This window comes from Alligator mississippiensis, chromosome 8, assembly GCF_030867095.1.
Source record: "Alligator mississippiensis isolate rAllMis1 chromosome 8, rAllMis1, whole genome shotgun sequence".
Lineage (NCBI taxonomy): Eukaryota > Metazoa > Chordata > Crocodylia > Alligatoridae > Alligator > Alligator mississippiensis.
The window spans coordinates 13959261-14070556 of NC_081831.1; the positions used below are offsets into that span (position 1 = coordinate 13959261).

The window sequence follows — 111296 nt, forward strand, 5'->3', positions numbered from 1 at the left end:
ACCTTTCTCATCCTCAGCCCTGCTCTGAAGATGGTCTCAGAGACCCATAGACTGTACGTGAGCCCCAAGGAGTAGGAGAAGCAGAGGTATCTAGAGCTTGGACACCAGACCAGCTGCAAAACAAAGAACACCACCCGGTCTCACTCCTGAGGCAGTGCCTAATCTGCCAGGCCCATGTGTCCTAAGGGGAGCATTTCCACTGGCTGCAAAGAAGACCAAAGATACAAATAATTTCAAGCCACTCCATGGCCTAGGCCCAGAGCACCTAATATAGTGCCTCAAACTCCAGGATGAAGATGATGGTTGACAATGTCCCTCTTGGAATTTGGGTAAAACTCATGTTTACAAGAGACAGAATTTTCTTAGGGGCTGATCCTAGTGTGTTGAATGAAATCCCGTGGAAAAGGCCACAAACATTACTACCTGCTCCTCACTATGTTGCAGATCAAAGCCCATTACTTGACCTCTTCCATTTGAGTGAATGGTTGTTAGTCCCAAGGTTTCTCCCAAAGGAAAAGAAATCCAGCAATGCAATCAAGTACCAGCAAAAATACTCCCTCGTATTTCCAGGTCCCCTTGACTCTGGGGGACAAGATCCACCCATAGTCCAAAGAGTGGCTGTGTGTTTCCCAACTTTATGCCAACAAGTTGTGTTGACAGAATGCAACTGTGCATGTAAGTGTGTTTTAAAGGATTCATGTTGTACTCCAAGTCAGACTAGGGTAAATATGGAGTGACGTGATTGACTTCCCCAGCAATCTTCCAGAGTTACAACCACGTGCAGTGTCAGATCAGTGAAAAGGATATAGCAAGCCAAGGTATTACATTTCTGTTCTCAGCTGCCAGAATGGGCTGTTGGGAATCTCTAGGTAGAAGCTAGATCAATTCTTGGACTGTTCTAGCATATGCGTGGTGATAAAATGATCCCCCGTTGTCTCAAAATTAGGAAACTGCAAAGGTGATACAAAGCCATCGTTTCTTCCTCCTTTTTAGGTTTGGCAAAGCTAGAACCAAATATTAGGAGCCTAATCTCTAAGTATAAGGGAAAGGATATAGCTTTATAACACTGTTATTTTGCCTCTAAGAGCATCTCTCAACATTAATCATGGCTTCTTTTGTGATTTCACACCTGGAAACAGAGCAGTGGGTGGAAGGATTCATTGTCTTTTGGGGTAGAAAAGGATAGCATCAATCAAGAAAGAAATGTTAAGTCTCTTATATATGTCAGGTTGAGATAAAACATTCATGAATAGGGGTGAGGAGTGCTTTTAATACTATGAAGCCATTATCTGCATACCATAGAGGCCAGCGATGTGTAACAGCCACTAATTAGTTGCTCACAAGGGGAGAGGAACAGTGGGCATAAACTCAGTGATAAAACACGCTCTAGCCCGACTTGAAGTTGATGGTGCTTCATGTGCGATACTCCACTGTGATGGTGCTAGGGAAGGGGCTGAAGTGGAGGGGATTACTAATTTGTCTGCATGTCCTGGTCACCTTCTCAGCATAGCCACTTCACCTTCAAGGCAATGGCAAGGTGGTTGGCCATTGATACTGTGTCCTTTGAAACCAGGCTGATGTCACTGGAAACAGAAGCGAGTCTTTAGGGATTAAAGGATCTTTAGGATTCCGCTGGACTGGGTAATTTGGACTAGAACAAGTGGTTACGTTCTTTCCATCGTTGACAGAAAAGGATTTTATGTGGCAGCATTCTGGCAGTCCCCAGGCTTTTTCCATCTTCTCTCTGCAGCTTGTACCAACACTGCTTTTAAAAATAATTTATTCCTGGGCATAAATCATGAGTTTATTTGGAACTACCTGGTATTCAGAGTAATTCCCCTCTGTAGAACACCGTTTGGACTTCAGGTTGTACATAGCCGTATGATGCAAATGGGGAGATGAAACTGTTCACCAGAAATGCAACACAGGCGTTTTAATGGAACCCAATCAGGAGTATTTGTTTGTCAGGAACAGAGCAGGTGAGAGCTATTTTCTTCCCTATACTCCTAACTGTGGCTCTGAGGTACTCTCATATGGAAGCACACTTCACTTGTTGGTAAAGAGATCACCTTTGGTTTTAGACTCAGTAGCACAGCATCTGAGCTGCTTCTCCAGACTGACATACTGCTGCTGGCTTTCTGTCCCATGGAAGGACACAGGATAGGAGGAAGGAACAGCTTCTATTAGGTTGACCATGGTAGTAAGACTTAGGAATTTGGGGTTCAGTTCTCAAATCTACCCATGACTTGCCAAGTGAACTCAGGTGAAAAAAGAAATAGCGGCTGATTTTAATTGTGTCACATTCTAGATGCCCAAATTGTGCCAAAAATTCAGACTATCTGTGAAGCCCTGGATCTCCCAGTTTCCTCAGCTACAGTAGTGAATACTCAGCAGTTCTGAAAAGTGAAGCATGTAAAACTGTGCACCCAAAATAGACACACCTTTAAATCAGCGGTTATTTTTGGAAACACTGGCCTTCATCTCTTGGTGGATCAACAGCCCGTCCCTAGTAAAACACATCCCTGATACAAAGCAGTGGTTGCAAGACTTGATTTACTAATGTGTGTCCTCCTGGTCTATGGATAGGTGTTGTCCCTGACCCCAGTGCAGGGATGATATGTGAACTCAAGAACAGCTTTGTCTTTCTGGTGCTCAGATACCGCGGTGGTAGTTGGAGTAGAAATGCAGATAGCTACAACTGTGCACAGATTCCTTACAAGGAGGAAAACGGGTTCAATTCTCTACAGGTATAAGCTGGCCCAGCTTCAATTTGCTTTAGCAGAACACTGAACACATAGTTTATGCATTGCTACATTGTACATTGGCTACCTAGATCTAATTAATGTCTACATATAAAGCCCAGAACTCCCTTAGTAAGACAGTTCATGACAACCAATTGTGTTACTGCCAGGCATGTATTTCACAGAGGAAAGTAACAACCAGGTCTGATGTAACTGGGACCCCTGGGATCAGTAGGTGTCCTCCTCACCCAAAGCATTATAAGAGGCAGTGAAAAGCCAATTTTATGCTTGCAGTAATTTTGTGGCCTGCAGCTTTTCTTGCTTGTCCAAATCACTTTTATCAAGTCCCCTTTCCATCAGAAGTACTCTGGTGCCATCTTGTGATTCTTTCTTATATGTACAAGGATAACCGAAAGCAGTGGTTCTCAACTGGGGCAGTACCCAGTTGGGGTATAGTGGTGCAGTCACACCACCCTTTGATTCCTGCTCTACCCAACATTTTAAAACAAGCACCTTGCAGTTGAAGCAGCCTTTCTATTCAGGCAGCAGTGAGGGAGTGACTTGGCTTCATGGCTGGTTGTAACCTACTTGATTCCTTCTAAACTCCTTATCCCACAGGTGTTAATGTCCCTCTGTCTTTTGTGAATGGTTTTGATGTTCCACTAATCGAGCAAGTCTTTCTTCTGCAATTAGCTGCTCCGCTTAATGTAACTCCTATTTCACAGCCCCGCAGGGTATTTTTAATTCTAGCTAAAAACATCAATTCAGGTGTGGAAACATTAACTCAGATGAATATCAGTTCAGGTGTGGGAGTAACTTTCAGTGAAGCACTGGATGCGTGGTCAAGATACTTAAGAAGGCTTGATTTTGTTTAATGAATCTGAAAGAGATGTGCATTTAATTCTAATGACAACAAAAAGACTAAAGAAAAAGCATCTTTTGATTATTTTTACCTAGTTTGTTGTGTTTTTTCATACATAATATAGGCTGTAGCAAATTAATGCACAGTTCAATAAAGTTATATTTGTTTTTGCTTTGATCTTAAACTGAATAATACAGCCCTTGGCCCATAACATATTAATAAAGTTTCTAGTTTATTTTTACCCACAGAAAAATGTGTTGTGTTATGATGCACTTGCACTCCCTCTTCAAAATCCTAGATCTGCATGTTCTCACCCTTTTCAGATGCAAGGACCCCCAAGTCAGATGCAAGGGCCCCCCTCAGAAAATGTCAGCTCTTAGCTTTAACTAATTTTTTGAATATGGAAAAATAATCAAGCTATTCTTCTGTTGCAAAGACCTCAAAAAGACAACAACAGGTCAGGATGTTGTTGATACTATGGATTCCTGCTTGAAATCTGTGGGTTTATCTTTTGACTCGTGTCGGCATTTACATACCTAAGTACCTAACTTTAAGGTACAGAGAAAGCCAACTAAAATAATCAGGGGCTTGGAGCAGTTATACCAAGAAAGACTTAAAAGTCTAGGACTGTTCAGTTTGGAAAGAGAAGGCTGAGGGTGGGATATGACAGAGATCCATAAAGTCATGAAGGGTATTGACCAAATGAACATGGAACTGTTGTTCATCAAGCCCCAGAATACTAAAACTAGGGGGCACCCGCTGAAATTACTAGGTGACAAGTTTAAAGCTAACTTTAAACCTGTCAAAGGTAAGAAAAAGTACTTTTTTTAGACAACATGCAGTTAGCTCATGGAATTCATTGCCGCAGGAGGTGGAAGAAGCAGATTGCATAGCCAAGTTCAAAAAGCACTGGATACATTCATGGATGATAGATCTGTTAATGGCTATTGGACAGAATGGTTGGAGATGTTTACTTTGGCATTTCTAACCCAATAAATGGTGGATGCCAGTGAACAGGGGATAGATCACTTTAGAGATAACTGCCTGGTTTAATACACCCCCTGTATAGCATCCATCTCTGTCAGAATCAGGATACTGGGTTAGATGGACCATTGGTCTGACCTAGTATGGCATTAAGTTGCATCCCAGCTGGTCATGGAGAGGAGCTGTTTGTTCTTTCTGACATCCACTAAAGGTGGACTCTTTCAGAATTTTTCCTTAAAAATACACAGCTGTGGTCTTAGTCCAAATCCCACCTTATTGAGTAAGGAAAATTTTTCCCTGATCAGCTCATTAGCTACTGTAAGCTCCTTTTGCTGGCACAGATGTTTCTATACCATATGTATTTTTGCTGCCCATTGATATTCAGTGGGTCTTGAGTGCCAGGACAACCCTTCTCACCCACGCCCAACACCCTCAATGTGGGTTAGTTAATGTGGGTCAATTATGGGTTTAGTTTAGGGCCTGATTTTGCTACTATGCAAGCCATAAGCCCAACTTGCCTTGATTTCTTTGGAGCAGGAATGAGCTCATGAATGCTAAGATCTTTGAAGCAAGGATGCTTTTGCACTTAATGCTGTAAAGCAGCTCCATGGACATGGAGCATTTCTCAGTGTTCAGCCTGAGTAGAGGGCAGGTCACAGAGATCTTTCAGGGCAGAGAGGAAAAGACCCTTTCAATGCAAACCATAGAGTGAGAGCTGAACTTCATTCTAATGGCTAGAGGAATCTTCATAGCCCTTGCACTCTACCTTCTAGGGTAGGGGAAGAACTAAATGGTCTATAGACAGACAGGCCCATGGCATCCCATCCTCAAGGGTCACTGAACTGCTACTCTACACCCCATAGAACTGTGTTCTGCACCGACATTGCTCTACTTTCTGGGATCTTCTACTCAGCAGAGGATAGAAAGCTGAGCTGGAAAGCTTGGGAGCTCACCATATTGGTGGAAGAGTAGGAAGCACTCAGACTCGACTATACAACAGATAAATATCTCCAGTGCTCCATCAGTAGCAGCAGGCTTACAGTCATCATCACTAGCTCACATGCACTAACTGAACAAGAGCTAGAAATTCCTGTTCAGATCAGTAGCTGAGTAGTATCAAATAAACAGAACTACAATGTATGCATGAAAACCTTTAGAGCAGCAGCAGTCTTGACACCCTCAGGAGCCACAAGCAATCAAAGCTAATTAGAGTCCAAACAATGTCTGTACTACTGAGTGATGTGCAGAACGCATTCCAGGTTAATAGGGGGAAAAAACCCCTACAGATGGTTAATTAACATTGCTAGAGAGAGGTGGCACTTACCTTGCATCATTTGTGATTGCAGGAGAGACATGCCTGATGTGTGCAGAAAAACACAATTGAGTAACACTTTTTTTTGTGCAAAAGTGATAAGTGGAAGAGCTACTTTTGGTTGAAGAGCTGCGGTTTAAATGTAAGTGCAATAGCAACATGACAACAGGCTCAGTGTGCTCCACAGCTGAACGGACAATGGAGATGACCTCCTTTCCTATGGGTAGAGGTGATCCTGGCAGGACACTGCTGAAGCACTGAATCGAGCTTGGGTGGGACAGTCCCAGGCCTTTCTTTCACTGCTCTGGGACAGACTGGCACGGGCAGTCCTCATCCTGAGACCTCTGCCCAGCCTCATTTGCTGACTACATTCATCTTCAGAGCCCTTTCTCCCCTTCTGCAAGTTAATTCATACACAGCAAAGGACAGATACAAATATGAGCACAGCCCTATTTGATTTTCTCTTCATGAAGAGTTTATTAACCCCTGGAAATAGGGTTCTTAGAGATATTATAGATATTGCTTGAAGAAGGGTGTTTGTGCCTGAAAGCTTGCAAGGAACAATTTTTCCAATTATTTAGTTGGTCTAATAAAAGACATCACATCTACCCAAAGAACCTTGTCTGCCTATATCCTTAGACCAACACGGCTACAACCAACAACTCTATGGATATTCATTCATTCACTGATTGTCATCCTGCCACTGAATTCAGCTCCCTGTAGATGGCACTCCTTACCAACCCATCAGTCCCCTCACAGAGGCCTAATGAATCATTCATCACCCAAAATGCAGAGTGCATGGACACTGATCTCCACCACTATTTGCAGGCAACTCCCTCCCGTTACATATGGTGAGAGATGATCCAATAATAACTGGAGACAAGTCTGGATCCCTAAGTCCAAACCTGGAGCTGAACGGTTCTGAAGTTTTGGGTCCTTGGATTCAGGGTCTTGATTCAGCGGCCAGCTCTGCTGTAAACCCTTCTCTTCCCTCTTTCTCCAAGGGATCCTCTCTAGCCTGGGGTGAACCCCACCCTCTGTGATTAGTGGGAGAGATGCTTGGTGAACTGTGGTCTAAATAATGGGCTGGGAGAAGGAAATAAGTTAAGCTACTCACTTAGTGTCTGAGCTCTGGGGAGAGGATGATGGAGATGCTGCCTCTGGGTCAGTGGGTCCCTGGGGAAAGTTCTGCTTGAGACAGTGGTTTGTATGGAGACTGAGTCTTTCTTGGTCAAACATAAATGAATGAAGCTCTCCTTCTGTCTCTGATTTTGACTCCATTCCTCTTGAATTATGACCACTGTTGTGCCACTCAGCAGGAACAGGATGTACAGGATCTCTACTGCCACAGTTTGACTGGCCATTGATGAGGATATGGCTCTGTTTCTGTTCCCCCATGAAGCAGGAGACAATCCTGCAGACCCAGAGGTCTCCAGCGCAGTGCAGCAAAGCCTGTGAGTACAAGACAAATGCCCAGAGGAGACTGAAGTGCAAGAGGGGATGCAGCTGATACTCTGAAAAAGGGGGAAATGGAGGGGAGGGATTCCCATGCTAGAAAAAAATTAGGAAGAACATGGTTTTCAGAGTCCCCAGTCCATGGCCAGAGACATGAGATGAGAAATGGGGATCACAGCCCTATCTGAACTCCTCTCCTGGCTAATCCTTCAGCCACGGCCTTTCCCATTAGTTATGGGGTGAATATACCACCCTTTTTTCTCTGCAAGGAGGACTAATCCCTCTAGAATTAGCCAATGAAATCTGACTTTGCACACCCAATATATACTTTTTCCCCTCAGTGCTCCAACTTGTGCTGGGGGGAAGCAGTGAAGTGGAGGGGCAGCATCTTCAATTGCTAAGCAGCAATCCTAGGGAAACTGAAATGCATCGAATCAGCTCCAAGAAAGAGGTAGTGCTGTGAAACAACTGCAATAAGGAGCACTCCAGCATCCCCCTGCTGCTTTCCGGAGCACTGATTATTAAAAATGTGGAGGAGAGTGAGGAAAAATAATCATCAAGGCAAATTATCCACAGGCATCAAGCAGCGGAGCATCATTGACAGCGATGCTGCTCTGCCAGTTTACACCAGGGGGAAATTTGGCCCAGTGAGCTTGATTAGGTGCTAAATTCAAATTACAGGAGCTGGAAGGTGGGTTGTTCTGGCTCATTCCAAGCATACAAAAAAGTAGGCTGCGAAGACACACTGGCCAATGAAATGTGAGGCAGAAGCATGACATCATCCAAATCTGCCTCCCACGGGGACCCTGCCCTGGGAGGGCGAGATGCTGTTACACTGCAAAATGCTAAAAGCTGCTTAATTCCCCCTGGGAGTCATCGTTTTCATGCACTGCAGTAGGGAAAGGCAGAAAGCAGCACAGGGCCTAACTGCAGAATGGGCCTCCCTCTGCATCTGGGGGCTGAGTGCGGGTGGCAGTTAATTCCAAAGTAATTGCAATGAAAAAGCAATGTCATTCCCTCCTCCTCCCCTGCTGCCGCCAATTCGAAACAAACAGCATTGGCTCAGAAGTTATGGGCATTAAGGGCTAGTTTCAGAGAGACGGAGAAATGACAGCTCTGGGTTCTTTGAAGATGTCTCTGGAGTTGCTAAATATGTAAAACACAGTATATTAGTAATGCTCACATTTTAATGGAGTCGATGACCCCTCAAGACAGCTAGACAGTCACAGGGGTGGGGAGGGAAGGATTGTTTTCTTACACACCCTTGTCTCATACAAAACCACCTCTATGCTGGGCAAAGCAGCAAAGATATAAGTGCAGGGCAAGGGGTGCCTTGTTCTGATTTGTGTTCACCTGGGCAGGTTTGTGCTTTGCAGTGTCTTTTCTACTGATCAGCTGTTGATTGGGGGATATTTCAGTTTGGATTCCATGGAAAATACTTAAAAAGAAGAAGGGGAAAAAGCTTTTGATCTTGGAGGTTGTTTTGATGGAGGCTTGGAAGATGGAAGCCCATGTTTCGTCACTGATTTTGGAACAGCATCAGCCCACGATTCTGTGCTGACTCCTTTGTCAAACCCTTCCCTTATGCTCTCTTGCATCTGAAACAGTATACTCTGAAAGGGCCTACTCCTGCTGCCTTGACCCGTGCAGCAAAGTCAATCTAGACCAGTGGTCTCCAACCTTTTTAAGTAGGAGATCACCATGAGCATTTAAAAGCAACCCAAGATCGACCATGGACCTAATTGGCACCGAATGAAAAGGGAAATCATGAATAAAACAGATACAGAAAGCAAGCAGGGCTGGATGGGCATGCGTGTGCCTGTGCCCTCTTCCCCTGCATCCTGCTAGCTGTACTGAGAACGTGTACCCGTTGTGCCCTTACCCTCACGTGCTGGTTCAGCTCCATGCACTGCTGGGATGTCCCTGATCATGCTTCATCCAGCCTCATCTGACTTCCTGGTGCTTCTGCTGATGCCCAACCTAATAGCAGCAGAAGAGGGCTCCAGGACCTTCTTCCCTGTCTGATCTTCTCCCACCCATAGCCCCACGTGCACAGCCCGTGTCCCCATCTGCTCTGCCAGCCCAGACCCTTTGCCAGCTGGCGTCTGATGCCTCAGGTGCACATTGCCCTGGAGACTGGTCTGCTGCACTAGGACCCCCCTATTCCAGCTCACTGTAAGCTTGTGATCCTACTGCTCTAGGGTCTGCATGGCTGACTCCAGGAGTCCAGGGGGAGGTTAAGGCATTGGTTTTAACCTTTAAAGCCCTACATGGCTAGGGAGTCTGGATCTGCCTGCTAAATGGTCTATGGCTGTCCACAATTCCAGATGCACTCGAGCTGAATCCTCCTTGATATAATAGAGGGAGCGCTCAGCAGCCTGATGTCTGTAAGCTGAGAAATTTACTGTGCACCTTAGTACAAAGAGACCTAAGTCCTTTGGTATTTAAAAGCAATGCAAGATGTACTATGCGCCACCACCCAGCAGGTAAGCTTGTGGGGAGTGAAAGCGGGAGGGGGGCAGATTGAGGCAGAGGAAGACAAAATTATTTGGGCGTGCGCCTCCCCAGCAGGTAAGTCCCACCCAGCCAGGGCCCCACTCAACTTATCCCTGCTCCTGCCTCTGTGGCACTTCCTCACTGTGGGGACCTCTATCTAGCCCCCACCCCTTCCCACCCCACGGACTGACCTGGGCTGGGGCTCGCGCATGCATGCACACGAGCATTCAGCCCCCACCCCAGCTTCGGATCGACTCCAGGAGGCTCCAAGATCTACGGATGGATTGAGATCCACTGGTTGGTGACCACTGAGCTAGACTATTCAGGAAAGAGACAGGCAGGGGTTGCCATTTAATCTGCAAGCTCCTCCAAAGGGCAGAAAATCAAGTCTGCCTGTGATTTCACAAGTTGTACTTCTGTGTAACTGATTGACCTCACTGGAGTACATCCTTATTAGCATCAGTGTCAGTCATGTCCACATTTGGATGCCGCTGAGATTTAAAACACCTTGGGAACAATTGTTGCTGCTCTGCACACAATAACTTTCTAGCACCTAACCCCCTACACCTACCTGCATGCATTTACCAGATATTTCTCTCTACCATCAAGCCAGGAGCGTGTTCACAGGTCTGTGTCTTCCTACTGTACCCAGTTCTGTTGTGCTGGTGACTGTACCCCAGTACAGCTGGACTGGCTGCAAGAGTATTATCTTCTCATCTACACGAAAATAGAAGCAGGCTTTCTCTCTCGGTTTAGGCAGTGGCATTAGGGGGCTATGAAGTATTAGATAAGCTATTCCATAATGTGCTCACTGGGATACAGAGCAGCTGACTGGGGTGAAAGGCTCTGGAGAACACTTTTATCAACCATGTGGGGTCAATGCAGCTTCAGTTTATAATGCAAGGCATTGAAGGCAAGTGGAATTGAATCCCCCGTTCTTTCACAGCCAGATGCAGCTCAGTCAGGGCTTCCTGCAAAGCACATGGACGTCAATGGGAAGCCTCCCTTGGATTTCAAATGGGCCCGCAGTGTCTCATATACTGATCTTTCATCTGCTTCCTAGATGTGCACATTGTTATCTGTTCCATCTACCTGTTTGCTGGGAGCCTGCATCAAGCACAAGCATGTAGCAATTAGCTAAAATGCTTTATCCCTCTGAAGACAATTGATGCCAGGAAAGACAAGCCTGTTCTCAGCTCCTTTTGCTGGCCTATCACCTTAAAGACTCTCTCTCTCTCTCTCTCTCTTGCTGCCTCATCAGGGTTTATAAACTTCTTAGAACTTCATCACATGCTCCATAAACAACGAATATATAAGGAGGGCTTCTTACCCTGCAGCTCAACAAAAGCAGGAGGCAGATCAAAATTCACTATTGTCTGTTTTCTCCTCCCTTCTGCAGCAGGGAGATCCAATCTCATCAACCAGAGGAGCAAACTTTCAGGGGCCATAAGGGAAATCCTATTTCACGTGCACGCTCACGTAAGTGCCGGTTTCTCTCCTATATCTGCTCCAGTGCTGATTTTCTAGGGAAGAGAGCAGAGGTTACTGAGACCATCGTTGTAACTCTCCACACAGTGTGCAATTGGACATGGTGCATTGTCTCATGGAAGGAACTCTGTAAAAGTAGAATTGGCCTGTATTGCGATTGACCCCAATACAGATGATGACGATGTGGATACTCCCCCATCTTTTATCCCAAGCTTGTTAAATCTGTGTGCAACAAATCTTTGAAAACCCCAGAGCTTTACTGCAGAGGATTTTCAGGTGTAATTTTATAGTTTATGATGCAAACAAACCCTCAAGAGTCCTAACAGTCCTGAATATTTAAACCCTAATCTAACAGACATTCAGAGTAGAACAAAGACATCACGAGTTCATGTCGCCTTATGTATTATGGGACTGTGCATCAATATTCACTATCTGAATCTTTAGATCATTATTAGTATTGAATATAATGTTTCCTATGAGTTTGTGTATGGTTTTATTTGAACAGCAGCTTTGTCTAAAACAGACAACATAGGATTCTCTGCCTAGCTGTGACAGTGAATCACTTTGTAAGCTAAGACAAATGTTTTTGCTTCTATATGCCTCAGTTTCCCCATGTGTGAAATGAGCTAATGATACTTATTTACCTCTATAAAACAATACATCATCCTTGGGTGATGGATTTTAGTGGTGTGCCAGTTCTCTAGTAGTTAAGGTTGATACTATACCAGTGCAGTCTGGTCTATTTTTATTATGTGTGTCATCCCATCTGCTGGCAATTTTTTTTATAAACAGGGGAGCTGCAAAAGGAATCAGGAAGAAAATGATTATTTCCATAAAAATGATGCATTTGAGTTGTGAAAATGGTGACACACGGTCAGGATATACCTACTGAATGCAGACTGGAAAAGGAAGACAAACAACTGGGCAGCCTGTTCTTGGTATTACTGATTTCTACCCAAGTCTGTTGCAGACTGAAGTTTTGGGTGAGATTTCCAAAGCTGCCTCAGGGATTGGCATACCAGACTCCCATTCATTACTAACAGGAACTGAGTGCCTAAATTCCTTAGGCAGTTTTGAAAAAATCCTACCCTATGTAGATAAGTGTCTTCATCTCATATAGGGCAGCATCATTACTTCTGTATTGGTCTCTAAATAGCGCTGTGTACAGACTGGCTTTTAAGAGTTATATGATAAAGAAAGAGACTGACCAAAGAATGGCAAACCAATTCATCACAATGCAAATCATTTCTCTATGAATGAATGCATGTCCCCTGTGGCTGGCCCATTACAACATGAATGAATAACTGGGGTGTATTCTGATCCCCTTACTTCTCTTGTTGCCCCTTGTTATACAAATAATTAGGGATGCTGTGGCAGTGGCTGAGTGGTTAAGGACTCAGAGATGTGAGCTTGAGCCTCATTTTGGACTCATGCCAGAAAGCCATGTGTAGTCTAGCTATAAATGGGCACCTGGCCATTTGTGTTGGGGACTCAAAGGTGGCTGGCTACAGTGCTGGCCACCTCACTGCCTGGTATACCATCAGCTCCAGAAAGTGGACTGCCTTAGTTGCACTAGCTCAGACAATGGGGTAGAGGAGCACTAGGCTCAGACAGGTCTTTGACCTTCCTTACAAAAACGCACTGCAGAGTAGGAGTTTTGAAGGGATGGGAGCCCAAGAAGGGTGGCTGTGCCTTAAGGAAACGATCCTTCGGGCACAAAGCAAGACGATCCCCGAGCAAGGCAAAAAAGGGAAAGGGGCCAGGAGGCTTCCATGGCTGACCAGAGAAATCCAGGGCAGCCTAAGGGCCAAAAGGGGAGCACATAAAAAGTGGAAACAGGGTGAGATCACCAAAGAGGAGTATACCTCCTCTGCTCGTGCTTGTAGGGAGGCAGTTAGGCGGGCCAAAGCTACCATGGAGCTGAGGATGGCAACCCAAGTAAAAGACAACAAGAAATTGTTTTTTAGATATATTGGGAGTAAAAGGAAGGCCCAGGGAGGAATAGGACCCCTGCTAAATGGGCAGAAACAATTGGTGACGGACAGGGGGGACAAGGCTGAACTCCTCAACGAGTTCTTTGCCTCAGTGCTCCTAAGCGAGGGGCACGACAAGTCTCTCACTGGGGTTGTAGAGAGGCAGCAGCAAGGCGCCAGACTTCCATACGTAGATCCTGAGATGGTGCAGAGTCACTTGGAAGAACTGGATGCCTTTAAATCGGCAGGCCCGGATCAGCTCCATCCGAGGGTGCTGAAGGCACTGGCCGACATCATTGCAGAGCTACTGGCGGGAATATTCGAACGCTTGTGGCGCACGGGCCAAGTCCCGGAGGACTGGAAAAGGGCTAACGTGGTCCCCATTTTCAAAAAGGGGAGGAAGGAGGACCTGGGCAACTATAGGCCAGTCAGTCTCACCTCCATCCTTGGTAAAGTCTTTGAAAAAATTATCAAGGCTCACATTTGTGAGAGCCCGGCAGGACAAATTATGCTGAGGGGAAACCAGCACGGGTTTGTGGAGGGCAGATCGTGCCTGACCAATCTAGTCTCTTTCTATGACCAGGTTACAAAACGCCTGGACACAGGAGGAGGGGTGGATGTCGTATACTTAGACTTCAGGAAGGCCTTCGATACGGTATCCCACCCCATACTGGTGAACAAGTTAAGAGGCTGTGATGTGGATGACTACACAGTCCGGTGGGTGGCGAATTGGCTGGAGGGTCGCACCTAAAGATTCATGGTGGATGGGTCAGTCTTGACCTGGAAGGGTGTGGGCAGTGGGGTCCTGCAGGGCTCGGTCCTTGGACTGATACTCTTTAATGTCTTCATCAGTGACTTGGACGAGGGAGTCAAATGTACTCTGTCCAAGTTTGCAGATGGCACAAAGCTATGGGGAGAAGTGGACACGCCGGAGGGCAGGGAACAGCTGCAGGCAGACCTGGATAGGTTGGACAAGTGGGCAGAAAACAACAGGATGCAGTTCAACAAGGAGAAATGCAAAGTGCTGCACCTAGGGAGGAAAAATGTCCAGCACACCTACAGCCTAGGGAATGACCTGCTGGGTGGCACAGAGGTGGAAAGGGATCTTGGAGTCCTAGTGGACTCCAAGATGAACATGAGCCAGCAGCGTGACAAAGCCATCAGAAAAGCCAATGGCACTTTATTGTGCATCAGCAGATGCATGACGAATAGGTCCAAGGAGGTGATACTTCCCCTCTATAGGGCGCTGGTCAGACCGCAGTTGGAGTACTGCGTGCAATTCTGGACGCCACACTTCAAGAAGGATGCGGATAACCTGGAGAGGGTCCAGAGAAGGGCAACTCGTATGGTCAAGGGCCTGCAGACCAAGCCCTGCGAGGAGAGACTAGAGAAACTGGACCTTTTCAGCCTCTGCAAGAGAAGGTTGAGAGGCGACCTTGTGGCTGCCTATAAGCTCATCACAGGGGCACAGAAGGGAATTGGTGAGTTTTTATTCACCAAGGCGCCCCCGGGGGTTACAAGAAACAATGGCCACAAGCTAGCAGAGAGCAGATTTAGATTGGACATTAGGAAGAACTCCTTCACAGTTTGAGTGGCCAAGTTCTGGAACGGGCTCCCAAGGGAGGTGGTGCTCTCCCCTACCCTGGGGGTCTTCAAGAGGAGGTTAGATGAGTATCTAGCTGGGGTCATCTAGACCCAGCACTCTTTCCTGCTTATACAGGGGGTCGGACTCGATGATCTATTGAGGTCCCTTCCGACCCTAACATCTATGAATCTAAATAATCACGGCTCACCGAATGAAGTGCTGCTCAGATGAGTAAGGATATGTGAGCCTAGCCTTCACGTATTTACTTAAATGTTTGTGTAGGGCAGGATCTGGAGGTTTGCTGAGAACCTGGTACAGGAGCTCAGCAAGCCACTGATAGATAGTTGGCTGTGTAAAGAAACTGCATTATTTGCTGGGATTTATCTGAATGGTGCAATGAGGTTGGTATCAAATGGCGCAATGGGGTTTATCCAACTGCTGCATGAGGCTAATCCAGTTAGCAGCACTTTGTTCCATTAGGCTCAATAGTAAGTGTCACAAATACTACTAGATACAGCCACACTGAACTCCCCTTGGGATTTGGCCTTTACTATATATCGTTCTCAGCCTGTGCCCAAGGGAACATGAAATAATCATCTATAGAGTGAGTTAACACATACATTTTGATTACTCCAAGTTACTTCTAGTGATGTAGAATAGAAGTGATAAATACTTCCAGCTACACACAGGAAATTACTCTTGTTGATGTAGCTGATGAGGGATATCCTAGATCAGTAATTCTCAACCAGGGTGCCTTAAGATCTTTTCAAGGGTGCCACAGGTTGTTGCGCAATGTTAGCGCTGTTAATGGGCAAATGCGACTCACAAGATAAAGCTGGAGATTTCAAATAGAAATCTGGAGTGTTAAAAACATTTGGTCTTGTTGTGGTCTGAGTTCTTTGCCAATGAACAATTACTCTGTTATTTTTCCATAGTCAAAACACAAGTGAAAACTAAAAACTAGCATTTTCTGAGGGGTGCCTTGAATCTGAAAAGGTTGAGAACCATCGTCTTAGATTAACACACAGTTCACCTATCCGACACATCCTGGAATACAATGTAATTTTTTTTAAGAATTTTAAAACAATGTGATGGCCCTAGCTCAAGTAGGCCAAGTTAAAAGAAATGTAGGTTTTTAAAGACTTCTGTGTATTCACAGCTAGGAGCAAGCACAAAATGATGGTGACCACCAGAAAAAGGGCAGATGTGCATTCAAATTTTTTGCAAATAAATATCTAAACCAGGGTTTTTCAACCTTTTTGAGTCAGTGTACCCCCTGCAGCTAGACGCAGAGCAAGGGGGGGAGGGGGATTTCTAGGGCGGGTAGACACAGGGTGGGGGTCAGCATGGGATCGTGCATGGCAGCGCTCCATCCCTGCCCACCCATGTATACCCCCTAGGGCCTTCTCAGGTACCCCTGGGGGTATGTGTACCCCCAGTTGACAACCCCTGATCTAAACTATAGGCTTGGAGGATGAAATCTTCACTCACTGACATCTACAGGGACAGGATTTCAACCCTTGTCTCAAGCTGTTATTAGTGGACTGCAGACGTCCATGCTGTAATTGTTTTTCACGCTAGAGGCCATGGGATCTAGAATAGTCGCCCTTCTAATCAGGCCTCTCCCATCTGATGTTTTCTCCTTGTTCTCTTTTTACTCTTCAAAGTCTAGTCCAAGATAACGCTCATCACGCAAATACGTGTGCAATATCACATCTCTGCTTCCAGAGCTCAGAGATTACAACATTTTGGAGAAACTGTCCTGTGCCCCTAAATTCACACACAACAAATAAAGCAATTCACTATAAGTAAAAAAAGCAGCAATACTTTGTTAACAGTGAGAGCTGGGCCCGAGATAGGTCCATTTTCTTGGACATCGTTTACTGGCACAACTGCATGAGTTTATCTCCTCACTTCAAAGGAGCATGACAAGTCAATTTAATTTTTTTTTTAAATGGATAATCCATAAAAAAAAAGAGGGGAAATAAATTAATGGAATCAATTAAAACATTTTGATTTTGACCTTTTCCTAATTGGGCTTTTCCCCCCTACTATAAATTAGGTAGATCTTGTAACCAGACTGTCATTCTAGTTGACTGTCTTGTCAAAAGTGGAAAACCTTGTTTTGAAAATGTCAAAATGTGATGTTTGAACAATCCGGTCACTCTCCCACTCAGCTCCTGCCCTCTCTCACACTTTTTTTTTTTCCAAATCAGGATCAGTGTTGAAGAAGGCCCTTTACTGAAAAACCTTTTACGCTTTGAAGAACCAGCTTTCCCCCTCACAGAAACCATTTCCAAGCACACTGTTCTCAACTCCCCATAGTCCTGTTTCTACACCACTCTCTCAGTGCCAGCAATGCGTCTGCTTTTTTCTTTTTTCTGAAAATCCTATTAACCTGTTACAGGCCTATTGTTAGAAGCTGAGACTAGCACCTGCCCATCAGTAATCTTGAGTAACCTGATATCACACTGATCATTCAGTTTGCAATGATCACTGCCTGTATTTAGCTGGCAAACAATCATATGATACACTTCTGTTCATGAGAGTCAGCTTTTAGGCACAATTGCCCATTACCTCCAGCTGTGGGAAGTGCATTTCCTGTGAATTTAATGGATAGTTGTACAAAAATATTATGCGCTTCTATCTAGTTTTAATCATTTGGTGCTCACTCTCTCTAGCGCGCACACCAGAAGTTCGGGGCAAGTTCAAGGTGTAGGGTTTAATCCATGTCTGAGGTTTTTACATCTAGAGATCTAGTTGGGCTGTGAAGAATCGATCCTGTCTTGTGAGGTCAGGTACAACAGGCTGTGACCAGCTAATATGGGAACTAAAGGCCTCCGTTCATTAGGTTCAATAAAGGATTGTGTATGCATCCACCACGATCAAGGCTTGTCTATGCTCTTAGGGGAGACACCGTAAGCCCACAAAAAGGTTAAGGGCCTGTGATAAAGTCCAGATTGGGATCTGCAGCCATTTTCCAGGTTCTTCAAAGCTTGGGGAGATTTGATTTGGGTCCTTTTCTCCGCAAGAAAGATAAACTGTCACCATGTTATATCTTCAGGCCCATTCCATACCTCTGCTGCCATTCCCAGTTAGACCAGATTACAAAGGTCCTGATCCTTGGAACACATAAGTAATAAGCCATGCACATATTTGCAAGATCACATACTTTGACTGTAAACAATTGCCCTTAGCACCTACATTGGCCATAGAAAGGCCTGATCTGAAGTCTATGTTCAATGGTTTCCAGATCAGGCCAAATGTGTGTATGTAGTTCAAGAGGATATAGGAAGAAACACCCTGCTCAGCACAGGCTTCTCTTCAGAGTAGCTGCTCCACCAAGAAACCTACATCCCACGAACCGTGGAATCACTGTGCAAGGACGCTGAAATCTGCTGTAGACTCAGCTGGGCAGAACTTTGTAGCTTGGGCCTGTTTCTATACAACCCCACGTGGCTATGTCTTTTGCCACAGTGGATGGAGGGAGTGGAGGTCTCACTGCCCAGCCTGACTGCTGCTGGAGGTGGGAGCTAAGTGTCTCATGATCTATGGAAACTAGGACCCAGGTAGATGCACCCTGTGCAATTTTTCCCGTTCTCTGTCACAAGGTGATCCACTAATTTTTCTAGCTCTTTGGGAAACCTGCTGGGAATCAGCAGCTGAGCAGAGGGGAACAGATACTAAAAGAACCTAAAAGTGGTCACTAAAAGCTGCTGCCAGTTATTGTCCTGGAAGTCTTTGATCCAGCTGGAAGCTGCTTCCAAGGCCAAAGCCTGCACTGGATGAAATACAGACATTGGCCAACAAGAGTTTAGGGCTTTATCTGAAGACCGTTAATCAAAGGTAGTTTTTCTATCATTTTGGATGGGCTTTGGATTAGACTTATAGGCAGGGTCTCCAGGACTTTCTTTTCAATCAATCATATTGTAGAAGATGGGAGGTCAGGGTTTGAAGAAAGAGCCACTCAAGAGCATGAGCCTGCGCTTTTCTTGCTCATGGTAGAGCAGCATCTCCCTGCCTGGGCAGGCCCTCTACTTGGGAAGCCAAGGCAGCATAGCTGAATCTACTCCTTAACAGTCACTTTTCCAACTTATGCTCAGATCTTGCCCTTTCAAAGCAGAGGGATGCACTGCTGTGAGGTCCTACCACCCCTTCACCATGGGACCACCGCCAAAGTCATGGTGAACTCATTCTAACTGTAAACAGCTTACCTGCTACTCTTGAAAGACCTCAGTCACTTGGATAACTTTTACTCTTTTACCAAAGCAGCCGTGCAATACCATCCTGAGAATTCATGAGGCCTGGGGCAGCCTCCACTCGCCGCTGGAATAACTTTCTGAAGCTCCCTTTCTTCCAGACCCATGAAAGGTCAATTTGACTCTCAGACTAAGAAACAGTGGCCAAGTCCAGAGAATAAGGGTTAAGTCACGTAAGGGATCCATTAGTGCATAGGAGTGTCTAAGGTTCAAAATAAAACAGCCACATCCAACTACTACAACTTGGCTTACCTACCATCTAGGATTTTATACCGCCATAGCTCCCACCCACAAGCTACATCATTATAAACCACGTGTCCTCTCATGCAGACTTGTCCTAAGTGCATAACCAAGTATAAGCTGGTGTCATCCACCTGCTGAGGGAGCCAAGCAAGTCAAAATCTGCTTATCCTCATCCCTGACTTCAGGTTAGATTGCCTCATGTGTAGATGACAAAGGACTCAGTAATCTCCCCCCCCCCCCACTCATTTATGCATGATTTCTCCCCCAGGATAAAGGACTGCTTTGTAAAGCTGAGCAAACCTTGAATGGCTCTGAGAGCATCTGGGAAATCAAAGGAGCCTCAGGCTAGAGATTTTTCTCCTCTTGCTAAGCCTCAGTGCATCTCACCGGCAGACCTGTGTATCATTCTCCCCATAGTCACAGCTGGGAAATAGCAGCTGCAAGCAAATTCCTACATCCCTCCCTTCCCCATAGTACAAGCCATGGTGGAAGCCTCCTATTAAGCAGCCCACTGCAGCAAATGGGAGCAGATGATCCAACTTGCCCCCAGTCATGGAGTCTCTTGTAGAGCCTTCTGCTACTCATACCAAACCAGGGAACCTGGTGGCAAAGGTGCTGTAAAGGCTGGAAGCTGGATGAACTGCAGAATCAGGTCTAGCTCTGGAGGATCCGGAGACAGATTATAGCCATGCAGGTGGTATGTGTCCTGGCAAAGTCCTTCCCTGTGTGTTATGGGCTCATGTCTTGTCTCCAGCCACAGCCCATTTGTATCATAGAAAACAGGCATTTCAATTGGAGCTGTCAGCAGCTCTTGGAAAAGGGAGGGCACCAGCGCCAGACAAAGGCAGATGGCAGAGCATGTGTGAGAACCAAGGTGGCCATGCTGGCCTTGCATCCCCATTGCTTGCACTCTGCTCCCAGCCCAGTTGGAAACTCCAGCTGGGCAGTTCTTCTACAGCCACCTGCCCTGCTAAATAGCTTTGCCGGTGGGTTTCCCCCTCCATACCCGATATCTCCCCCACCACAGCCTAGCACACGGCAGCTCCAAACTCAGCCGTTCTGCATACCACCTTTCTCCAACCCCTTGCCCCTGCAGTAGGACAGTCTCCCCGCCTCAAAGCAGGAAAAACCTTGGCCTCTATGTCCAGCTTGCCAATTGCTCAGTGGTAACAAGTGTCAGGAGACAACCGGGACACAGATGCTCCGGACTTGAGCCAGGAAACAACAAGCAGAACCTGAGAACAAGGAGTCAGAAGCTCGGAGCTAGACAGAGAAACAAGGGTGCTGAAAGGGCTGCTGTTTATAAGCAGGTGCTGAAAGGGCTGCTCTTTATAGGCAGGAAGCTGCAGGTAACTAGGGCCAGATGGAGGTAGTCAGGCCAGGGGCAGCCAGACCCACTCAGGTACCCAGGGCCAGCTGGGACTAGCCAGCCTGCTGGATGCCCAGACTCCTGTAAGGGTATCTCAGGAAGCAGTAGGCCATGACAGCACGGAGGGCCCAATGCTCCACGGTGCTCAGCAGCTTCTGCGGGGCTCTGAGCTGCAGCAGTCAGAGGGTGCACAGCACCTTGTGAATGCTCAGCCCCGGCCAGGATCAGGCTCTAAAAGCACTTGTGCAGCCCCCAGATCCAGCTTTCTGGTGATCGGAGAGCGATGTTCTGTCCCTCTCTCACGTCAGCGCATTAACCTTGCCCATCTCGCCGCTTAACCCCGCTGCCTCTAAAAGCCACGGTTCCTCCCTGTGCTCTGTTGTTCCCACCCGGGTCTCCAGCAGCTGGGTCACTGGCTATTGTTTCTGTGCTTCTGATGGTGGGTAGATGGGCTTTGGTTCTGCAACCCAGCCCATGCATGGGCCCCAGCGCCATGACGGGTCGAACCTCATTTACATCAGGCAGCACCAATGACTAAGAGCCCAGGAACATTTGCATGGGCTGCCCAAGCTGCTGTGTGAGCACGTTCAGGGCTTGGTATGTGTATATATAGAGCAAGGAAGGCACACTGCCTAATCCCTTGTGGCTCAGCAGGTATTTCCAGCCCCTGGCTGATCGCACCAGGGAAGATTTACTGATATAGCGACTTGCTGGTGACCAAAAGGCATTTCCAGAGGGCAGCAGCACAGGAGACGGGAGATGTCGGTGATCAGCGCCCTGCCGTTCCTGAAGCCCGTTCACCTGATGTCTCCCCGCAGCTCCCCCGGACGCCAGCGCCGACACACGCTCCCGGCCAGCGAGTTCCGGTGCCTCAGCCCCGAGGATGCCATCAGCGTCTTCGAGATCGAGAGGGAAGGTAAGGACCGTTCTTCCTTGCCAGACCCCTTCCTAGGTTTAGAGCCCTTCCCTGCCCTCTAGTAAAAATGCTAGAGTAGGCATGGAAATGTCCCTCGGGGCTGGAGACTACACAATTAAATCGCACATGAGAAATAGCTGGGAATTACCACCGCAGCTTTCACAGAAACTGAAGCCCGAAGTGCTTTATAGAGTCAAACACAGGGAAAGAATGAGCCACCAGCCAGGCTGGAAATACCAGGGGAGTCTCTAGTGTCAGCTCCATTATAACCTGCTGTTCAGCTGTTCACAGAGTTGTCTGAAAATTCACTTTGCCCTTCCAAAAACAGTCGCTGCTCCCCGTTCTTCCAGCCCCCAAGCCCAGAGAGAATCACAGAGATGGTGGCGACTTTGGGGTCACTGGGAAGGAGGCGGCTAGAGGGTGGACTCCTGTTTCAGGGCCATGTCAGGGTCTCATTTTGTGCCTCGAGGAACGATGCCAGTGAGGGAACGCCTTGGCCCATCATGAAGCTATGTTTTTGGGACACATTAACCTGCTCCCCAGACAGGCTTCGTGCAGTCAGATGCCAATGCGCACCTCGCAATGGCTTGGAGAGCACTTGTTCCTTTTCTCCTACTATACTAGCAAGGACAGAGTCACCTGGACCAGAAACAGTCACCTACCCTCCCTGCTGCGTACCTCCTGCACATTGTAGCCATCTGGACCAGACTCAGTAGCATGAAATAATCTTCTTGGCCTCCGCACCCAGCAGGGCACAGACTAAAAGCTTCTTAGATCCAGGAACATTTGTAGTGAGGCCAGTTATTTTTAGGAGGATTCTCTGAGTCTTCAAAGCCCTGAAGATGCTGAGCCATATCCAGCGTTGCTCCCAGATCTACACCCTGGCTTAGTACTGGATTTAATTTTGCCCTTTGTTCCTTCTCATGACCATTTCTAAGGTGTGCCAGGAAACCTGCACAGCCAAAGACGAGTTATTCCCAAGAGGAATTCAGCTGAGACCCAGACAAAAATGACAGGTTACCCCAGCTGTTGCTAGAAGGCAAAGGTGTTCCTGAAGGTCACACGTTTTGCGAACACAACATACTTCACCTCTGCCCAGACTACCCGTCATCAAGCTTTGGCAGCTATTGCATTTCCAAACCAGCGGGGTTTGGTTTTCCCCACATCAATTAGCAGACACTGAAATGTGAAGCTACATAAACCTTCGTGCCTGGCTTGAAACCAAGCCCTAATGCTGCAGGAACGACTGAGAAAACTGCTGGCAGAACAGGTTCAAGTAGGGACTCATGATCCCGTTGAGGACTTTTCTGGGGTCTGAGCTGTGCGGATGAGAGAGCAGGCATCAGTTCAGAGGGTGGTCCTGCAGGGAAAACGGAGGGCTTTGCTGTCCCAACGGTGAGGCATCCAGTCTCTAAAAGGCAGGTAGCTGAGGAAGTGCACATGAGAAGAGGTAGCCCAAAGCCTTCTGGCTTCTTCTACTGAAAGCAGAAAAAGGCTCAGGTTGTTTAGAGCTGGATCCAAACTTCCCAGACTTAAGAGCATAGGACTAGGAAGCCACTGATCTCAATCCCCTGCATGCACAGGCAGCCTTTTGCCTAAGGATTCACCAGGACGGCCACTTCAGACTCGTATGCAGCTAAAGAGCACAAGGCCAGAAACACCCTACACCATGCTACATCTAAAAACAGGGTCATGAGGACACTGCCATTGCAGTGACAGACCTAGCGAGTTAACTCATGCTCAGAGGAACCTGGAAGAGGACCATGCCTCGGTGCAAAGGAAGACAATATTCCTCCTCGCAGTCTGTGCCAGTCTGACCTGGGGGCAAAATTCCTTCCTGACCTGCCATTTGGCAGTCAGTTTGGTCCTGAGTGGAGTGAGGCCCTCTAGCCCAATCCCTCTGGGCCTTCAAAAGTCCCTTCAATCCCAAGCTTCTGGTTCATGCCCGTTATGTAAATTAGCTTCAATTAGCCTGATGTTCACCCAGACTCAGAGGCGCTGTGGATTAGCTCTCTTTTCATGTGGCCTTTTTGTTCTTTTCCAGCATTTATATCTGTTTCGGGCGATTGCCCCCTGCACATGGATGAGATCCGACACTTCCTGAATTTGTGCCCAGAGCTGTCACTTGGCTGGTTTGAAGAAGGCCGACTGGTTGCTTTCATTATAGGATCTCTTTGGGACCAGGACAAACTCAGCCAGGTAAGAGCAGATCCCAATAGCTCCTCTCTCTTCCATGTGCTTTTCATGCTTGGTAACAAGAGGAGGACAACGATCGATCTCTGGAGACAGGAATCCAACAAATGTAGGTGTGACTGCTCCTCAGCCAGGGGACATTTGCAGTGGAGGGATGGTCACAGTGGTGTCAGTTCATCAAGCTCTGCAGCTTTCCTTGGAAAGCCAGTCAGTGACAGATCATGGGCCTCACTTTCAAAGTTAGAGACGTGAGTGAATTATATTCACCTAAGACATCCAAGAGGACGGTGCTGTGGTTAGAACTCGACCCTGGGACTTAAGTCCCTACTGAGCCTCAGATCTCCTATGTGACCTTATCCCTCTATGCCTCCGTTTCCCCGGCTTAACACGGGGATAATAGCCTTGCCTTCCCTCACAGAGGGCTCATGAAGGTAAATGCACTGAAGATGATGAGGCACTTGGATACTCCAGCAATGGAGGCCCCTTGATTTTCTAGATAGGGGGTAGTAGGTGGGCTCATCCCCGCTGCCCCAGCGAATGCAGGGCTGCACCCCATTGCACAAGTTCTAGCAATTTGCACAACCGGACAGGGAGGCAGAATCGCAGCCCTAAAGAGCTTACACTGCAAGAGAAGCTGGCCATGGGGAAAGAGGAGTACAGCCTCTGGGCCAGGTGGTCAGAGTCATTATTGGCCATGCTATGATGGGTGTAAAAGCTTCCCCCTTGTCACTAGTAGGCAGCGCAGTAGCTTGTGGAGAGGCAGTTGCTTTGAGGACCATGTCAAGATCTATTATCACAGGAGCGGGGATGGGTGAAGCAAGCAGAGGAACTAGGCTTTGAGACGGATGTCCATTTCCCCAGAGCTCAGCCCATATTATTAGACTTTGCTGTTAAGACATCATCTTCCATTTCATGGCCTCAGTTTACCCCTCATTGCATCCTGGGATTGCCAGTTACATCCCATTCCCCTTCCCTAAATAACTCCCCTCTCCCAGTTGCTTAACATCCCCAGAACAGCTGCAGACCCATGTCTGGACGTCAGGACACCTCCAACCTTCTGACGAGAAGCAAAAATAGAAGCAGGAGCTCAGTTCCCCAGCTCAACCAACTGAAACAGGACCTCACCCAGCCTCGGGAACAATTAATTGCAGTGCAAACACAACCATTCCCTTAATGACAAACACACTTACTGCTTATAAAGCACTTTTCAACTTCAAAGCACTTTACAAACTAATCAATTTCTGGCAGCCCTGCGGAGTGGGTGTAGCAGGGGAGGAAGAGCGCGTTCTTGGAGTGCTAATCTCTGCAGGGTAACTCAATTTCTCGGAGAGTCTCCTCATCACTTATTTTTATTGCCTTTGCTATTAAAGTGTGCTAAGTAATTTCCAGAAGTGATTGTTTTAGCTTTTAAAAGCCCTATTACAATTACACATAGTTAAAAGTAATTAAAAAAAATCCATAAAGACTTCCTTGGGAAGGGAGTGTGAGCTAACCTGTTGGAGCCGGGGGACAGAGGCAGGACTCCTGGGTTCTTTGCCTAGCTGTCAAACTGTCCAGGCTTCTCCTGGCTTGATCACGAGGAACAGCTGAGCAGGCACTGCTCCCATCAAAGCCACTGGAAGACAGCAATTGAAGGCTCAGCTAGCCAGGGAATGAAGTCAGGACCCCAGCTTTCAGTGCCTCAGTTTCCCCATATGTAAAGCAGGGATAGTGGGAGGGAGGCTCTGAGCCTTTGCTTAACCTGCATCCAGCAGCACCTCTCCTCCAAGCACCTCACAGAAACCGATGCCAGCGGGTGTGAAGAGGGCTGCTCCCCTGTGAGACCGTGGCACTGCCCACTCATACCAGCTGAGTTCTTCACCCAGCTGCCAACATTCATCCTGCATGTGCTTGAGCCAAGGGGACTGCAGCAGGAACAGCCGCCCTTTAACATGCTTATCCCCATCCCCTCCCTCTCTCTCTCTCTCTCTCTCTCTCGGCAGGACGCCATGACTCTGCACAAGCCCCATGGCACCACGGTCCACATCCACGTGCTGGCAGTGCACCGCACCTTCCGCCAGCAGGGCAAGGGCTCCATCCTGATGTGGCGCTACCTGCAGTACCTGCGCTGCCTGCCCTACGTGCGGCGGGCTGTGCTCATGTGCGAGGACTTTCTGGTCCCCTTCTACCAGAAGTGTGGCTTCCGGGTGCTGGGCCCCTGCGAGGTCACCGTGGGTGCACTGGCCTTCGTCGAGATGCAGTGCGCCGTGGGGGGCCATGCCTTCATGCGCAGGAACAGCGGGTGCTGAGGCACCCACTTCCCCGCTTCCCCCTCCAAACTTGGATGCTTCTCAGGCAATATTCCAGACCTTATGCCTACCCCTTGCAACAACCAGCGGACACTTAAGACCTCCATAGCTCTGTTGTGCCTGGCACTCTGCCTGGCTGCCTTTTAACCAGCAGCTAGAGACTGGCCCAAGCTCTGTTGTATTGGACATCCTAACTGGTCCAAACCCCATAAGACGCACTGCAATTGCACAGGAGGAACCAAAATCATCAGGAATGTAGCAAATGCCACTTTTTCTTCTCCAATGCAATGCCCAACACAAGCAGGTTTGATAAGTGCTGAGTTGGTCCCCGCCAAGAGCATCCCTTAGCCCTCTCTTCTAGCTACCAGCTTTCAAGGCAACAGTGCTAGCAACAGAGCTGCAACAGCAGGTTAGCCCATTTGAGAGGGGGAAATATTACCCAAGAAGCAGCATAGCAGGGGTCAATTAATTGATTCCCTCTATTTTCCCTTTCATTATTAGTGGCCTTGGAGCCTTTGACATGAGGCAGGACCATACTCTGCTGTGGCTGATGCATCCCTCACTGCTGACAAAAACCATCCACATCTTCTCATGCTAGTTGCTCAGTCATGTTCTGCTGAGACGCACGAAGTGTGATCTGTGCATACGTGCATGTGGTGTAAATAGGTTGAGATACAGACAGCTCTGCTAGGCTATGGCAAGGCTCCCCCTCATCCTTGCCCTCCTGATGGGGCGGGTTGACAAGTGATGGAAGCCCAAGAGCTGATGTAGTAGGTGGCCAATGATGGGTGTCCCTGTTCCAACAAAACAGAGCGCCAGCTTCCAACCCAGCACAAGGGATGCTATCAAAAATGCAGCGTATAAGGCCTGGTAGAGAGCAAAATGACTTGTAACTGAATCCTCTCTGAAAAGCACAGCAAGGAGACAACTCCACTGCAGACTGAAGAGGCAATTCCCTTCAGCCACCCCTGCGTGGTTACAGGGGTAGTTATATAAATAAATCCATTAAGAAAGATACATGCATGGATCTGATCTAGCAAAAATCAAAGCTACTGCTATAATGGGTCCCAAGAATCACAGGTGGCAAATCATTCCTACCAGACCGATTCCATCATTGCACAAGATTGTTCAGAACTCAAAATGGCAGCAACACCTGGTTTTCTCCTTAAGAAAAAGAGCAAGTGCTGTATCCCTCTTCTCCACTACACAGACCAGCTCTGTAGGTAGACAAGAGCCTCTTGATCCTGCGATCCTAGTTCACTGGACCAACAGAAGTCACCTACAAACATCCAGTGTCGTGTCTGCTAGTTAGTTCTTTTGTTAATCAGCAAATAAAGAATTATTTGTTGTGTTTTCTAATTAGGCTCAGGGCCTATTTGTTTTGTTCTAGCATGCAATTCAATATCCTGTAATGGAAATCAGGTGAAAGGAGGGGATGGTGCTCAAACTGCATGCAGAGAAAGTCTTAGGAGAAAAGCACCTTCTTTCTTTTTTAGCCAATTCAAAAGTTTGCAGAAAAGTTGGGGATTGCCAGCCTGCTACACCAAGCAAAGGCCAGCACACAGGTGGGGTACATAATGTAACAAGTGCTAAACTGGGTCAAAGCAATCTCCTGCTATCTTGTCTCCAATGTTGTTAGTAGTGGATGCGTTAGCGGGACAGCATATGGCCAGGGTATATTTAGAGTGATCCACCCTGTTGTACCTTCCTTGCATCCACCATTATTGGAGATGCCGGGGGATACATCCCTGATAGTTCTGTTTAATAGCTATCCACAGGAATGCACAAAGGGCAGAGGTAAAAACACCCCATTCTGGTGGAGAAGCTGAAAGGTTTGGGAGCTTCCAGCACCAAGCAGGAGGACCGCCCCCCTCTTTCCACCCATGCTGCTGCCTTCCTCTTGTTGCCCCAACAAGCATCCGGGCTTGTTGAAAAGTAAGAAGTGTACAGCCGTTGGCATGTAAGAGTCTTATCTGCTTTTGCAAGTGGTCCATAGCAGGTCTCGCCTTCTTGTCCTCCCTTCACAAGAACTGCTGAACAAGTTTTGCCTGCTGGCACTCAGAAATATTTGTCAGGAATAAAAGCGGAGTAACAGGAGCCTTCTCCAACAAGCATCCTAGGAATGTGTAGCTATCAGGGGGCGAGAGCTGCTTTGTAGCGAGGAACATTAAGAAGGGGGCCGGTAGTGGTAGGTAGAGATCAGACAGTGCAGCAGTTATACTGCGGCAGCTCTGCCTGCAAATGCTTTCATTCCCCATGCCTGGAGGATGGCAGCTCAAGGCACATCCCGTTCTCTCTCACTTGGGTCAAGCTGGCCATCTTCATTCCCACCAATGCAATGGTTCAAGTTTAAAGCAAGGACATGACTTCCTCCTGCCCCTACTGACGCTGTTCACACCCAGCATAACACATGAGAAGTTAACCAACTTTCTCTCATGAGCCAGGGACACCACGGCCAGCCCAAACACTTAATGTCTTTGCTGGAAGCACTGGCCAGGAAGTTGCACATATTACAGTAAGCGAGAGTCCTAGCCTAAATGCAGTTATACCAGCAAAATGTGGTTTTGGTGATAGAACTTACTTGGTTTAGGAAATGGGTATAAATCGCTCTTGGGAAAAGCATTTTGATATTGGTACTTACAGCACCTACCTGAGGATGGATGGATGGAGGGCAGAGCAAGGCTGACAAATTTCCCAGCAAGGCCTTTGACCTCTCAGACAGCTCCTGCCTGTTGGAGTACCGAAGTCCTTTGTTTAAATGACAGGGCTTCTCACCTGAGGGTGGACACAGAGTCCCAGTACCTCCATGGTGAAGTCATGAAACTCAGACACCTGAAGCAGGAGATGGGTCTTGCATATGCTCTCTGCAGGAGCTGGGGTTGGAGGAAGGGAAGTGCTCATTGCAGGAGTAGGAGGCTGCCCCAGCACTGAAAGGGTAACGATCTAAGCCTGGCACAGGCAATGTGGAATCTCAAGCCTACTTGAGGTGACCATAAACCACGAGGTTATGTGACAAGGTAATAAGTAAAGTTAACCACACTCTTTCTTGCATTAGTAGGTGCAACATGAGCTGGTCTAGGGAGGCGATGCTTCCACTCTATGCGGCATTGGTCAGGCCACAGTTGGAGTACTGCATCCAGTTTTGGGCGCCGCACTTCAAGAGGGATGTGGATAACCTTGAGACGGCTCAGAGAATGGATACTTGTACGGTTGAGGGCCTGCGGGTAAGATCCTACGAAGACAGACTGAGGGACCTGAATCTCTTCAGCCTCCGCAAGAGAAGGCTGACAGGTGATCTTGTGGGTGTCTACAAACTCATGGGGGTGGGGGGGGATCAGCAGGGAATAGGGGAATACTCTGTTTATCAGGGCACACCTCGGGGTTACTAGAAATAAATGGCCACAAACTAAAGGAGAGCAGATTTAGATCGGATATCAGGAAGAAAATCTTTATGGTGAGGGTTGCCAAAACATGGAACAGACTTCCATGGGAGGTGGTGCTTTCCCTACCTTGGCAAGAAGAGATTAGATCGGCATCTGGCTGGGGTTATTTAAACCCAGCACCCTTTTCTGCCTAGAGCAGGGGGTTGGACGTGATGATCTACAAGGTCCCTTCCAACCCTAGAAATCTATGAAATAACCACCCCTCTCATCACTTGCCCATGACTCTGAGCACTAGTGAGACTCACAAGACTCATTTGTGACCACGAGTCAGACTGAGGGTTGGAGCTACAAGTTCTTCAGAACAAAATTCCAGGAACTCAGCTAATGGTTGTTCAGAGTTCACCACCCAACCTGGCACCATCCATACAAACAGCAGCAGTGGGCGTTGTGGGCTTTTCTGTAAACATGCATTAGAGGAAGAAGAAAAACAGCACTTAAAAAGCACCAGAAGTGAGCTGTCTGGCAAGTTCCACAGAAAGCAAAACCTGGTTAAATTTGTGCTAACAGATCCAGCGCAGGCACACACTGCAGAAGGAGCTAGGAGGGAGTGAGCTTACAGCACATTAGGTATTCTGTACTAAATGCCTGTGCAAATGCTTTTAATCCTTTAATGACACTGAAGAATACTACAAACTCGAACCTTAGCTTACCTTGAGATATCTTGTTTGTGCAGCCATACCCCAAGCCAATAAGGAAGAAAACCCATTTGTAGAGCACAGATTCTCCTCAAAGTGCTGCTTCATTGTGCTAAGTACTTTCACACAGGTGGGATCCAGCCCCAGTGAAACATCAACTTCAGTAGGCTTTGGCTCTGACCTAGGTAGGTACAGCATGAACCACGTACAGGGTGAACTGAGAGCCAGGCTAGCACACCGTGTGAAAAGGAAGGTTTGACAGCAAACTTGGAAGACCTAGGTTTTGAGACCCTGCTTCCCCCAAAAAGTCCTGTATGAATTTGATGGCACTACAGATATACTCAAAAGTGCAAATGCAGCCATATAGACATAGCTAGCTAGCTCAGATGCAGCTGGGAGCACAGAAGGGGCTGTGAACCTTGCTCCCAAAAGTTGGATAAATGATTCATCCACCTGTGATGAGCTCTGTCCCACTGGGACAACAGTTAGAGCACCTGAGCTATGTTAGGTCACGTACGTCTACACGGAGCTGCAGAACAGATGTGCTCAGCTTCTCTGTGCCTCAGCTCTTCCATGCTCTAGTGAAAACAGCAGCATCCCTGTGTGGAAGCATAGTGCTGTGACAGTAAGTACATTAAAGATCGTAAGGTGCTCAGATGCCACTAGTAAGGAGTCTGAAGTACCCTAGATAGGTACAACATACAGTGCTCAGTAATACATGGGAACAAAGTAGGGCAGAAGTAAATGAGACCTCTCCTCCAGCTCTTGGCTGGGCATTAGGGTGAGGGCACCTTACTGAGAAGAGAGAAAGCTGAATTTGGAAGATGCTTCAAGAGTAGTAGCTAACCTGAGATCCCCAAGAAGCCTTAATGAAGAGTGCAGCCATAGTGCAACCATGTGTGTTCCACCAAGACCAACGCATCAATTAAATAAGCATCAACCATGTTTCTGCATTCCCTCCTTGCCATAATGGTGTCCTACAGAGCTCACCACTCAATCTAGTGTCATCCATACAATGGCAACATAGGTGAAGGCTGTGGAGGGTGGGCTTTTCCTCAACTACACACACTGATTGATTAGAGGAAGAAGAACACTGTAATGTTTAAAAGCATCGGTGAAGGCAAGGAGAAGCTTCAGTTTCTGGGGAAAAAAAAAAAGAGCACCAAGAAAAGGTGTGGGACTGGAAACTGGCCAGCAATCCCATGACTGAATGCACACACTCTATGGAGACTGCAATCAGGCCATGCACGCTGGGATCACTGCAAAGCGAAGAATACGTCTTCTTTGCTAAAGAAGGGGGAGACCAGGGTCCAAATGCAAGGGCAGTGGGAGCAATGTCTATTTAGAAAGAGGTGACCACAAGCCAAAGCAGCCGGTCTTAGAGCAACATGTACTGGTTCCTTATTTGTTGAGGGCTAAGTGACACCGCAGGGCTCCATCCTTTCTTCAGAGCTGGGTGAGAACAAGCCAGGCATGTATTATTCTGACTTTAACTGGTGCCACGTGCCTACCTAGTTCTGACTGGCACTGGTGCCAGTTTCTCTGGAAAAAATTTCCAGCTGCTCCCTCTGGCTCATTCCTGGATATTATCACTTATGCATTGCTCAGGAAATATGTGAGAGCACCGTCCCCCTCCTCTGTAGCAGAAAGGCAGCATAGGCAGTGGCCACTAAGCCTTTCCCCTCGTGGCTACACCAAAATACTGGCTCTGCCACAAGATGGTAGTTTGGGCTCTTGCAATAATTCAGGCCTTCCCCTTGCTCCTGAGAAGGTCAACTGAGGGGGTGGTTTGAAGTGCAGCTACATATCTGTGGTGTATAAGACCGACCCAAAAGCTCAGGGCTCCCAGGACACAGAACAGGCCTTGCCATGACCGCAGGCTGACTCTCACCTTGAAGTGAAGCTTGTGTTCCCATAATCAACATGTTCTCCAGATCAGTTGAAAGGAGCTTCCTTCCACTGCTACTCAGAGGGAATCATTTTATTTATTGAGGATGTCTCTTAAAAAAAAAAAGCAACCAACAACTTGATTCAAATGGACTTTAAAAAGAGATAGCAAATTAGCGAAACTCTTCCAAGTAACCAAGCAGTAACTACAGTATCAACACGTTCCAAGTACTGCATGCAGCTAGCCTGCTTTGTTACTCTTCCCAAACCTCGTGGTTACCAGGAAGAGATCCAAGCCTCGTGGTTACCAGGAAATTCAGTTTTGGTTGATGCAGCTCGTTCAAATGAAATTAATTAACATATAGAACAGGCCATTAAACCATACAGGATAAGATCTGTTATGCCGTGATAACCAGAAAGTTGGGGCACTTGGGCTATAAAAGAGATGAAGAAAAATAATGAACATCTGGTGTTGATGCACTTTTCTGTCCATCGCAACCAGGATTTTTGCACAGGATAGGGATCCTGTCGTTCCCCCTTCACCCCTAACTTACCCCTTTATTTCTTTCAAGCTACGAAGGTGGGGTAAGCACTCTGAGTCCTGCCAAGCGAATGGCCTGGAGGACAATGAGGAGAAATCCAGAATTCCAGTAGTCTGGGGCAAAATGAGTTTCCAACCAGTAGTGACTAACCCTAGGCCTTCAGCCTTGGAGTGAAACAGGTGCAGAGCTGTCAGCCCTGCACTATTTCGTTAGTTCATTTTCTACAATACATCAGTGTGTGTATTTTGAGGGGGTGGGACTTAACTTTGGTACCAAGATTGTAATGGAGGTAAGTCCAGCATCCTGGCGTACCCTGCATCTCTGTTTAAAAAGAAACTCCACCATAATAAAAATAATTCTATTCACTGCATCAAACTCCAAGGAGCAAATAGTTTTAAAAGGAGAGATGCTTTAACGATTAAAGAGGAAGTTACTCATCAGCCAGTCTGATGAAGAAGATCAGGACTAAAGAAGCTAAGCTTTGCTGTGCATCGGATTCTCCTTCCCTTCCTCAAACCGCGTGGTCCCTTCACTCAATCTGATTTTGGTGGAGTTCCCTGCACAGCAAATCACTTCTCAACTTAAGGAAAGGTGGCAAATTACCCCCCAACCCAGGACATGTAATCAGAAGCACCTCTGAAAGTCAGATTCCTAATGTCACTGGAATGAGTGACCTCAAGTCTTTTTTTTTTTTTTTTTTTTTAAATTAGAGTTTCCTGCGACAGGAACAGCCATCCCACAATCTGGTTTCTAAAAGCCTATTCAAAAGGGGGAAGCAGATCTCTTCAGACTGACTCTGCGTCAGCTTGCAATGTGTCACTAAAAATGCCAACCCCTAGAATCGTGCAACAGCTTTGTTCCTTCAACGGGGCTGCTAGAACAGCGACTGCTATTCCTAAAGGCCACGTGAGAATTCCCAGTCTTGTACCCAAGACAGCAGCGAGTTCAGGCATTATGGCTGATCAGTTTTCCCCTACAGTGTTATGATGTAAGAAATATATCTGCATATAAAAAGTACCCCCTGCAAAATGGGGCAAAGAGTTCACAGTACGATTCACAGTACCTGCAAGGCACCGTGGCAGGGTATGTTGCTACAAATTCTGGAGCTCCCATCTCATGCCATGAGGCATGAGAAGAACTAAGAGGAGAGGGCTGCAGGTCAAGGAGACCAGGGCCAAACATGCAGCAGATTAAAAAAAAAAAAAAGGCAGTTTGCTGATGGCCCAGATATGGACATCTGGTCAGAAAGGTGCTTTCAAAGCCAGCCCTGAAACACCTCTGCCATGGGGATTCAGTTTCAGGAGGAAGGATCCAGCAAGTCCACGCCAGAAGGATCCATCACTGAAGCCTCCACCAAGGGTGTTGGGGGGGAAAATCAGAAGAGCTGGTTAGGGCTGTTCTACATAGTAGTCCTCAGGAGCAAATCTCCCATGGCTGAAAGCATAGTCTGGGGCACAAGGTATTTCCCCACTTGGGAACAAAAGCACCAAAATCCACCCCAGCTATTCTCAACCCTCCAGCAGACGTGCTGGGCTCCAGGCCTGGTGATTATGGCTTTTTGGTGCTGGATGTCCCACATGGTTCTGAACAAGTGCAGATCCACACCTCCCTACCTCCAGCATTTTAACCAAGAGCACAGCCCCACTTCCCTGCTTTCCCACCCCCTAGAATAACAGCACCTGCCTAGCAGTCTGTACAACTGCTAAGGGACAGGTAAAGCTCGAAGGGAGTCCTGTACCAGGAGCAAATGTCTTGCACAGTTCCATATGGCAGGCAGGAAGGCCAGGGCACTTGGAGGCACCGCTCTTTCCATCTTAGTTATGTTCTGACCTGAAGTTGCAACCCAGTCACCATTAAAACCCACTTGGTTCCAAATTTCCTGTTAAAAAAGAAATCTCTGCCCCATCCTGGGGGTCAATGCAACACCTGGTCCAGGTCATACTTCTCACAGAACTTGTTGGTGAAGGGCAGGCAGGTGAGATGCTCGATCCAGTGCCAGTTGATGGGGTACACATAGAGCCAGACAGCCAAGGAGGCAAAAAGCCCTGTGAACACCACCAGGGAGACGATGATCATGACCCGCTTGCGGTACTTGTCCATGGTGCCGAAGGTGATGTAGGGGAGGAAGGCAAAGGACAGCAAGAGGCCACTGAGGAAGCCAAATATATGTGCAATGTTGTCTATCCAGGGCAGGAGACCACAAACAAAGAGAAAGAGGACAATCCCAGAGAGGTTCAGAAAAGCTTTCCAAGGCTTCTCCAGGACCTGCCAGCTCTGGAAGAGCTCTACGAAGAGGCAAGCTAGCAAACCAAACTGGGATCCTGCTGGGCCAACCTAGTAGAGACAAAGGAAATGGAAGAGGGATTTACAGTGGGCTCTGCTCAAAAAAAAAAAAAAAAATCAATCAATCTACTTGGAGGAGTCAAAACAGTGGGAGTTTGGAGACCTGGGCTCTACTGCTTATGCTGCCACTGGCCTGCTGTGACACCTTAGCCAGGTCAGTAAGCTACTTCCCCTCCCAAACCTTCATGACCGGTACAGATGACTGGTACAGAGGCAGAGGGCTGGTCCAACAGTGAGCATTGCAAAGGCTCACTGACCTTGACTAATGCCTACACAGGTGTCACTCATTTAAATCCCAGTGAGATAGAACTAATGACTGCTCCCTGCAACAAGGCACAGCAGAGGCCACTCATCCAGCACCAAGTGAAGGCAGTATCTGGTATGACATTGCTTCAGTGGTGATCACTTTTCTTGATACAGCTATTATCCAGGGCAGTAGGTAGCTGCAGAGGACAAGCCAGATCCTACTATCTTGTCTCCTCAGACTTACTGCAGTTCCCCGGGCAGGTGGGTGAAATGTGAAGAGTGCCAGCTACATGCCCAGAGCTAGGAATGACCTAGGAAGGAGGGGATTTTTTTTTTTTTTTTTTTGATATTCAAGCACACAGAAATTGGGCTTTGCAGCAGGCGAGGGCCCTGGCTGCTCTCACAAGCCCTTTAAAGGGCTCAGCACAAGGGGACTGGCATAGAGATGCATGTTACCTCCTACTGCTTGGCCTTTGCTCTCTGAGCAGGGAGGCCAACCCCAGAACCTGGTCCAGAGCAAATGCACAGAAGCAGGACTAGCAGCCTGGTATTATTTTTCAGTTCGCTTTCTACAACAGGTGGGGAGGAAAGAAGAAATCTACTGACTTCATCAGGAGGACTGGGATGGAGGTAAAGCCAGCTGTGGCACTCCCTGCCTCTCAGCTTGAGGAGAAACACTCTGCTGCAGTGAATACAAGAGGTGAGAGGTGGAGAGTTATGAGAGGAAGAAAGAAATGGCCAGACGGTTTTACTGGACAGAAAGCTGCCATCGGGCAAGCGAGACAGAGCGGATGCAGGGGCTGCTCTGACCTGCTGAGAAACTGCTGCAAAAAAGACAACACAGGTCTCCAGAGTCTGTACTGTTGAAAACTCAGTGGCAGCTGTGTTTCACAGCAGGCCCATGCCTCCTGCCCAGCCCACGGGCTGACTCTCCACTGCTCCCACCTGACACGCCAAGGGAGGGGATTAGCTGTGTGCAAGCTGGTTTAAAGCCCAGCAAGAACTGGTGGCTGGCAGATTAGCCATCTGCTTCTCACGTAAAGCCATGCAGCATGTGCCCACTCACATGCAGAGGCTGGGGCAGAGCAGGCACATGCAAGCCCCACACGTGGAGGCAGGGGAGGCTGTGCCTCTGGCGTATTAGAGAAGACAGAGGGGATGCAACTTGGATGACAAGCTCCACTGGCATCTACTGCACCGAGCTTTGGTGTTGAGGACTCCTGGCCAGTGTGCGAGAAAAGAAACACAAGCCTGATCCCTGCTGGCCAGGAGTCTGGGGAGGGATCTGGGTTTAGGCTGACAATGGAATGGGCCAGTTTAGGTTAAATATTGTCATCCATTTACAGAGGACTCCATGTCTATGATACGCCCCGGGTGGACGCTCCGAGGCGATGTCCAGGTTCCCTACGCTCTCTGTAGATGTTCCAGGGCAGTTCAGAGCTGCGGAGGCCTCCAGCCCCTACGGCCATAGCCCATGACGAGAATAGATGAATCTAACCCTCCCTCCTTCACGTGGGGTGAAGTTGCAGTGGAGAGTCAGTGCTGAAACAAACAGCTACCTCTTCAGCAGACACTGCCCTCAGCATTTTGGGGGAAGGACTACTATGACAGCCCTGTTTGATGGCCTTCATCTCTAAAGGATACGGGCGTCTCCTCTCCCTTCTGCCCTAAAAGGGTAGGGGTAAGGCAAGGCTTGTAAAGAGATAAAACCTCAAAACCATGGATAGTCAATGAGTGCCCACAACCACCTCACCTGTGATGGGAGAATCTGCTAAGAGGCTGCCTCGAGGTGGGGCCTAGGGCTGTGCTTCAGGGAGACTCCTCCAGGTCAGGCAGTGGATGGTGGGGTTGGGGCATGCCAGGCCAGCAAGAAGCATGAGCCAAAGAAAGGCAACATCTACCTCAGACTAGGGTCACAGATCAATCCCTCCAAAACCTCCTTCCTTGCCCTGGGAGCTAGAGCTATTGATTTAAGGAGCTGAGAAGCCAGACCCCAACTCCACCTCTCCCTCTGCTCCATCCCGAGGCTAATCCCATCATCCACTGCCCTTCAAATCACAAGCCACCACGGCCATGCTCCTGAGCCAGGGGGCAAGTGGAGGTAGCTTTACTATTACAGTGAATGAGCGTCCCCAGAAGCCCCATTAGCAAGAGCAGTGCCAGGTAGAGGATACCAAGGGAAAGCAACTGTCAGTTGAATCCATGGGGGGAGAAGGGGAAGGTAGGGGGAAGACATTAGGAAGGATATCAAATGAAGTCAAGACATGAAGTTAGGAGCAGCCTTTTCTTCCCATGGAGACTCTTCTTATCACCCTCCCCCCAGAACAGGCAAATATATGGGATATCTACCCCAGTGCAGCCATTCCCAACCACTAGGCCACCAAGGTGATATGGGTGGATCAGAGGAATGGACATCTGTATGACTGATCGATTCCTCCCTGGCCCCCACCTATGTTCCCGAGGCACCTGGCAACATCCTGCTGAGATTCTGGGCTTCTATGAGAGCCCTGGGCCCTGAGTGGGGAGCAAGAGAGAGCCACGCTCAGTGTGATGGGCGGGTTCATTAATGCTGCTGAGAGGCAGAGTGAGTTCAGGGGTGTCTGCAGCCTGCCTGGCCAGAGGAACATGAGGAAAACAGGCTGTGGGACCGCAGAGGGGGGAAAGAGGAGGTTGGCTACGGGAGCAGAAACGTTGTGGACTACAGCCCTACAATCTCCCATGCTGCCAGAGAAGTTAGCCTGTATTAAACCATCACTTGCCAAAAGTCTCTCAGAGCTTCAGGCTTGGCATCTAGCTCCTGTCCCTGTCACCTCCCAGAGCTCAGAGGCAAGGCACCAGAGCCAGAGGTGAGACCTGAATAAATGGGAGCAGGAAGCTTCCTAGACTCCCACCTCAAATTCAAAGCAGAGATGGAAGGTTATCCCAACCCGATGGTTGTCTGGGGACCTGCATGAGGTGGGCTGGCATGTCTCCGAGTTACTCCAAGCCCATTCACATTCTCAAAGCCTCCAGCACAACCTTACACCTACCTGCTGCCTGAGCAGTGAGGCCAAAAGCTGAACCCGTCTTTGTGAGGGTGGCCCTATCTTTTCAGGACAGAGCTAGTCCCTAGGAAGCAGACAGTTGGAGGCTCTGTGGCAGGATGGAGTGTAGGTGCTGGGCATGGATGGAGTGGGGATGCTGGTAGGGCTGGAGCCTGTCTGTGCCCAGCACCTACTCACATCTCCAAGGATATCCAGCTGCATCTTTGTAGCTACACAAAATAACCCCTTTTGCAACCAGTCCCCTGAAATCTCTGCTTCAGTACTGCCCCAAGCCCTCATCTCTAGTATAAACACCTCCCCCTCTCTGCTGCTCTGAAGTCAGGGTAGTTGAGAGCTAGGAGGGTTAAAGCCAGAAGGGAAGACAACACTCATCCTGCTCTGACAGGGCACCCTTACCTCTGCCCGGTACGGAAGGAAGACGGCACTAGCCAGGTTGCCCGTGATACCACTGAGGATGAAAATGATGGAGATCCTGTGCCAGCCCGCCAGCTTCTCCAGGTCCCTGAGTATAGTCATCTGGAAAATCACTGACACCAGGCAGTGGACAATCCTAGGGAAAGGCACACACCATATTCAGATGATCAGCCCTGGGCTCCTGTTCTCTTTTGCCTTCTCCATCACCCAAGCCCAGCAGGGCAAGTTCTGCTCAGGCCTCATTCAATCAAAACCAGGGGTCTTTCTTACAGAGATGCCTCTGGAGAAAGAGTCAGACTCAGTCTCCACTGGCAGCAGGCAGAAACCCTGCAGGTGACCATTTGTGGCAGAGGTACAGGGACTACCTCTGAGTTGCAGGCAGGGCATTGCTACACAGTGGCAGGGGTCAGGGTGTACGGAGACAATGAATGAGTCAGTGCACCAGGTGTTGCCTGTTCTTCCATGACCTGGCTGGGCAAGGCTGCCAACTGATGCTCCTAGACAAAGAGGGTCCACCTTGCTTCCCCCACAGCCCCTCCGTCACTCAGGTCTGTGCCCCCTGCCTTACCCTGCATGCAGAAACAGGGACAGCCAGAGTCTGTAGAACTGGTCAGGGACTTCTGGGTTCAAGAAGGGCAGAAGGCCACACACCTTATCCAGACAGTGGACCTGCAATGAAAAGAATGTTACAGCATGAGACAAAACCCCTGCCTTGATCAGAGAGACCTTTGGGAGAAAAGAGGCCGGAGAGCAAAGCCCAGGCACCACCCACTGCACAGATGGAAAGGTACAACCCATGTTAATGGCAATGGATCTGCTCCAACCCAAGCAACCCAGACATACCTACAACACAGTCGTTCCAATGAGTTGCCTTCCCAAGGGGACTGGCTCAGGTCAGAGCAGACCCAAGAGATTGAGAAAGGACAGAACACAAAAGCGGCGTTGATGTCCAGCAAGGTGTTTTCATTTCCCAAACTACCAATGTCAGTACGTTCCCTTGTTAGCTGCTCTGATGCTACCGCAGGCCACTCCAAGACAGCAGGTCAACACTCCTTGGTCCCCCGAGTGCATCCTCCCATCTCTCTGCCTGGGACCAGCTAAATCAAGCCCTGTTTTTTATTCCCAACAATCCCCACAGATTTGGGGAACAACATCATCATTAAGGATGGCTGGCAGAGAGCTCCAGTGTCATTTCACAGAGGTCAGGATCTTTGCCAACAGGAAAAGCTTTAGCTTTAGGGTAACCATTTGGGTTGGAGGAGTTCTGGGAAAAGCCAAGGCCAGGGGTTGTGCTCACCTGTGAGCAAAGAGTCGCCTCTTCGTGGAAGTAGCCGTGCATGAACTCACAGTATTCCCTCGTTGTGATCTCGCAGCTGGTGGAAAGGACGACAAAGGTGTCACTCTACACAGAAACTCTGTCCCGGCACACTTATAACTTCTCACCTCACTCTCCTGTGTGCCCCTGACCAAGGTGGAGAGGGTCTGTCTGGTCACAGGCCCTCCTCTCTCCACCCTGACCTATCTACAGCTGTGCTGCATTTACCAGGCTTGGGGAAAGCTGTCAGCTCCCCGATTATGAATGCACAGGGGCACTTTCCGCCTTTCGCATGAAGGGGATGCTCTCTCCCTATCAGAACAGACTTACAGGAACCCGGAGTCTCCCAGCCCAGGAGAAGGCCTCCTTCAGGTTCTCTGGATGAGGAGCTAACAGGAGGAGGAAACTCCACCCGTGACCCAAGGCCAAAGTGGGACAACAGCCTACATAACAGGCTACCTAATGGGTACAATGGGATATGACCATGCCAGCCTCCCCAGAAGGATGCACCCAGAGCCAGATGGATCCCTGAGGAGCTGCCAGTTAGAAGCTGCCTCTTCCTTATACCACTTAGGATTGACATTACGTATTCCAATGGGCATCTGCAGAGAATGGGGTCCCACCTGGCCCGGCCCAGTGCTTCTTGGCTGCATGAGAAGAGAAGCCTAGGCACAACTTACCTGCCTTTGGTGCCAATGCAGCAAGGCCTGCCTTTGATTTCACAGTCCATGTGCAGAAAGCCAGTATAGTTGGTTTTAATCTGATAGGTACAAATCTAAAACAAAGAGCAGGGTGAGAACTGCAGCCTGGCAGCCTCCTAGTATGTGACAATGCACATATCAAGACGAACAGAGGGGGCCAGGTGAGGGAGTGAAGTGACACAGGCCCCAGTGGGGTATGCAACATCCATGGCTTTTCCTTTTGCCCCATGCTAGCTTTGGTGCAGCCAGTCTGGCAGCCACCACACAAAGTCAAAGGAGCCCCCCCGTTTGGCACAGGAAGGAAGATGCCAGGAGTCCTTGCATTATAATGCTTTAACTTTCACAGACAGGAAGCCCCTCCTCTGAATGCCACGGACACCTGACCACAAAAGGAAAAGCAATGCCCAGGAACCAGGCACACAAAGCCCGTACAACCGCTTGCCCCATCCTCTCCTAGTCACTAGTCCCAAGACTTGCCTCTTCAGGACAAGGCTGTGCACCACATACAGTGCCCAGGAAAGGTAAGAGGAAGAGAATGGACTCCCAGCAGCTGGCAGCAACCTTACCGGCCACTTGGTAATGTCGTCCGGCCAGACGTGAGGGGGGTTGGATGCTGGCTCCTCACATGTCCTGTGGGGGAAGGAGCCACCAGTGAGGATGGTTCTCACTACACCGCCTGTGTTTGGGCAGCTGGGGAGGGGAGACCCTTTAGCCAGCAGACCTTGTTGGACTGTCCTCAGGCCTAGGCAGCTCCTTTCCTACAACAGTGTGGGGTCCCCAGGGCATAGAATTCATTCTCTTTGGTCTACAGAGGTTGGTTGGGGAGAGCAAGGAATTAAGTCGATGACTGCTGTGGGCAATTTAAGGTGTAGCTGGCTATCACCTCTCTCATGCCCAGATGCCTGGCAATGGGCATGCAATACAAACATTACATAGGCAAACTCCTCCCTCCCCTTTCTCATCCCCTCTGTGAAAGCAAAATGATAGACATCCTGGATAAGGCCCAAGACAGAACCAGGACACCTGGGGCACCTATACACATGCAGTGGGGCTGCTCCAATGTGCTATAATTACAGCATACTGAAGCAGACTCAATGAATCGAGTCTGCTAGAGCATGATAACTACCGCGCTCCAGCATCAGATGTATCAGCATCCCTGTGCTGAAAAAGGGAGGTGGGGGCACTTTACCTGAAACTCGCCGAATAAGCTTCAGTTAAAAGCGCCCCCGCCGCCATTTTTTCAGTGTGAGGACACCGATACATGTGATGCTCCACGTGCTTTAATAAGAGTGGCTCTTGGAACCGCTCTAATATTAAAGGGTCCCCCGCTCCCAGAGCACATCTATATATGCTCCTGGTTTGATTTTCAGCTCTCCCACACCTCCATCTTACTGTGTGAGCTCTGGCAAGGGCATGTCTTCATTCACCCTTTTCCACCCCTCTTTATTTACCCCTAAAATGGAGCAGATGTGTTTAGATGCAGGGCACCGTGGGTATCAATATTCCCCTCAGCACCACTTTGCTGTGCTTCTTATGGAAGAGACAGAAGTCCCAAAGACAAGGCACTGATATAGACTCTTAGCAGACACCTGCCAATTCAACATCATGATGCCCAGCTCCCCTCTCCTTCCCCAGGAGAGGTGCTTGTACCTGGGGTCCTGATGGCACACAGCCCCCGATGTTCGCTTCTGGCTGGAGTTGCTGGTAATGGCTGGAGGGTTGGCATCTGGCCACTTTATGAAAGTTGCCAGTGTCTCCTGAAAGAGGAATTTGGAGAGTGGATTTTCACTGCCATGAATGGAGGGGCTTGAGGCATTCAAATAGGCACCTTCTAAAGTGGCTTTGCCCAGTTACATGCTGCCGTCACTCTTTGGGCTACTGAACATCAACCTGGCCTGGGCAGCAGGTCAAGTAAAATGCCTCATTTCCTCTGTGTGATACTCTCTTCCCCACCCCCCCTCCCCAATCTTGACACTTCCACTTTATTCACTTAGGCTCCTCTCCTTATCCTACCACCCTCTTGGTGATTCACTCATTCCCTTCCCAGAGCCCAATCAGACAGGACCAGGTGCATCCCCATTATGACAATCAAAGCCTTGCTCCCTGGTCAGTCTTGCAGCTGCACAGGGATCCCTCAGTACTCACTGAGCAATCCTTCCGCAGGGTCTGGATGCACCCCGAGTTGTCATTTTGGATGCAGCAGCCTGAGTTGCGCTCGCGGTCCCTCTCACGTTGAACAAGCTTCTCCACCTGGTGGTCCTTCCGGATGCATGGGGAGAACTTGGCTCCCAGGTGAATCAGGTCAATCTGAAAGGCAACACCAATCCAAAGACAGGGTTGGCTCCAGGTAAAAGACAATCTCTACAACAGTTCCTTCGCCTAGCTCAATTCCTCTCCCAATCAGTTGCTAGATGTACCCAAATATGCCACCACACAAAGCCAGGCCATGTCAACACTAGGAAAGGGGAGCCTGATGTCAATAGCATGCACAAGTTGCATGCATTTTATGCCTAATAAACCTCCCTTCCTTCATGATTGGAGCTGCCTCTACCAGATCAAAGGTATGGTACCATAACCAGAATATTAGGATGATTGCTGTATACATAGCTGGTGTTAGTTCAGTGGCAGGAAATGCACCGAAGGGGTTTGGGGAATGCTTCTTCACTGCCGCTCTCCCCCACACTCCCCAAAACTCTTTCAGATCTGCATCACAAAACACAAGTAGCAATGGAGATGGAGAGAAAGCAAGTCCAGAGCTGTATGTGGCACTGCAAGACATCAGGCCAGATGTGCTGGGAAAAGCTTTGCATCTGGCCAAAGTCTGCCCGACTCTTGAGTCATTCTCCCCATTTCAGTGTACTGGTGGGTTAATTCCTCTTGGCCTTCTGGGAAGCCAAGGGGTGGGAAAGGGGGGTGCGAGAAGGTGATCCCAAGCAACAGTCCTGCCCCTTACCGAGCTTGGGCCGATCCAGAAGTTCTCCTGCTGAATGTACTTCACGCTCTCATACACCCCCTTGTTTCTCAGCACCTGCCAAATGGTCAAGAAGTTCAGAGGGCAAATCACACCATGGGCTGGACAACAACAAGCAGCAGCAACGACCTAATATGATGTGAACAAAACTTTGCACACCCAAGACTCTGGCTGCAGCTCTGACTGCCAGCAGCAACCAAGATTCTTCATCCCATCTGTACTGCCTGTCATTTTTACTGGGTTGCCCAGTGTAACTTAATATAAACTTGGCTCAGGGGTCTTCTTCACTAGGGGTGAGAGAGGAGAGAAAAGCCAACTTCATTTTCTGGTCTGTTTAGGCACTTGGAGCCCTCACTGCTGTAGTATCTGAGTTAAGGGCTTTTTTATTTACATGATACCCCTGAGAGAGAAAGCTGTTATTCCCCCTTTTCAGACTGGGAATGGAGGATCAAAGATAAGTGACCTATTCAAGGTCATACTAGAAGCCGGTGGCAGGGAATGGGACCCGATCCCAAGTTTTCCCCGTTCCAGCCTGGTGCACTATCATTCTGACTATGATCCCAGGCTGTAATTCAGGAATGACAATCTGGGGAAAAACAGAGAAAACTCCCTTCCTCTCCCTGCAAGCGGAGCACATATGCTATGAAGTCACAAATGCACTAGCCATGGAGCCATGCCAGGCCCTTTATACAGGCCCACTAAGCTCAAAAATAGCACCAGAAAATGTAGTGACTTCCTCTGGGGGGAAGGGAGGGGGAAGGAAATCAGAGTAGGTGTAAAGAGATAGAAGGTTACAGAAAGAGGATGATACGCTGGCTGTCTACACAGGAAGACCCAGTTCCTGTCTCCCTCAGTGCTCGGGTGACTAGGGGAGAGAGAAGCAACAACTACTGAGAAAGTCAAGTCCAACTGGGATAGTGCAAAGGTAGAACCTCCTGACGCAGTCTTGCTTTGGTCAGCAACTGGAACACTGGTGCTGTCCAGGCAGGAAGTGACAGCCAGGTGACACCTGCCCCATGCCCTGCTTGGCAAGATTGCATTGAAACAGCCATATGGGATCAATCAGGATCTAATAAACTTACTAACTCTGTCTTCACATGCTGGGCGAAGCCAATGGGCGCAATCCCATAGGTACATATAACCAGCAGGGTGATGATGATATGCACAAAGGTGATCCAATAGGTGAAGTATGGCCTGGGAGAGGGGAACAGAGACAGGAATTACTTTTCATAGACTGCGAGTGATTTGGGCGCAGCCAATTCTCATGTTAAACCAACAGATCCCACAGCCTGAAGTGGCAGGGATATCGCAGCTCAGATGGAAGGAGCTTAGGACTCAATATGGCATTGGCAGAGTTGTGTGGGTGTAGGGGTCAGCAAAGGATTGAAGTAGAATGGGGTGCTATAGGTGGCTGTGAAAGTCCACTGGGACACCTGCAGGACAGGGATGAAGTGCCAGAACTGGCCTATCAGGGCACTTTGTGGGTCAGAACCCACTTTGTGGGTTCATTGGCAAAGAAACTGGCAGGGCAGGGTGTCAAAGCAGGCAGAGCAAGGGGCCTGCAGTGGGCATTGCGGTGCACTGCAGAATCGTGGGAGGCAGGCACCACAGCTGGAATGCCAGGGGCGCCACATGTCTGGATGGAGATGCGCTGGCAGAGCTTCCCAGGATGGCAGCTGTGGTGTCCAGCCTAAGCCCAGGCCCTTATAAAACAAGTGCTGGTCTCCCTCAGGCAACCAGAACCTAGTTCTCACCTATGACTGTCAGTGTTCTCCAGCTGAGACTGCACCATGCTGCTGAGGCTGCGGCGATACGTCCTGTTCAGCCACTTGCCGACCACCCCCAGCCCGTAGTATCGCTTCTTGCGGTCGAAGGCGAAGTGTTTCACTTTGGAAGCAATCCGTTTGCCCCTTTTGGCCTCACTAGCAGTTGGCCCCCAGACCTTCACACCTTCCTTCCTGCAGCAAGAATAGCCATTCAAAAAGAGAAGGTGATTGAATCCCAGACCTCCTTGGACCTTATCCCAGCATGAACCCATCCTCCCAGAAGCAAAAGGAGATGCCAAGATAAGAGAAATCTCTTGGCTTAATCTCTACTGGATAACACTCTCATCCAATTCTGCTCCACTCCTTACATCATCAACACCATCAGGGATGGTAGTAGCTCTGGAGATGCCTAGGACTGGGACACCAAGGGCACCATGGCACGTCCGAAGGAAAAAGCAGACAAATTTCTGGGACTGGGCCTTGACATAGCTGCAAGCCCAGATATGGCTCAATCCAGAGCCAACACTCACTGAAATGGCTGCTCCACCTCGAGGGATCGGGCTTCTTCTCCCACATGCTGCATTCGCAAGTAGTTGGCCGAGAGGGGTGGTGATTCAAAGACATCATCTGGCATGGAATACATCTCATCGTGCATCTCCATCTGTGGGCAGCACAGCAGAGACACCCGTGACGGCCTGGCTCATCCTAACAAGCCTTGGTCTTGCCACACATGAGCAAGCTGACTAGACCTCTGGGCTCAGATCGAACTGACTTACAAGGCTCCAGGGTGGCAGAGGCCAATTGATTCTATGTGAAGATCAACCCCTGGTTCAGCATCACAGGAACTGCTAGTTTCTTTACTGAGCATTGACAGCATTTTGTAAGTGGGCTGAAGACTAGGCCTGTGCAAGTGGCTAGTATTCGCTTCGGATTCAGCTGATTCGGGGGACAGCGATTCGATTTGGTGATTCAAATCACTGTCCCGATTCGCTTCTGTCCACTCAGCCAGGCCTATCCTCCCAGCTTGGCAATGGCTGCCCTGCCTGCCCCAGCTCCCAGAGAAAAAAAGCCCCACTCACCGGGTGCTGCCAGGCAGGGGGCGATCCCTGCTGCCCCCCACTGCGTGGGGGGCTCAGCATGAGCCCCCCTGACTCCCCCCCCCACTGTCCCAGCCCCCCCCTGCGGCTCTGGCCCTTTAAGAAAAACAAACAAAAACAAAAAAAAGAGAAACCCCCCAAACTCACCAAATCCCCACTGCCTCCCGCTGCCCCATGCCACGTTGGGGGCTCTGTACAAGCCCCCAGAAGCCCCGAGGCTGCTGCAGGAGCAATGAGTCCCAGGGCTTTTCTCATTTTTTTCCTTAAAAGGGCCAGAGCCACAGTGGGCAGGGCAGCCATGCCGGGGGGAGCTCATGCAGAGCCCCCCATGCAGTGTGGGGGGAAGCAGTGATTACTCCCTGCCCGGCAGCACCTGGTGAGCACTGGAGCTTTTCTTTAAAGGGCCAGGAGCTGGGGCAGGCGGGGCAGCCATGGGGGGGCTGCCCCGCCCATGGTCCCCTCATGGTCATGTCCCCCCATGGTCCCCTCCCCACTCCTGCAGATCCCCTCACCCCCTCCCCTACTTACCAGCTACGAGTCTGGCTGCAGCTCCCTGCTGCAGCCACCGGGGACTGCCCAAATCATCGAAGCTCTCCAAATCTTTTCCAAAGCCTCAGAGAGCTTCGAATCAATTTGGACCTTTAAATTGGTCCCCTGATTCGATTCAAATTTGGAGATTCTGCCAACGAAGCAGGCCGAAACTCCTCCGAATTGAATCACTGCCCAAAGCTTCACAGAGCCCTACTGAAGACCAGGTCTTTCCATGCCCCATAACACAGCTGGAATATGCAGTACTAAGGACCATCTGTTAGCAGCCATGTTTGTTACAGTGGCTGAGAACCAAATAAGTTGGAGACCCTCTGCCCCAAAACACTGCAGGCTCAAGTCCCTGGGACCCTACAATCCAAACAGACCACCCTACAGCAGTAGCTTCTAGGTCCTATGGGCAAAGGGAAGCTGGTGGCCACATGAAAAGGTGCTTTCCCTGCCTACATATGAACAAACATAGTAGCTGCCAGGCCCCTTAAAACTGATCCCACACCCAGGCAACAAGCAAGGAAATGACAAAGAAAGAAAAGCACCCTGCCAGCATTGTAGCAGATTGGGAGTGCAGCATTCTCTGCTGGGTGAATCGATGCCTGTGCTGCTGCAAAAGCTCTCTGGGGGAGGGAACTTGTCACATCACAGGTGACTATACCAATCTCAGAGCTAAAATCAAAGGGCATCAGCAAGAGTGAGCCCACAAGGAGGCAAGGGACAGTGGAGATATGGACTGGACTTAACCAATCTTCCAGCCATTGCAGCTAGAAAACCAAATCTGTGAGTTTGTAAGAGAGCCCCAGGCTCTCTGTTACTTTAAGATAAAGGCAGTCCAGCCAGGGAGCATTACAGGGCAGGCAGGGGGCAACAGGGCCAATGAGGCAATTAGCAGCCAGCCCAGGCAGTCACCTGACCAGAAGTAGGCAGAGCCCTGGGAGTACATAAGCCTGGGGTTTGGGCTGGCAAGCCAGTCTGGCCCTGCTCACTACAAGGTTAGGAGCTCCTGCCCAGGAGAGGCTCCCAGGGATGCTGGTCTGATTGCTGCCTGTGGGAACATGGAGGCTCAGGGAGCTACAAGGAGTCAGATTAGGAGGTATGCAGCACAAGGGTAAAGAAAGCTTGCCCTCTTAAAAAGGTACAGAGGGATGCTTTCTCTGTTGTTGTTGTTATGTTATAGCCTGGGAACTTGTTTACTTTATCATTTGTACCAGCAGTTTTGGGTTGGGACTATAGGGGTGGCAGGAGGTCCCATTAGTGCCCAAGGGGCAGGCTCAAGGCTCTAGCACTTATTTAGCCCGTAGCGGATGGAGAGTGCAAGGTGCAGCCAGCCAGGGGCCAGGGGACTGGTGATGGAAGGGACAAGCAGAGCTAGAACCTCAAAGCCAAGTCCAATTCAGTGGGTCCAGGCTAGAAAGCCTAGCAAGATTAAAGGGGCAGACACTAAGGAGGCCAAAGCCCCAAGCCCCACACAGGGAACACCACTGCAGTAACACCTGCAAGGCATGGGGCATGGTAAAGGGAAGAATTTGGAGCCATGCAATTAGCCCTTAAAGCTTGAGGTACCCTTTGGTGACACAGTTACAGTGAGGCCCAGCAAGGGGCCTGAGGGCCAGTGAAGCCCAATGAGGGGCCTGGGTGCAGACAGAGACCAGCAGGGTCCAGTTGGACTAAGGCCACGCAAAGGCCTGTAGGCAGCCTCCCTATTCATTTATTTACATTAAGGCATGGCAGGCGAGACAGGAAGGTGCCCTAGGGGCAGAGTACGGCATGATCCCAGAGCCACAAGGGGGTGTCATGGCTACCCCTGGGACCCCAACATGTTACAGAGTTAAAAAACCCCACAAAAAACCCAACCAAAGGCTACAGACAGAAGTCAGGACAGAGCCAGCCTTCGATCTCTGAGGACTCCCAGATGCCTCCTGACTCATAGGGCTGGATATGTGGACCGTGAGGCAGGCAGGACTTGGCTCAGAGGGGTCAAGCTGGGCTGTCATGGAAACTTGCTTGCCTTACTGAAGAAGGAGGAGTCCAGTGTGTCTGCTGCATCCACTACATCCTCATCCAGGAAGCTGGGATACATGAAGCTCCGTTTGGTAGTTCTTTGTTTCGGTGCCAAGGGCTCCAATGCAGAACGCCCCTTTCAAGGGAGAACAAAGCAAAGCAACGGTCAATGAAGGAAAAGACGACTCCAGTATTTGCATAGAGGTCAGCCCTGGGGCTGCAACTTATGTACATAGGTTCCCCCAGAGAAGAAAGACATCAATGCTTTAACCTTCGATTAAGGTATTTTGGAGCGTTTCACCTACTTCCTGCAGCTCCACCAGCATTAACTGATAGTTATTCCATAACATGCATCTTTACCCCAGTGACACCAGCCCCACGAGCACCTTTATTTCCAAATGGTTAAGCTTACACTGTGATGACTGAAGGTGAGCCCAGCCATTTGTCAACACAATACACTTCTGCCTTCTGACTGTGCTAGAACTAGCAATCGTACTAATCAAGACATGTCAAGACACCTCTCAAAGAATGTCAGCCACATAATCCAACCACACTGCAAACCAGTTTTCTATAGCTGGTGGGAGCAGGCTTTCTCCAAGATGAAGATGGCCTGCTGCAGGACCCTACAGAACCCTCCCAAAAAAGGATCATAGTGTTCAAGGTTGGAAGATCAGCATCAGATGGCATTTTCACTCAGCCACCCAACTTCTCTCATTGAAATTCTGCTCTGAAAAAGGGAATTGAGGATGCGCTGAAATCTGAACATCAAGATCCCAAACTAACATTTTCCTATTATCATGAGGAAAAGTGAATTTGGAGGTCTGTAAGTAAGTCCTCAAGCAAGACATGGGAAATCAAGCATTGTAGGGAAAAAACCCCAAACAAACCACACTCACTGCATTTGAGACCCCTGGGGCAACCCTAGGTGACACCAAGCCCAAGTGGAGATCTTGGTCTTTGTAACACAGACATGCAAGTCCAACACTCTGAGGGAATTTGAGTAGATGGTACCATATTACCAAGCAGAACTCACTTTGATTAGAGCTGCAGCTGCCCTGAAGCTCATGCGAGCGACAGATTGCCTCTTCCTTCGGGGCAAACGCGCATAGCCCGACCGTACGCTGTTGAATGATGCCAAAGACATGACTCCTGGGGTCAAGGGTGGTAGAACCGGGTGAGGGGTCCGAGGACGATCAACTTCATCTGGATGCCGAAACGGGCGGCCCCTGGCCAAGGGATCTACAATCTTAAAAATTACACATAGGAGAGATGCTGGAGTCAATGAATGAGCCTGGACTGTTAGCTACATGTGTAGAAGGAAACGGAAGAAAAGGCAGGTATACATTTTGCAAGTAGATCCTAGTGTAAACAGACCTTCTGTTGGGATTGAACCCAGAACGTTTGATTGACAAGCCAGAGCTGCTACTGCTGATACCACAAGGTCACTCTTAGATGGTATTTTGGGCAATACTTAGAAGAAAAAAAAACAACTGTCCCAATGGAAGACACTGGCCACCTGGCTACCCCTTGCTACACTGCATCCTGGAGGGGATGGCCCAGATTTGGGGTCTGGTTTAACATTCAAATGAGAGAGTGAGGCCAGGAAAGGCCCCTGAAGGTCCTACCTTGGGCATCTTAGATGGCTTTGGTGACTCAGTGCCTTGGAAGGAGGGCACCTCCTGGCTGGGGAGCTCCAAGTCGCGGTAAGGGGCCTTGAGCTTGCCATACCTCAGGCTGCAGTGCTGCAGGCTCTTGCGTTGCCAGTGTTGTCGCTTTCCTTCCCAGTCGCCACTGACACCAAACCAATCTGCCGTCCCCCTGGAGACCCCAGGTGAGACAGAAGTCATTGCTCAGCTGAGACATAGCCTATGCAGGCTGTGGCATGCAGACTAAGCACATGGGGGTGAAAAGCCAAACAATGAGGGCCACAGTCCCTACAATACTGCCCGTGACTTGGCACTGTGCCTATCTAACATCTCCCTTACATTCCTTCTACTGTTTACAGAATTACAAAGCAACGTAGAGCTGATTGCAACTGTGCTCTAAGGGACTAGGGAGGTAATTGCTCAGGTTTGGCGTAAGCAGTGCTCAGATCCCGCTTTTCATATAAATGACATGAGTGCAGTGATATTAGCTCAGCTGCTTTATCAAGGCCACTCCCCCCCTCCCCCCACCCCCCCCACAGAAGTCAATCTGCAGCCTCTGTCCCAACTCTGCCCTGCCAGGATGGGTTGGCTCCCTAAATGCCATCACCACCAATGGTGGCAGAGCACCAGGCAGACCTTGCCAGCATGATGCAGAAACAGAAGTACAACCCACTGTGTGAAGTTCTACATAAGTCCTGGTAAGAAACTCTCATCCCCAAGAACTGGCTCTGTGCTGAAAAGGCAGCTGTTCTAACCCTAATTAGGGACCCTTGAGTTGTTCCCAAAATAGGAATTGTCCATATGAAAACAAAAATAGAGAACATTAGCTTCTCTGGTATACAGCTTCAGACCCCTGCTGCCTGGTACCTCCGTACTGTGCCTGGAGTCAAAGTAGAGCCCGTCTCATGAGAAGCAAGGAACTATTTCCCCCCCCTCAACCCAGTGCACCCAAGCACTAGCTGATGCCCTCAGCGCTGCACACCACTTACCTGCGAATGCTCTGGGACAGGGAGGTCTGTCTGCGGAAGCCAGGCCGCCTCTCCAAGGGACTGTCATCTCTCCTCCCTCTGGGTTCTTGCAGGCTCACACTCTTCTGATACACTGGGACTTTGAGAGGCTGGAAAGCACAGTAAGCTGTTAGGTGAGCCAAACTGGGGAGAAGAACACATCTCTGGACAGCACAAGTCACTTGGCCCCATGCTGCTCAGCCAGCTGGGTAGGAGCTGAGCCTGATTATGGTCTCCATTGTAGCTGAAACATTAGGGGGTGCCCAGAGGTGACCTGAAGTCTGAACTTGATTAGCTGCATAAAGCATGACTACAGGTGTCCTCTTTGCATAGGAGCTGCACCTCCAGCTGCAAAACTGAGCCCTTTCCCCATCCACCTGCCTTTCAGCAGCACGGCACCCATGTAATATCCCATGGTGGGTTCTTGGGGTGAATGACTGCTCCCAGCCAAGGGCTGAAGAGATCAAGTGCGTTTGCTGAGGTCAGGAGGGAACCACTGCTAACCATCTCATACTGGCTAGAAGCCCACCCCTGGAAGGCGGTAACTGCTGACACATACCACCCCAGGCAGGCAGTTTGAGAGCAGCCTGGAGAACACGACCATTCGGGGCTCACATCTGGGTGTCCTACCATTCCTTCGGGCAGACCCTATCTACCAAGATGACCACAGTAAAGAAAAAATGCTTTCCCACGCCAAGGGCTGCTGATGCTTAGCGGGTTAACCAACCAATTGGAGCCTGGGATTTGATGCCCCCATGCACGCTTACCACTTTCAGGCTGCTGTCGTCTTCTGCCGGCACTGGTGGAATCGTGATGGAGAGGTTGGGGGGCTTCTTGCTCTGCAGGCGGCTGCTGCTGCTGCTGGAGCGGCTGCCCCCGTTCTTATCGCTGGACGACATCTTCAGCGGGAGGAGCTAGGCAGGCTGAAGGAGGAAGGGTGGGGGGAAGGAGGGAAAAGAGAAGGGGAGAACATAAGTTAGTCCATAGATTTTTGGGCCAGCATTGCTGACTGCGCAGGGGTGGGTGTCAATCAGTCTCCTCTCCAGGGAGGAGGCCAGGTAACGGCTAAGATGCCCATTCCATGGATTTATCGCAGTCCCTCCCTCACCGCCTGCTGCAGAGTAAGCAGATACACGCCAGAGCCCATTGGAGAAAGTATTAACCATTAATGGTTCTTAGTGCTGCAGAGATCCTGGCAATTCTCTAAGCGCTTCTCCTGCCACCGCAAGATGAATGCGGACCAGTGGGGGCCTCTACTTTGCCCCCATCCTATGAGAGATCAGCATTGTACACCTTAAATTCTTCCTTGCAGATGGCCTACATACTACCCAAATATCACAACAGATTTCATCAGCTCTAAACCAGCCTCACTTAACAAATGAAAGAAGCAAAATCATCTGCCCAAGGCAGGAAGTCAATGGAATCAAAACCCCCAGCTCCCAGGCCCTTCTTCCAAGACCTTCTGCAGCTTGACAGCGCTGTGGGTTTCAGGACACCTGCTACTCCCAGTGGTCCAAGTTGTGGTGCTGCCCAGAAAGGCTGTACGTTGCTCGATCCAGGCTTTGAAGATGCTTCCCTCTAGTCCAAGCCACTTGTCTCACTTTGTTGGCCATACACAGCCCAGGAGCTGACGGCCAAACAGATTCCCTGATGCTGTTTCACTGCCCAAGAGCTGCACTTATTCAGCACAGGCCTCCCATTAAAAAAACAAAACAAAAATGGAGCTCCTGTTAGTCCAGAGCAATTGAAGCTGAACAAGAAAACTATTTGCAGACCATGACACCTGTTGGCCAAGGGGATGCTCTCCCAAGTGCTGCAGTGGAAGCGTGCAGTTGGCAAGATTTTGGAGAGCAAAGTAGTTATGCTGAAAACAGCCCTGCACTAGTGGGGAGAAGGACTAGATGGTCAGAAAAGCCTTTGTCATCCTTGGCTTCAAAAGGTACTTAAAACCCATGGGCTAACAAAGCAAGTCCAAAAGGGAGCATGTGAGTGATTTTACCTGGAGCAACCTAGGAGAGAGAGAAAAACAGAATGAATCGTCCCTTCTGCCCTGATCTCTCCAGAAAACACTGAGGCCAACTTGGCCAGAAGGAAGTGAGTCTCAGTGCCAAAGACTTTCAGCAAACAGACCAGTCAAGGTCATCCCCCTCCTGTCTCACAGGGGGAGAGCAGGAGAGAAAGCTCTTTCATGCGGCGCACAACGTTCCAGCACAGTCGGCTTTAGCAAGCTCTTCAGCACTTAATCCTGTTAGTGGCACTACTAATCTTCCAGCCCCTTGCTTGTGAAATCAGACCCCTCAGCTCATGAACAAAAGCAGCTATTACCCCTCCAGCCCAAGAACAAAAGCAGGAGGAGAGGCAACGTGCTGGAACCAAAGTGCCAGCCTGGCACAGCAGAGGAATGGGCAGCCTGTTCCTACCCGATGTGGACAAAGGAATTGCAAAAATCCCAGTGACCAGCTCCTGGAGGCAATATACAGAAAGCACTTGAATTTCTGGACTTCCTTTTGAAGTACAGGATTAAGGTAGGCAGACTCTGGGACAGCTAATAACAAACATCTCTGTGCTTTGCCCTCTGGCCATCCAGTGCAGTGCTGTGCTCATTAATATAAAACTGGAATTGCTTCTTTTATATCTTTTTTGGTAGGGCAAGCAGCAAGCCACAGCTCTCAACCCCATGCACCAGTCTACACTCCCATGAAACGATGGCAGGAGCACAGGCTTCAAAAGGCAGCGTGACCAAGGGAAGCAAAGAGAGGGGGTCCGATACGGAGGTCCTTCAGCATTTGGATGAACTTCTTGAGCAGCTCTGTAGAATCACGCCACAAATGTGGAAGGGAGATGGAGCACGAAAAACTGACACACATGAAACAAGTTACTGGTACCCACTGTGCCCCCCCGTGGAAAGCTGGCACCATGTGCAATCATTCTGGAGTGACCCAAAAGCATCAAGAGATCCAGGCCGAACTCCCATTTTTGCCAACATCCTGTGCTACCCCGAGTAAAGTCACTGCCCCCAAGTTTCCCCCTCTGCTGCAAAGTTGCTTTAAGGTTAGTATCCGCTTAACACCATCGCTCTTCAACCAGTACTAGGACACCAGAAACAGATTTCACCAACGAGCAGGCTTCATGTGCTTCAACCCTCCTACCTTCTTCTCTGGTGGGTCTCTCTCCCTATACCCTGGTGTGGGATGGCAGCCTGTCAGGGAATACAGGAAGCTGTAGCCAAGGAGCCCTGTCCTTCCTGCAGTACAGACCTGTGGAGCTGGACCCACTAAAGGGTGGCAGTGGTTTACTAGCAATGCAGAGAAAAGCTGGGCTTTGGTGCACAGATTGGGCCAGGGTGCGAGGAAGAAGCAGCCGAAAACAGCAGCTTTGCCTCACTGCTTTCAAGCGTGCGGGGGCTCCTCCACCAAAGCACTCCAGGATCCAGTCCTAAATGTCCGTGGTTTATGAACTACAAGCTTCTCGTTCTCAGCACAGTCCCTAGGACCTCGCCATCTCTCATCCCTCCTGCCACCATGGCTGACTCGTTAGCCGCTTTGTGTTCTGTGTAGTCCACACTGCCGTGGCACTGGCCCAACAGCATGAGATGTTCTTCTGCTGACAAGATACAGCGTATTTGTTTCTTAGTACAGCTCCATTTAGCAAAACCTTCCTGGTTACCTGAAGAGATGTCTATCTAAGACCAAGTATGAGCACAACCATATTCCAGCACAAAGGCCAACACAATTCAAGCTTTGGAAGCTGGTTGGAAGTCCAAATTTTATAAAGAAATTTTTCCCGTATCCAATCACGGCCCTGTGCCAAGGGTAATGAAAATATCAGGAAAGAAAGCCTGTGTGTGGGAAAGAATGTGTGTGGTATTTAATGCAAGCACAAGTAACCCAGCGGTCCAAATGTCTTGGGTTTGATCGTTCCCCACCGACACATCCCCACTGGCCTTTTAAATAGCTGTACGATGCGACAGATCTGGGGTCTGTTTCATCTTCTAGGTGTTGAGCCTTTATGAGGGGGAGAGTCCAGCCATTCACTGAAACCATGAGGACTAGGAGCTTCTTGTCTTAAATCTAAAGCAGAGCTTCTCCCAGAACTGCACACCATCAGGAGCTGGGGTTTTAAGGAAACCATCAACTCACAAGAAAGCTGGCTGGGCTGCGCTTGCCCTTAATGCAGGACATGAACACAATGATGGTATCCTCTTGAAGCTAGACTGGCTATGAGCTAGAAATGCTTTAAGAAAACAGCCCCTTTCAGAAGGCTGAATAAAAGGAAGAGAAGAAACAGGTAAATGCACTAGTGAGGCCCAGGGTTTGTACTTCAGATGTCAGGTCCAGGATCAACAAAAGAAAGTAAGTCTTCCCATGACGTGCAGCTCTGAGCTCATGGTGATGGGTTTGGCACTTCTCAGTAATAATTCATGGAGACTCTATGTTGAAGAGGAGGAAGGAGGGTTATGAGACCAAGTGGCTTTAATGCAACAGGAGACTGCTTGAAATACATGGGCAAGAAGGGGAAATGGTGCCTCAAGACAAGACACTTGTACAAACATTGGAGAGTTGAGGGGCTATGCCAGGACAGCTGATTCTGGGGGTTTCATCTCCTCTCCAACTAACCTACCCAACCAGCCTGAACCAAGGCCTGTAAACGCTTGGCTCGAAGGAACTCTGAGCAGGTAGAAAAGGAGCACGACTGGGGAGAAAACTGAGGAAGGTCAGCCTGCCTCCAGTACTGCCTGGGGAGGATAAACCGTTAGATAGGAAAACATTATACACGACTGCTTTACACCAGGCTTAAAATGTTTTATTCCCTTTGGTATGCACCACTTTGGTTTATGGTAGGCTGCCTGGGTTGCTACCTCTGACTGGTCCCAGGCTCCTGACAAAGCTCAGCTGGGTGTGCTGGGCAAGCAGAGCCAGAGCTCGGGGCCCAGTAAGGGTGGGGAAGAGGCCTTGTGCAATTAGCTAAGAGCACAAATGAGTTACTGAAAGGCAGAAGAAAGCAGGGATTTAGCACACATCTGCTGCTCTGCGTTAAACACCCATGTACACTCTCATCCTCAGCAAGTGAATGCTAACCTGTGAGATGACCCCCAGATGGAAGACCACTAATCTGCTGTGGACTGGCTTTCACTCACCCCAGGGTAGGAGCATGCACATGGACAGTTACTAGAGAGCAGCCAACACACTGCGAAGCCTTGGCTTCCTTCTTCTTTTGGTTACTTATTCACATGCCCATACCCATGGTCCAAGACCTGAGAGGATATGCCCAGAGATGCCCTCCCAGCCGTGATGGAAGCAGAAGAAAAAAGGGGTACTTCTCTGGGAAATGCATGAATAGCTGAATGCACAGCACTCATGGAAACAAGATGGCTAATGTCATAAAGAGAGACCAGATAACGGAGTTCATGCTCACTAGTTACATCTCTAAAGCATGTAAAGACATTTCTCCAGCCAAAGCACAAGTGGGAGGAAGACCAAAGTGAGCAGCCAACCTGAGTGTGCCTGGGAGGTCAGTCACCTGGGTTTAATCTTCATTAGAAGTGGAAACCTCAGGCCATACAGTAATAACCAAGGGCAGCCCTGCCTTTTCTAGTCTGCATTAACGAGGAAACTTGCCATATTATTAGTGTCATCACCCATCTGTGATGGGTATAAACACCCACTAAGGGTCTCTGAAGCCTGGCAAATTCATCTCATTTGTGCTCCAGTCTCGGGTGGGATCTTCTATTCAGAAAGGGAACTGCACTGTAAAATGTAATCCCCTCTGCTCCAATAAAAGTAGGAGTGATGATGCCAGGGAAGTTAGAAACAAGCCAGTGAGGCAAAGCCCCGAGGCTTTGTGCTTCCAGCCTACAGGCCTCCCAAATTTGCTGCAATCCCCATAGTCCTGTAGCTCAGATCATGCAATCCTGAAAGCTTTCCAGGTATCCCATGCCCAGTGGGAAAGAGGATTAATAGGGGATGCTAATGCTTCAAAGTGAATTACTTTTAAGAAGCTGAAGCATCTAAATTTCATGTACTGAACTGCAGTGGGTTGTCTGGCGGAGCAGTGCTGCGGAGCCTCATGTTTTAGCAGGAACAAATAATTCCATGTGAATGTAACAGCTAGATCCTCTTAGGAAATGACGCAGGCTCTGGAAGAGACAAGTCCCCATTACCAGGAGCCACATTTGAGAGCCATGTGCTCACTGGAGCTCTGGGCTCCAAGAAAAAGTTATAGCCTGCCCAGCTGGTATAATCTACTTCCATCTACAGAGGTGTGCAGCCTCAGTGTAGTTGCTGCCTTGCCTTCCTCTGCATTCAGGCATGAAAGTGCCCATGGCAGGGCTGCTCTGAAGAGGCTGGCATGGTCCCTGGAATGTCTTTTACCACCGCAACTCTGCGGTCACCTGGTGCGATGCAAGGGACCATGCCTGCTAGAAGCCAGGTCCCTTCCGCAACACTGCGCTCATTAAGACAAACACCCCCACTGCTCCTCTGAGATCTGGAGGAGGCTGGTTTGAAGTCAAACCTAGCAGGGGAAAAGCAGACTGGCTGGAGAACAAGAATAGGAAGCAGCTGCAGATCCCTTGTATGTCTGCCAGTCACATGCCCAATCTGCACCAGTTTCTTCTCCGGGCAGGCATGCTCTCCTGAGGCACCAATGTGCCCACAACATCTATTCCCCTGACCTCTATCACAAGCCCTGAACGCCAAGCTGAAGAGCAGCTTTACCCTCTGTTTGCAGCACTGACCCTCACTACAGCTTCTCGATCCAGCTCTGGAGCATCTCAATGGCAAGGCTAGGGCCCTTGCTGAGGCCCGCAGTTTCATGAGAGCTACAGATCTTAGACAAATGGCTGAGTTACTGTCACACTGGCCTGAGCCCGACAGGTCTTCTTCTCACCCCTGCAGCAGGATCAAATCGGATTTCCATCCCCGCAACTAGGCTACAGCAATGTTTAAGGCACCCAGCCCTGCAGCATTTGGGCACCAAATACAAAAACCAGGTCCCTGCACATAAATAACTGGTCATATGCATGTGTCCGACCAAACTCTCTGGGCTTAGCTATGCAGTCTCTCTCAATTGAGGTAACCTGTTGCTGTTAACCTTGAGTGGGTTAACATATTTATAAGGGGAGTTTGGGAACTCCCTTATGCTTGTTCCCTAGAAGAAAGTTTGTAGGTTATTTTGAGTCCCAGGGGGTTAGGGTTGTGTCCACATAATGCGAGCTTGCCAGGTTCCTCGAGATCAATTCAGAGGTGCAAAGTCAGCCCAGTACAGCTATCCCTCTGAAACCAGGAGCCCTGCCCATGAATAAGCCGGTTCCTGGCCATGCTATCCCAAGAGGGTTGATATCCCAAGCGGGATCTTTACGGCCTACTGAGCTTCCCCCTGCAAACCTTTCTAGGAGAAAGCAGAGAGGCAACTCAACAACAGGCTGGAACATCCCAGTCTGAGTGAAATGCAAAGCCAGCTCAAAAAGCAGAATCCAGTGACTATCTGTTATTTCCCCTTGAAAAGCACTTGGAAAGCACTTGGTGAGGCAGAAATGAAAACTAAGCAAGTTTCACTGCACCCTTGGGAAGCAGACATTATCTTTAGATGTGGAAAGAGGCCCAGAAGCCACAGTACATCGGGGCACTTCTATTCCCAAGTTTCCCCAACTCCTTAATTCCAAGCCCTGTGTTCGATTGTAGAGGACAATCAGTCAGAGACCTAAACCTGCTACAAAACACAGCATGATTCTGAACTGTGCCGCTATAATTAAGTTCCTACTAACCACCGCTGCACATCTCAAGGCTGCTTAGTGACGAAAATAAGACTGACCAGCAAGGGGCAGCAGCATCCAGGTTCTTCTACTCGCTGCATAAGACTGAGCTCTTACCAGATGCATTTGTTAATAGCTGGTCTCGTTTCAGGGTGGAAAGGAGCCTGTACACAAACAGCACTAAATCAAGCTGTCTAGAATCATTAATACAAATCGGACTCCTCTCTATTGCTGCAGGCCTCTAGGAACCTGTGGTTTTCAGCAGCAGGGAGGAGAGGGAATCCAAGCTGTGATGCTCAGTTGTCTGGGAGAAAGCTTGAGATGATCAGCTGAAGAGGGCAATAGAAATGGGGGTAGGGTAGCGATGGGTAGGGCCCTGGCCTGGGAGACCTGGTTCAAATCCCCACTGTGCCATGGATTGTGTGTGAACATGTTATATGGGTTCCGAACCTTAGCTCCATATCCACAAAAAAGGCAGCATTCTTCTAGCTTGCAACTAGAGAGGAAAAACAAGCAGGCTGGGCTGTGAGGCTACCTACATTCAACCCTATGAAGAGTTCAGAGGCTATAGAAATGTAGATCATATTTTGTACCATGTAGGCATGACAGGCCTCCACAGGTTGCAGCTGACAGACTTGCATAGGGTACCCAGTACAGGCTGCTGCTCTGAGACTTTAACTAGCAATTGCAATTCAATCATTATATAGCTATAAACACTTTATGGGATCAGAAATGAAAAGTGTCCTTCCAGGCTTGCCTCTGAGCAGGTTCTTTGCATCTCACTGCAGAGGGCCGTAACAAGGACATGGCTGGTCTACTGCTGCCCCGGATACTTGGAACAGGTCACCCATTCTTGCTTCAGATTGTAGCTTTATGACCAAGTTGGTGCACCACAGCACACCAGGCCAAAGCCATTACTGGGAACAATGGAAGCTCCTGGAGACTGAGCTTTGTTGAAATTCTAGTCTGAAGAATATAGCAGCTCCCTTCCCAAGGCAGGAGGCCAGAGATGTCAAGGGAGGACAGCTCCACCTCCAGCTTTAATAGACAAGCTCAAGAGCCCTACTGTCTAATTCATGAGAGCCCTTGTCTGAAAGTCTTTCCTTTCCCTCTCAGTGGCTTACCTCATCCATAGCACTTTGCACAGTCTCTGCTTTTTTATACTACAATGGGAAATGTTGAAATGACCGATTCGATCCAATCAGTGAATGTTAAATTGTGTCTCCCCCCCCCCCCGATGATGGATGGGCAAAGTTTCCAATCTAAAATTAAACCATCATTTCATCATTTGGAGGCTGATAGGGACAGCTCTTGCAAAGCGGTTAGCTGGGGATCTGGAAGGGAAAGCATGATGCATCCACAGACATAAATGCAGATTCATCTGAGATTTTGCTCAAGGCACCATCTGGATTTCAACTGATCAGGTGAGCAGGGTGGATAGGAAATAACACACTGAGTCAGAACTGTAGGCAAATGAAGCTCTTTGCAACTGGAAGAACCTGCTCCCTTCTTCTCTCTCAAAAAAAGGGTGAATGAACCTGACCTGGCAGAACCAGAAAGAAATCCCTGGATGTTTCTGCTTAATTCATTCCGACATCCCCCTTAAGTCCCGGGGAAGGCTGAGGCCACTGCTTTCTGCTAGAGCACGAGATCCAGCTGTCCAAGGCTCTGACTGGCAGTTAACATGCTGAGGGCTTTGAAGAGCACTGGAAGAAATTTTCCATTGGACATCAGTTCCCAGAGGCAGAGAGAAGATCTGCTGGGGACATATAGCTACGTCCTCCAAGGGGGTGCACCACAAAGTGGGGGACAGGAAGGGAACCCTGGTCCTCTCCTCTGGGTGCTGCTGTAGGAGAGGGATGTTCTTGCCCCACAAGGGTGCGATTCTGCATGGTCTTGCAGAGGACAGTGGAAAGACACTTCTGCACACTCTCTCTCATGTGAGCACTTGGAAAGAGAGAACGTCTTTCTTCCCAAAAAGCTTTGTTAACAAGTTACTAGTCCTTTCCATGGGCTCCTTCTCAACAAGATTCATGGCTTCACTGTTTGGAGACAGGGCAAGAACTAGACCCACAGTCTTGGTGCCAGAGGAGTTTTGTCTGTTGGGTTAAGCCACAACGGTGCTGTTCCCCTTTCAGTGGAAGCACCGTGGCTGCCCCTTCAGTGCCGCAATGAGAAGGGACCCCAGGAGATCGCACAGAGCACTGGAGCATGGCACTTCTCACACAGGGGAGTTTCCAAGATGTACCCAAGCCAGCAGCTGCCCCTGCCCACCCTCCTCCCCCTGCCCAGCTACACATGTTCAGTGCACACTCCCCTGCCCTATGTCTTGCCTCATAGAAAGCAAATGATCCTTCGTGGGGTGTCTCAACGTCAATACTTCTACTCTTTCTCCCGTCTCTTTGCTCGTCCTTCATCCAAGGGAGCTCTGCAGTATGGCTTGACTTCCTCTTCTCTCTGGGTGCACTGGGAAGAACAAAGTAACCAGGTTAGAAGAAATGGACTTCAAATGGAAAGATAAACTTTCATTTTAACTCCTGTCTGCCCAACCTGTCTTCTTCAGCTTCTTTGAGGTAGACCTCTTCCCTCACCAGACATCTATAGAGTCTAGCACAGAGCATCTGGTCTCTGTCGGGGCATCCAGGTATAAGGCAAAGTGGTGAGGGAGAGGAGTTCACACACATGGAAGAGTGACTATCAGGGCTCCTGTTCAGTTGTACCTCATCTGCTCCCCTAACAGTGCAGGGCTCCCGCCTCAGCATTTCACAGGACCACGGACCTGTGGTAACACAAGGAGGGGCAGTGCCTTCATCACCCCCACTGTTACCAGACATCCCCTTTCCCAGGCCTCTGGGGTGCTCTGTACAGCCCCTATTGGAGCTGCCTCTGCCGTGTCTTTGGCATCTGCTGGATTTGCACGTCGTGTTGATGCTGTGATGCGTTCTCATACCATTGCCATCCTGCAAGGCTGAGCACCTACAGCACGTGCCAGTGAAAGTTACTGCCTCACCGCAGACTTCAGCCCTGTTCCAGCAGCTCTGAGGCTTAGTGGCAACAGCATCAAGGGCCTGGAGGATCGGGATTCTTATCTAGGAATTCACATGCCAGCCTTCCTTATGCCACGTGCAGCTCTGCTGTAGCTACATCTCATTGGGGAGCAATGGTGCTGTCTGCCCAAGCCCTGAAAACTGCAATTAGTCTACCAAGCACCCATACATGGAAGATTGGGGCAGTGCAAGACATGACTATGTTCTGTAGGAGAGTAGCAAAGACCAGAGCCAGCTCCTCTTGCTGCAATGCTGAGCTACTACTGCAAAAAAGTGGGGCCACAGGAGCAGAGATGTTCCTTTGATTAGCGACACCGTCCCTATGGCACGTGTGAGCAGCTTTGATTTTATACAGCAAAGCAGGAAGCGGCATAGCTGCGACTCCCACACACTGTTTATTACAATATTTTCTAGACGCAATTTCTCCAGTCCCATCAACACCAAGTCAAGTCATATCGGGGCAATCAGGACAGAATCTGAAAATATTCCCCCTCCCACAGGCTGCGACTTAAACTTGCACGCAGCATCCGTCACAGCACATGAAAGACGGAGCTCCAGCCCTGTATCCCTTTGCGTACTGGTTCTTGCTTTACCCTATTGCAAACCTTTGCTCCCTTCAGATTACTCATTCCTAAACACTCCCGTTAACACAGCCAAATTCAGCTGATCTTGCTTTGCCAGCGACAAACTCCTCACCAAGGGGCATTCACACCAGGACTGTGTCAATGCCAAGCGGGTGCGGAGCACAGGGAAAGCATAGCCAGGAACCAGCTTATTCATTTAATTACAACTTGCCTGGGAGGATTCCAGCACAGCACGGCAGAACTGAAGCTTGGGTGGAAAGTAACCCTCTGATAAGTTGGAGAGAGACTGCTTTCCCCAGCGGGGCAGACAGCAAACAAGTCAGAGATGCCAGCTGCAGCTGGTCTTCATCCCCAGCCTGGGAGCAAGTAAACACAGTCACTCCAAGAGCAGCAAGCGCGGGACTAGAACAATGCACAAGGCAGCAGAGGGTAGCAAAATCAGGAGCAACAGGGAAGTGAAGTCATGTGTGGGTGAAGACCACACCTGTTAAAATCCTCCTCCTGCAGACAGCGCTGCACATGAAAAGCACCTTCCCTCCAAGGAGCTGAGTGCTTTAGAAATGCTAAGGTATGGAAATGGGAACCTGATAAGTGTTCCTTCTACATCTCCAGATGCTAATGATAGGCATCCATCACCTGGCAGGAGTTCTCACATCAAAGGTACAAGCAAGAGAGCAGGTCCCAAGAGACTTTGGTTCAAAAGCAGCGCAGGAGATGGTGATTTGTCGGCCTTGACATTAAGCCAAGTTTGCTCTGGGCTCATTTCATTCTGGGTAGCTGGAGAATGAAAAAAAAAAGCCCTTCCACAGCCCCCCAGGATTAGGCAGCTGCCAGTTAGCCCATTATCCTGCTTCCCCGGTCATGCCATGGCAGCAGAAGTTAAGTCCCTGATTACTCAGTTTGGACCCCAGGTACCTGGTTCACTGCCCAAAGATGCTTAGCTGCGAAGCTGCATTAGCAGAGCATGTATCTAATCTCATTGTCAGACAGCTCCAGTCTACGCCGAGAAGGAAGTGCGGGGGCTTTTCCTACTCGGGGCTTTTAGGCATCAGCTCCAGAAACAAGCAGAAAGAGCCACCCAATGCAGTCACAGGAAGCAGCTTGTTGGGAAAGGCTTGCAGAGTGCAGGAAGGGCAGGGCCCCTGCGGTACCATCAGCACCCGTCTACTCCCAGTGGAAAGAATTCCAGACTGTGCCAGGACTGAAGTCGTAAGGGGCTCCTGCATTTCCCATCACACAGCATCATGGGCAAAGTATGTGCCAGGGGTTACAGAACTGCTCCAACGCATCTGTTCCCATAGCTTATTTGGATCCATCTCAGCAGAAAGGCAGAGATATTGCAAGGGGTAACCCTAGACACAGTGATGGGGTCTACTATAATTTAGAGACTATTCCCCTCCCCCAGTATAGCTCACCACACATCATTAGTCACCGCACTGTTGAATGACATTTATTCACCAACTGCAGACACTGAGATTTCTCCTCTTTGCTGGCATGCAGGCAGAAGAGGACATAGCACATACTTGGCTTACGAAGTGTTGAGAACTTATTTTTAAGCCCCCATGCCCTGCGTGCTTACACTAAGTAGTTTAAATGCTTTGTGCTTTCTCCCCAGCCCTGTGCCAGCCAGCACCCATGTCCGTTGTGGTCAGGGTGCAGAAGGGTGGATATATTTGTTTGTAGCCTGTTTCTATAGCACTGCACCTTTACTCTATCATGAATCCTCTAGCGTCTTTTAAAATACCAGTGCCTGACATACTTTTAGCACTCCTGTCCCTTCTACCATCTCCTACCCACCGATGCAGTTATTCCTAAAAAAAAGATGCAAATACTCAGCTCCCATGTGTCGTTTGTCTCTGCCTCTAAGTGAGTGGAAGGACCCAGTGATTTGGGCTGAGCTTTACAGTCTTCCACACAATATAACGTAAGCCAATTTGGCCCAGACAAGATCGGTCTGCACTGCCTAGTGCATATGGCTATTGCCATGGTTCTCGGATAAGCTGCCCCCCCACAACCTCTTTCCAGTCTTTCAAGTGCAGTCGTTACGGTCACAAACCCCCATCTGTGCTCCTTGGGAATCCTGCTGCTGTCACTGGGTCCCTGGGTTATGCCTACCTGGTTGTCAGCTGTTACCTTCCACACCCAACAGCCTCATCACCCATGAGCGTTTCCCTTCAGGAGCCTGCAAACCGTTGTAGGCTGCAGCCCCAAAGCAGCAGCTCCCTCAGAACAAAGCAGGAGGAAGCAGCGTCCAAATAAACCAACTGAAAAAGGCAGATTCATGTGTATGCACTGTCCTACCTAGGCTTGGCATCACTCTTCATCCCCAGGTAGGCATGACTCAGGCTTGGCTGCTCCTTCCCCTTCTCCAACCATGGTCTCTTAGGCACCACCTTGCTCTGGATGGCTCAGCCTCAGTTTGTGCATTAGCCTGCAGCACCCAATGATCCTTTCTTCTCCTCTTTTCAGCAGGTTTAATGTCTTAGGATTTGGCATCTCCCTTTGGTCGCAAGGTTGGCTTCAGGAGAGGTGAACCATTCTAGCCTAGGTGAAGTCAGGTAGGGGCGTCCCCCAATTAACAGCTTCTCTGTTGTCTCCTCAAGGATTCTTCCCCATCTCATTTTTGTCTTTCCCCTCTCACTCCCTCCCACAACCCCTTTTGACCCTAAACAAGTAACTGGGACAGAGACAGATTAAGGCATCCACCAACTGGTTCCCCATTTCTCCATACCCATGTTGCTTATTCTGGTTCAAGCAACAAAGCAAGAGACAGGCAGCACCTTTTCACTGGTATAATGCAATCCACACTAGGGTTTGTCCCAGCAAAGCAGTCACCCACACCCCCTGGAAGGGCAACAACGCCAGTAAAACTGAATTGCAGATAAGTGCTTAGATTGGCCTTTCTCCTCATTCTCATTGGAGGCAGATTACCTGTTGGCCCAGAGGGGACATGGCGAGTGTGGATGCTGACCTACACCTCCAGCCCTGCAGGTTTCAGCCACATCTGCAACTAGAATGGGGCGAGCTGTGCTTAGAGTCACTTGGAGACCAAATATAGCGGGGGGGTGCTTATAGCTGGATACTGAATCAACAGCACCTCCTTCCACCAACACCATGGTTTAGCTGATTATCTGGCACATAAGCAGGTATTATTTTCTCCCCTCCAAACACATTTTTCTTGACCAAATTCAAGAACTCAGACAGTTGCTGCACCATCTTCACACACCCAGCACCCAGAGAAAAACTTGGGGGGGAAGGGGGGTGTGGAAATGGACAGCCTACAGCAGATGTGCCGCAGATGTGCCACAAGTGGCTTGAACAGCCTGCGTGTGTGGCACAGGACAGATCGGGGAGGGAACAGGCAGCGCAGCAGCAGATCAGGCAGGAAGCAGAAAACAGAGCGGTGTCTGACACACGCATGGCCCTTGTACAGAGCAGCTCCTAGGACATTCATGGCCCTTGAGGCAGGGAGCAGATGGGTAGAGGAAGGGGTTCGGAGAAGCACTCGGGAAGGGTATGGGGCTTCATCCATGGCATGCCTGCCAAAACGGTTGGCTGTAGCTGTGTTGGTTTAAGGACACAGGCAGATAAGCTTCTTTGGGCAAACGTGATCTCTTTTATTAGACCAACTAAATAGTTGGAAAAATTGTTCTTTGCAAGCTTTTGGGTACAAACACCCTTCTGGAGAGGGTATCACCATGAACTCCTCTGTTCCTCTCCCTCTGCTTCCCTCTTTGGGGCAGCTGCAGGAGTACACCTGCACACATCCCCCTCCTCTACCCATTCCAGCTGAAGAAGGGTATTTGTACCGGAAAGCTTGCAAAGAACAATTTTTCCAACTATTTAGTTGGTCTAATAAAAGTTATCACATTTACCCAAAGAACCTTATCTGCCTATGCCAAAAAGGTTGACTCCCACAGCTTTAAGGAAATCCGCACTGATGAGAATGAGCTTTGTAGACTTGCTCAAAGAGATTAGCTACAGCAGTCAGCAGCCAAGATTCCTCCCTCGGGCCTCTGCTCCGACAGGGTTATCGCTGGGAGGTGGAAACAACAGCTCGGCTGCCAGGTCCGTTCAACTCTTTGGCCTCTCCCCAGAAGCTGCCAGTCACATTAGCACTTCGATGCCAGCGCCTGCCCACAAGAATCTGGCTTGAGCCCAGCCCAGTTCCTCTTAGCAACCCCAGGCCATGCAGGCATATGTTCTTCTGGGCATGAGGGGATGGTTTTGGACCAGCAACCTAGAGGCAAATGGTTCTTAGGGAAGTTTCCCTATTCCCCAATGCAGCTGGTCCAGCCCCATCCCCCAGCTTCCCTAGCTACACACCCAGTGCAGACAGCGAGCACAACCTTAGAGGTATAAGGGAAAAAGTCAAACTTGAGTGTGGGCTTAGGGGGCTTGAGAACAGGCATGAGAGCAGGATGCACAGCATAGGTCCTGTAAGTTCATAGCCATACGGGACCGGAAGTGAGCTCAGCACAGCTGGAGGAATACAAGGGGAAGAGCATGTGCAAACCCGGGCATGGGAAGTGAATGTTTACTTATATTTCTCCTTCCTGGGAGGGCCAGAGAAGCCCCAGTACAAGGGCCATGAGTGTGCCAGGAGCAAACTGCTCGTGCAGCACCTGCTTGCGGGTTTAGCTCAGCCCGATGGACCAGAAGAGGGGGCGGTGAGAGAGCAAAGGAAAGCGCTGAGAACCTGCTCTGGGGGAAACCTCTCCATTGTGCAACTGCTGCTTCCTTTTTGCTGCAGGCAAGAGTTCTGACCGAGCTCCCTTGCACGGAGCGAGTGACACACGGAGAACCTGCACCTTCAGAAATCCCTAGCGTGCATTGCATAAGCATCTGCTTCTAGCTGTAGGTGCCCTCTACTCATTTACAGTGCAGGTGAGAGGACAATGCCACTAAAATCAGGTAAATGACCCCTGTTAGGGAAGGAGGGATCATATCAGTGAAGCTCAAAACACACTGGGAGGAAGAAAGGTAGATCTACCATCTGCTTCTAGCAGCATGTTCTCCCTGGTACACATCACAATACTATCACTTCTGCCATGTACAACTGATACTCATTTCTCCCCTAATGTGATCCCTGGCCTCCAAGTTAGACCATGCTGCTCACCCACCAGCCAACCAAACACCCCAGAAAGCTTAGGTTACTCCAGAAGTCCTGAAGGTGCAACACACACAAGCCCAGGTCAATGTGATCCCACAAGATACAGCTGGTATGGATGCAGTCAGCCCAGCAAAGGTGGTAGCAAAAAGATTTAGCAGGACCTCCCAACACACACCTGCTGAACCAAGGCCCAGCACAGAGCTCTTCAGAAGCTTATGGATGAAATGCAGGCTGGTGAAAGGGTACAGGAGAAGGACAGGGTTACTATAGTGCAATCTGGATCACTTTGTACACTGGACCTATTTAAATCAACTAATTAAGTGTGGTTTAATACAAACAAAGCAAGTACAGGCAGTCCTCCACTTACAACGTTTCGAGTTGCAACCTTTGGCACTTACAATGTTTATAAATTGACACCCTGTTTCAACTTCATGACATCAGTTTTGACTTTACAATGCTTGATCTGATGCAATGCCATGCCAGCGAACAGGTTTGCTGTGTCAGCCATCTCCCTGGAGAACATCTGTCCAAACTTCCTTGGACATTTTCTTTAAGCAAGCAAACAAGACTCCAGAAAAACCTGCAGACAAGACTCCTGAGAAGACTCCAGCCAAGAACCCTTCAAAACGTCCAACCAAGAGCCTTTAAAAAAAGTCCAAAGTCACCTCAAAGAAGCCCTTCTAAATCAATATGATTGCTATTTACAATATAAATACATTAATGTAGCTATATTACTCATCTATAATTAACTGAGTACAAACTTCTGGGGTATTTTTGGTGAAAATAGGGCACTGGGCCTTGGTTCAGGAACCAATCCCCCCATTTAGAACGTTGTTTCTTATGAGAAAATTGGTTCTGAGTTACAACATTTCGACTTAAACTGTGGTTTTCAGGAACCAATTGTGTCCTAAGTCCAAAGACAGCCTGTAATAGATGAACGAGATCATCCCTTCACAACAGCATAGAAGCGGCTTCTGAAAAGGATCTAGGAGTCAAGAGACAAGCAACTCAACATGAACTTCCAACATGATGCTACAGCAACAAAACAATGCTTTCCGTGGAGCGGTGGGAGAACGAATAGGGATAAGACTACCACTTTGGAGAGACTGATCCTGCAACACGGTACCCAATTCTGGTATCCATATTTTGAGAACAATGGGAAAATTGGGGAGGTCAGACAGAAAATATTTTAGGCCTAAAGAAAACAAGTTATAGTGAAAGATGGCCAGAGCTGAATCTGTACAGCATACTAAAAAAATTGGGAAGCAACTTGATATCCATGTCCTTTACGGGGAGATAATGCCAGGTACTGAGGGGTCTTCAAATTAGCAAAGCGATGCAACAGGAACCCGTGGCTGGAACTTAGTTGGATGTATTCCAGTTGGGAGTCAGCTACAGGTCATTAAGCAGTATGGGCTACTGGCTAGTTGAACGCATCATGGGCAATGACGAGTTCTGATTTTAAGGCTCCAAAAGACAGAGGACGAAGCTGTCCCTTTGAAGATGGGTTCGCCCACCAACTTATCGTTTGCCGCACGGGGGTGACTGTAAAAATCTCTAGCCAGACACAAAGGCGTTCAGACTAGATGATGTCATGGTCCCTTCTGACTTACTGGCTATGAATCAAGATGAGATCACGTTACATGCCAGCCACCGGCATTGCTTCTAAGAGAGGAGCACTGAAAGGGCTGGATGTCACCCATCCCTTGAGCAACGACACCTTGCGAAATGGAGTGAGTGCACCAACAGTCGAAACACAAGGACTGAACAGAGCCGTGCTGCTGACACAGATGGGATCAAACGGCTTCCAGCCCGTAAGGGAGGAGGCCATAGCTGACAAGTCATATCTAAATTAAGAAAAACAATCCTTGGAGCTGTCAGCTAGGGTGGACTATTATTATGATAAACAGCCAACAAAGCTACTGAAGAGGATGGTTAGACTCCTCCCGAGGCTGAGCTCCAAGAATGAAAGTTTGCTAGTAGAGGCAGAAATTGCAGGAGTGATTTTAAATGGAAGGGGGCTGTCACCTTTAAATAGGATGGTGGGTTTCCAACAGCCTTAAAATCTCTGTAGGAACTGTTGGTTTAAAACAGTGGGGGCCAACCTTTTTTGGCAGGTGTGCCCCAAATTAGCTCCCCACCCTCCCGGAGTGGCAATCCCATCCCCTTCCCTGCCTGATCCGATGCTTTTTTTTCTGCTTTCTGCCCTGCCTGCCGCTGTGCTGCCTGTCCACTCTCAGCAGCCACATGCCCCACACAGGCTGCCCATGACACTCGTGGCATACATACTGCAAGTTGGCCACTGCTAATTAAACCAATCAGTCTGCTTTCCAAAGCAGGTGGTGTCCTGCTTCCAGTTGAAGGATAAAGTCAACACAAGGTTAATTTAACAGGCAACAGAAGAACCTTCCCAAGTCAGGGATAGCAAAAGCAGCCAGCATCTGTCCCTTCTTCTCTGCAATCCTGCAAAAAGGCACAAAAATACGTAGCCCTTTCTACTTTACTGCCTGGTAGATCGCATGATCTCAATGGGACAAACTGCAAATCATATTGAAAAGCGAGAATCACCCTGGAGTTACAGAGCAGCACACACAAAGAGTGGTCAGTGCCTTTCGTTTGGAAGAGTCATTACTCATCCTGCATACACAGCCAATGGCACGTTCACAAAGGCTTTATAAATTATTAATAGACATTGCCAGCACATTACAATTGCGTGCGCTGCATGGTTTGGACTACCCCAAGCACAAATAGTTTATTCCAATACATTATTGGAGGCCCTGCTTAAAAACCTAACTATTGACCTGAGGGACTCTAGCTGCTGATTTATCAAATTTATCAAATTACTGTACACTTGTAAAGTGGCGATTCTCAAATCAGGGTGCCAACAGCACTGCACTTAGGTGTGCAAACATCTACACACTATTGGCAAAATAAGCCCAGAGATTTCAAATAGGAATCCATGGTATCAAAAACATCCTGGCTTGCTGTGGGCCGAGTTCTTGGCAACAGAAGAATTGTTCTCTCACATACAACATGCCCCTGAATATAATAAGCACCTGGTTTTTGAAAGACAGAATGAAGGAGAACGAGATCTTCCCACAGTTATGGCATCATAGAGCAGGACCAGATCCTAATCTTCAGCTGACTCACCCTCCTTTTCCTGCTTAACTAATGCTGAAACTGTGGCGGTTGCTGAAGGCTGGTTTCCATTAGTGGATCTATAATTCTGAAAACAGCTAGAGTCTCCAAGGCTATGAAATAGGCAGAGAGAGACCAAAAGCAGCTACCAGACAACAAAACTACCTTAAGAAATGTTAGCTTGAGTAGTGGAACATTAAGAGTATTAGAGAGAGAAATGATCACCAATCCCCAACACCTCTGGAGTGAAAACAAAGAGTCATTAAAGTTAACCGATTCTCTCCACTGCCTGAATAGTAATGCAACAGTTGCTGCACCAAGGGGAAGGAATCAAAGCAAGGTGCTTCTATCCCAGTCAGAAAAATCAGCTTCCCCACTTAAAATATACACCCCAAATTTAGGGAGCTGATGAGGAGGGGACAGGAAATGCATGTTGTATGCTAGAAAATACGATGTTTTCTGTAGTCAAAAAATTAGCAAAAAAGCCAAGAGATGACATCTTCTGAGGGGTGCCTTGAGTCCAACAAGTTCAAGAACCACTGCCTTAAAGTGTAGCTAAAAGTACCTCTGTAAAAATGGCACTGCCTCTTAAAATCTAGACGGCAGCTCCTTCAACCTGTACTAGGCTCAAATCGCAGACCCCACAGGCATGCTCGGGCCTGCAGAAGACACAAAGGTCTGGACCATGCAATAAGAGCATGGGGAATACACAACCTCCAGGACCTTACCCCTTCAGAAAAGGCAGCCAATAAAAGGCCCAAAGCTCATTCCCATAGCAAGTCCCCTTGACAAGAAAAACTAGAAAGGCAAAACAATGCTACAATTTGAACAAGAAAAGGAAAGGAGTGGATGGACATGGCTTACACAAAGCAGCCTGCAGAATTGCTCATTTAGGTCTGTGGTTTGTTTCGTGGTTCGAGAGTTTTTGCTCGGCTTTTTGGAGCAAATATACGCTTGTTTGGTTTTTTTATGGCAATGCTCCAGAACTGGGCTTTTAATAGCAACAAGAGCCTCCACCCCACCCACTGCAGAACTAAGCTTTGCCTACAGGTTGAGTAACATATAGATCCGAGATGCAGTTAAATGCATTTTAAGTGCAATCACTCCTGCCCAGAGGCCTTGGGATGGAAGGAGCAGAAAAAACAAGTCACACAAGGGCATCAGATCTATAAAACAGTATTATATAGGGGCAGTTGTGACTACGGAAACCAATGGACTAAATAGCACTTCCAAGAACCATGCTTGATTCTCTCCATCCAGTCCCCAGCCTAAAGGGGGCACGTCACACTAGAGACACCAGTGGGAGCTAGAATGGGCCCAGCGTCCCGTCAGGACCACTCATGTCCCCCTCCCTCAGCTCTGCTAATCCACCTCAGCCGCAACTACCAAACCGCAGCTCTCAATGCCTCCTGGAGCGGAGTCACGTGAACACACCTACACACCGCTGCAGCAAGAGAGATTAAAGCCACAGCTAGGAATCAGCCTGATGGCTTTAACCTCATTTCACTTCTGCTCCTAAACCCATGATTCCCCAGAGGTGAAGAGCCGTGTGTGCAAACCCCACCACCAGTAACAACAAGCACTAGAGAGACCACAGAAAACAAGGGGTCCCCACGTGCTAACAGACAGAGCTGAATGTTAGGGACAGAGACCAACAGATTTATTTCTACAACCCCAGCACAGCAGGCTCGGATGGGACGCGACTCTGAGCACATGTGGTACGTTACTGCAACCAGCACCATCCCCGACACCATGAAATACTGCACCAGCTGATGATAATGGTGAGAACGTTCAACACCTAGGAGACTTAGGCTCCCATAGGACTTTCCGAAAGGACACTTAGGTGTCAGCATCTCCCTGAAGATCATTAGGACTTAAAACTTCCAACACACTTGGGCACACTGGAAAAAGTTGAGCTCAATTACACAACATGGCAGTGGAAATGGCCGAAACCCTGAACAGACAGTGCTTTGATCTTACTGCAGTCCCGTTAGTTATAATTTGGAAAGAACAACCAGGCCCTGTCTCCCCCTGAACTCCAGTGATGCACATACTGGAAAGCTGTTGGAATAAACCTAAACCAGCATCCACATTCTCTGCATGTTGCTGTTTGTGGGGTTCAAGTGCCACAAATTGTCACCGCTTTATGGAAAGCCATTTTTACCATGTTTCCCTGGCACTAGCTTTGCTCACTTGAGTTTGAACAGCAAGTGAACTGCAGTATCTCTTGCACAGGTGGTCACAGCTATCACATGGCAGCATTTCTGCACTACCAGGGAACAGGTGACTCATCTGGGCCCAGCTGCAATGCACACAGCTTGCATTGCAAGGACTTGCATTCTGGAGTAAAACTAGAATGGAAAAATCGACCAAGACGACAGCCACAACCACAGGAAAGAAGCATGCAATTTGCTAACTGCCATGGCCGGAGCCAGGCCTGCCAGCTGATCTGATTCTTGAAGGGATTATAGCTGCTTTTTTCCTCTTTTCATAATCAGTCCAGATATATCAAGGGAGATGGCTCTGGCTTACTTATCCCCCTGGTTTTCATGCCCAACTAGACGTACCCTAGAGGAATAGGGCTGGGGGGAGGGGGGTAGTATAGAAATAAGTAGATCAATTCTGGACATAGCTGATAAAGCCGAGGGGCCTTTTCGCCCTGTTAGCAGCATACAGCTGAGAGCAGTGGAGCAAGCCCTCCCCGTCAGCGGATGAGTGGGAACAGCAAGATAGAAAGGGAGTGTGCTGACCTGCAGCTCTGCAGTGTGTCATCGTGGCAGGATATATTCTTGCTAGAGCCAGATTGTACCCTCCACCCAGCCCAGCTTCTGCTTTCTACTGAAAGCCAGCTCTGCCTCCCCTCTTGCCAGGGCTCTGTTCACCATGAAATTCAGGGAAGTGGTCAGGAGGGAATCAGCCCCTCGAGGGCAGACGGGCATAGGGTGGAGGGGGACTGCCCCAGGTAAACCAAAGGCTCTTGGCAAATACTCCGCACCCTGCATCAAAACCGCAATACCAGGGTGCCAGCAAGCAAGTCCCCCCACTTTGTGGATATAGCAAGAGCCCCTTCTGGAAAGGGTACCACCATGAACTCCTCTGTTCCTCTCCCTCTGCTTCCTCCTTAGGGGCAGCGGCAGTCAGAGTACACCTGCACACATACCGCCTCCAACCTTTCACAAAGGCATCTACTTTCCATGAAGGGACAGCGCCCATATAAATCCCTGAAGACCTTCAGACACCTGCCCCTGTGGCTTTCAGGAGGGACGGACGGAGCTCTCTTCCACCCTAGCTTAGGGCAGATGGAGGTAATGCTACATTACAGGACAAGTAAACTGCTTCCCTAAAGCCAACAAGCTGATTTCTATCTTAGGAGGGCACAAAACTCCTTTGATTTCTTTCCAGGCAGCAACAGGAGGCGATGCAATACAAGCAGCAAGTATTGCCTTCCAACTCCAAGGCTCCAACCTTGCTACAGATGAGATGCAGACACACGCGAGTGCAGATTCTCACCTGGCGGGCTTCAGTAGTGTTTACGAAGAGCCAGGATAATTTATGCCCACTGAGCCTCTGCCTGGGGGCATCTTAGCAAAGGCCCTTGGGCAAGCACGGTGGGAATCAAAACAGCACATCGTTAACTGGCGCAGATCAGTGCAGATCCAGGACCGGAAAAGCAGGAAGTGCTGAGAATGAAACTAGAGGGGGCCTCTGGCAAAGCAGCCTGCTGTGGGAAAGAAGAGAGACGTGCACACAACCAGCCTGGCTCACATCTCATCCTCTGGATTACCGAGCGAACACGCATTGTGAGGTGGGGCAGTAAGAGCCCACATGCAGGCAAGACCCCAGCTGGGCCCAAATTCACCCCACTAGAACTGCAGGCATGACCCGAGATAGGACCCAGGTGCCTGGTTGTTTTCAGAGTGGCTGCCACTGTGCTCCTCGGGGGACTGCACGTCTGAAGGACTGCACGGTCCGACTCCGCAGGCAGACTCCACTTCCCCCCAGATCAAGAGAGGTGCTGGGGGAATGCAAGGCTGTGCGAAGTGCATGGGGCTCTGCTAACGCTACTCCCCACCCCACTAAGACAAACCCTCCATAAGGCCAGCACTGCTTCTCTTTGGGCAGGCCCTTGTGGCTTTCTACAAAAACCAAACCCAGTGGCCAAAGGAGGAGTCACAGAAAGAAACAGCAGTGTCAAGGTAAAGTCATTCAGCAGGGGCTGGCCAAGAGGGAAAAAAGGGTAAAAAGGGTAAAAAGAGTAAAAAGGGCCAGCCCCAAGGCCCCTAGCCACTGGGTTTCGAAACAGGAAACCCTTGATCTGACACAGGAAAAAGCGAGCGAGAGGGAAGAAAGCTGGGGAGGGGAGGAGGTGGAATGGCAGCATGTGCACAAACAAGCAGCCGTGGCAAGCAAAACAGCTGTGGGAGGTAGGCTTTGGTCTCCAGGGCTTCCTATGTTAATGGCAGCCTATTATCTTTGTTACAGCCAAGCAAGAAGTTCCCTCTGGACCCATTTTCTGATAGAAAAAAAATGGTCTTTTTAGCAAAGAGAGATCTCTTCCGTAAATTTTAAATTTCTGTGAAACTTTAAAAGTCTCCCCTATTTTGGAGGGGGCAAGAGCTCCCTGCTCCAGAGGCCCAGCATCCCACCTCTGACTCCCCAGCACTTCCCTCCCCTGTGTAGGCTCCCTTAGAGCTAGGGGACGGCGGGGGGCCGAGTGCATCAGCTCATTGGAAAGCAGAGCACCCTGGTTCAGTCTCTCCAGCAGCTGGGCTAGAAGATGCCTGGCAGGCAAGGAGAAAGCAATATTCATGAAAGCTTCTCAGGTGGGTAGCCAAAAGCATTTGGTTTTAGTTGTTCCAAAAGGTAGTTTTCCTGCAAAATCCTCTTACAAACAGGGGGAAAAATGTGGCATAGCCCCTTTTTTCCAGACAGCCCTAATACATTTATGCATACACTAGCAAAATATTCATTTGCTTTTACCAGGTGAGGCCATGATGTGTTATCTACATCTCCCACGTACACAAGCCAGACCTTACAGAGTTGCTTAAACACAATTTAAATTCCAGCAGGTTCAGGTGAATCATGTTATTTTGACAACCTAGGAGCAGACTGGAGTAAATCAGCATCCTGATCTAAGCTGGGTAGAGAAGTGGCAGCCTGACGAAGCATGTCCCTGTGCCCACACAGAGAAGAAGATGAGTAGTGGCTTGAACCTCTTGGCCGATTTGTAACTAGGAGCAAGGGAAAGAGCCAAAGGGGCTGATAGTCCTCAAGACTTAGCAGCTCTGGGGCCTGCAAAATTAAGGGCAGTTCAAATCCAGCAGCTGCCCCTTCAGCTCCGATCCACGCGATGGGGCAAGATGTACCTAGATATTCTGATTTCTTGGAATAGCTTCAAAGGAACTCCAAGATGAACATAAGCCGGCAGTGTGACGAAGCCATCAGAAAAGCCAATGGCACTTTATCGTGCATCAGCAGATGCATGACGAATAGGTCCAAGGAGGTGATACTTCCCCTCTATAGGGCGCTGGTCAGACCGCAGTTGGAGTACTGCGTGCAATTCTGGGCGCCACACTTCAAGAAGGATGCGAATAACCTGGAGAGGGTCCAGAGAAGGGCCACTTGTATGGTCAAGGGCCTGCAGACCAAGCCCTACGAAGAGAGACTAGAGAAACTGGATCTTTTCAGCCTCCGCAAGAGAAGGTTGAGAGGCGACCTTGTGGCTGCCTATAAGTTCATCACGGGGGCACAGAAGGGAATTGGTGAGTATTTATTCACCAAGGCGCCCCCGGGGGTTACAAGAAACAATGGCCACAAGCTAGCAGAGAGCAGATTTAGATTGGACATTAGGAAGAACTTCTTCACAGTTCGAGTGGCCAAGGTCTGGAACGGGCTCCCAAGGGAGGTGGTGCTCTCCCCTACCCTGGGGGTCTTCAAGAGGAGGTTAGATGAGTATCTAGCTGGGATCATCTAGACCCAGCACTCTTTCCTGCTTATGCAGGGGGTCGGACTTGATGATCTATTGAGGTCCCTTCCGACCCTAACATCTATGAATCTATGGAACAAGGATACAATTCAAACTTAAAGCAAAAAAAATCCCTCATCAGAAACCCTGGGAGGAGTGCGATGTAGCAAGGTGTGTGAGGAGGGAGGGAAGAGCATAGCTTCATAGAAAACCTCCATGCCCCAGACAGGCTGTAGATCTGCAGGCAGTGCACTGACACTGCCCCAGTCAGCAGCAGGCACTACTCAGGTCTACAGCCACCGCCTAGGAGCTAAACCCAGAACGCCAGGACTACGAAGTGCCTTTGGAAGATGGCACAGCTTGTTACTGCACCTGCACAGCACTGGATGCGAGATCAACTCCAGGACGACTGCATCAGCCCTGACTCACTGGGTGAACTCATTGCACACCCAACAGCCTTGGCAGGAGAACAACCCCTCCCTAGTACTAGGGCCTAGCCAGCAGGAAGCAGCCAGCTGGTTTGGCCTTGGAACTAACCACATGGCACGGGCTGAAAACCAGAGTGCGCGCTTGGGTCTGCTGCTTGCTCCAGGGCAGGCAGGGCACCACGAGCAGAGACAGAAGGAAAACCAAAAGCCAGGCTGCCACATGTGCCAATCCTGTACTTTAAAGTGGAGGAAGAGGGAAACCACATGGATTCCTCACTCTGCAAATGCCAGCTCAGGAGTTAAAGGGTTCTTTAAAAATGGGAAAAGAAGCCAGTTTAATTTACAAAGGCCAGGGACAGCGAATGTTTTAAGCTGGGCTAGGAGAGGGCAGACAGAAGAACCTAAACCAAGGTCGCTTTGCCCATCCCAGTTTGAAAATACTAGATGGAACCAAGGAGAAATTAGCTGCTGTACGTTACGCTGGTTTAAGTGTTCATCTCTCCACGTCCATCTGAGAGCAGCTGCTTGCAGAAGATAAACAGGCTATTACCCATTTCCCCTACTGACTGGTGGTGTGGCACAGTACTAGCTGCTACTGAGTGAGCTGAGCTGCCACATGGTAGCCACATGCAGAGCCGTCCCTAGGGTATGGCGAATTGGGGCAACCGCCCTGGGCTCCATGGTTTGCGGAGGGATGGGGGGCCATGAAGCCAGGTAGAGCAGCTGTTGTCCATCCCGTGGGGCCCACCTGAAGCTGGCAGCTCAGCCCTGAACTGTGGAAGAAGCACGGAGAACACCCCTGCCCCCTTGGCAGGGGTACTACTGCCCCACACAGACTGATCTGCCCCGGATCCCACACCGCCTAGGGTCAGCTCTGGCCACATGTCTGTCCACTCTAGATCCAGATGTAATAACTGCTCAGAAACCTGATGTAAAGCATACCAGGGCATGTCCACCCCCACCCATGCCTAGCAGTTGCTTAGGCAAGCCATTGTGACTAGTCCTGGGACCATCAACTGCTGAGCAAAACCCCTGTGGACCACTCAGTTCCAAGTTGTCCTCTCCAGCAATGCAGCAAAAGGCCCCCTGCTTACTCCTAACCCCCTCAAGGCTCTAGTGCGTATACTGCAGGAGAACAGGGATGGCTCTCATGCCCACAAAAAGCACTTCCGAGAGAAAATGCTGCACTTGCTAGGGAAAGTCTAGCACCCAAGGTCCAGAGCACTAAGTCATACTCCTTTAGAAAGTCCAGAGTCTGCTCTCAAGTACCTCTTGCTGGGTTAGGTGCACTGCTGTTGCCAGACTGCTGTTCACAGCCCAAACCCATCCACTCCAGTACCCCATCACCAGGACAGGTGCCTCCAACCCACAGAATGCAGGTGAGGTGGGATCATCTGCCCAAAGCCCCTAATAGCAAGGTGACCCCTGAAGCCTTTCTTAAATCTAGTTACATTTTACCTAGGGGTAGAAGATGGCCTGGAACGAGCCCAGGGGACTGCACTCAGCCACTGATGAGTGAAACTGTGGCAGACATCCCAGTTTACAAAACAGGATCAATACCCCTCGCCACCAAGGCAGGACAGTTGTGGGGGCCAGGATCAGTGAGGAGGGCACTAAGTGCCACACTATTATTTTCAATCTTTTATTAGACCAACTCAAGTATTTGAGTTGGTCTAATAAAAGATAAATCAGATTTATCCAAAAAACCTTATCTGCCTATGTCCTTAGACCAACAAACACGGCTACAACCTATGCCCCTGACACTTATTTTAACACTAGCTTCTCACTCTCCTCCAGAGCCACCTGAGGCTCTTGGGTCTCAGGGTGAAGAGGTTTGGCTTGCAAAAACCAGCCGACCCAGAAGAACATCACTGACGATGGGCTCCGCTTCAGTGGTGCTGCCCATGGGCGTGGGGGAGCTGGGCTCCACGCTCTGCTCTGCCACAGCAGATGCCACCTCCCACAGACAGTAGCCAGGGTTTGGGTGCTGCTGGGGGTGGGGGACAGGGGGCTGCAGCCCTGGGTCCCTGGCACCGTGGCCCTGGCAGCTGGGGACTCCCTCCAGCAGGGCTGGGAGGGGGGCTGTGGGTGGGGAGTGAGGGGCAATGGCACAGGCAGGGCACCAGCATATCAGGGCTACTCAGCACCACAAAACAGTGGGTGGGGGGACAGTGGCAGCTGGACCTGCATCCTGGTGAGCGAAGGGGGTAGGGGAGCTCTGATTTTCCATGATAAAAACCCCCAAAAAATCAAAGACCAATATTTATAGGTATTCCAAATTAATTTTATTAACGTGATTGTGGCACTGGTAGGCTTCCAAACTGCTTTAAAATTGTAAATATAGCAATAAAATATTGAGTTCAGTTGATACCTATGTGTATAGTAATGTTTCATTTTAATTGTGGAAAAATGCAGATCTGGGTGTTTTAAATCGGAGAATTCACTATTTTTTTAAAATCAGAGAATCTGCCATTTTTCAACAGAGAAAAACAGGATCCCTGCCAGACCTCAGCTCACCTGTCCACTGGCCAGGATCTCCTAGCACTTGGTTCTCATTTTCCTGCTTGGGAAGGGACTGCGGAGCGTGTTCGCATACGTGTTCATACTGGGGATGCAGCAGTCACAAAAGGATGTGGGAAAGCAGCAGTTTGCCAGCAGTGCCTGCAGAGAGGGGTCGCTCCCCGGCATTGGGGTTCTCCAAGTCTCTGACTTGACTCGTTCAGAAAAATTACCAGCACTGCCGAGCTCACGCTTCACAGCATTGCACAGGAGTCCTCTGAAGCGTGGAGAAACAATGCACTGTTGTGACAGTTTGCTACAAGGCCCCATTAGCGGAAAGCCCAACTCCCCAACTCGACACCACGGCAGACGAACAGGCACCAAGCATACAGAGCCCCCTCCCCGCCAACCGATTCAGCAGAAACCGCGGGCGCCCAGCACCTCTCGGGAATTCTGTTCTGCACCCGTGTCACCAACAATAACCGGTAACTGAGACAGGGCAGGAGTCCAGCAGTCAAGACAATGCTTTTGCAATAACACTACCATTCAGCTGAGCTTAAATTCACCATAGACGCAGCCCTGGGAGCTACCTTGTACCACCCATTCCTGAAATGCAGCTGCCTCTGGGGCTGAACACACCAGACAGTGTTATGTGCCATCATGCACTGCGGTTCCAAGGAATACGGGATCCCGTTGAACTGGCAGGAAGGAAATCAGGGAAGCCCAATGCAGGACGCAGGAGTTGTTCCCTGCTCCCAAGGAAAATAACCTCGAGATCCTTAGGGACCCACAAATGACTGGGTCTTTGCTTTTAGATTTTACCCATGAGCCAGCACCCTTTCCCCGCCCCCCAGCTCAGCACCACATCAGGACACAAGGTCTGAACCTGCTAGGAGGAAAGAGGGCTGCCTATGGGATCCACCCACCCCCAGGGGAACCCTAGGCTACGTCCTAGCCAAGCACCAGCCTGTTCCAATCCTGCATAGCTGACAGCATCGCAGGCCCAGGCAACGCAAGAGGCAGCCAAGCACGGCACAGCAGGAAGCAAGCACACAGTAAAGCTAATGCCATGTGAGCCACAAAATGCCACGTACCCACCTGTTGCTTCAGCCTCAAACAAAACGGCAGCCTGAAAACCTTCAGCAGAAACCCCTGGTACTGAGCCTCAGGGCCAGCCTAGTCTCTCTGCCCCGAGACCTATGGAGTGAGATCTGGGAGCCCTGGAAAGAAATGGAGGCACGGGCCATCCTGTGCCTGAGGCTCTGTGGCTTATGCTGTGCCCTGGCCCCCTCTCTCCTCCAGGCTCAAGGAGAGGAGCCCAGGGGCAGGGCTTCTGCTGCACAGTGACGCCACGCAGCAACCCACGCTGCTTCTCAGCAGCTCGTGGGGGGCGGGGGGAATAAAGGAATGAAGCCCCAAGAGCCAGAACACTTCACTACAAGTCTGTGAACTGGGCTCTGCGTCTTTTGGATGCGTGGGGCGGGAACCAGGAGGCCACATTTGCCCTGCGAATTATCCACTCCCACACATGGGCTCAGCAGCGGTGGCTCGCTGGAGAAGGGAGGATGGTAGGGGAAGCAGCAGCAGCAGCTTCTGCTCATACCAGACTGGGGGCGGGAGGAAAATGCGGAAGCCAGAATGAAATAAGCTGAGATAAGGGCCTGGAGCAGGGCAGCTTTCAGAGACCTGCAGGGAAGCCGGCTTTCCTGGAAGGGGTGCGGCAGAAAGCGCCAGGCAGGGCCGGATGCAGGCACGGGCAATCTGGGCAGCTGCCCGGGACCTGGACACAAAGGGAGCCCAACAATGGTATTTCCCCCCCCACATTGTCCAATTATTATCATCATTATTTCTGGTGAAGGGGGGCCTGATACTAAAAGTTCGCCCAGGGCTGCCAGAAGTCTAGGTACAGTACTGGCACCAGGCTGAAGGGAGGTGCAGACTGGGCACCTGGCACAGCGGGAACTCTCTAGGAGCCAGGCACAGCTCTTCAGCGCGGGGTACAGGGCAGTTGTCTGCTGCTGTTGATATTCAGCCAGCAAGAAACATGTGCCAAAGTGGGAGAAGCCCATGGCTGGGGCACTGGGAGGAAGTGGGAGCACCTGCTCAAAAGGCTTTGGATCCCCCTGCCCAGGACAATCCTGATCTGTCCCATGCGCCACAACCAGACAGGTCCTCCTCTCCCTTTTCTCCTGAGCAGATCTCTAGGCCTCTCCCTTAGGTCACACTTTTGCACTGGATTCATCCCAGCTGGTAACGATGCATCATGCATTAGGAAGCCCTCAAGATGAAAGGGTTAAAAGCCCCTGCTAACTTCTTCTCCCACAATCTCTCTCCTATCTCTCTATTCTCAAACCCCAGAGCAGATCATGTTTCACAGCCTATTACCCACCCCCTCCACTGGGCTCCTTTGCACAATGAGCCAAGAGGAAAAGCCTACTTCTTGCCTGCCAAAGCTGTCAAGGCTGTATAAAATGCATGCAAAACACACCTGCCTTTAAAAGGGAAGTTTCCTGGAAATGGAACTAGAATAAACCACTGATGAGTATAAAGTCCTCTTTAACGTTTTTCCAGCATTGCCGGTCTGGTTGCTTATTTATCTTGGTTACAAACAGGAGCCACGGGAGTCTGCAGAGCAGAAAGGCCATATGGTTTTACTACCAGTTCTTGGCAGTCCCAGGATTTGCTCACTTCGCTCCATGTTGCCTCAGCTGAGTCTCCCAAGCTTCACAAAGACAGAAGAATTGGGTGCCCACGTGATAGACAGGAGACGGTGGCAGTGCAAAGCATGGCTGAGACCACAGAAAATCCACTGGCCGTGAGCCCAATGCTTGGGGGGGAGGAGGGGGAAAAACAGGTCACGGGTCCTGCTTGCCTGCGAATTACAGGGATAATCCAGGCCCAGATCCTCAGCTGGCGCCCTCATCAGTGCTGAAAAGGATGGGCTGGAGCAGAAGGCGTGCACCTTTGACAGAGGCCAGCCTGCAGCCTCAAAAAGCACTCAGTCAGCACTGGCGGGTGGGAAGTAACATTAATGCAGCAACCCTTAGCCCACCTCAGGGAGGCTCAGAGGGAACAGCATGATGGTACCATCGAGGGACTGGAGCTGTGCCAAATCCACGCAGCAAGGCATGGGTGGCAGGTGCTCCAGCCCACAGGAGATCAGCGCAATCCAGCTGTGGATTGCGCAGAACAATTCAGTTTGAGAGAAGTGGCTCTTGCTACCCCCTCCCATCTTCCTAACACTCTAGGTGCAAAAATCAGCTTTTAAAAAACAATTTTATGTGCAGCCAACATGCAAAAGGTGCCCACGCCCCAGCCCTCCCCACTGCAAGGGAAGAAGAGAAAAGACTTTGCAGACAGGCAGCAACAAAATGGGACCAGAGCAGCGTGGATGCTGTAGAATGGCACCATCCAGCTGGTCGTCAGCTGTGAGTGCTCTTCCCAGCCTCCAGACTTGCACCGTACGGTATGAGGCTGGTGCCATTTGGTGTGCACTACGTGGGGGAAGGGAAGCTGACAAAGGGCAGCCCCACGGGCAGCAGCCTTATGAGGACAACAGACAAGCTCGTGACTGGGGCAGAATACGTGTCCCTGAGAACGAAACTGTGTGATGAAGAGGAAGGGAGGGTGTCCAGAGGAAGGATCCTAGGCTCACGAGTTCTGATCCTCCATCTAATCTGAAGCCACCAGTTCATGTGAGTCATCTCCCCTGCTCCTTCCTTCCCTGCCATCCCCAGTTTGTAAAGGCAGCTAACTTGTCCCCACTTCACCACGGCCCTAACAGGAGAAGTGCTCTGGAGAAAACTGGATGTGAAGCACTGGGGACTCCAGAGTGCTGAGCTCCAAAAGAGCCCACAGTCGGAGGAGTTCAGCACCTCCACAATAAATTAGCCTTCCCCCAAGTACACCAGGGCTGGATATCCAGGTAAGAGGGCTCTTCTCTTCCCCTCTTAACTGACCTTTTGTAGACCTACCAAGACCTACCTCTGCTTGTGTGCATAGCCACAGGACGGGGGGGGGGGGGGAGCTATGCTCTTATTAGATATGTGCATTTTACCCACACTTAACATAAGCAATGCTCATTAAGCACAGAACAATCCAGTGCAACCACTGTAGTATTGGCAGCCCTGAAACCTATTTCCTTGCAGCTCTGGTCATTGTCAAAGCTTCCAAGAGCAGCCTTTTGACAGCGACTTCTCCTTAATGGCTTCTGGTAGCAATTATCCTGCTTTCAAGGAGAACAATTACATTACCAATCAGACAGTGGGGCTGAAAGGTGCTATATGCTTTGGCACTACATGTACTTCGCCAATATGCTGGTAACTTATGCGAGTAGACAAAAACAAAACAAAATGGGACTTGTTTCCTGTTACAAAGATAAGCAAATGATGCACTTATTTAATAATCAGTAAGATTATATGCAGAAGGGAAAGCATCATTAGTCCCATTTCACAGATGAGGAAATGGAGGCCCAGGTTAAATGTCATGTCTAAGGGCACCCAAGCAGCTCAGTGGTAGAACCAGGACCAGTACTCAAGTCTCCCAAGTCCCAGACCAATTACAGGAATAGGAGACCTGATTGTAGCCCTCCATGATTGAACCTCAGAGCAATGGGACAAAGCAGCTGGGTTTCATTCATCTTCCTTGTGAGCATGATGGGATTTGCAGATCAGTGCAGCAAGAACTGCAAATCTGTGCATGCTATAGCCCAGGATCCACGATCCCTCCTCCAAACCCTAGGTTGACCCAGACATGACGGGAAACGTGCTAGCAAGGAAAATGTCAGGGTGAGGCCCTGCACTGTTGTTACAAACGCTGTGGGAAAATCAAACACGCAGCAGCCTCCTTTTCAAACAGGAGAGAAATCCAGCAAGTGGGCAGGAACTGCCCCTCCTCTGAACAAACTGGGTTTCTCCATCACTTGCTTATGTACCATTTCTGGATTTCCCATAACCAGGGCAAGCCACATGCACATGGCTTCGTCCTCGGAGCTGGCACACATCAGCCCCAAGAGGTTATCTGCAGGGCCCAAAGCCAGGTCATAGGACAGGATCAGATCCACCGCAGAGAAACACCTAGCTCAGAAAGCTGGCAAGACTGCTGCTGGGAACTTTCCTGTGGGTGTCTCAGCTGCCAGGCATCAAGCGGCATGGCGCAATCTAAGCCTGGCTCAGAGGCGGGCGCCCTCGATACCATCGCAAACAGAACCCAGGGGAAGAGCGAGCTGCCTCCACTCCTTGCCCACATTGGGTTCATGCTGCTGCTGCGTGCGTCTGACTGCTCTGGCCCCGCTCCTGGGGAACCTCCTTTTACGCGCTCAGCCGGATCTGTGGCAACGTGGCTTCCTGTCACCCTGCAGACAGACTGTCAGCACCATCTGCTTTGCCAGCTCCTTGGCCTCCCTTCCGGGCAGGCTCACCAGCTCTGAGGGAGACAGCAGAACCAGTTAGGAAGCAAAAAGTTACACCACGGGCTACTGAACCCAATTATGCTCTCACATCTCCTAGCGGCTTGTACACCAGGAAGGAGGCAAGGCTGGAGATATTTAAAGGCAGCTCCCTAGTTCACACAAGCTAGTCCTGTCCAGAGAGGCACTTCCCTGCCCGGCCAACGGGACTTCTTGCCGGAGCCTCCTCAACAGGCCCCAAATGCTGCTTTGCAATCTCAAAGGCTTGCAAAAAAAGCAACTCAGTCATTGTGCTGGCAGCCAGAGACCAGGCAAGCAAAGCAAATCCACCTTAACAAAGCAATCACTTCTCCAGGGCAGCCTTTTATTGCTCAGTGTGTTGAAGTGTAAGGGCACTTGGAACTCCCCGCTGCAAACCAATGGCTTATTCCTCCCCACCCCCAAAATAAATGTGTCGTGTTATAGGCATTTTCAACCTCTGAAGACAGAGGTTAGGCTCCTGGATCCCCACCTTGGTGCTAAAGGGGAAAGTAACCCACAGAGGGCAGGGAGGCACGGTTCCCACTCCCAGTCCATGGGACCTCACACAGCACCTCCGACGTGTACATTGGAGCAGCAGTGCGACTAGGGACAGGTGAGCAGCGTGCAGTGTTGAGGAAGTGCTAAAATGGTGGCCCCCAGGGAGCCTGGGACACCAGGTTTCCTAAAGCCACCATGTGAGGAAGCCCCAATTGCAAAACAGGGCAGCTGCTGCAACCAGGGCATGCTGACCCCATGCCCCCCGCCAGGGTTTCTGACAAGAATTGCTCAAACCCCACAAAACATCCCCCCTTTCCCCTCCACTCTGCCCAGGGCACCAAAATAGTTAGTTACACCTCTACCGTAGAGATTTCTTTGCATCATGGGCTGGATTTCAGAGCACAGAGCATCCTAACGGATGCAGGAAAACACTCACTGATATCCAGGCTTGTATAGATTTTAAAAAGGAGAACTCAAACAAGTTACCAGAGGAAGAATGAACATGAGAGTAGCTCAGTAACCTGTCCCCCAGAGCTAGCACTGGTGTAGCACTACTCATTCACAGGCAGCAAAGCACTGATGGTGGACATCAGTATCATTTTACAGGTGTAGGAAGCCAGGGTTAGAGAGGACAGTGAGTGATGGGAGGTCAGCCAGCAGAAGTGTGATGGGGATAAGAAATAAACCCTCATCGCAGGCCATGTTCCAGCCACTGCTCCAACCTGGAGGCTTTGCTGGCGCTCAGCTATGTTGATTTGGCTTCATTTCTGCTATCTAACATGTGCAGTCCCTGAAGACTGCCCACCGGCCTTGCTGGAGAACCACTAGGGTGCTGGGCCATCTATCCTGGGCCAGCCATAGCTTTTCTTCCAGTCCTCCCTTCCATGCAACTATAGGCAAAATGCGCACAGATGCACTTAAAAACCAGACAGGAGGGTTGAGAGGTGATGAGCCTGTGCTTCTTGCCATTTACCCAGCAAATATATGCAGGCAGCAGCCACTTTAATTTGATGGGGCTTTTAAAAATGGCCCACGTATACCATGACCAGGCCATAGACAAGCTATTAGCACCTGAGCAAGCAGCATGCTACAGCCCAGGATCAGGAAAGCGCCTCTAGTGAAGCCTATGCCCCTCTGAAGTTGCTGGGTTTAAGCAAGTGACTTTGAATCGGGGCCCCAATCTGCTCTATGCCCCTCCAGCCTCATGTTGAGCAGATGCGTCAGAATATAACAAAGCCCTTGGCTAACCAGGCAGCCAACAGACAGTCTGCACATGCACAAGAAGAACAACAGACAGATCCCACCCCTAGCTAGAGCCTCTGGAGCCTCAGCCGTCGGGGGGAGGCAAAGGCTTATAATTATCAGGTTAAGAACATTAACCCTAAAACAGGGCTCCTGGCCGAAGCTGCTCCCGAGGCTGCTGACATTTTAGACCTCTGACCTCGTACAGCTTATTGGGGTTTTCTCACTCCACTCAGCAACTGCACCTGGTCCCACCAGCTCCCCATGCTTTAGCCCAGGGCTGCCAAGTGCAGACTGCGAATGCTTCAGGGAGGTGCTGAATGCCAAGGTGTCAAGCTCCAGTGCAGTATGAGGAAGTCCGTGCTTACAAACCACCTTCCTGCCTCCCCCAGTCTTGGGGAAAAACCAGCTCTGTGCCAAAGGCAAAGGAGCAGCAGGGATGAGTCTCACTGATGTCATCTGCCAGGAGGGGACGGGAGCAGTGAGTGGCAAAGTCAGTGATATTGCTGATGAGGGAGGGGTCCTCGTGCCATGGCAAAGAGTGATCCTATCTCAACTAGCAGGTAGAAAACTGATGGGAATCTGGAATCAACCCCAGTTGACAGCCAGGGCTCCCAGTCTTCCTGCTCCACTTCACTCTGGGCTCCGGAGAGGGCTGATCACAACCATGGTACCCTGGCAAGCTGCTCCCACGCAGCTTGGGGTGGTGCAATGCTTGCTCTGAGCTCTGTCTCGACAGGCTGGCCCTTGGCTAGTCACTGAGCTCCCCTCTCTGCGGACTTCAGGTCTCCCTTTACACACTGCCCTCTAACCAGCATTGGCATAGATTTCCCCACGTGTGGCCATTAAAGCCAAGGGAGATCTGGCTGCAATGATGGAAGATCTCCAGGAAGAGCAACATGTGCATTCCTGCACAGCCGCTTGTTATCCGCCTTCGACAGGCCGGTGGCAAAGTGCCCAACCCCCATCATTTTAACCGAGCGGCTTGGTTCACCGCGGCACTGGTCCAGCCAAGAAATGCTCTGGTTCCCACCATCCCTGCGCTATGAAAGCAGCTCTTTCACTGGGGAAAGAGCCCCTTGCCAAGCCCATCCTGCTGTCCTGAAGGGAACACGGACAAGATTTAGCTCGGTCCCTCGCAGCAGATTGACCTATAACCTCCCTTATCCGTGGAAAGGAAGCTGCACAAAACAAACAGCGGCTTGAAAGCCATCCTAGAGGCTTCAACAGTGAGCAACCCCCAGCCCAGGCAAGAGCCCAGGCAAACCCCAGCATGGCCAGAGAGGCCCGCGATTTGCATCTCTGGAGTCAGAGCCATGCAGAGATGCCAGACATGGAAGAGGCAGGATAGACCAGGACTCTGTCCACAACCCAGCCCTGAAGAGAGGTTCCCTTCCTGCGGTACCCCCAGTTCTTGGGAGAGACATGGCCTCCCCAGGACTGGGCCTTGAATCCGGGGAGACCCAGCGGAGTCAGACTGGGCTCTAGCCCCCGCACAAAGGCCTCCTGCTCCACGCTGATGGGCAGGCTCTGATAAGGGAGGCGGGGGGCTGTTGCATAAAAAGCCATTCAGCGCATTCAGTTTTCCTTTGGTTTCCCATGAGAGAAGTGTCAGGCCCAGGCACATGCACACATCCACTCCCTTGCCCCCCACAACACCTGCACAAGCCAACAAGGTCTCTCAACAGGGACTGCAGGAAACCACCAAACCTTCCATCCCTTCCCCAACATAGAGAGAAGCAGCTTGGGGGCCCATCTTGATAAAGGATTCAGTTTAACCCTCCAATGGCAGCTCCCACCAGTGAGCAGAGGCTTAGACAGGAATTGGTGCGGAACCACAACCCCCAACTCTGGGGCTCAGGCTGCTTTCTGTTGGGAAAAATACAAGTAACCCCCCGCTTACCAGACTGGTGTAGTTCAGAGTGGTTAGGCATGCAGCTTGCTGGACAGACACCCCCCAAATAGAGCCCAGCCCCAAGGAGTCTCTAGGGCACTGCACAAGCATGGCCCCGGACTGAGTATTCGTCCACCACGTCATCACCCTGTGCCCCAAGAGCCAGGCACGCTGCAAGGAGCAGACAGCTGTGGCTTTGCTCAGGAAAAATAATGCAGCCATAAATGAGGGCAGGGGGTAAAAGTACAGCTGAAATAGAGCAGCAGTCTAAATTCACGAGGGGTTTGCCTCCAAACAGAGACACCAGGCATGGATCCACTGCCATGATGTGCTTTATTTGGAGATCTCAAAGTGCTTCATAGACGCTGAGCCTTGCAGCATACCTGCTGGCTGAGCCAACTGGACCTGCCTACGCTGGGATTGGGGTTTTCGGCATACTGGTGCCAACCTGTAGCATAACCATGCCATGCTGCAGTGAGAACCAAGCCAGCCTCACTAGCGCATGGCTAAGTATCATCCGCTGGCACCAGAAGCATGTTTAAGTGCAGCTGCCAAGGCCTACGATACAGAGCCACAAACAGACCAAGGGCCGTGCTTTGCTGCTATGCTTTGTGACACCTTCAAAAAGCTGCTCTGTTGCCGAATTTCAACAGCAGCCTGTACAAAGCTGATGGCAAATCACCACTCCTGCCCCTTTATCCTAGGTAAAAATCTTACAAGCTACTCTCCCAGCAAAGAGCAAACTGGTTCTTCTTTCCCCTTCCCCACCATGTTTTTCAAGTGCTAATGACTAAGTGACAGCGAGTCTGAAGATAACACCAGCAGCAAAGTTGTGTGTAGTCTTTAGAGGAGAAAGGAAATGGGCGGTTTTTAAAGGGGATTATTACTACTTTATTACATTTACCTATTAATTCACTGGAATACCAGCGGATGCCAAACCACCAGAAACATGCTAAACAGGAAGCAGGAAGGTTTACAAAGTCTCTCTCTCGATTGCTGGATTCCTTGGCATACGAGTAGTTGGGGCATACTCTTTCAAAGGCTTTGGAGTTCATGCCATTTTACAATGAACCGGGATGGACCGGATAGAGTAACAAGGACAGTGGTTGATGAGAGGAAAAGCTTTTCAATAAAGAAACCACCGGGATTTGTGGCAGAGGTGATATCTTTTATTAGACCAACTAGATTTTTGCAAAACAATTTCTTTAATTGCAAGCTTTTGGGTACAAACACTGACTTATTAATAGTGAGCCTAGACTTGCAAAGAGTGATCATATTAAATGGTTTAATTTAACCATTTATTAAATGGTTTCACGAACATGGCCCAAGTTGGAAGCCCAACATTTTTCCCTACTACAGCTGATAAATGCCAGCTTTAAACTGATACATCAGGAGTTTCTGCCCAGAAAGCAGTCATTCATAAAACACCTTGAATCTTCCCAGCTTTGGATTCAAATGTCACAAATGAACTGAGTTTAAGTGACCCCTTAAGTCAGAAGTGGGCAATTATTTCGGGCGGAGGGCCGCATACTGAGTTTTGGCAAGCCATCGTGGGCCGCATGACAGGCAGCCGGGGGCAGATAACTATTAATTTTCTAAATTTTTTAGGGGCCCCGTGGGCTGGATAGAATGGCCTGTCAGGCTGCATCCGGCCTGCGGGCCACATTTTGCCCACCCCTGCCTTAAGCCCTAGCCCCCAAGGTAAATTTACTTACACTTGGAAGCAGCGAATGCCTGAAACAGCAAGCATTTCTGCTTGTCCAGATTGAGCAGCAGTGATGACATAACTAGAAATGAGTTCATACAAGCTGTGGGAGGCTGTTTTGCAAAGCAGCCCTTTAGCCTCTGCTCTCAGTTTTGTTTTTTGGACAATACATTCATTGCCTCCAAGTAGCTGCCGTAAGGATATTTTTAAATATGAAATTAAAACTATTTTCCTCCATAGAAATTAGTCACAATCATAAGTAGCAGCTTTGAGGGACAGAAATAAAACCCGTCACGTTGGGGGGGTTCTGGGACTCAATTGAGAATTACTAAATTAGAAGCAAAAACGTTTTTCTTCTGCTCTCTCTATAGACCAAGCCCATGTGACAATAAGTACAAGGCCTTTAATTAAAAAAAAAAATCCCCAAGTCCAAATCAAATCTGTTCCTGAAGGGGTTGGATGATGTCAGGGGTAAATACAGACACTAACTAGGCTGACTCTCTCAAAGTGGCATCCTCCTTATAAACAAGGTTTAAAATAAAAAACAAGTTTCCCGTCTGACCCTGAAAACCACACACATACCCAAACCAGCAATTGCATCTTGTCCGCTGGCTGGGTCACAGATGCAGCACATGGCTGGCTGGTGGCCTCGCGTTCCTCGCTCCTCTCTGGACTCAAATTAATCTAGTGAATGTTAAAACCCTGTCCTCATTAACCAGCCCCCTGCAATCCTTTCACATTTCAATATCTTGCCTGCCTACAAGGCAGAACTGATGGGCAAGCATCACATGGCCATAAGCCAGAACACCAGCTTGCTAAGCAGAGCTGTGACAAGAACTGATTTTTCAGTTTCCTGGGTGACCCAAAAGTAATTTCCCTTCTGGGTCAAGCCAAAACCCCACAGCTTTCTGGTTTTCCCCTCCAACCCAAAAGGCTGAAAAGAAATGGCCTCATTTGGGGGTTCCCCTCCTTCCAGCCCTCCCCCCCAGCTTTTTTTTTTTAAATTAGATTGAAGTGAACTTCAAAACTATTGCAAGTTTATTTCAGAGTAAATTCTCCCTCCCCTCCCCCCCATGAAACCAATAGGAATTCGAAAGCTGCTTTGCTCAACCTAAATAAGTCTTTTCAGCCCAAAAATAAAGTTTTACCAACCCCACCCCCCTCACCATACCACTAAGAGGAGAGGAAAAAAGCAGCTGGGCCCTGAAATTAAAGTTTTAGCATTTAAAACCTGCTGTGTAAAAGCATAAGCCCATTCTTTTGTGACTCCTTTGAACTGACAATTGGTGGAGAATATTCCTGTGAAGTTTCCTGGGATGCAAACAATGAATTTGATTGATCAGCACTAACACATTATTTTTTACAGGCACCAGGTGTGCTTGCATGGGGTGGCTGAATAAATATGGTCTTGCCTACATTATAGGACTTAGCACCATTGTCATTCCAGTAACGAAGAGTCCCCATTTCCTGTGCTGCAATAGATCCTAGAAAAAGTCATGCCAGGCACAAGCTATGTATTTATGGAAGGGGGGACGATTTAAATGTTATAGCTTCCTCAGTGGAAAAATTCCCATAGGCGTCAACACAGAGAAGACACAGCTTTAACACTGATAGTGTCTCTTTAGCAGCTGATGATTTAGTGAATCTTCCAGGAGTGGACAGGTAGAAACCACCTGCTGCAGGCAGAAAGCACGGTACATATGAATATATTGTATTGACTGCAACAACTTGAATTAATAGCAAAGCTGTTAAAGGAAGAGGGTTAATAAAGATATGATGTAGCAAACCAGGGGCAAATGCAGGCTTGCCTCTTCTGGAAGAGAGAGAGAGAGAGGTCTAGGCTATGGCTTAAAGGCAACGGAGGTTTTAGACATAAGCAGGCACCCGATGTTCTAGTCTCCCTGCAATAATTACAGCTACCCAAGGCAGGGTGGGAGGGAAGAAAGGTCACCAAAAATTGGAAACCTCATACAGAGTTGCAGCTATGGTGAGCTGGACTGGGCCCTTGAATGCACTAGCTCTTGCAGAGCCATGCAAGACAAGAGCGCGTGACATCTCTTTAGGAGGAACCTAGAAGTCACTAGATTACACAGCCTGACTAGCCAGAGGGCTGAGCACAGTAGGGTCATGCAAAACAGGCTGATTTCCCACTGAACTGGGACAGCTGGCAGAGAAAGGCAGGGTCTGTCCAGATGGGAAGGAAAGACAGGATCTTTGTCAGTGCCTGCAGGATTCTGTGTGTCCAAAACCACAGCTGTGCCAGGATGAGCACATTGTGGAAATCCCCAGAATAAAATGACCATCCTAAGGCAAAGACCACGTCTGAAGACACGCAGGCCAATCAAGGTCACTGCCTCCCAACTCTCTTCCAAGCAGAGGCTGGGTAGTGGCAGCGCCTGAAGAAGGCAGAGAGGGTTGCTCAGAACAGGCCTCCGAATTAAGAGCCCAAAGAGAAAGATGGATTCAAGTCGTTAAGCCGCAACACAAGGGAAGGGAGATCCGACAGTGCAAGCAGACCAGCGTGAGACCTGCAGATAGTCAGGTTATTGCAAGTTTAAAGCCAACCCGGCATATCAATCCCAAACTTGTGGCATCTCATCAGCTCGGGAGAACAAAATAAGCTGCAGAAATACAATGGCCTGCTTCATCCCACCACTTGCTTCCCCATAAATGCAAACTCTGAGCAATGCATCACGTGTGCCAGTCTCTAGCTGGGTTTCCAGATGCTTCCCGAGTCATTCTGACCAAGTCAGCGGGCTTGCGTGGCCGGCCGAAGTGCTGAGTAATGGAACCATTTGTGTCTTTATTAAGCAACCAGGACTTGTAGTAGAGATATCTTTTGTTAGACCAACAGGATTTTTGTAATGGCATTCACGCACAAACCAGCCTTAAAGCAAAGCTGTGCTCCAGGGGCTTGGTGCAGCCTGGGGAACCAGCATGGCCCAAGAGCTCTCTGAGCATCCATACAAAGCAAAACCAGGCTTGCAGCAAAGGCAGTTCGACTGCCAGAGCACTTTGCCATCAAGGAAACCCAGCATAAGCATCTGTACCCCTGTCCTGCCACTGTGACATAGGTGGTACCTCCAAATTGTACTATTATCCACCTCCTGTTTCTTGCTGGGAATCTCCCTCCTTCAAGCAGGCAGAGCCACATTTAATCAGGTCAGAGAAACCACTACACTTGTGTACTGCCAGCCCCAAATCACATCTCCACTGTCCTGCCAACCTTGGTGACAAAAAACCCAAGCTACCAGAGTAATCCAGAATCATCCAGACAAACTTGGGCGGGCAGCCCTGCGCCTCCTCCTCACATGACATGCCAGGCGATACCGGGCGGGTCCCAGCCGCTGTCAAAGGTGTGACTGCAAACGGCACAGGCCAAGGAGTCACGGGGCAGCCCAGCACCTGGGGGAACCCGGGGCCCACACACACCCCTGACGGGTACCCAGGCTCGCCAGCTTAACGCCAGAGCCAGCTCGCCTACAAGAGCCGCAGGCCCACCGTCCACGCACCCCAACAGGGCACCCGCATGCTCCGACGGACTGGGGGGCCCCATCGCCCTGCACTAGCTGGAGGCCCTCACAGCAGGGGCAACAGGGTGGGGGGGGTCTGAGAATCACCCCCCCCCCCCACGTGTTTTATATCAGCATCTGGCTTGAAGGAAGCCCGGAGCCGCGGACACAAGAGGGACCTCCCCGAGGCGGCCGGCGCCGCTCGGAGCTCCACCCGCGCGGGGAGGCGAGGAGAGGAGCTGCCGGGGGAAGAGCTCCCTCCCCGGGAGCCGTCCGCTCCCCGAGCAGCAGGAAGCGCCGGACCCGCGACCGCTGGAAGTTGGTGAACTTGAGCCCGGGGCGGACGAGGACGCGGCTGCAGTGCACCGGCCCCGGGCACCCGCACCCCGCCCGGCCCGGCCCGGGACTCACCGCGCTGCCGCCGCCGGGCGCTAAGGAAGGAGCCGGGCGCGACGCGCTCTCCCTCTGCTACCTGCGGAGGGGCGGGGCCACAAGTGGAGGGGCGGGGCCAAGCGGGCAGGGGCGGGGCCAGCAGGCAGGGGCGGGGCCACGGAGGGCGGGGCTTGTGCAAGGCTGCAGGTGGAAGCACGTGCGCTGGGGCCGCCCCTGGCAGCCTGGTCCTGTAGGGGCTTGAGCCCCTGTCTGCAGCGGTGCCAATTCCTGATTTTTGGCGTTGTTCTTGAAGTCTCCGCTTCAGGCACGTGGAAAACATAGCTCTTTCTTCTCGCTGTGCGTATAAATATAAATATAGATCAAAGAAAAAACGAAGGTCTTTTTTAGATCAAAGAAAAAACAAAGTTTTTCACGTTCCTGAAGTGGAGACTTTAAGGACAAGGCCAAAAATCATAGGAGTTGGCAATACAATACTGCTGACTGGCCTTGCCCTCCCCTGGCCTGGGGTGCCCAGCTGGGTGCTGGCCCTGTCACCGTGCCGCAGCAAGACCCTGACCCTTTTCCTGCTCCTTAGCTTGGAGACGGGGCAAGGCTGCCCGGGGAGCAAGCCCTGGCCTCGCAAGCCTCCTGCAGCATCCCGCGTACCCTGCATATCCGGAAACCCTCCTGATTGAGGGGCTGCACGTTGCAAAGTGCACCCATGGCCTATGGGAAGCCCCGTGCTCCTGGGCCTGGGGAATTTGGAGCGAGGCTGGAGCAGGCGCTGGGGTAGGCCCAGCAGAGATCGCATCAGAGCTCTGATGGCCTGAAGTCTTATTTCCAACAGTAATGTCCAGGAGCCTGTGAAAATGTGGGTAATGAGCTTATCATCTCCCTCACGGGGTGGCAGACAGTGAGCCTGAATTGGCTAAAGTTTTCACAGCAAAAAGATGAAGTGGGACAGGTGGCGTGTAAGAGGCAAGAATCTGAGGAAATCAGACCCATCTCCACACATGCGAGATCCCTTGTGCGGTGGCTGTACTTGGCTGTAGGGCAGTGGTTTTCAACCTGTGGTCCACAGACCCCTGGGGGTCCACAGACAATGTCTAAGGGGTCCACAAAAGATGACTATGATCAAAAGTATGTGAATACCCACACTAACAATTCCAACGGGTCTGCACCTTCATTTGAAATGTTTAGTTTTTTTAGGGGTCTGAAAATGAAGGAAGGTTGAAAACCACTGCTCTAGGCTGGGGTTCAAGAGCTCTCAGCCCCTTCACACGCAGTTTCTGTATCTTCCCTCCTCTGTCTTAGTGATTGGCTAAAGTTATTAGCATGCACCTTTTGCAGAGGTGTCCTGGGGAATAACTTGACTAAAGTTACAGCTGTGCCAATAAAAGCGCTAAGCATTATTTTCCTTTACCTCTATCTGGCTATCTGCTTGGCTGAGGACCCCCAGGACACTCAGTTAAGAGCATCAAGGGAGTGCCGAGAGGCAGGGGCTGGGACAGGCGGTAGCTCACCTCACGGTGGACCGCCAGCTCAATCCCTAGATCCAACTACAAGCTTTTTAACTGTAGCAACTTTAATATACGCTATTGGAGCTGGAATTACCGCGGCTGCTGGCACCAGACATCCCTTGCTGCAGAACGACCCAAACAAATTGCTCCTCTGGGGAGGCAGGATTGTAGATGCTTGTTCCAGTGTAGTAGCCAGAGCTGTGTTTGCCTAGTAGGGACAGGCTAGGGCAGGGCTTCTTGGAAAAGCTGCTCATGTCTAGACATGTTCACTGGAACCTAAATGAGAGCAAGGGCTGAGGCACACAAGGTTGCATTTAGGAGTGTATTGCTCTTCAAGATGACACATCTTCCAAAGCCAGTCCCAGACAATGCAGCAGCCAAATTGCCTCCAGAAGAATTATAGAGCAGTTCATATTGGCTGTTGCAAAACTGCCGGAAAGTAGCATGTAATACAGGAATGTAGTAGTAATACTCTGCATGTGGCTCATTGGATTCCTCTATTTTTTCAGTCCTACTCCTAAGGGAGTTCAGTCTCTAAGGGTGAAATACATTTTTAGCAAGAAGCTTTCATTTTCATTGTAGAACTGGGAGCTTTATCTATCAGGTTCAGTCAGGGTTTTACCTCAGTATTTTGGCTAAGATCATGATTGGTTCCCTGTTGTGCCATATATAAGGAATCATGGATCCCATGAAACACTTTGCTACCTGGTCTTATATTCTGATTTACTTGATTATTATCAGTGCCTTAATACCCCACTCACATTCAGAGATGCTCAATATAGCCATGATCCATATAGCCATAGTAAAGCCATGATCCCTAAGACCATGGGTTAAGATTGGAAGGAGTCTTCTAGGCCATCAAGCCCAGTCCCCTGCGTTCATAGGTAACCCTTTACCTAAGGATTCCCCCAAATCATCATTTTAATCCCTCACACTCAGCTACAAGGCAGAAAGCCAGAAACATCAGGAGCATAGGTAAAAACAGGGGAGACAAGGGCACTGCTAATGACCTGCCACTGCAGTGATAAGCAAGTCAATGGTTAATCCATGCTACTTACCTTTTATTCCAGATCAAAGTATCTCCTGTTACTGTTGTAGCAAAACCGTGTGTCAATAAAGAAGATGAAATGTGTCAATTAGTTCAAAGCTGCAGCTTCTCTTCGCTATTTTAAACATAAAAAATGAAAATATTTAATTGATTACGCTATGGCATGCCATACTGCATGTCATCCATTACTGTATACTTCAAATGTAATAGAAATTAAAGCAAGATTCACTATACTATTTTAAAATCCTAACACAACTTTTTTTTTTTCCTTTTTTGGAAATTGAGTTTTTTGAAATTGTTTCATGAAAAATCACATATTTGCTTTCATTCTAATTCAAAACAAAAGCCAGTTTGGAACTATTTAAATTCCCAGCAAAATGGCAAATCTGAGTTTTTACCAGTTCTACATGTGAGCTTCATTCAGTCCAAGTCTGAACACCGTTTTTGTCAGATCCAAACAAAGGTCTACATGCAATGTGATGGTCCGTATTCAGGAGTGTGGGTATCCACAGAACAAATGAAGGAACCTCCCAGCCCACCTCCTTCCCAAGCCTTTGGATCTAGTGGTCCATGGAGAAATGAACCCCCTTTCACACTTGTCTGCAGTTACTCTGCTGCAGTTATGCTGGCCAGTTTTCCTGTGTAGGCAAGACCTTAGCTTCCCTCTATGCTGCAACTACTGCTGAGCTGGGGGTGAGGGTGGGAGGATTGGCTACAACTTGTCAAAAAGCCATAGTATAGGTAGGGCTTAATGTAATCATATCACTGTCTAAGTCTTTGGCCTTGCTACAAGACCACAGTTATGTTTCTTCTTGATATCTTGCCTTCTGACTGACTCCACACTAACACAGTTAACTACTTTAACTACAGTGAAGCCATGGTTTCAGCTCTGCCGTATCCCAGGTCAAAGCTGGGATGGAGGGTATGGGCAAGTTTCTCTTTCTATGACTGAATGTGGACCTCATCCTCTTTCTGTGGGCACTAATTGTCCATGGAGTTGTGGGGAGCCTGAGGAAGGGATGGGTTATGGAGTAGCTTCTACAGTGTAGTCCCACTGGAAACACCTAGGGCAAGCCACCGTCTGCATGGGAAAGCTTATAGCCTAACCAGACAAAGGGACAAGAAGCAAGGTGGCTTGCCCTGGGCTACACAACTAGTTGGTGGCAGTCAGGGATAATACACACCTGTGTCCTGAGTCCCAACCCAATGCCCCTTGCACTGCACCAGTCTAAATTGGGAGGTGTGTTGCACAAACCAACAAACTAACATTGATTAGCAAGTGCAGCGCATTGCCTTTGTGGTACACGTGTCCAAGGGCTGGACAGACTGGCAAACCTTATAACTGGAGATGGGGGGAGATAAGGGCCTTCCACATAAAGAATAAACAGAAAGAAAGAAACCACTTGGGGATAAACAGAATCAGGGCTCCCTACATCAAAGGCTTATTCTCATCTCTCGCCTCTTCCACAGAAATATCCAGATCTAGGGAGCTCCCCAGAAATGTGCTCTGAAGATCTAAGATGTTCCTCCATTGTTTATGCTGCCTGCACACTCTGCAGTTGGTGTGACCCACCCATAGCAAACTCAGTGTCAAGTGATAAAACATAGGCAAGAGATGCCAGGTAATTCAGACTGACTTCCTGGAGTGAAGGGAGGGAGGGGAAAATGGCTTTAGGGCCCTACCTGCTCCCTTGGAAGTCTTGTTTCTAGTAGCTGGGAAGAGCTGGACTGTTGTCTTGCTGCTCTGTGTGACTGGTCAGTGAAAACCTACTGCTGGTTGCACCATGGTTTAAGGAGGTTTTTATAGAGATGCCTCTCCATCGGATAGGGCACATGAGCTCATGTACAGTTCCAGTTGGAGGTCATCCATTTACTATATAATCATCAGCCACTCTAGGCAGAGCTGGAGGATGGGAAGCAAAGAGTCTGCAGGTTGAAACTATGGACCTGAGCCGCACAGGTTACTTATGAACCTCTTCAGGCTCAGGTATGTTTAGAGCCTGTAGCTGGAGTCAATGGTTCTTCAAACAGCTGCTTAGGTTGATGAGGCCAAGGAAGACCTTTTGTGGTGATGTCCAGCAGCCTGACCCAGGTACCGGGAAAGCACAGGAAAGGCTATTTCCAGGATCTGAGGAAGCCCTAGGACTGGTAGCAGTTGTCAGTAAGGAAACATGAAGCAACCAACCAGAAGGCTGGTGAGTATGGTATAATCATGTGGCATTAGCGTGACTGTCACATCACTGCTCTGTCATGGCAGATGCACCTATTAGTGCATCAGTGCAGTTAAATGGCAGATCCATTAAGTGTCACCTGGGCTGCAGGCCGAAGTATGACTGCCTTCATCAAAATATGGAAGCTGGCAAAACAAACGAATCCATACTTGTATACAGTCAGTCTCAATGCAAGATCAAAGTAAGCGTCTCACTTGATTGCCCACCAGCTAAATGGCTAGTGGCGCTCATTGCCACTAGATGCCATGGATGACATTAACATGAATAATTATGTCCGCTAACTAGGATCAGAGCCCTCATGCTTCAAGATAAAAGCCAACCACTAACTATTTGGGTTTAAAGAAAAATGGTCCATATAGGCAGGTTGCTAAATAGCTTTCCACTCTAAGGTGTTTCCATCTAGCACTTCCACATCCAGAATTAGCCAAGACTGGAGTCAGGATACTGGACAAGACAGACTGTTGTCCTGATTCAGGGTCCCTTTCTGGTGGACAATTTAGGGATGTGACATCAAATCCATCATTACCCCATGCTTACCCTGCTTGTTGCATCTTTGCATGAGGTTTCTGTATAGTGATGCCCTTGGCATAATGCAGAACCTTTTTTAGCCTTCCCCTTGCTGCAGCTGGCACTCAGGGCAAGAACACGTCCTGTATGAAGAAGGATCATCTCCTTGTCAGCAGCGTTGCATCAGGCTGGTGCTGCTTTCAGCAGGGGGTTGGACTAGGCCCCTTCCAACCCTAATTTTCTATGATTCTCTAAATGGGTGAAAGGGCTTTACCCTTCCCTGTTTCCAAATGTTTCTAAGATACTCATTCCCTCTTCCTGTGTTAGGTTGGACATAAATGCTAGGACCACTTCACAGTTTTCAGGATATCTGAAAGTGATTCATCCAGGGACACCTTAGGTGCTCAGATACTAAGCTGCTGAATAAAGCATAATAACAGATAAATTGGAGCCCGTGTGAGCTGTGGCTGGCAAAAGAAAATAATTAGAGATGAGAGAGAGGTAGATAAATGCCTTTTCCTGGACTCCTACAATCTAATTATGTGCTAGTTTCTCCATCTAGTGGGAGCATGAAACACTGCAGCTCATGCATGACCATGCACATAGACACTAGAACCATGTGAGTAGACAAGGTCAAATCTAATCAATTCTTTGAGCTTAAAAAGAATGGTTCCTGCCAGTGACAACATGGAGATGTAAATAGTGGCGAGGAGGAAGGGGCGGCAGGGGAGGGGGGTCACTAGTTTCTGGATGCTTGAATTCTGGTACATGCACAGAAGCACTCACACCTCTGGTAACCATCCCTCTGAATTTGTAATCTGGTTTCAACTTTTGTTCTGTGGACTGAATCCACAACATACATATTCACGCACGATGGGGACAGATTTCCTGTCCTCCTGGATTATAAGGGTCGTTGCTTTGGCCCACATTGTAAGACCTGAGTAAATATATATAAGGAGCACAGATCAGAGAGGCCTTGTGGGAAGAGCATGGACCTAGAAGGCAGGAAGTCTGGAATCCCAATCCCAGGGCAGCCAGAGGTTCAGAACTGGGTGCCCCGAGTTGCTTGATTTCTTTTTTGTCCCACAACGTTCCACAGCAGCTGGGCATCCCCAGTACCTCAGAAGTAGGATGTGACCACGTGGACATCTCAGTTAGTGAGCACATTGAAAACTGAGGACCACAGTGCCCATATTACAAGTTGCTATGCTTTAGAGTAGGGGTGTTGAACATCTGGCCCTGCAGGGGTTAACTCTGCCATTGCTAGCTCTGCCACTGAAATCCAGAAGGGCATTAATGCTGCCACTGCTCACGCTGCTGCTGGAGGAGAGTCTGAATCCAGCCTGCAAGGAGCTCCATGGTCCAGATCCAGCCTGCAAGGCTAAATGAATTTGATGCCCTGCTTTAGAGTCTAAATTGGTCTGGGCCAGGCACGCCATTGACCAAGTGCTGTTGTAACAACATCGTTGTTTTATAGCAATCCTGGGACTTTCATCCTGAGGGCTTCTTCAAACAGTTAAACAGAGTGACTGGAGCTTCTGACATTTAGAATAAATGGAAAATAGAATAATTGAAAATTAGTGTTTGAAGGGACCTCAGGAGGTCACATCTAGTCCAACCCCCTGCTCAAAGTAGGACCAGCCCCAACTATCTCATCCCAGCAAGGGCTTTGTCTAGCCGGGGCTTAAAAACCTCCAAGGATGAAGAAGCCACCACCTTTCTGGGTAACCTGTTCCAGTGTTTAACTACCCTGCTAGTAAGAAAGTTTTTCCTAATATCTAACCTAAACTTCCCTTGCTGCAACTTGAGACAATTGTTCCTTGCTGTGTTGTCTGCCACCACTGAGAACAGTTTAGCTCCATCCTCTTGAAACCAACCTTCAGGTAGTTGAAGGCAACTATTAAATCCCCTCTCCATCTTCTCTTCTCCAAACTAAATAAGCCCAGTTCCCTCAGCCTCTCCTCATAAGTCATGCGCTCCACTTTTCCTGGAGCAGCCCAGTGTGGCTGAATTGACAAGACATGGTATTTGGCAGGAGTCACAACTGCAGTATTGACCTCAGAATGGAGTGGGATGGACATGACTGTAAATGAGAAAACATCTGCAGCAGCGTTTCTCAATCAGAGTGCCGTAGTACCCTGGGGACCCTTGAGATCCTTTCAAGGATGTCACAGGATGCTATGCAATGTTAGCACTGTTGGGTGTCCAAACAAGATTCACAAGATAAAGCTGGAGATTTCAAACAGGAATCCATAGTGTTGTGGTCTTTCTGAGTTCCTTGCAAGAGAAGAATTGTTCTATCATTTCTCTGTAGTCAACAAATGAGGAAAAGCAAAGAGCTGGCATTTTCCAAAGGGTGCCTTGAGTCTAATAAGGGGTGCTTTGAGTCTGAAAAAGTCGATAAATACCGATCTACAACATTAGAGTTACTTCTGGCTTTATTAGGTTTTCTGTCTCCTCTTCTCATCCCATTAAAGTCATTTTTGCTATTTAAAAGAATATGGTTCATTTATTTGGCTCTGAAGATAAAACCTTCAGCTTCATGCTGGATCCACTGCAAAAATGCAGAAGCTGCTTAAGAAAGTCCAGGAGCAATACATAACAAATTGGGACAGGGAGGGAAGAATACTGCTTCCAATTATCTGGTTCCTCCTGGGATTTTACTTCTGTTCCCATGTAATATCTATAACATTTTCCATAGCTGCAGTACTGCAGATCAAGGGAAGTGATTATTCCCCTCTATTCAGCACTGGTGAAGCCACATCTGCAGTACTGTGTCTAGTTTTGCCTCCCCACTACAGAAAAGATGTAGATAAAATAGGGAGAGTCCAGTGAAGGGCAAGGAAAATGGCTCGGGGGCTGGAGCACATGCATTATGAGGAGAGGCTGAGGGAACTGGGCTTATTTAGGCTGAAGACAAGAAGACTCAGTGGGGATTTAATAGCAACCTTTGACTACCTGAAGGGTGGTTACAAAAAGGATGGAGCTAAACTGTTCTCAGTTGTGACAGATAACAGAATAAGGATCAATGGTCTCAAGTTGCAGCAAGGGAAGTTTAAGTTAGATATGAGGAAAAACTTTCTCACTAGGAGAATAGTAAAGCACTGGAACAGGTTACCCAAAGAAGTTATAGAATCGCCATCCTTGGAGGTTTTTAAGACCTGAGTAGACAAAGCCTTGGCTGGGATAATCTAGTTGGGGCTGGTCCTGTTTTGGGCAGGGGGTTGGCCTCAGTGACCTCCTGAGGTCCCTCCCAACCCTCATTTTCTATGATTCGATATTCCTGGTGTTAATACACGTAGGATACCTTCTAGTTTTGCCAGTGTTTCTTGTCTTGTACAGCAGGGGGAAGCCTGAGATTACTTTGGTTTTTTCGTAGTCAGGTGGTCTGTGCTGTTTTCAGAGCTGAACAGGACATCTGAGACCTACCTCTAAAGTCTTATACACCAGCACTACTATTGCTGCTGTAACACCTAGAAGCCCAGGCCATTAACCATGACTCCCCATGCTATAGATGCCTACCTATACAGTCCATGGCAAGGATGTCAGTTGCTATAAAAGTCCACCTTACCTTCTTTTCACCAAAAATGCCCTGTCATCCCAAAGGACATAGCGGCAACCAGAGATGGAACAAGCCCCTGTTTGGGGGCTTCTCTACTTGGAAGCAGACAGGCATAGTACTTGGCGGTTCTCTCCAAAACAGACACAGCCCATCCTTCCCTGCTGGCTTCCAGGTGATAGGTGGATAGATCTCATCAATCCAGTCTCATTTGAGTGCAAGTCCCACCCTGAAACCTAGCTATTTTCTCTAGCTGCTCAACTTTGGGGCAAAGCATCTACACCTGAAGACAGGAGAGAGATCCAGGCTGACCTGGACAGGCTCAGCAAATGGGTGGACGAGAACCTGATGGTGTTTAACACTGAAAAATGCAAGGTTCTCCACCTTGGGAGGAAAAACCTGCAACATCCTTATAAGCTCGGCAGTGCTACGCTGGCTAGTACTATGGAAGAAAGGGACTTGGGGGTCATAACTGACCACAAGATGAACATGAGCCTGCAATGTGATGCTGCGGCTAGTAAAGCGACCAAAATGCTGGCTTGCATCCATAGATGCTTCTCAAGAAAATCCTGGGACGTCATTCTCCCCCTGTACTCGGCCTTGGTGCGGCCTCAGCTGGAGTACTGCGTCCAGTTTTGGGCTCCACAATTCAAAAAAGATGTGGAGAAGCTTGAGAGAGTCCAGAGAAGAGCCACGCACATGATCAGAGGTCAGGAAAACAGACCTTACGATGACAGGCTGAGATCTATGAGGCTTTTTAGCTTGGAAAAGCGCAAGCTCAGGGGTTATCTGGTGGCCACCTATAAGTTTATCAGGGGTGACCATCAGTATCTGGGGGAACGTTTGTTCACCAGAGCGCCCCCAGGGATGACGAGGTCGAACGGTTATAAACTACTGCAAGATCGTTTCAGGCTGGGCATAAGGAAGAATTTCTTTACTGTCCAAGCCCCCAAGGTCTGGAACAGCCTGCCACCAGAGGTGGTTCAAGCACCTACTCTGAACACTTTCAAGAGTAAATTGGATGCTTATCTTGCTGGGATCCTCTGACCCCAGCTGACTTCCTGCCCTTCGGGTGGGGGGTTGGACTCAATGATCTTCCGAGGTCCCTTCCAGCCCAAATGTCTGTGAATCTATGAAACCTTTGCTAACAGATGGGTTTCTCATGACACCCTAAAACTGGGATACCTCTTGTTCACTTTGAACTCCCAGGGAAGGAAATCAGTTTGGGAGGCTCCACTGAGAAGCCCCTGCCTCCATTGTTTGGGTTCAATGTGGAGCCCATTAGCCGTATCATCCTTGATGAGCACCGCAGTGTTCATAAAACACCTCGGGGCCTTGGCAAGAAGGTCCTTCATCATCCTGGAACAGCACTTGGCATCGCTACCCACAGATATCCCTCGGGAACAATTAGATTGACCCCCTCCCAACTGGTTCTATGGCAATACAACATTAAAAATCATGTTGGCTGGTGGGGCCTTTTTTTGTTTTATTGCTTCCCCAAAGAATAAACAGTCACAAGGACTCTGGAATTATGTAGTTAAACAGAAAGAGCTAGGGGCTGGGAGGCAGCACGCTCCCTTTGGCATGCTCCATTTGTAGGATGATCGTTTAGATTTCCGGATTTCTATTCCCATATAAAAGATTGCCCGGTGAGACAGCCAGGCTATAAATAGACTCCCCCAGGCCTGGACGTAGGAGGCTGCACTGTCCCCACAGACCCAGTCATAAAACCTGGAGGCACGTTCTCAGGGTCAGGAGGAAGAAGGATATAGACTCAGAGGAGAAGCGAGGGGAGGGGACTGCTTGTCTGAGAAGAAACCCTGGCCAGACTCCCTCCATCCCAGGCCAGTCAGGAGTATATGCTCTCAAGCTATAAATATGACAGCAGAAACAGCAGATGCTTCCCATCATCTTGGATGGGAAACAAGGGAAATGTAAAACGCTGTAAGAAGGAGCTTGAGGGTAGAGTTTAGGACCGGGTGGCCAAGGGGTGGAAAGCCTTCTCCAAAACAGTTCCTCTTCCAAGATGCAGAGGGACCTATTTTTTCCTCAAGTGAAGGGTTTCTGGTAGTCCAGGTGGTCTGGAAGCTGTCACGGTGCAAGGGAATCCCAGCGCGAGACTCCAAGCCAGTCCTGGGTGCCAGCATTGGCAGAGGCTGGAAGAGCAGAGGAGGTAGCAGGCTGTGGCCTCAGACAGAACAGGGGCCTCCCTTCTGTTGCTCTGTCTCTCACCCTCTGGCTGCACTGGAAGCAGCACTGATGACTTCTGGTGGTCTCTGGTGGAAATGTCAAATGGTGATGGGCTTGGGCCTGTCCAAGGTGAGTAAAAGTGGATATGAGGTGTTCTGTGGGGCTCTGGAGAGAGCTCAGAGGACTTCCCCCCAGGTGGAAATAGCCTCCCAGTGTTCCCAGGAAACCCTGTTTTCTAACGGGCGTTGATCTCATGTGTTTGCATCATAAATTCATGTTAGGGCCCAACCCAGGAAGAATCATTGTGTTGCAAAACTGCCCTGCACTCAGGCAACGTTTTGATACGCTGGCCCACTGCTGCATTGCAACCTGGTGGTGCACCGACCAAATGTGATAGTCTGTCAGAAGGTTTCTCCATTGCATCACAACCAGCCACAGTGTTATGGTGATGCAATGATTACAGCTCGGCGGGGATCCAGAACATCCCACGAGCGAATTCACAAAGGCACAGAAGCAATGGCCTGTGAGAAGCCGCTTTCCCCCGTCATTATTTATTTCACATTCCCAGCAACTACTTATGCAGAACCTGACCTTGTATGTACCAGACAGTGCAGCCAGCTGGCATCTCTCCCCAAATCCCTGGGATACCTCAGCCGGGGAGAACTCACACATCCACATGTGTTCTGGGGTTAGGTACTGGTAAGGCCCTGCTCTTGTAAGAGCGCTAGGGAAGAGAGTTCATGCAATAGAGCTGTTGTTGACTTCATGGTCTCCTTGTACACAAGAGATCCTAGAGAACAGTGTTTCCTCTAGATCAGCCCCAGGAATGTTTCCCATATCAGCCAACCCTAGGAGAGCTACCCACAGGCTTTGGAGATGCTCCCTCTGTCCTGGTAGTGAGCCAGTCTCTCAGATGTCTTATGTTCCAAGAGTGTTCCAGTCAGCAGAGCTCCAGACTACATTTATTCGTAGCACAGTAGCTGAACAAGAGACCAAACATTGCTGTCTCCCAGCTGGAGAGCCAAGCCAGCTCCACCAGAGAGAGGGGGGCCTGTTTCTGCAGTTACAGAGTACAGGAGTTGCACTGCAGGTGCCCCTATCTCCCTGTGCAGGGAGATCCTATACCCAGCCCTCTGAAGCCATTCTTGCAGCTGATCTGCCCCCAATCTGCCTTGTAGATCTACAGACCTGGAGCTGGTCTTGCTAGATGCCATTTGACTCCCTGAGTCCTTTGCATCAATGGAGAAGGCTCAATGTTCTCCTGCTCTGATGGACAGGAGAAGGTCCAAAGCCACAATCCTGGACTGGAACGTGCTCCAGTCTTGAGGTCCATCGATCAGTGTTGTGCAGGAACTCCATCTCTCTTGTATGCACTTTTCTGCTTTTCTTTTCTACCCAGAGCATAAGAATTGGTTTGAAACATGTCTGGTTTTCCATACTGTGTGGAGGATTCAGAAGAGACCCAGGTGGTTGACATGCATGTTGCAAAGAACAGATCCTTCATATCAACACCCCCAACTATACTGTCAATTTATTTTTTAACCACAAGCCATGCTGTGGCTTCCCCTTGTGTGAAGTGCAGAGGTGACAGCTCGAGATGTCTGAAGCTACGCGTGCATTATTATGTCCCACTGGCGTAAGAATTAGTTACCAGTTGCACAACGCTTGGAACACGCCATGTACTAAGCAGTGGGATGAAATCAGTGGAGCTACATTCTCTTACCCCCACTCTGAATTTGGCTCACAGGGTTGGAAAAAGCAAGATTGAGAGAGAGAGAGAGAGAGAGAGAGCAAGCGAGCCTGGGCTGGGAGAGGAAATTTGTGTAAATAACATGCACCGTACCTGCGCGCTTCGGCAGTTCATTTCCCTGCTGCCTTTCCTCAAATGAAAAATCTAATTTTGCCTGACAGATGGCTGTAGGTAAACATTGTAATCAAGGTGCTAATGAAAATGCTTTGTGGCACTCAGAGCTTTTTAGACATCAAAGTCAGACAAGCGTGCACAGAAAGGCTGCGGACACTTTCTGGAATGCATAAATGTGTGCCCGAATCGCTGCCCTGCCAAGGAAGAGAGACAGTGATCAGCATCGTGTCTCTGAGATGATGATGAGCAGAAATCCCCAGTCAGTGGAAATTGCAGCATGGCCGGGATGGGACCATGTAATGAAGTCTGGCTCCACTAAGAATGTGTCTTCCACCTCGCTGCTGTGGTCTGACACATTCCCAAGAGCATCTTCCCACCCCATCAACTTAGGGCTGGTGTTTGGTGTCTAGCGTGTTCTCCTCTTTCCCTCCCTTCTGTTCACAATGGAGCTGAGCTCTTCCCCTTCCATGGAGTAGATGGTTACTACTGAGGTTCATGTTGAACCATCTGACCAAGGCTTGAAAGAAGTGGAATCCATGTAGCTGAGCCAGGCAGGCAGGGTGGTTCAATGTTTACAGTGCTAGGCTGGCACTTGGGACATGTTGAGTTAAATCCAGGCTCTCTGTGACATTAGGTAATTCACTTAACCACTCTGTGCCTCAGTTTCTCCCTCTGTACAATGGGAATAATAATATTGCCTTGCCTCATGGAGGTGCTGTGTGGACAAACACATTAAAGGCTGGGAAATTCTCTGTGGGTGTGTCTACATGTGCTATTAATGCGATTGAATGAACTCCAGCACAGTTCACACTGGAGTTTATTGTTCCTGGTCACTGCATTTACACGTGAACCCAGGACCACAGCACGCTGAGCTGGGGCGGGGCCTGGGGGTGGGGGCAGCCTGTGAGCCTGGGGCTGCTCCCCCCTGGCTCAGCATGCTGCGGAGGGGCTGGCTAGGACACAAGGGTGCTCCAGTGCAGGGCTAGCTGGCAGGCAGTCCCGCACTGAAGCACCCTCGTGTCCCAGCCAGCTCTGTCAACAGCTACACATGCATTGCTGCACGCTAAATAACACCACCACAGGGTAGTACTTGTGTTTATAAGTACTAACCTATGGCAGCTTTTTTTAGTTTACTGTGGCCTAATAGGGCTGCATGTGTAGACACTGAAGCTTTACTGCGGAACTAAACAGGCAACTCTGCAGTAAATGTCTCATGTAGATGTGCCCTGTGGCTCCTGTGCTGGGGACCAAGTAAACGCCATAGAGTTTGTCGTTGCCTACAAGGAGGAGGTCCCTCAGAGTCAGTGGACTCATAACTGAGCGCAGGATCTGGGTCATGTTCTGAATTTAGACCAATGAGCAAATTTAACCCTCTAATACACAGGTGAAGCTTCCACCACCGTGCTGGGCCCAGGTCTGTACTGGCTTAGTGCAGTAATGTACTCAATGGGCTTTGAAGAGACACAACTGAGGCTGACTTGGAAGAGAGTGGGATTGCTGAGAGAGGGCTGCGTCATGCCTCCAGGACAAATTCCTTGCTTGGCTTTGGGTCAACTTTAGATTCAGCCTGAAGATAAATCAATATTAGATTTGGAGTAAAGGTTCCAATAGCCACGTTTGTGCCAGGAAGATGCACCATGTTGGAAAACGTGTTGGCTTGCACAGTGTATCAAATGTGACGGTAAATGTGATTTTCTCCGTATTCTGGACATGGACAAAAGTGTTTTAAAATGTGTCAGCTGGTTAGGATTACTCTAGGTCTGAGGGCCACCAGCTAAACTGTTTGTAATCCCAACTCACTCTTCTCTACACTCAGTATCAGGCTATGTCAAACATCCTTCATTCAAAGTAGGTGCTTCAACCACCTCCGGCAGCAGGCTTTTCCAAACCGTGGGGGCTCAGACAGTAAAGAAGTTCTTCCTTATGTCCAGCCTGAAACAGTCATGGAAGAGCTTGTGACCGTTCAACCTTGTCAAGGGAGCGGTGTGATGAGCACTGCAGAGCTCAGAGGGGTCTGAATTCATCTCTAGCTACCTTCTGCTCTGGGTTGGTTTCTCTTTTTCCCTCCTTCTCTTCAGAAGTCAGTGCCTGTGAGCTGGGCACTCCTGATGGAAGGCACTTGCATGTGGATAGCTGGCTGCGGGAAGCAGGGCTTTCATTCATGTGCCTCCTTATGTTGCTGGCTTGCTTTTTTTCCCGTCCTCAGCGCTGTGCTCTCCTGACAGCCAATTCTCCAGTGAGAGGAGAGGGGGCAGCGGCAGCACTGAAAGAGGTCAGCCTAGGATTAATTACCTTTTTGGCACTTTGCAGCAACACAGTGTTGACAGGGAAGCGGCAAAGTGGTTTCCCCTTAGCCTGGCACCTCAGAAAAGGCATTTGTGATGAGGTAACAAGATGAATAGAAACACTGCATAGAGTAACCCAGGTTTCTGCAATGGTTGCTATTACCTAGGCTAACCTAGTCTGGCTCAGTAATAAAGGGTGCTGTTTGTCACTACGGGCTTCAGTGTTCATCTGCGTAAAGAGGATGTGCCAGTCATTTTCTCATTCTCTCTGAGAGAGGCTGGCACATCATGGAAGACATCCTGGCTCCCCGATGAGCTGGCTGGCATGTCTGTGTGTCCTCTGCCCTTTGCTAGATGGACTCAGAGCTCTGTGTTAGGTACCTGTACTGTTAGGAGCTAACGGAAAGCCTCACAGGAGGTCTGGGCTCAAGTGGCAGGGGACAAGATTCCTACAGGGCAGCTTTGTAGTCTCTAATCTGGACCAATTATGGCAGGATGTGCTAATCAGCAAGGGGGTAACAATAAATAAGGCTTTGGGCTTCTAAAACATAGCTCCTTAAAGTAGAACAACCCTTTGCAAGACCCCAGCTCTTCCTCCCAGCAAGACCTCAAAGGCGTTGCTCCCACCTCTCAATGGATCCTTGAGCTCCAAGGGGCTCCCTGGATGGGCGAGTGCAGCTTGGCTTTGCCTACCGACTCTGCGTTACACAGAGCACTGTCAGTGCGTCCTGCTCACCCTCCTGGCCTTAGCTCAGCCCTGCTTGTCTCCTCCTTCCCACAGTCCCTCTGACTGCTGGTGGCTCCTGTTCTTTTAATATACGAGTCTCAGTGTTGCTGACTTCTGTGATGCTATTATGCATCTTGTGACACTGGGTGTTCATTTGAAAGCTGCAGCTCCTGGCGTCACATTGTGGCAAAAGAATCTCTGCTTTTATTTTAATAAAAGACTCGAGCTTTGGGGGCTTTGAAGAAGAACTTAAAAACGTGACTCCCAAGGCCCAGAAATGCCAGACTGAAAATAAAAAGGACCTGGCATTTATGACTTTTTAAACAAATGTCAAGATTTTGAAGCTAATCTCATGCTTTTTTTTTTGGAGGGTCCAACTTCTCATTTTTAGATGCTTGGCTTTGGCAACACTGAATTCTGCATTG

The 111296-nt window shown here is 49.3% G+C and overlaps 2 protein-coding genes across 4 annotated transcripts; one reads left to right on the plus strand and one right to left on the minus strand.

Annotated features, from left to right (window-relative positions):
- Positions 1 to 21169: 21169 nt before the first annotated feature.
- On the plus strand, positions 21170 to 26501 carry AANAT (aralkylamine N-acetyltransferase). The gene is made up of 3 exons (XM_006269224.3): positions 21170 to 21683; positions 23728 to 23882; positions 25859 to 26501. The coding sequence occupies exons 1-3, from the start codon at positions 21527 to 21529 to the stop codon at positions 26162 to 26164; spliced, it is 618 nt and encodes a 205-aa protein (XP_006269286.1). The 5' UTR covers positions 21170 to 21526; the 3' UTR covers positions 26165 to 26501.
- Positions 26502 to 32208: 5707 nt separating this feature from the next.
- On the minus strand, positions 32209 to 95059 carry RHBDF2 (rhomboid 5 homolog 2). 3 transcript variants are annotated; one of them, XM_014601982.3, is made up of 19 exons: positions 94980 to 95059; positions 61849 to 61981; positions 52530 to 52685; positions 51745 to 51872; positions 50735 to 50927; positions 50143 to 50355; positions 49117 to 49245; positions 46002 to 46132; positions 45460 to 45663; positions 44788 to 44899; positions 43688 to 43762; positions 42880 to 43041; positions 42385 to 42491; positions 41301 to 41364; positions 40714 to 40808; positions 40016 to 40091; positions 39287 to 39387; positions 38701 to 38854; positions 32209 to 35005 (listed from the first exon to the last, which is right to left on the minus strand). In XM_014601982.3, exons 3-19 carry the CDS (start codon positions 52659 to 52661, stop codon positions 34586 to 34588), a joined length of 2496 nt encoding a protein of 831 aa, XP_014457468.1. In that variant the 5' UTR covers positions 52662 to 52685; positions 61849 to 61981; positions 94980 to 95059; the 3' UTR covers positions 32209 to 34585. The 3 variants fall into 3 exon arrangements, with proteins under 3 accessions (XP_014457468.1, XP_006269285.2, XP_019349972.1); XM_006269223.4 differs by lacking the exon at positions 94980 to 95059 and adding an exon at positions 81388 to 81704; XM_019494427.2 differs by lacking the exon at positions 94980 to 95059 and adding an exon at positions 81384 to 81704.
- Between the last annotated feature and the right edge of the window lie 16237 nt (positions 95060 to 111296).

Coding starts and splice junctions, on each gene's coding strand:
- AANAT (XM_006269224.3), top strand. CDS start 21,527: ATGTCGGTGATCAGCGCCCTGCCGTTCCTGAAGCCCGTTCACCTGATG. Junction 21,684..23,727: donor CTTCGAGATCGAGAGGGAAG/GTAAGGACCGTT, acceptor GTTCTTTTCCAG/CATTTATATCTGTTTCGGGC. Junction 23,883..25,858: donor ACCAGGACAAACTCAGCCAG/GTAAGAGCAGAT, acceptor CTCTCTCGGCAG/GACGCCATGACTCTGCACAA.
- RHBDF2 (XM_014601982.3), bottom strand. CDS start 52,661: ATGTCGTCCAGCGATAAGAACGGGGGCAGCCGCTCCAGCAGCAGCAGC. Junction 43,763..44,787: donor AGCATGTGAAGACAGAGTTA/GTAAGTTTATTA, acceptor ACCATTTGGCAG/GTGCTGAGAAACAAGGGGGT. Junction 42,492..42,879: donor CCCTGCGGAAGGATTGCTCA/GTGAGTACTGAG, acceptor TTCCTCTTTCAG/GAGACACTGGCAACTTTCAT.